This window comes from Macaca fascicularis, chromosome 14 (assembly GCF_037993035.2).
Source record: "Macaca fascicularis isolate 582-1 chromosome 14, T2T-MFA8v1.1".
Classification (NCBI taxonomy): Eukaryota; Metazoa; Chordata; class Mammalia; order Primates; family Cercopithecidae; genus Macaca; species Macaca fascicularis.
Window position 1 is genome coordinate 28,485,825 of NC_088388.1, and position 144,179 is coordinate 28,630,003.

The window sequence follows — 144,179 nt, forward strand, 5'->3', positions numbered from 1 at the left end:
TCGAGGGAGAAAATTAACATCACACGATGTTTTAAGCAGATACAATACTTGAGCTCACTGCAATGACAATTAGAGGTAGCTACAAAATTATTATAGTAGTGCAGCATATAATACAGTTAATTTTATGCAGCTATAATTGAATACTACAATTTTGTGTTTGTTTACATTTCTCACAACTGCTAATATCCCCATGTACACTTTGTGTTTGTGTGCAAAGTTTTGATACATTTAGCTTTTTATAACAGATGTGCATATACCTTATGATAGTAAATCATAATAGATTTGTGTCTATGTATGTTTTATACATTCATGAAATAATTTTTTCTTATTTTTTTCAAAATTTCTAGGCTACACAGTTTGTCCCTGAGTTTTGTTTTGTTTTTTTTTTTTTTCCAAATTGCTGCAAATCTCCAAAAAAAAATCTTTATTTATTGAAAAACAATCTACATATAAGTTGACCCATGCAGGTCAACCTGTGTTGTTCAGGGCACAACTATATATACTCCTCTCTCCTGTTTGAGTCTTACCTTCCAAGTCTTTGTGTTCTATCCTAGGGCTCAACTCTTCCTAGGACCACTGAAATCAGGAATATCTCCTCCTTTATGTGAAGGCTTTACTCCTTAACTACGGGAGTATGCCTCACACCTGGTTCCTACCAGAATAACCACATCAGATCTGTAATATATAGCTTTATCATGTCCTCAGTGGGTGCCTCAATAAGTTTGAGATATTCTTTTTTCCTTTGTGGCTACTTCCTTTTGGCCATACACTCTTGGTTTTGGATCACTTCCAAAAGCTTTAAAACATACTTAATGAATGTGTTCCCTAAAATGCCTCTCTTATCCAGCTGTCCATTTTGGGAAAAATAAAGGAAAATCTTGATTAGCATTATTGTGAGAGGTTTTGGAGAGTGAAGGTCTTAACAATTGCACTTGTTTCTTTGGTTTAATTTGTAATATTCAAACTCTACTAGATGTATTAAAGACCAGTGTATTAGTCTGTTTTCATGCTGCCAATGAAGACATACCCAAGACTGGGTAATTTATAAAGAAAGAGAGGTTTAATGGATTCACAGTTCCACGTGACTGGGGAGGCCTCACAATCATGGTGGAAGGCAAAAGGCATGTCTTACACGGCAGCAGACAAGAAAGAGAATGAGAACCAAGCGAAAGGGGTTTCCCCTTACAAAACCATCAGATCTCATGAGACTTATTCACTAGGATGAGAATAGTACAGGGGAAACCACCCCCATGATTTAATTATCTCCCACAAGATCCCTCCCATAATACGTGGGAGTTATGACAGCTACAATTCAAGATGAGATTTGGGTGGGGACACAGCCAAACCATATCAGCCAGAAACAGGGAAGAGGGTACAGGAGGCACCTCTAAAGACTCATAGAAGGCTCTACATTCTCAATTTATATATCAAAGGGAAAATGGCCTGAAATTGACTTGGGTAGGGGAAGAGGATTATAAATTCAGATTGGTTGGGAAAAAAATGACATGCTCTTTAGTGATTCTCTTCTCCTAAAGTAATACTAAGCAACTCAGTTGGGTCTTTTTCTCTGATTCTTTATGAAAAGGGAAATATCAATTTTGATTTCACCTGAAGGAACAACATTATAATTATACCAAGGAGAAACATACAGGCGAAAGGAAGCAAAAGGACCATAAGAAGAAATTAAATCTTTTCAAAGCTAAGGGGAAAAATGGAGTGTCAGTGCCAAGAATGATAACACCTCCACACGCTCAGGAACTTCAGTGGTAAATTAACGGGTAATATATGACTATTCCAACACAGTCTTCATTTATTATGTTTGCCTTGTGGGCAAAGTAGAGAAATACCTTGCCTCATCAATATGAAACTGCTCAAAATCTCAGAAGCCACAGCCAATAGTAATATGTTTATGAAATATATATATTTTTAAAACCTCATTACTTACAGATCAAAGCTACAACTGCACATAGTGTCACCAACTGCCAATTCATATGGATATCTACCCTCTGATGTTGCAAAAAGAAGCTCTAACTGTTCATTTTATATCTGTATGTGGCTATCTCCTTGCAATTTTCCAATCAATCAAATTAAAATATGGATATCAATCACAATCTAAAGTAGAACACACAGCTTTTAAATGTGTTTTAATGATATAGTAACATGCAATACTATGTAAACTATGAGTAAGAGCTTTCCCAAGGAACTTTGTGAGAAGATTCAGATAGTCTCACTATTATTTAAAATCAACATTCACTTCTTGGAGGTATCAAAAACCTGTCTATCACTAAAACCTCCTTTCAGACATTAAGTGCATCAATCTATGTAATGTATCCAGTATTATGCTGACCCCATAGTAGTACCTCTTATGCAAACCTTGGGAACAGATGGTGCGATGTTTAGGGACAGATGATGTTCTAAGGAAGGAATCCTAAACTTTCCAAATAATGTTCATTTTTATCTAAGTTTCCTACATGGTTATAAGGGAAAATATCTCAGCAGAATCGAGCAGTGATATACTTGCATTTCTTAATGGCAGTTCTAGAACATTAGGTATGTAGCCTCATTCTCATTATGAGCACAACCTCCTTTCATCTTTCATCTGCCTAAGAAACCCATATTAGTGTGATGACTGAGTAATGTAATACTAAATCCTCTTGGCCAGTGAAATTTACTTCCACTGTTCTTAAATACTTGTTTCATACTCTAGTTTAAAATCAAAATTAAAGTTTAATGTGAATGTGTTTTAGCAGAAAGTTCTATGTGTATGTATGTGTACATGTGTTTTAGATGGAGATATATAGAGAGAGAAATGATGAGATCGATATTAGAATAATAGATTGGCACATGATAGACAAAGAGAAAATTATTTATCAGAGCTAGAAGCAAGCAGTCTTACAAAGCTACGGGATATTGAGTCCCACACCTTTGTATTGGTTAAATCATTACCATCTTTTATCATATTTGGAACACTAAAATGTATAGATTGTAACTATTTTCCCAAGATAAAAGTGATAGTAGAAAGTAGTAGATTAGCAATAGAAACCCAGATCTCCTGCTTCTTAATACAATATGGTTTTGTTTTTAACTTTTACATTTGTTGTGTTTTAAATTTTTTATAAAATGTTTAAATGTTTTATTTAAACAAAAGTTGCAAAAATAATGCAGAAAGTTCCCATATACCCTTCAGGTACTATCCCCTAATGTGGACATCTTGCATAACTATCACATAATTATCAAAACTAAGACATTAACATTGGAACCATATTATGAAATAAAACACTCATATCAGCAGCTTTTCCACTAATGTGTTTTTCTGCTCCAAGATCGAATCTAAGATTCCACGATACATTTGGTTTTTATGTCCCCTGGGTCTCTGTAATTTGTGTGATGAAAGAACTACTTAATGAAGGAAATTTGACATCTTAAAAGAAATGATTATCAAACACTGAGCCCAGAAACGAACTAAAGTATTAATTAATGATAATATCTTGGAGCCTTCATATTCATTCTCATTTTATACTTCATAATGACCATTATACTTTGATACCTTTTTTTTCTATATTCTAAACTGGAACTATCTGAAATTTTCCCTCTTCCTTTTTCATAATTTGCTATTTTTGCAACTGAGAATGTTAAGATTCAGTAGCTCTGTCTCTGTGTCAAAAGAATAATCAGATGGGCAATGTAGTAAGGAAAACATGTTGATCATTTACTATGTAATCTTAGGAAAATTATTTAATCTTTCTGGATTTCCATTTCTTTTTAAAACAGAAAGCAATAATACCTACATTTTAGAGTTGTTGTAAGGATTAAATGTAAAGCTCCAAGCCCAGTGTTTGAAATATAATTAGTACTCACTAAATGTACATTCATTAATTATTCTTCTAAATCAGTGTTTCTCCCCTGGGAATGATTATGCCCCCCAGGAGACATCTAACGATGTCTGGAGACACTTTTGGCTGTCACAGTTTTGGAGAGGTGCTACTGGCATCTACTGAGAGGTCAGGAATGAAGCTAAACATCCCTCAATGTAGAGGTGAGTCCTCCAGAACAAAGAATTACCTGGCTCAAAATGTCAACAGTGTTAAGTTTAAAAAACTGTGTTTTAAAGGATGAGATCAGTTTTTCTGCATCCTGGCTCTGGAACATAGATACAATGGAATGAACTGAGATGGCAAAACATATTTCATAAAGTCCAGCCACTTAACATTGACCAACCAGAGGCTTATTGTCACATTTTAAAACATTAAATGGATGTCTGAAGCTGAAATCTCAAATGCTCTGCCTGGAAACCAAGGTCTTCGTAATTGAAATTGCTCTGTCATATATGTCTTACTTCCCTGACTTTACCCGATCTCAGACGACCAAGAAAAAGAGTATGAAAATTTACACATAAAGCTTTCCTTTGTTTAAGGGCAGGAAATGTAAAATGTTTGCTTTCATTCTCACTTAACTGCAACAACAGATAGCTGAAGGAAGAGGCTGGCTAAACCGTTTCGGCTTCCACCATACTTTTCTTTAAGAAACTCTTATTAACAGTGTTACCTTGCCCAGGTTCCTGTCTCTAGGATATGACTTGTTTGGAGCTCAGTCTTCTCCTTGTCCGAAAACCATGTATTTTTCAACTCCCTGGAAAAGAAATGAATAAACAGAAGATTTGGTAATCAGAACAGAAACAGTTTTCTCAGATTTAACAAAAGTGAAAGATAAAATATATATACTTATTACCTCTAGTTTAAAAGAACATCATGGAAAAAAGTGATCATCAGGATATATTAACTTTATTTTCACTGTAGGCTCATGTGACAGCCCAAACACTGCAGTGAACTTTAAGCCTGACAACTTGAGTTGTAATCAGATGCTAGGTATATTAACATAAATACTTTATATAAATACATAGAAATATAGATATATATACTATATAGCTTATATATGCATATGTATATACACATATATACACATTTTATATATATATACACACACACACACACGTACACTGAAAAAGAAAGCTTCTGACATTGTTAACTTCCAAAAACAGATAACTTTGCTATTTCATGGGAGTCGGCAGAAGAGGGAATTAAATCAAAACCTCAGACATTAATACTAATAACTATGATTACAGCAACTAATACAAAATAACAAGAATTTTTGGCCAGGCATGGTGGCTCATGCCTGTAATCCCAGCACTTTGGGAGGCTGAGGCAGGTGGATCGCTTGAGGCCAGGAGTCCAAGACCAGCCTAGCCAAAATGGCAAAACTCAATCTCTACCAAAAATACAAAAGTTAGCTAGGCATGGTGGCCTGTGTCTGTAATTCCAGCTACTCAGGAGGCTGAGGCAGGAGAATTGTTTGAGCCTGGGAGGCAGAGGTGGCAGTGAGTGGAGATTGTACCTGTGCACTCCAGCCTGGGCAACAGAGGAAGACTCTGTCTCAAAGAAAAAAAAGATTTTTTGAGAATTCAGCACAAACCAAGCATTAAGCTCAAGAGCTTTGCACACCTTACCCTATTTCATTCAAATAATAACTGACTCAGTTCCTTATGAATTATCACTATCTGCATATTAACAATAAGGAAACTGAGGTACAACATACAGAACTAATAAATGGTAGATTCAGGATTTGACACCACAGCTATTAGTCAGTACATCATATTAGACACTATAATTAAATCATAGGTACAATTAAACCAAAGTTATATTTTATTAATTTAACTTGATTTTTGTGCTAAGGTTATTTGTGCTTGGCAAACCACATCCTCATAAATAGGGCAAGGTAATTTATTCCCTCATTTGATAAACATTTATGAATGCTTAGTGTGTGTAAGCCACTCTCTTGGAACTTATTAGAGACATGAAGATCAATCAAATATATAGTATAGCCTCACACACCTTATAATATGAAATAATAAAGAGAGAATGAGATGTTTCCAGGAAGCTGTAGGGAGAGATATTGCCTCCTTTAGAGCTGTCTCTGTAGTTTCTACAATTGTGCATGACTCATAACACGCAATGAATGGATTAACACATGCATAAATGTAAGTGTAAACAAGTAAAGGTAGCATATGAACTGGGACATAAACATCTCTAGGATTCCCATGCAAAAATAGAGGGAAAAACACATTCAGACAGAGCTAGTGGAGAAAACGACAGTATACACAAGACTGAGTTTATTAGTCTATTAAGTATGAATGAAAGAAATGTTTTCATTTACACAAAGATAATAGACTTTCTTTGTTAAAAATTCAAACAACAAAGTAAGATATTAAAAAAATCAGAGAAGCCAGAGAGGGCCATCTGTAAGTAATAAGTGGATGGACAAGTCTGAACTAATCAATTTTTTCTCATCCCATATCCATCTATTAAAAATTATGAGATTTTATTGCTCTGTTGTCATCATATATTTTCAGGGAGACACTCAGGCTTGTCACACAGATGAGAGCAAAGATATTTGTTAGATCTTAGAACCATATAATAAACTACTGACAAAAACAAGTAAAAAAGCAAATATTTGCAAAACTGATATAAGTGGCTCAAGTGAAAAAATTAATTTTAATTCTCATCAGTTACTTAGGAATAAAGATATGGCCTCAAAAACTAGAACTTTGGCTGAGTTATTCAGAAAATAAATATTTTTCTTCTATACAAATTGGAATGCTGAAAAAAATATTCACACATCTTAAACCCTTCTTTATATATCACCTCTTCCAACAAAATATGAAACTATTTTCCATCCTACTTATTCAACCTTAATTTCAATTTCAACAATTTTTGATAAAGATACAAAGATTTGTAGAGATTTTATCATTGTATTACAAGTTTTTTAGGTTCCCCAATCCTCAATTAAACTCTCAATTCTGTTTACATTTTAAAGTAAAAGATTATGAAATAAAATATTTTCAAGCAAAATTTAAGGGGAGATGATACAGACAGAGACTATGGTTGCCTAAACCACCAGCTGATTGACCCTTTGCAAGTGTCACCTTCAGTGTCTTGACCATAGCTGTCAGACATGGTTAAGTAATTGGTTCCAGGATAAAGCATCCAATATGCATCAAACCAAGAGTCTGCTTAGTGCTGTATGTTTTCTCAGCAAGTATATGAAAAGCAATACCTTTTACTTTCCTCCTAGGGGGTTCAAAAGTAGTTATCATCACTTTCACTGTTTACAATGTGGTCATAGTCAAGCAAACAGGGTGACGCACAAAACTTAAATAAGGTGAGATTCCATCAACCCCACACAATCCACAATTCTCACATTCCACTTGATGAAACACTCTGACAATCGGATGGAAATGAGCAGTGTGTATACTTTTACAGCCAATGCATCTAAGCCCATATCCAAAAAGAACATCCACATCTAACATTACTTGAACTCCACAACTCCTCACTGCCCCAATTTTCCTGATGCTCTGAAGGTCTAAGAACAAACTGTGAAGTTATATATGAGCCAATTGGTAGCTGCTGTGTAAATCATATTAAAATAAATAGAATTCATGGCTAAGATTAAACAGCCCATGGCAAGGCTCTTGTGTAAATAAACCCATTGTTCCTTTGTATATTAAAATTGTATTTATCAAAAGAAAAAAAGAATGAACACAAATTGCATGAAAAAGGCAACTCATTTAGGACAAAATGATGGTATGTAATAAAGAGATTTATTATGTGACTAAAACGAAAATTAAATTCCTGTTAAAATATTTATGTAGATGTGGCTGAAATATTCTGCTGGGAAATAAATCAGGGTGGCCTTTGGCATTTCACAGGCATAACTTCTCTATTCTTCTGCTGCAAATTTAGAGCTTACAAGATGCTAATGGCACTTCGCTTTCCAGGACAGTCTCCGCAGACTGCTTTCACTCAGCAGGTGGTAAGAATTTGCATCCATATTTCAAATACACTTCTGTCTCATTACTGGCTTCTTATTTCTTTGTGATTTATATCTCTATAAAATTCCAGCTAGTACAATGGGGAATGGGATTTCGAAAAGGCAAAAACCTCATAATATGGACATTTATCACTTTCTTCCTTCTTTACTTTTTTTCTTCATCTCCAGAGAGACAGGGTGAATGACAGGTAGCACTTAAAGCGAAGGTGTACTTTTCTTAAAATAATACCACTTGAAAGCTTTCAAAATTAGGACTACTTCTCCAAACATCAATAGCTAGTGCGTGGCAGCAGCACTTGCACCCTTACCTACATTTAACTGAACTGCGATCTTTAAATAACATATGTACATTAGAAAGTAATTCACTTGATAACTATTAATTTGTAAGAGTCTTCATCATTTAAAATTCAGGAAGAGCTTTTTGCAATAAGTCTGAACGTAACAAATCTATTTGGTATTCATGCAGATGTCACAAGCAATTTCAGAGTTGTTACACTATAATTCTGTGCTACTTAATAGATATTAGGGTGGTAGCAGTTGTGTCACTGTAGATAAGACTCTTTCACAGTTCCTTTGTCAAATTCACCTCTTGCTGGTGTTTAGAATTTAGCTAAAGTAAAATTACACGCTTGTGAAACTTGACAGGTTCAGGGATTTAGAGGCATTTTCCAGGGGCAAGAAAGAGCAAGCTATAGTGAAATAAAAGGCAGCAAGGAGGGATGTAGGCAAGGTAGTTGAATATTGCTAGGATTAAACTTAGATGTGTAAATTTTTAATTTGTATGGTAAATTAAAGAATATAAACCCACATATTTCCTTCTAGGTCTTATTTTTTTCATATTCCATTCCAGAAGAGAAATTAAAACACTTAGGGAGATTTCATAGGCCATATGCTAGAATACCAGGTGCTAGGATGTCTATCCTATTTTAAAAAATCACTGATATTTTAAATAATTTTCTGAATTAAATTAAAAACATTTCGCCATTTGACTTAAAATAAATTACATTTAGTGAAGGTATTTTACATTGAGGTACACAGAATTTTTTTCTTGGATATAACAAAAAACTGAAATCAATAGGCCTAAATAATAAAGAGAATGTATTGATTCATTTAATTAACATATTCACAGAAGAGATTTGGTCCAGCAGCTCATAATATCACCAAAGACTGAATTCGATTCTCTCCCTTTGTTTCTCAGGTTTCCTTTCATGATGGCTGCCAGTAACAGCTACCCCTCATTTACATCCAGCAGAGATGAGGGGTATCTCTCTGGGGAGTTCATGCAAAAGAGCAAGAAATCTTCATTCTTGAAGCCCACAGAAAATGTCCCCTCAGTCTCATTGTCTAAAACTGTGCCATGTGCCATCTTTAAATCAATCTCTGAGTTCCAGGAAAACAGAATACTCTAAATTGCTTGAGCTAACTAGGGCCAACCTCTGCCCCTGGAAGTAGATGTCAAACCTATCAAAACAGAGTGGCTAGGAAATCCACGGAGGCCCTATGAGGGATGCGACCAGGGAGCGGAAGTCATTGAGGCTACCAACAATGTGTGCTGTGGACACTGTGCACTTTATCTCCAGGATTTCATTTATTCCTCAGAGCAATGTTATGTTCTGAATATTAAAGACTCCAAGTTTCTAAGGCATGAAAAAATTGAAAAAGTTTGAAATTTATTTTGATATCAAGAATGGAGGAAAACTTGAAACACACGTTATTTAGGATCCAGATAAATATGATTTCCCCAGATTCTGTGATTTAACCATTTGATTGTGGGCTTTCGTGACCTGATCATGTACCTTTCTGTCAGGACTTTAGATGACAGAATTTTAGATGAGAGGACTTTAGATGAGAACCATGTATTTATTTATTTAGAACTAATGATCTAGTTTAGCGTATGAAGCCAGAAGCAGATGTTGTTTGGTTGTTTTGTTTTTTCCTTTGTTTCCAAACAAGAGTCTTTCACATAGACTTTGAAGGGAAGCTTTAATGCTGCTTTCTGTCCTCCTGAGATGCAGTGAGGAATAACAGGAAGGCTCCCTGACAACAGGAAAAGCTCCATGGAGCCAGGAATTCTTTTAAAAAATGTTTTTGTAACGTATATAATGCTATTTTTAAGAAAAGTTCTTGGGGCAAAGAAAGGACTTGATAAACACTTGTTGAATAAATAAATGAATGAGGGAATGAATGAATGAAGATAAAGCAACTTAAAGCCTTGCTCTCTCATGAGTCTAGGCAAAATTGATGATCATTGATAGTGGGAACGAAAAGGTCATGGGACCTTAGTTTTTCAATAGCGTGCAAGGTTTTTCTTTGTGTACCGGGAAGGAGCGAAACTTCAGTAACTGGGTCTCAGCAGGTGCAAACAAAGAAGCATAGACCAGGTACGTGCTCTGTATCCCCAAACTATTCAAGAAAATCAGACATCTGTCCCCCCAGCATAAGCCAGCCAGAGCATAGTCCTAGCTCCTTCCAGGGAGAGCCACATTGAAAAGTTGGACAACCACACACTAGGGGGGTAGGACCTCCTCAGCACAAGTAGTATCTACAGTCTTGAAAATATTCTTAGTTAAAAGACTATCATAAAACAATATTTTGAACAAAACATTACAACTTAAATTTGATTTCATGAAGCAGCTTTATATTAAGGCCTGAGGCTCTACTTTATTTAAGAGACAGTCTTATAACTACGGAAAACTTAGTTTCAGGGTGGTTTATTCTTAAGCAAGTTTTAAGACCCATCGATTATTCTGGGATACACTTGCTTAGATAGATGAGTTCCAGACATCTCATAACCGTGTGCAACCCAGTTAAATCTGGTAGCATAGTTCTTCCTGACATACAGTCTCATTTTTAAAGTGCATTCTAATAGTCAAAGGTAGTTAAAGCTAACCATCTAAGCTAATACTACCTCAGCATAGAAATAGAAATATTTCATTCTCCAGAAGTCTCCTGTATATTCTTAGTCATAACCTCTCTCTATCAAAAACAAACACTATCTTGAATTTTATGCTAATCAGTTATTTTCCTTAGTTTTAAACCTATGTGCACATTTTTAAAACAGCTCAGTTTATGCTTTGTCTATGATGAATTGACTACATATGTAGCTATGTATCTATTACTGTAATATATACGTGTGTGTGTGTGTATATATATATATATATAGCTACGTATGTTCTTTAGTGTCTTACTTCTTCCCCTCAGATAGATATTATTCAATCATGTTGTGGTATCTAGAGCTATAGTTCATTTGTTTTCAGTATTTGTATATGTAGTTGTTATCTGATTAGTCGATATTTATATTTATTTAGATTTACAATTGGAGATTTTACAAATCATACCATTGTGAACATTGGCATATGCATCCTGATCTAAATGTATACAAATTTCTCTAAGGACTATAATGAATATTGTAATTCCTGGATTATAAGTATATTTTCCCCCAGCTTTAGTAGATGTTGTGCATTAGTTTCCCCACAAGGCAAATTCTGAGACAGAGATTTACATGTAGGAAGTTGACTGGGGAGTGTTTGCAGACTCGATATCCATGGAAGACAAGAAGGTAACAAGTTTAAGCGAAGCCAGCTACAGTTAGCTGCAGAGATCCTTGAAGCTGTGATGACGCTTCAGAGTTACTGTTAAGTTGAGGCAATGAGGCTAAAAGATTATGTTCCCCACTGAACAGTAATTAGAGCAGGCTTTGCCCTAGAAGAAACGACCATACATGAAAAGTCGCTCTTCACCTGAAGGCAACTTCCAGAGAGGGCTAAAAGCTAGAGGCTATTCCAGCAGCAACTCTCAGTGCAGCTGGAAAAATAAATCCTTCAATTCAGAATATAAATCTGGGTCATGTAGCAAAAGTGGCCACTAGAACAGGTAATGCCAATGGGCTTTCCGAAGTGGCCATCCAATTCAACTTTTTAAGTGTATAAAATGGAATGAAATGCCTTCTTAATGCAAACATCTTCAATTTCCTTATTTCCTTGACACTGTAACCTAAGCCACATGAAGTAGAGATACTCCCCAAAACTATTTCTCCTTCACTCTTCAAACAAGATCCTTCGTGAAAGAAAGGAGGAACAGAGTTTGAGACGAGTGATGGAGCTGTCCTGATACAAGGAGAAATGGGGAGTTTTTACCACCAGCAGAGAGGTTTGGAAAGTAAGTGAGTTTACCAGGAGAGGGACTGGTACAGGAGAAGACCCATTGACAAGCACCTGGTAAAGGTCCACTGGGAGGTACATAATTTTCACACTTGCTCTTATGTTTAGTCATTGTTTACAAAACCCCTCCCCACACCTTTACTCAAGGTCAAACTTCAAACCACATGAGTCTAGAGCCATGTCATAAACATCTTCTGATCAGCTTTCAGCACCTCACCTGTTGATGTCCAAGCAGGAGTGAGGTCTGTTTGTATAATATTTTGTCTGACTTCCCCTTCACACCTGTCATCCCAAGAAAATGATTTGGGACCTATACACCTTGTAGAGTAATAGCAGAAAAGCCCTGGCATTTAGGAAAAGAGCCGATCTTAACAATTTAAAAACAACCAACCTGAACTGTGAAAGTAATGAATGACACTCCTCTTTACACCATCGTTTTGTACTTTCCTGCCTTCTAAACATTGCCGGCTAAATCTTCATGCCATACCCTGAATATTACTTTGACATCAAAAGTAAACCTTATTTACCCCTTGCAGGGGCAAAGAGAATTATGCAATTGAGTCATTGTTGTCAGGATGCAAACTGGGGCATCTCTGGTCTGCCGGAATTTTCAAGTTTGCTATTTTAATAATGAAAGTATCAAAGTGTCTTTTCAAGTAATTTGTTAATTAAGGGATTACTGTACCTCTGACACTCCCATAATTGATCTGAGAGGCATGTAGAAAACTGATATTCATTTCCTCATTTTTTTCCCCAATTAAGAAAGAGCAAGTGAGTTCAGATGGCTTTCTAGGGTCACAGAGCAAGTCAGTGGTGAGCCCCTGTGTCCATTAATTCCAGTCAGACAGGGTGCATTGAGCACTGCTAGGAGGCTTTGCTCATTCAGTGACCACTGAATAGACAGAAGTCAGATATTTGCTACTGAGATATTTTCAAGGTGAGACCCACTGACCTGCAGAGGATTGATTGAGTCGTCAACATTGCTGTAGCCCAATGAGGACAGCTCACAAGTAAATTAAATCACTTATGGTTTTGCCCTCAGTTCTAAGCAACACCTTGGGATGAATCAGGAATACACCACATTTTCAAATACAGTAAAACTAATTATTACACATATTTTATCAGCCACATTTTGCTTGATTTCTGCAACCAGGAAGTGGACTGAAAATTATGGCATTATTCATTTAATTACTCATAAGAATACCTGTGACATACATTCATATAACCATGAAGACCCTGTATGAAATTGATTCACCCAAGAACATCAGACGTGGAGTGTTCTTTTTTCAATTGCAATGTAAATGATAAAAACAAATGTGTTATAAGCAAGTCTATCCATATGGAAGGATGCAAAACAAAATAATGAAAACTCATTTTCATTTCTTTGTGATTATACCCTCCAGAGGTAACAGAAGATGTAATCAAGAGAATAATCAAGGTGACATATATTATTTCAGATATTTTACTGTGAGTTGTCATACTTCTTCCTACAGCTATCCTTGATTCTCATTTACTGGAACTCAAACCCTCCCATGCTCAGATTTAAAATCTTTTAAGTCATTCTCAATTTCTCTCACACCCAAACTGGCCCGTCAGCAAATCTTGTTGATTCTACCCTATATACACATCTGGAAACTATCCCAAGCCACCACCCTATTATAAATGATTATTGTACCTTACCTGGATAATCAGAGTAGCCTCTCAAGTGCTGTTCAGATCCTTCCCTTTTCCACATCAGTCAGTTCTGAAGACAGCAACCCAAGAGATCTTGTTATAATGTAAAGCACAACCTGCAACTTCTTTTGCTCAAAACCTCCAAGGAGTTTAGCATCTCACTCAAACTAAAAGCCAGCATATGCTAATCAAGAACTTCAGGGCCCTACATGATGTGATCCCCTTCCCATTGCCATTCCTTCTCTGCCTCCATGGCGTTCTGCTCTTCCCTCTCTCAGGTACAATCCCAACAGCCCCCTTTCTGTTGCTGGAACACCAGACACAATCTCACCTTAGAGCTTTTGCCCTTGTGGTTCTCTTCTCCAAGAATGCCCTTCTGCCAATTATCAGCATGGTTAGCATCCTCCGGGTCTCAATCCTCAAGTCATCATCATAAGGAAGCCTTCCCTGGACAATGTATCTAAAATTTCAATGTCCACTAATGTGTCACAGTCCATTCCAAACTCTCATTTATTCTTAGCATGCTTCATTCCCTAATATATTATAGTATTAATTTATTTGGTTTATTATGTCTCTTCCAAGAGAATGTAAGCTATGAGAGAAGCAATTTCGTTTTTCACTATTGTAGCTCTAGTGCCTAGGTTACATTCAATTTTTGAATACATAAGTAAATTTTTAAAAATAAAGATTTTTAAAACTTAACAATTTCAAGTCTATATTTCCATGATATTGTATATGGAATGTATATGGCTACATGTATTTCCATTATGTGGATATATCATTTTTATTTAAGCATTTCCCTCTTGATAAGTATTTATTTTCCATTTCTATTTGTTATTAGGAACAATAATAAACATACATCTTTCTGCAATGTACAATTCTATGTTATTTTCCTCATGTTTAACAGAGTAAGAGCTAAAGTCCAAATGTACCGTGGGGTTTGCTTGTGATTAGGAAGAAAATGGCAGAGTTTACATCCCATTTTTAGGCCCCAGGTCTAGCACTTGTTTCCATATTTGATGTATTTTACCATCACCATTTTTTTTAGGGTGTCACTCTTCTGTCCGTTTCATTTAAAAATGGATTTATTGCAGTCTTTATTGATTACTAGTGGTAAAGAAAAATACAAAAATAGCCAGAAGAGATAAAAGAGAAGATTAACAATGAATCCATCAATAGCAAGAAAGAAGGAGGAAACTGATAGAAATAGGCCTTATAACTCAGGAAAGAATGAAAGGTAGTCAATAATTCATATAAATATGTAAGTACAGTGGATGTAAAAAGGAGACACAAAGAGGGAGTGGCTATAAAATTAAAACAAGCAAATGACAAAATGATGGTTGTTCTGGGAAGGGGAAAGTATCTGGACACTAATAAAGGCTGAATTATGAGACTGTGTGTGCCTAACAAGGATGTTCTCATCAAAGTGCAAGCATTCAGCTGGGTACAGTGGCTCACGCCTGTCATCCCAGCACTTTAGGAAGCCAAGGCGGGCAGATCATTTGAGGTCAGGATTTGGGACCATCCTAGTCAACATGGTAAAATCTCGTCTCTACTAAAATTGCAAAATTTAGCCAGGCATGGTGTGCACATCTGTAATCCCAGCTACTCGGGAGTCTGAGGCAGGAGAATCGCTTGAACCCAGGAGGAGAAAATTCCCAACCTGGGCCACAGAGTGCACAGAGTTAGCCTTCTTCTCAAAAAAAAAAAAAAAGCAGTATTCCACAGTTCCAACTAGGTGTTCCAAGGAAACCGTGATAATTATGTGAAGTTCGTGTCTATAAAGAGACATTATGATTTATCAAACAGCACAAAATATTTGACAGGCCTAAATTCTGAATTCTCACTCTCATTTACCTTGAATGTGGAAGAAGTCAAGATTAGGGCTCAGCTCTCACGTGGTTTATAATTGAGAAATTCTACCTGTAATAGAGGAGACTGTTGTTTTCAATGGTTCATGCCTCCCTTGCTTTAGAGTTATACATCTGCATCCTTTGCCATTTGTCTTTCCAGTTTCTCTTGCAATGGCAGGCATCCTTGCCCTCTCTGCTGCACCAGTATTGGAGCTTGGCTATAAAACTTGCATTTGTCAATGTAAAGTATATGAGGGAGTGACGGTGCACCAGCTTTAGGTCAAGGGCTTAAGAGACATCATGTGAATCTGTCCATAGCTTAAATTCCTTTGATCACCATGAGGAAAGTAAGCCCCAGAAAGGCATTAACTTTTCAAAATGGAACCCAGAAGGAGACACATGGAGGAGACCTGAATTTGACTGACTTTTAAGCTGGAGCTGAGCTGAGCCTACCAGCTTCATTGTAGACCAATTAGCAATAAAAATAAATGCTGGGTGTTATAAGCCATGAGTTTGGGGATGATTGTTGTACAGCATTGTTGCTGCAGTAGCTGACTATCCAAAAGACTTTTCTGGCTCTTACTCTCCATACCTATATGATAGTAAAGACAAATGCTATATAACTGGCTGACATCAAATCTCAGTTTCATCACTTTCTGTCTGTGTGACCATGAATGAAATCTGAGATTTGGCCTTTTCATTGTATAAGCTTGGAGTAGTAAAGTTATGGGGGGACTAAAATAATAATCCATGAAAAACACTTGGTGCACTGTAAATCTTCAAATAAATATTCATTGTTTTTGTTGCTGGTGGTGGCATTATTATTCCCACCACTGCTCAGATTTCCACCATCCAAAGAGGGCTCAATCCTTGGTCATGTTCCTATTCATAGTTTTGACCTTTCTGAAAAGAATCATTCACACCAGCTCCCTTACACTGATCTTCCCCCATCTCAAAAGTCTTCCTGAAATCTGGGCTTCAGAGCAACATACAAAAATATGTCCTACCAGGGTCTTGCCACCATCAACAGCTAGAAAAGGAAAGAATTCAGAAGGAGAAAAAGAATAGCTGTAACTTGGCTTTTAGATCTAAACACAACACATTCCCAGATAAGCAACCTGCCTGCATTCAGATCTCTTAATTTTCAGTTTTTATTTACCACTGAAACCCTGCCACACAGAGATACTCTTTTGGGAATCTCTAGAACTTCGATGAAACTGATTATCAATTAACCTAAGTCAGTTCACATACACGAGTGAATTAAGCTTTAGCCAAGATGAAGGGTCCTGATGGGGTAAGAATAATTTCTGAGGAAATTTCTTTATCCCCAACAACAGACATTCAAACGAGCATGTGGCCATAAACATTATTGAATGCAACTTCCACATGGTACAGAGTAAAATGCAGAGTCTTGTGAGGTCAGATTGCTCTGTGGGGCTGTAAGTCTTCCTAACTCTGGCTCAGAGTCATTTTTACTGCTGCAATGCTCTCCATGTGGAAAGTTATTTGTAGTGCTCTTCTCCAACTGGAGGTCAGGCGCCTTAGGAAAAAAAAAGAGGAAGACCCTCTGGAAGATGTTTAGAGGACCTCTGAGACTCAGGGTCACACAACTCTGCTGAATTCTTAGATACACATTTGGAGAGATGCCCCTTTACCTGTTTTACTTCTCCAACTCTAAAGAAAATGCCAGTGAAAATTAATTCACATAAATATTTTAAGAAACACAAATTGCCTTTGTAGAAACATCGAGCCTACAGAGACTCCTTAGAGGACAATGAGGTGCAAAACCTTTGACTTTTGACTGCATTATTTTGTGTTTTAAAATTTGGCACACATTTCAGCCTTTTTATTATTATTAGTCCTGTAAGGAGCCTTTTTCTACTTTTAAAATTGTTCCCTCATTCCCTCCCCCAGCCCCTGAAACATTAACACCACATATATATTGCATATATACTGAATTTATAGCTGTGATTTATATTTAAAAAACAGTCAGTTTTAATTTTCTCCCTCTCAAAAACAAGTGTTTACCCTCATAAAGGTGATATAGCCCCCACTGAAGATTCCTGCTATAAATAAAGTACAATGCAGGGGACACAAACTGAAACCATGTCAGGTAACAAGTATGATCCAGTTGTAATATACACCTTATATTAGGGTTCCCCAACCCCTGGGCCACGGACCACTGCCGCACAGCAGGAGCTGAGTGATGGGGCGAGCCAATGAAGTTTCATCTGTATTTACAGCTGCTTCCCATGCCTGGCATTATTGCCTGGCTCTGCCTTCTGTCAGATCAGTGGCAACATTAGATTCTCATAGGAGCGTGAACCCTATTGTAAATTCCACACGTGAGGTGTCTAGATTGTGGGCTCCTTAAGATAATCTAATGCCTGATGATCTGCCACTGTCTTCTATTATGCCAAAATGGGACAGTCTGCTTGCAGGAAATCAAGCTCAGGGTTCCCACCGATTCTACGTTATGGTGAGTAGTATATTTCATTGCATATTATTATATAATAGAAATAAAGTGCATGATAAATGTAATGGGCTTGAATTATCCTGAAACCATTCCCCGCACCCCAGTCCATGAAAAAATTGTCTTTCACAAAACTGGTCCCTGGTGCCAAAAACAGTGAGGACTGCTGCATTATTTTGGAGTCCATTAAAAGCAATTTCTGAACAATTTGTATATACTGTTATTTATAGTATAATAATCTATAAACTTTCCATAACTCACTAATCATCTTGTTGGTAGACTTCAAGCATAAGGATAAAATCTCTTCATCTCTAAAATGAGGTCAATCATGGATAGTGATGCTTGTCAACTTATCATAATTCAGTAATTTCCCAGAATGATCAAAATTGGGGGAATATCGAATGCCTTCACTTAGATAACTTTTATTCATCTTAATGAAGCTGTCTCATTAACCAAGGTATAGAGACATTTGTCAGTTTGAGAGTACCCAACATTTATTCATCTTTCTAATAACATCATCATTTCTTTGTGAAAAGCTGTTTCTGCCTTATTGCGTGCAGGATAGGTGGAATGGTGAATGTAGATGGCTAATATGTATGCCTTGTTCTTTCCGCAGAAGCAAGAAAAGCTGAAATCTTCTCACTTCAAAGGAATGGCATGTGACAGCACTTAGCCAATAAAGCATTCTCTTCTGGGACTTTGCAATGCAAGCAAATGAAACCAGGAACATATGGCATTTATTCACCCCAGGGAACTGTCCAAAGCAGACTATTACAGCTAGTCTGCAGTGAGACCACTGCTGAGGAAACTACTTTCTAGCATACTGGAGTTGTCTCAATCTTTCCTCATTTCTCAATCCCACCTGTTACTTCTTTTAATTCCATTATCCCTCTGTTCCTTTCCAGCACTTTTTCTTTTTTTTGTCTTTGCTTAAAATTATCCAGAATTAGTTTTTGCTTCTAAAAACCAAGAAATTTTAAATTATCAGAAATCTGATACAAGATGAGTGACTCAGTTACTTTGATAAGTCTCAGGAGATTTTAAAGCTATTATGTCCGGTAATGCAACCACTAACCGCATGTAACTATTTAAATTCAATTAAAATTAAATAAGACAAAAATTTAGTCTCTCGGTCACACTGGCTACAGTTCAAGTGGTCAATAGCAGCATGTAACTTATTGTCACTTTATTGGACAGCACAGATATAGAATAGTCTCTTCACTGCAGAAAGTTCTGTTGGATAATTGCACTGTTCCAAAGTATCCAAGAGTCCATGATAGAAAATGAGAGGTATTATGAAGAAATCCTCAGGGAAAAATAAAAGTTGATTTGTGAAAATGGAATGTTACTTCCCAGATTTACTAGCTATGATGAAATCTCTGGAATAAATAGGAATTTTGATTCTAGGACAGTACATGTTACATGTTAGTATGTAATTGATACGCACTGAATTAATGGTTGCAGTGTCAGATGCTACCGAAGCTGAGCAGATTAATAAACCTTCCACCTGTGCTGTGTCTGGGCTGTTTTGTTATTTACTTTCCACAGCTTCCCTTGGAAGAAATTAAGCAAACAGATACTACTTCTTAGGTTTCTATTATAGGGAAAATCTAGAAATGAGATTGTAAATATGAATGTTCTGGAAAGCATGATGGTCGCAGATAGCAATGTTCAGAGTGTGTTGCATAGATGTTCAAAGGTGTTCACTTATTTTTAATAGATTAAGAATCTTGGAAAATAAATTAGGAAAATAAAGTTTATGTTAAACAAATGTAGCTGGATAATATTTTTTATATATACACCAATGTCTTTTTTTTTTTCTCCAGAGATTTGGCTTGCTTCTCCAAACTACTTGCAACACCTCAATTAAAGCCACTGCACTTTTCTATGTGCAGTGCCTTAGGGAGGGCTGTAACACAGTGGAAAGCAGAGAAAACAGCTGCCATCCTACATTTTGTTTCCAAAAGTCTCAGTCCTCAGAAGAAAAGACAGCACTGGAGGCGGAGACAAATGATTTGGGAGAAATATTAGTAGTGAGAGCAGTACTTAAAATCCTCACTCCACCCACACCCCAAAAAAGTTTATTTTCTGGACTGGAGAAAAGAGAAGGAAAAAAAATAGAAATAAATTTCTGACACTTGTAGTTTCTGGACGGTGGTACAGTCACTTGTGGTTTCTGGAAAGAGGAGCTCTGGGTCTCACCCTGAAAGGTGCGATTCCCATAGAAAAAATAGGTGTGTAGTTTGTGTAGTAGGTCTGTCACAGCAGAGGAGGGCTGAGACAGCCTCATGGAGAGCTCTGTCCCAGTGTGGGAAAACTGCATCAAAATGGTTCCTGTGCAGCCACATTCGGCCTGGAATTGAAAGAGAGAACATGGGACTCAAAGGGGCAAAGCAGAAAGAAAAATTAATAAACATTGTTCAGCTGTTTACTTAGTTGTGACCTGCCTTGACAAAATATGCAGGGCAGCCAGATGGGATGAAGGGGATGTCAGAAGATATTTTGTATGGATATATTTCTAATAGAGCAAATATCTTTGCCCTTGAGGAAGAGAAGCCTCAAGCAAACAGAGCCCCATGATGAGTGTTACTGTCCAGCTAATGGTTTGGGAAAACATCACTTATTGCAAACTAGAACTAACAGACATTTGGCAGCTGCTGGAGTCAAGTGGTTCCCTCATCTTCTCAGCATCACATGGAGACTTGTGCTTGGGTGGGCACAGCTGGGCACATCGTGGATCATGGTTCAGAGAGGGATCTTGCTCTTACTGCTGTCGCTTTTATGTAGGACTCCCACGTGAGCAGCCTTGGGTGCTAGTTATTTAGGAAAGAATCAGGACAGTGCTAGGGATCTGTTTCCTTGGAGCATCTTGGAATACAGAAACAATCGAAGTGTTATAATAAAAGATTAATAACAGTTACCTTTGGATGGCAGGTGGCACTAGTTTTAATTTTTCTATGCCTCCAGATTTTCCAAAATTTCCATGATAATTATGTATTCATTTCTTTTGATCTTTATTTATTTAGCTGGCTGGCTATACATTACTTTCATAATGCAAAATGAACTTTACTTGAAACACTATCTACACCCTTAGCAGTTTTGGAATTAAGACATTAATTAAGCAGCAGTTAACTAGGTCTGACATAATTAAATTTTAATTTTTGAATAATGATCCATTTACTATCCAGGTCATATATTAATTATACTCAGTTCATTCACTTCTTTATTCAGCCATCCATTTCTCACTTATTCTTCCATTCGATTATTTATTTTTGAAGAATGTTTCATGACAGAGGTCAGCAAACAATACAGTCCGAGGACCAACCTCAGCCTACCACCTAGTTTCCTATGGCTTGCCAGCCAACAATGGTTTCTACATTTTCAAATGGTTGAGAAAAAAATCAAAAGGAGAACATTTCATGACATGTGAAAATTAAATGACCTTCAAGTTGTATTCCAGGTCATAGTTTCCTCATTTCTAAAAGGAGTAGATTGGTCCACAACATTATTTTGTTTTACTTTCTTGATTCATGTTTCAGAGAACATGAAGGCAGCAAATGCAGGTGAGAAATGACACATGGTGGTTCTAGGGTTTGCTGTACTGTCTAGAATGGCGATGACTCCTCTGGCCACCTCAAGGGAAATAAAATACTCTATCATTAATTCTAAGCCTTACTCCTAAAATCATCTACTTCATGATTTGATATAACTGGAATATCCCTGGTTTGCTATACCAAAATCAAATCAGGAGCTTAATTGATCGCAGAGCTTCAGGAAACTGAGACAGGAGGATTTCTGGAGGCCAAGAGATTGACACCAGCCTGGCCAACACAGTGAGATCCCCTTCTCTACAAAAAAAAAAAAAAAACTTAATTTAATCAGACATGGTGGTATACACCTGTAGTTCCAGTGACTCTGGAGGATGAGGCAAGGGAGCTTGGGAGCAAAAGGCTGCAGTGAGCTATGACTGAGCCACTGCACACCAGCCAGGACAATAAAGTGAGATCCCAGCTCTTAAAATAAAAAAAAGCATAACCAAGGTTACAGTTATAAATTTCAGACATAGTGCTACAAATCTTAATGAACTCACCTGGAACTGCTTTCTACCATAACTACACATACATTCAGTTCAAAACTTTAAATTATCTGGAAACAGACCAGGCCAATAATCTTTAGGCAAATCCCTACTGTCAGACACTTAGAACAATGAGAATTTTCTAATGCCTCCAGCTGCCTAATACATTTCGAAGAGCTTTTTGATGTGTTTTAATGACTCAAATAGAGGCTTTAAGCACAAAGTTTGACAGTTTTTATAGTTTCTTTCTGGTTATATTATCTCTAATAGTATTTTGGGGCACTGATAAAAAGAAATCTTGGTTGAAAATCAGGTGCTGGAAGAAATCTGACATACTGGTGGTGGATACAAGTTGGCACACTTAGGTTTATCAGAGATATGTGTGGATGTATGCATTTAGATAGAAATATTCCACTACATAGGTCTGGTAAAAAACACTTCAATACTTGTTCTTAGTGAAAAACAGTCATAGGTTTCATGGATAGCAAGCTGAATACATGTTCACTTGCAAGTTCCTTGAATTATACTAGAGGGGAAAAATAATTCCCTTCCTTTCTCTTAACCTTAAATCCTTGCTTTTCATACAATGTGGGCTCCACCAGTGCAGGCAGACAAGGAACAAGCTCAGAACCTTACAAGGGCCCCATGCTTGGTTTAATGCCATGTTTCTGCCCTCCTGATATGCTTAATAATTTGGGGGTAAATTATTAAGCATTTTACTTTTGCACTGGGTTCCACAGTCCTGGTCCCAACCCTCATGAAACGTAAGAATTAAGACTATTGATAGGAGCTTAGTGTTTACAATATTAAGAGTTTATAAATCCATGTGCTGGTGATTCTCTATTTGACAGGGAAAATGCAAGAACTGTTTTTAAAACACTCCTTTAAACTCATTCTGATTCACCCTGACCTCTGCTCTAGGAGTCATGCAGTTGGAGGGAGGAATGAACATTAAAAATAAAATTTCAGAAATTACTGAATATACAGTTGGCCTTTCTCTTTCAGAATTAAATTATGAACATTTCAGCATGTATTTGTATGTTCTTTGAGAATATGACTTTTTAATGTCTATGTAAATTTTTAAATAGTGGAAATACTAGAATTTACTTAATGACTTCCCTGTAGTTGGATACTTGTTTCCAGTATTTCTTGCTATTAATATAAATATAGTTTGTTATGCATGTTTCCCTTTGATTTCTTAAATTAATACTTCTACAAGTGAAACTGCAGGGTCAGTTTTATAAAATTTTAATGACAGTTGATGCATATTGTCAAAGATAGGTAGCTCAAGTTACCTATCTCTTTTAAATGAGAGCTTCACTAGATGTGGGATGGGAGTGGAGTGGGGATGGAATGTAAATCAGTGAAGAAAAGAATGATTTATACTCCCATAAGTTGGGCGTCACCTTTACCAACCATATTTTTAAATGGTTATCAATTGATACATAAAAATGACTTTTTTGTTTTGAGTTCATTTGAATAATATTAAAGTTAAGCATTTTATATGTATATTGGCCATACAGTTTCATTCTCTATCTGCCTGTGTAATGGTCTATTTCTCTTTAAAGAAACTGGCATTTTCTTTTGTCTTGTATGAGCTTTTGTAGAGGAATAACAATTTTTCTATCGTATTTGTTTTAGGTTATCACTTCAGGAAATCATTTTAGGTAGTATGATGAGGCATATATTATATATGAGATAGATAATCTCATATATATGATGAGATAGTGATTTATTTACAGTGGAAATATAAGAATTATTTTTAAACCACTTCTTATTAAACCTCCTCCCTTGCTTGATACTTTGTTGACTGAAGATTCTGAAAAAGCAAGAAGGGAAATATTAAATATCAGGAACATGGCTCAGGAGGGAAAGAAATAGTCATTTAAATAGAATGTGTTGTTTGGGTACAGAGTAGATATAGTTCTCAATTCCTGAAGGGCCACTTCACTGTTGCACGTCACTTGGTCACTTGTTCACATCAGACCATACTGCTTCCTGTTCCTGAACTTCCTTTCTCTTAACCTTAAATCCTTGCTTTCTAGTAATGTTCAAAAATTGTTAAATAAATTCAAAAGAATTAACCTCGCTTAAAAATTCAGGTCGCAGGAATTATATTTAAATCTGTATAATTTCCTATATCCTCTAGCTCAAGCTACCTATCTTTTCTAAATGAGAGCTTCACTAGATGTGGGATGGGAGTGGAGTGGGGATGGAATGTAAATCAGTGAAGAAAAGAATCACCAAGGTCCCATCTGCCCATTACCCAGCATTTCATGTTATGTACATACCCATGGGAGATATTTAGAATGTACCATAAAATACAAAATTAATGATTGGTCTCTTGGGACAGTTATTCTAATTAATGATACAGTCTATTGATCCAGTCTGCGCAACAGGAAGATCATATATGCATATGAAAAATATTACTGAAAAAAAATTGCCTTCTTTTTTCACTCAAAGAGGAATGATGATTTAAAGCATCACAGTGGACTAAAAAAAAAAAAAAAAAAAAAAGGTTGATGTAGTCTATTTAATCACAAATTAAACCAAACTTTTGGGAAGGATGGAGGGGTCTTGGGGAAAGAAGAGAATGAACAAAGAAGGCAGGATTTTACTTTTCCTAAACACTAGTCACATTGTTTGCCAAATAGGATCAGACAAGGGCTCAGCAATGTATCTAACACTTGGCAGAAAACAGAAAGATCTGAATCATTTCAAATATATTTACATTTCACCTATCTTTTCAGGGACAATTTGTATTTGTAATTAATTACCAATCACACTATACGAGTGAAGAAAGAATTATTTTGTTAATAAGAAACTATCTTTTGGTTCTTTGAGAATTAAGATTCCGTAAGATAATACATAAATGGACAATCTGCAGTTAATGTAAATTTTTGGGTTTTTTCTTTTTCAATTTATAGTAGAAAACACAAGAGTTAATGGGCAATGATGCCTTTTCTTCTAATTAATATTGATAGGTAATTGATTGTGAGTTATCATATAAAGTGGAGCCATGGTAATATGCAAAGTGTTCACAGAAAGCTAGTAACTTTCTAAAATACCAGGCAATTCAGACACCCCTGAAGTCTGAAATAATATGGGGAAATTACAGGATAATAGTATTTAATAGCTGGTTGTGACCTTACCAATTATCTAGTGCAATCACCTCAAATGACAAATGAGAAAAAACAATGACCCAAATATGTTAAGTGACTAGGTCATGGGCATGCAGCTAATTAGCAGCAAAGATTGAAATTAAATTTGGGTCTCCTAATAATTCATCCAGTCTCTTACCCATTGCACCTGTTAATAATCCTCCAAAGACCAGAATAAAAATCTATATATTCAAAATACATTTTTATGGAATAAGAGTCATTCTAACATTAAGTTAAAAGGGAATGAAACAAAAGCATATAAAAACAGAGTGCAACCTCAATAAAAAAGAAATATGTAAAATGATAATAGTAATAATCTCTAGATGGGATAATAAGAGATAATTTCTGCTATCTTCTTTATGACTGTATTTTTTGCAACTTATAATTAGAAAATATTAATTGTATATGTAAGTGATGTCTAAATATTATTGTATAGTAGAAGAAAGGGTTACACTATTATATGAGAGGATAATATACAATATATTATTGTATGAAATACATATTACAAGATATGTATTACATTTACTATATTATGCTTATATTCTAATAAGAGGCTTACATCAGAGTTACCCAAAACATTCTCTGTTTAACCCAAGTCTGTTAGGATGACTCTCAAAAAGAGAACTAGGTGGGGAAATTCATTTTGGAAAATGCATACTCTATCTCCAACTTAATGATTCACAATTTGTATTAGCATACTAATAGTTTTGAAACATACTACAGTAAAGAAAATTACTTAAGTTTGTATAAGCCCGTACTTTCCCAACTTACTTGACCACAATACTCTTTGTAGACTTACTAAATAAGGTTTTATAGAACACACTTGGGGAAACCTCAAACCTCTTTAAAATTCCAACTCATCCACTCAAAAGAAAGTCAGTAATTTAAGGCTCGTAACTGAGCGTTGCTTACAAATATTTTTATGGTACACTGGTAAAATGAACCATGTGTTTGAAATGTGTAAATAATTGGGCCTATATCTAAAAGGCACGTTTTTTAAGACCTGTAAGTATGTAGTGAAATGGGTAAGAAGAAGGTGATTTATATGAATTATTACTGCAACTCTACACATGGTTTTGCCTATTGATTTTAATGTTGAAGATGATTAATTTTAATTTTGCTTTTGCCTCTGGGCTTTCTTACAGAACATCAATAGTATTATAATTAAGAATATCAGTTGAAGTAATGCTAGAGCCATGTCACTTTCTTTCTTTTGGTCTGGGCTCTACTGCTTAAAATATGATTAGTGCAATGACTATTTTCATACACAGGGCATCAAATCAGCATACTGACTTCAAAAATCCATACAAATAACTTGAAATGTAACTTGAATGTGCATATCCTCTCCATCTCTCTTCTTTCTAAACACTCGCCCTGCATTTAAACTAGCCCCTCTCTAATCTTTCCATTTACCTCAACTGCATACATTTTTTAGCCTCTTTGCCTCTTTTTTTTTTCATTTTTCAGCTATAAAAAAAGCAAAACAATCCCTCCCCCCTCCCCATGATAGGCCCCGATGTGTGATGTTCCCCTTCCTGAGTCCAAGTGATCTCATTGTTCAGTTCCCACCTATGAGTGAGAACATGCGGTGTTTGGTTTTCTGTTCTTGTGATCGTTTGCTAAGAATGATGGTTTCCAGCTGCATCCATGTCCCTACAAAGGACACAAACTCATCCTTTTTTATGGCTGCATAGTATTCCATGGTGTATATGTGCCACATTTTCTTAATCCAATCTGTCACTGATGGACATTTGGGTTGATTCCAAGTCTTTGCTATTGTGAATAGTGCTGCAATAAACATACGTGTGCATGTGTCTTTATAGCAGCATAATTTATAATCCTTTGGGTATATACCCAGTAATGGGATGGCTGGGTCATATGGTACATCTAGTTCTAGATCCTTGAGGAATCGCCATACTGTTTTCCATAATGGTTGAACTAGTTTACAATCCCACCAACAGTGTAAAAGCGTTCCTATTTCTCCACATCCTCTCCAGCACCTGTTGTTTCCTGACTTTTTAATGCTCGCCATTCTAACTGGTGTGAGATGGTATCTCATTGTGGTTTTGATTTGCATTTCTCTGATGGCCAGTGATGATGAGCATTTTTTCATGTGTCTGTTGGCTGTATGAATGTCTTCTTTTGAGAAATGTCTGTTCATATCCTTTGCCCACTTTTTGATGGGGTTGTTTGTTTTTTTCTTGTAAATTTGTTTGAGTTCTTTGTAGGTTCTGGATATTGCATTGGGAGTTATACCTGATGTAAATGACGAGTTGATGGGTGCAGCACATCAACATGGCACAAGTATACATATGTAACAAACCTGCACGTTATGCACATGTACCCTACAACTTAAAGTATAATAATAATAAATAAATTTTAAATAAATAAATAAATAAAAATAAAAATAAAAAAAATAAAAAAAGCAAAACAATGACACCTACCATCATATTTATGTCCAATTGAATAAGAGACTGCATGAAGTATGTTTAGAACAGTGCCTGACGTATAGTATGTTCTCAGTGAGTGTTACGTATGAATCTGAAATGAGAAATAATTCTCTCCCTTTGTTCTTTTTTGTTTTGTTTTGTTTTTGTTTTTGTTTTTTTGAGACGGAGTCTCGCTCTGTCGCCCAGGCTGGAGTGTAGTGGTGCGATCTTGGCTTACTACAAGCTCCGCCTCCTGGGTTGATGCCATTCTCCTGCCTCAGCCTCCCGAGTAGCTGGGACTACAGGCGCCCGCCACCACGCCTGGCTAATTTTTTGTATTTTTAGTAGAGATGGGGTTTCACTGTGTTAGCCAGGATGGTCTCGATCTCCTGACCTTGTGATCCGCCCACCTCGGCCTCCCAAAGTGCTGGGATTACAGGCGTGAGCCACCTTGCCCGGGCCCCTTCGTTCTTTTATGGGCAGCGTTGCTTCCTCTCAGTTATGCAACTTGAAAATTGTAGTCATGTTGGGTTTCTCTTTCTCTTCTCTAACCTACACACACACAGACACACATCATGAAAGATGTATACTATGTGATCTATTTCAAAGTCCTTTGAGTTCCTCCTTTGTAATCACTGTTAAATCTATCCTTTTAATTCAATTTTGTATCCTCACAACTATATCAAGGTTTGTTTCTTTACAACTGGACTAATGTAATGGAGAATTATATATTATATTATATATTGGGCTACATAGAATTGGCCCTTCATACACATGGGTTCTGCATTTGTAGATCCAACCAATCATGAAATGAAAATATTTTTAACAATAAAAAATAATACAACGATAAAAAATAATGCAAATAAAAATACAGTGTAACAACTATTTTTGTAACATTTACATTGTTAGGTATTATGAGTATACAGGAGGATGTGCAAAGGATATATGCACATGGTCCTCCATCTTGTGTAACAGACTTGCAGATCTACAGAATTTGGTATCTACTAGGGGTCCTGGTACCAATCCCCCATGGATACTTAGGGACAACTGTACTTGAAAATGATTTCATCCCCAACATATTTTATAAACAATATGCTCTAAAAGTCTCCTTTGGTCCAGTCAGTCCCCAGCTCACAAGCTATCAATAACCTTATTTCTAACAGGGTCAAGTCCTAACTTCCAAGACCATTACAGGCATTCTACAGATGGGCCACAAATTCTTTTCCACAGTCCTCAAATAAAGTCTCCACTCTAATTTTCATTTGTGTTGTGCCACTGGTATGAAATAATAATCAGAACTCTCTTCTCCATCTTTCTATGTGACATTTCCTGGTATTAAAGACAGCTTCAGTAACATTTCTTTATTAATGATCTCTGAATACTTTCATTCTGATGTAAACCTTTTACCATCTTGTAAATCTCTGGCAATTCCTAAAAATTACTTATTTAACATAGATCATATGTTTGGGGGAGAGGTATATGCTATTTTGAATATATGTATTGAATCTCTGTATGTTTGGGCAGAAGTGTTTAGGAAAGGCAGGTCCATATCCAGAGTAAGTTTCTATTCTTGTAAGAACAAAGCACTGCCTCTTGCATGATAGAAGAGATTCACTAATCAACTAGTTTGCTATTGGATCTACCTGGAGAATTATGCCATCTTGGGGACTCAGGATTGGTATCTGCTGCTGAAAAACTGGGAATTCAACCATGGCTGTATCTGCTTACATAGTGAGTGAAGTCTTTGCTGCAGAGCTCATGCACTGCAGAGCTCATGACTCCTATCCCTCCCACTGTGGCCACGAGCCTCTTTCCCCAGCCACCCTTGTCATTACCCAGTGGGCTTTGTCATGAGTCAAGGGTGGCTTGGAAAAGAGGCTGACCAGTATCCACAGAAAAGGCCATTCTAACTATTTAATTTATAACATTATTCTCTACTATGTCACCAACTGGCGCATATTCACATGGGACATGAACATTTGAAAACATTTAAATATGTTGTTTGCCCAGTATGAGAGCGCTATCCATACTCCTCTTCCTCAGATCTCTATGTCAGTAACTCTCTAACCATATTCCTTCCAAGTCCCTGATGATTTCTCATTCCAGGGAAAATAAACAGGTCTTTTATTTGCTTCAAGTTTTATATGCTTGAAGTTAGGCCCACTAGAAAGATTTCTCTTCACCACTGTACTCCAGAGATATCTCAGAAAGCAGCTGAAGTTTACAGCTGTCCACTTTCAGCTGGTTTCTATATATCATACAAAACCACCCATAAACCAGGCCTGAAATTTCTCTTCCTCATTCAATTGGTAATAGTGAATTCCTCATAAAACCAAAAGCATAGGCTGGGAGAGAGAAGGTAATGTAGCAAGAGTAGGGGGCATGGACATTTGAGTTACTTCTCACGTAACTGACTTGTATCTTGAGGGCCGTTTGAGTCCTATTTCACATAGGTCACTTTCATCTGATAATGGAGTGCTATTATATGATCTCAACCTTATGCTCTACTGAATCAGACAGCATCCAGTGCATGACAGGCAGCACAGGTCACATGCTAACTTAATAGGTGAATAGGTCTTATATAATAAATCCGCTTTAACATTTCAGTCTCCCTAAGACTTCGGATACCTTCCTCTTCAGCATACCAAGGCAGTTAATCTTTCTCTCAGCCTTTCTCCTGACCTTCCCCAAAGGGATCTGCAATGAGAAGTGCCACTATCAAGCTGGGATTCCAAAATTAAATAGGCATAATGGGATTGTAGGTGTCAGGGAACAGGTGAGAACACTTAATCTCCATAAATAAGATGGAAGTGAACATGATTACCACAATGGGCAATGGAGTCAAAGCAGTAACCAGAACAGTTTGACTTACAGAGACCTATGGCATTGGCTAGTTGATGGTGGTGTCTTTAGAAGAGAAAAAGATGAACAGTCTACTACATTTTTGCTTCATCTGTATAATTGGAACAGTTCTAACTCTACTGAACAGAAGTCCAGCTTGAATCACCAAAGCAGTCACAACTCCTCAATCAATTCCCAGACTTAAGCAACTGTACAACACTTAACTTTTTGAATAAAAGAAGAGCCTGGTGCTTTGAGGAAGAACCTCATTATATTATCAAAATGAAGTCATGAAGGCCAGGACAAGCCAAGGTGATTCATACTTGATATCCTGTAAAGTGCTAAATGGCCCATAAGTATTTCTAAAAAGGGATAACATTAATTTTACTAGTTTTATTATCCATCTTAAAATAATTGCAGAAATTCCTGGGTACTACTACATCAGGCATCATTTATCAGGTACTTTGCAAAATACTTCTAAAATAATTTTTAATAAAAGATTAACTCTACAACAGAAATTCTGTATTTAGTCACAAATGAAAATAGCTCTGTGAACCTTGTTATCACCTAGATTAACACAACACTTCAAGATAACAAAGCCTTCCAGGGTCTGGAGCGCAACATTGAATAGCCATACAAGATAAAGTCAAATTATGTCATGTGTGTACACCTGTGCACATATGCATAAGTATCTGCACACACTGCATCTGCACTTATTTTTTCTTCTTAGAATCAGATGTTATTTTAAGCACAGGTGATTTAAGCTATGAAAGACCTTGAAATAATTACAAGAAAAGATAAAATGTCCTGATTTTTCTTTGAGGCATTAGACTTTAATGCCTTAAAATAATTTTACATTCTTTTACATTTTTTGAAAGTAAACTGGTTGCAAAATAAAACTGCCTAATTTACATAATTAAGAAAAGTAGACAAAACTTGGATGGTCTGAGAAAACTTTTATTGCACTGAAAGTGTGATTTATATACTACTTTGACTAGTGCATGGTTATCAGCTTAGCCAGCTGAGTACCAACTATCCAGGTTTCCTAAAGGAGCCTCAAGTCTGCTTCCTCCCTGCTTGAAATGAGACAGAGGGACCTATCTGTAGCCCCAGCAAAGCTATGATAGTCTGTAACAACTAGTTCTAAAAAGACAAGGACTGATTAAAAGGTCAGTGATGTTACTGACCATAGAGTAAGAAATATCTTGCTTTCTTACTCATTTACATGGGAACATTTGCACCTTACCATGCATGTATGCACACAGATATATTAATGTGTCTGTCTGTCTTCCCTACTAGCCTGTGAGGTAGCATGAACTTCTTCCAGCCCAATTTAAATCCTATGATTCATCATTATCATCACTGCCCTGCATGAACCTTTGGTTTACTGGCCCTTCTGGATTCATTGTAATCATTCTCAGCAAAGCTACAATGCACCCATGCAGCCAAGTGAACGTAAAGAAAACCATTCCACCACACAGATCAGTTGCACTTTAACTTAATGACAATGAAGCTTAGTGGGGTGCTTGATGCTGCCAGGTAATTACACCATTTTTCACTAATTCATGCATTCGCTCACTCTCCAATTTAATGCATTTGTCTATTGTACTGGTCTGCTTTGCATTGCTATAAAGAAATACTTAAGGCTGGACAATTTATTTTTTAAAAGAGATTTGTTTGGCTCATGGGTCTGCAGGCTGTACCAGCAGCAGGAGGCTGACATCTGCTCAGTTTTCAGTGAGGCCTCAGGCAACTTTTACTCATGATGGAATGCAAGGATAGCTGGTGTGTCAGATGGTGAAGGAGCGAAGAAAAAGGTGAAGAGGTATCAGGCTCTTTTTAACAACCAATTCTCTCATGAACTAATAGAAATGAAACTCACTCATTGTCACAGGGAGGGCACAAAGCCATTCATGAGAGATCTGTCCCCATGACCAAACACCTCCTACTCAGCCTCACTCTCAAGATTGGAGATCACATTTGAGTATGAGATTTGGAGGGGACAAATATCCAAACCATGGCACCTCTCTATTCAAACCCTCAACACATCCTCTTCCAACCTCATACTCAGCTGATGATCTTCCTTCCTATTTGACTGAAAAAAAAACTATTTCCACCACCACAGCTACTCAAATCCTGGCCTTTGTGTTCCCCAAATCTGTATTCCCTGTCATCCCCACAAATGAACCATTCATCCTCTTGTCAAAGCTGATGTTTCTGCTTGTGTACAAGTTCCCATCCTGCTCACTGATTCAAGGAATCCTCCAGCAATTTTCTTGCTCTTGCGTTTATCATCAAATTTTCAGAATCTACAAGATTGGAACTATCAGTATAGAAACATGTTGCTATTGCTTTTGTCTTAAAATGTTTCTCTGTACCTTTCAAGCAACTGCACAGTGTCTTAGCAATCCTTTCAGGAAAACTTTTTGAAAGAAATCTCCCTACTTGCCTTTCCAATTATTATTCTGTCATTCACTCTTAAGCCCATTTTACTGCAGCTTTCACCCAACTACTGCACTGAAACTGCTCATGTCAACGTCCCCAGTGGTATCCATTTTGATTGGCAGCTCTTGACATGGTCACTCATTCCTTCTTACTTGAAATTCATTCTTCACTGGCTTCCAGAATGCCAAGCTCTTCTGGAATTTTCCTCTTCTCTCACTGGTTTGTCCTTGTCAGTCTCTTTCCTTATTTCTCCTCTTATCCTCACCTTCGTAATTTGTGAGCATCCAAGGGTTTAGTCTGTAGTCTTTATCTCTTCTCTATCTGTAGTGTCTTTTTTTGGTAACTCTGGCTTTAAATCCTTGGGGTCATTCTTGATGCCTCAGTCTGTATTAGGTGGATGAGTCAGAAATCTCTTGGCTCTACTTTTTAAATATATGCTCAGTCTATTGCCTGTTACTCCTGCACTTATAACTGTCATTGTCTGAGTCCTCGTGATGTCTTGATGTCATGAGTCTTACCTGAATTATTGTCAGATTCCTAAATTGCAGCCCTACTTACATATTTGTCCCTAGAGTCAATTCTCAACACAGTAGCCTAGGGGATCCTATTAAAACAAGTCAGATAAAGTATTTTCTTTGATCAAAACCCTCCAGTGACTCATGATCTCAGAGTAAAACAAAGTCCCTGCAATGACCTAAGAGTCTATTTATGACTTCAACTCTCTACACTCATCTCCTACTTACTTTTCCCTTCACTCTCCACTCTAGCCTAGTTTTTTTCAACCATACCAGGAATGTTATCATCTGTGGATATTTGCACTGGCTGTGCCTTATACCCAAACCATTTTGATCCCAATACCCTCATTGCTAACTTTTTCACCACCTTCAAATCTTTGTTCGAATTGATCTTTCTCAGTGGGGCCTTCCCTCATCACCCTATTTTAAATTGTAACTTAACTCCTCACTGCCCCCACCATGCTCACATTCCTGACCTTCCTTACCCTGCCTTAATGTTTATATCCATAGCACTAATCATGTACTATTTTTTTTTTTTTTGCCTATTTATGTTATTGTTTATTGTCTGTCTTCTTCACTAGAGTTTCAGTTTCAAGAACAGGGATCTTTGTTTTGTCCATTGTTGCATCTCTATCACCAAAAACAAGACCTAACATACACTAAGTCCTCATGTTGCTTGATTATTAAGTGAACAAGACAGTAAGAAAACCACTTTCCTGATCTCTTCCTCTTCCCCAGTAGATCACTCTTTTTTGGGGGCTATCACTGTACCTGCATATGTCTTGCTAGTACATTCCATTCTTAGTGTTTTTATTATTTATGTAACTGTCTGCCTTCTCCTCTAGAATATAAACAGCTACAAGGCGAGATCTGTCACCCATCTCTCTCTCTGCCTTAGCACAAGGCCTGTCACACATCTGCATTCAATTAACATTAGTGAAAATAAAATTTTAAGAAGGGATTTTTTTATTTTGAGAACTTTCTAGGGACATGATAGAAAGTTAGCAAAATTCAGAAGAGTAGAGAAAAGGATTAAAACAAAAAAATACCCCCATAATCAAAGGTCTACATTTTGGTACAGTCTTCCAATTGCTTTCTCAGGCAAATGTTTTGATGTTTGCTTAAAAGACTTTTTATTTAGCTAAATTCATACTTCTACATATTTCTATGCCCTATTTCTTAGCCTCCTTATAATAAGGATGAATGTGGAAGTTTAACAATACTTTTAATGGACTTATTATATTTCATCAAGTGAGTGAAACAGAATGCCAACTGTACTGTGATTAAGTGGTTAGGTTATTTCCAGCTTTTTAAGCAATTTTTAAAGGGCTCCATTCAAGTTATTCAACAGATAGGCAACTTTCTCAACTATGATGGGCTACACGAGAGAGGTGCCAAAGTTTCCAGTTAATTAAATAGATGGCACTATCCCAGTTTCGCAGCATGAGAATATGGATTTAATTTGATGCCAAATGAACCAAGGGAGAAGGTGCCCCCTTCTCTTAAACAAATGGAAGTTTTAGTTTAAGGCTACAGACATCATTTTTACATTTTTCACATTTCTTTTAGTAAATTTCCATCTGCCATCCAAAAAGACCTCAAATATTTGCAAGGGCACAGGTTGCTTTACATTTAAGAAAATAAGCTTCTAAGGGCCTTTGTTCTCCTCTGCCAGGTCTTTCTAAGCCAGGAGGAGTAAGTGACTCCTAACCTTTGCTTTTTGACACAAGAGTCAGATTTATAACAGATTCAGACTCTTGGGGTAGCTGCTAACTGAAGTTCCTGCAGAAATAGTGCTGACACACCTCAGTACCCCGAGGCTGTTACATCTATAGGTCTGGGTGAGAAAGGGTGAGCTAGATGGAATTTCTTTTCTCTTTTCTTATCCTTAAATTTTAATCCTACTAATCCTGCAACAGGAAACTCAAATTAAAGTGCAAATTCAGTATTGTGTTGTGATACTTTTGCTTACTTTAGCCTTCCTACAGACATATGTAAACAATAAATATACAATTTCACTTCACACTTCCAAAAACAATTGTTTCAATTAGCGAATACAATATAAATTTTAATTACTGAATTGAAAATGTTCATGTAGGTTTGTCTGCTAAATCATTGGGTTGTTTTCGTGAGTTAAACCTAAGAAACGTTGTTTTGATTTCCTGGAAACGAGACATCCATGATTTTTTATTCTATCTTCTAGGAGACTGCTAAGAACTGATACGTTAATTTATTACTAGAGTTACAAGAAACATTACCAGGTTTTAGGAGTTTTGACACAACATTCAAAACAGTTACAAAACTGAAGATGTTAGGAAATTAAAATTTTGTTCTAGTTCCAAGTGATGTATCTTTATTTTTTAATGTAAAATCGCATATTAGTAGCTACCACTTATTTAAAACTTTCTACATATCTCGTATCATGATACACGTTTTAAATATTGTTATTTAATTTCCCTAAATCTCTGTGAGGTAGGTATTACTTCACCCATTTTACAGATCAAAAAATTATGACAAAAATTTAATCTGCCCAAAATTACACTGACAAGAAATGGTAAAATTAATCAACTTAGAGTCTACATACTGACAATGTTCTTCCCCTCATTTCTGTCTCTCTCATTCTTTATCTTGTTTCATCCTTTCGTACTTTTTTCTGAATATATATCTCTGTCTTTTGATCACTGTATTAAAACATTGACATTTAACAGGATTATTGATACAGTTGAATTAATATCTACCTATTTGCAATTGTTTTCTATTAGTTGCATTTGTTCCCCATTTTTTTCTTTCCCCTGCCTCCACCTGTCTGCCTTCTTTGGTTTGGTTTGATTTCATTTTTCTCAGCATAACAATCATATTTTTAAAAAATTATTAACAGTTGTCCTAAAGTTAACAGTATGCATTTTTTTTAACTAATCTAAGTGTCTTTTTTCAAATAATATTGTACTGCGTCACATGCAGTGCAGGTACCTTATAACAGACTATCTCCAATCCCTCCCTCTGTTCCTTGCGACATTGCTATTGTTCATTTCACTTATCTATATGCTCTACATTGTATTACATTGTATTATTATTACTTAAATACACTGTCACATTTTAGAACAATTAATAATTTTTAAAAGATTTTTTTTTATCTTTACTTATTTCTTATGTGATGCATTTCCTTTCCTTATATAGATCCAAGTTTAAGACTTGGATAATTTTCTTTCTGTCTGAGAACTTTCTTTAAAAATGTTTCTAACAGGGCAGATCTGTGGGCAATGAAATCCTTTCATTGTAGTTTGAGAAAGAATTTCTTCTTTACCTTTGAAAGATAAGTTCACTAGCTATAGAATTCCAGGTTTCTTTTTAACACTTTACATATTTTACTTCACTCTCCTTGCTTTCATAATTTTTGATGAGAACACTGATATAATTCTTTTTATTTTGTTTTGTTTTAATCCAGCTTTTATTGGTGTGGTTCACATTTTCAAACACTCAATGTTTACAATTAATTTTGGAATATCTAGTGGGTATATGTGTCATTGAGTATGTGCATGGAGTATGCGTATGTATGCTTGTGTGTATATATGTGCACACATGCCTGGATAAACATACATGTAGGTTGGTGTGTATGTGTGCATATGTCTATATACATGTGTACATGTGTATGTATGTGTATGTTACCAGGTATGTTTGTGGTTTGTGTTTATATGTGTATATTCATGTTCATGTATATGTATGTGTATACTGTGTGCATATGATACTATTTGTTCTGCAATCTATGCCCAAACATCACAAATGTGACAAATGTCACAGTGACCACAGGAAAGAAGAGTTCATGCAAGTTACATTTTCAGAAAACAAAAATCTCACCTTTCTGCACAGGGTCAATTGGAAGACACACAGTTACAAAACAAATGATCTGGTTAGTACATTGACTAACAATATTCATATACTGACAGCTTTTATTAAATTGGACGTCAGTTTTTCTTGGTTTTATATCAGTTCAGTGGTGTCAGAAAGACAATTTCTGTTTTAAAACCCATACTAATTTGAATAGCATTTTTTATTAGGTTTGAAAAATATACTTTTATACCCATGCACTTTATTAGTATACTGACTTCCTATTTTTTCCATAATTATTATTTTAATTGTCTTTTCATTCTTTTTTTAACTTTTATTTGAGATTCAGGGTTACATGTGCAGGTGCGTTATATAGGTAAATTGCAAGTCATGGAGGCTTGGTGTACAGATTGTCACTGAGGTGAAATATCATACCCAGTTTTTCTATCCTCTCCCTTGTCCCACATTCCACCCTCAAGTAGGCCCTAGTGTCTGACCCTTTTTTGTGCCCATGTGTTCTCAATTTTAGCTCCCACTTATAAGTAAGAATATGAAGTATTTGCTTTTCTGTTCCTGTGTTCGTTCACTTAGGATAATAGCCTCCAGCTCCATCCATGTTGCTGCAGAGGACATAATCTCATTATTTTTACGGCTGCATAATATTCTATGGTGTGTATGTGCCATATTTTGTTTATCCAGTCTACTGTTAATGGGCATCTACGTTGACTCCACACCTTTGCTGTTGTGAAAAATGCTGCAGTGAACATCCATGTGCATGTATCTTTATGGTAAAATGATTTATATTATTTTGGGTATATACCCCAAAATGGCATTTCTGGGTTGAACAGTAATTCTAAGTTCTTTGAGGAATCACCAAACTGCTTTCCTCAATGACTGAACCAATTTACATGAGTTCAATTTACATGAGTTCAGTGTACAAGCATTCCCATTCCAGCAGTGTATACGTGTTCCCTTTTCTCCACAGCCTCGCCAGTATCTATTATTTCTTGACTTTTTAGTAATAGCCATTTTAACTGGAGTGAGATGGTATCTCACTGTAGTTTTGATTTGCATTTCTCTAGTGATTAGTGATGTTGAGCATTTTTTCATATGCTTGTTGACTGTGTGTATGCCTTCTTTCGAAAACTATCTGTTCTTGTCCTTTACCCACTTTATAATGGGGTTGTTTTCTGCTTGTTAATTTGTTTAAGGGCGGTTTGTTTCCTGATTGTTAATTTATTTAACTTCCTTATACATTCTGGATATTAGTCCTTTGTCAGAAGCATAGTTTGTGAATATTTTCTCCCTTTCTGTAGGCTGTTTACTCTGTTGATAGTTTATTTTGCTGTGCAGAAATTCTTAAGTTTAATTAGATCCTATTTGTCAATTTTTGTTTTTGTTGCAATTGCTTTTGACATCTCCATCAGAAAATCTTTACCAGGGTCTATGACTATCCAAATGGGAATACAGGAAGTCCATCTATCCCTGTTTACTGACAATATGATTCTCTACCTAGAAAAAGCCCATAGTGTCTCCCGCAAAGCCCCTTGAGCTGATAACTTCAGCAAAGTTTCAGGATAAAAAAAAAATCGATGTACAAAAATCAGTAGCATTCTTATATATCAACAACATCCGAGGCTGAGAGTCAAATCAAGAACACAGTTCCACTCACAGTAGCCATGTAAAGAATAAAATACCCAGAAATACAGCTAACAGGGAGGTAAAAGATCTCTACAACAAGGTGGCTCAAAGAAATCAGAGATGACACAAACTAATGGAAAAACATTCCATGCTCATAGATAGGAAGAATCAATATCATTAAAATGACCATACTGACCAAAGCAATTTATATATTCAATGCTATTCCTATCAAATAGCCAAGGCAGTCCTAAGCAAAAACAACAAAGCTAAAGGCATCATATTATCCAACTTCAAACTATACTACAAGGTTGCAGTAACCAAAACAGCATGGTACTGGTACAAAAACATACACATAGACCAGTGGAACACCACAGAGTGCACAGAAATAATGCCACACAATCATCTGATCTTTGACAAAATTGACAAATACAAGCAATGGGGAACAGACTCCCTATTAAACAAATGGTGCTGGGATAACTGGCTAGCTATATGCAGATTGAAATGAACCCTTTCCTTAGACCAAGCACAAACATCAATTCAACATGGATTAAAGACTTAAGTGTAAAACCCAAAATTATTAAAACTGTTGAAACTATAACCTAGGAAATACCATTCTGGACAAAGTCTAGTGTATTCCTTATCCTTGTAAAGATTTTTATTTTGCTCTTCTGGCTTCTTTCAAGATTTTTTGTTTTTCTCCCCCTTTTTACTCTGAGCACTCTTCCTCAAAGAGTCTGCAGATAGCAGCTTTTTCAGCTATAATCCATTGCTATTATACTACAGCCTGTCATGCTGGTAAAGTGTGAGGGAGAAGAGGTGTTTTATAATTTATGATTCAAACCCAGTCTTTTAGTATGTCTGTGCCTTCAGCAAGTTTCCTTCACAAGTCCCACCACTCTTAGGTGAGAAAAAAATAACTAGAAGGGGAGCAATGTCGTTACCTGAGGTGGGATAATGCCTGGTAATGTCTGTTAGTTGAGTATAGGTCATTGTTGAGGAAACGCTCTGGATTATTTAATAATAATTACTCTTCCCCTTCCCCCACCAGAGCTATGAAGGGATTTCTCAGATCTTCAAAGAGCCTTGTATTACTCCGTTTTCACGTTGCTGATGAAGACATATCCAAGACCGAGTAATTTATAAAGAAAAAGAGGTTTAATGAACTCACAGTTCCATGTGGCTGGGGATGCCTCACAATCATGGCAGAAGGCAAAAGACACATCTTACATGACAACAGGCAAGAGAGAATGAGGACCAAGGGAAAGGTGAAACTCCTTATAAAGCCATCAGATCTCATGAGACTTAGTCATTACCAGGAGAACAGTATGAGGGAAACCGCCCCCATGATTCAATTATCTCCTGCTGGGTCCCTCCCACAACACGTGGGAATTATAAGAGCTACAATTCAAGATGAGATTTAGGTGGGGACACAGCCAAACCATATCAAGCCTGGTAGGGATCCTTGAAGTAAATTGTAGGACAGTGTGCCCCCTACTACCAATACCATGACCCCCAAGAGTATTATACTCGCATGCTAGTCCACACACAGCCCCCAGCAATTAATCAATATTATCATTTAAGTGTTTCTATCAGCTTCTGCTCCAGGAAAACAGATCTCACCTGTGACTGTGGATTCATCTGTTTCTTTAGATTTTCAGGTGGTAGTATGACCTGTAACCTCAGCTATCTAATGGGTGAAAGAAAGCTGTTGGTTTTAAACTTTTCCAGCCTTTTCTCATAAAGATAATGAGAGCAGTGATTTCCAGACTCTTTAAATCAATAGATTGGAACTAAAACCAGAAGTCCTTCACAAAATATATATTTTTTATTGAACTAAACATTTTAAAATTGAAATAGAGATAAATAGAAGATTTTTTTTATTTTTGTTCCACTTAACTATTATTTAACAACAATCAGAAATCTATCACAAATAAATCAAATATCCAGGGAGAGACGCACCTAAACCACCTGGAATCTACATAGCCATCAGTTATAGAATCTCTATAGCTTTGATGAAGGAGATAAATGTAGAACTGATTGCATTAAATATTACATCTTTTCATGACTCTAGGTTATTTTGCTAATAGAGGCATTTAGACACATTGTATTGGAAAATATTGTAGTAACCTCTCTTAAGGTTATCCTCAAAGTGATATATCCAAAGCATGCCTTCCTCTTGACAATCTACTTTAGGCACGTTTATTATTTTATCTTCAATGTTGATAAAAAGCAACTGGCTATAATAATAAAATGAGGATATCTTTGAATTTCCTAATTTTCCTCGTTGAACATTTCTGTTCAAGATATAAGTTACTATAGAAACTTTTCTGGACTGAACTCTGATCAACAATGAACAGTTAACTAGGAACTAGAAGTCATGGGAACCGTATAGTTAAGTTGTACTCTGCATTTTAAAGTCAGAATGGAGAAGGTTCTGCAGAAATAGATGTTTATATAGGACTACAGAAAAAGTAAATTTTTAAAGGTTTAAACAAAGAGTGGGCTAGATTATATGGTATATTCAAATGGGGCTGACAGCTTAACAGAATTGAGACACTCTAAAAAGGCAAGAGAACAAATTAGAAAATGGCCAGCAAGGCTATAATAGAACATGACTCCAAGTTTTATGAAAAGTATCTAAGAAACAAAGATTGTTTAACCTAGAGAAAAGAAACTTGGGCAATAGGAAAGCTGTTTTAAATATTAAAGACAAGGACTGAAGTGTAAGACAGAGATTTTGCACATTGAGTATGGCCCCATATAACAAGTGATAACAATAGTACCAATACTTAGAAATTACAGGAGTTATAGGAAGTGATCAAGAAAAACATCCTAATAATCAGAAAAGCTCAAAGATGGAATAGGTTCCCTCTGCCTTATCATCAGAGGTATTAAAATCAAGGCAGATAATTACATGTCCTTTTTTTCTTTTGGAGTTACTTTAAATCATTCCTGAAAAAGGAAGGCAAAGCAATAATAAATATTAAAAATATAATTTTGTCTTTGTATCCCTAGTTGGTACCAAGTTGCCTAGAACATGGTAGGTGCCAAAATCACATTTATTGAACCAATTCAATTAATAGACAAAAAACTACCTGAAGAAGGGGATTCAGGTTTTGAAAGGATGGTTAGATTGATTAACTTGGAATCTTTTCCCTCTGACCAAAAGATTCCATGATGGTGCATGTTTATGCAAATATTCTTCTAGTAATAAAATAACAGTGGGCACTCTGTATTTCTGTCGGATAGTTTTAAGTTAACCAAGCTCTTTTACATACACATCCCATTTTATCTCCCATACTAACACTTAAAGGCATAAAAGGTGAGGCAGCCACAGCCAGACCATTTGGTTATTTTGTCAATACTCTATTTGATAAACAGCAGAGGCAGGATTTAGACCTATGATTCAAAGGATATTCAGCTTCCTCTTTATGAGATGAAATTCAGAATAATTAAAATAGTAGCTAAAACTTACTGAAAATGTAAATGTGACTGACCTGTCTAGGTCTTTTACATGTATTATCTGAGTTGATCCTCATATAATTACATGACAAAGATAACAGTAGTATCCCAGTTTTACCAATGAAGTCAAGAAAACAGAGAAAGAGTAATTTGCACAAAATTACATAAATTAATGTCAGAGTAGAAATTCTAACTCAAGGCAGTCTGACATTAAGAACTGTGCTCTTAAACACTGCGTTATCTTAAGCTGCTGTGACGATCTCTGGTGTCTCTCCCATCAAAGTCGCTGTTTAACTGATTAACTAGAATACTAAGTCTCCGGATCTCAATATGGGCCTAGTGTCATCACTGCACATATACTGAGTAGCATACGGGCATCATTGCTTATTCAGTGGTAATACTACTGTGGGATTCCATTATTCACTGTTCCACCTTTTACTTGTCTTTCCTCAGCTTTTCAAAACATGCCGCCTACCACAAACGCTTTGCGCAAAGTAATTTACAAGTTCAATCTGCCTAGTCCATTTGGGTACCAGATATTACCCCATCAGCTCTACTGGATCTTGAAACCAACTCTAGTTAATGGAGGCAATGTTACTGCCATATTATCAAATCTAATATATGAGAATGGTAACTAAAATAACATAGAGAAAATGAGGAGCTGTTCAATTATATCTTGGTATTCACAGCTTTCTTTGCTTTCCATTGTAGCTGAACTAAAGAAATCCTTCTAAAATTAAAATCCTAGAAAGAGAATATTGTCAGCACTTCTCCTCTAATAAAAACAATGTTAGCACCAACTGAACTTGTCTTAAAGAGCATCCTCTCTCCCAATATATATTTATTGTTAATGGCCTTCCCAGAGGTCATGGAAGAAAACAAAAGTTATTTTAAAAACAATGATAAAGTTATGCCCTAAAATATTAGCCACAGTTATTTTGACTAGTAAAGTTGTAAGCAATTTTGTTTTGTTTGTTTGTTTGTTTGTTTGTCTTGTACCCCTCTTTGTGTTTTAACTTTGTCAGTAATCCTATATCACTCTTGTAGCCAGATATATGAATGTTCTTAACAGGAAAATAAGAAAGCACCTACCTTAATCATTCAGTACATTGTGTAAACCTGTCAAAGAAGAAGAATATTCTTTAAGGTTAGAAACTGTATAATGTAATACATACTGAGAACATAGCATGAATTATGCACTACTGTGACCTAAAGATGACAAGATATAAACAAAATCTCTAATCTTAAAAACCCAAGTCTAGTAATTCTCATCTAATTTTACTCCTACTATTTCTTCTATTTATGTTAATACCACACCATTCACTAATTTGCCAAACTTCTAAACTGCAATTATTTCTGATATTGCTTTCAACCTTTCCCATGAATCTAATCAGAGATCATGTCATATTTATTCCACCTTCATAATTTTTCAAATACCTCCTTTCTACTTTGTTCCTAGTTCACCAGTACCCCCATTAATTATTGCTATAATTTTTCAATCACAGAATATTTTAACTAAAAATATCTAAGAGAATTTTAAATAACTATTTCAACATCTTTCAGGAAAAAATAGAACTTACCAAAATTAACCTTCTTGACTCCAACTAATAAGTGGTAAAACTAGGTCTTGAACCATTCTTCATGACTCTAGATTTAATGAACTTTACACCACACCTGTCTGAGCTCATTTTTTGTTGCTATAAAGGAATATCTGAGGCTGTGTAATTTATAAGGAAACAAAGGTATACATTATATAATAACACACACTTCAGCAGATTGTACAAGAAGCATGGCACCAGCAACTGCTTGGTTTCTGGGATGGGGCCCAGGCTACTTGGGAAAAGGCAAAAGGAAATTGCCAGGCAGAGATCACATGGTGAAAGAGGAAATGAGAGAGAGAGTGAGGAAGGTGCCAGGCTCTTTTTAACAACCAGCTCTCTTGGGAACTAATAGAGCAAGAACTTACCACCAAGGGAGGGCATTTATCTGTTCATGAATGATCCTCCCTCATGACCAAAACAGCTCATTAGGCCCACCTCCAACACTGGAGATCACATTTTACCATGAGGTTGTGATGGGACAAACATAAAAACTACAGTGACACCATAATATCTAGTTTACAGAATAATTATAGATGATTTATGGATTTTCTCTGGGTTATACTGAGATGGGACTACTTTTCAAATCATACCTAGTGTTTTTCCACTTTTACTTTTATAACTTGCTTAGACTGTTCTATCTAACATGAATGTCTTTGAAGCCACCCTGATTCTTCAGCTGGACAGTCTTGGTTATATTCAAGGGATTATGTTTATGATGTGTCACCTATCTACATACAGATTCGTTGCATCATTTATCCAAGAGTCTGACATTAAATTATGTAATTTTGTACAAATTACTCTTTCTCTATTTTCTTGACTTCAGTGGTGAAACTGAGATAATACTGTTATCTTCGTTATCTAATTATGTGAGGATCAACTCAGATAAAACACGTAAAAGATGCCATTTTAAGCCTCTTTAAGAATCCATGATGAAAAAAGGTGCTTCCTTTTCTCATCACATGTCTTCTCATTGCAATTTGTTAAGAAATTTGAAGATCTCAGAAGGAAAAATTATTTGGCCACAAAATGTCTTCCAGATGAACTTTATTATAAGCATATGGAAATTTTAAAAAACTAACAATTGTGTTTCTACTGAAGAGGACTGTGCAGTCCAGATAGTTCCCTGACTTGACATGCATATGAGTCAGCAACCCTACAACCCAAATTTACCTTTCCTTCCCATGCTAGTATGTACGGAGTCTTTGACAAGGAATTCGAAGTTTGAGGTCGCATTTTATCTTTCTCTGTCATTCAGCCAATGTATGAAACATCCATTTCACCTCTTGGTTTGCATCTACATAAAGAACTCCCCTATTAGAAGTTTCTATGGATGGTTGGAAATGGGGATCTAAAAAAAAAAAAACAGGCTAGAGAGAGTCTAAGTGAGCAAGCCCTGATTGCTTCAAGCAATTTAGGTTCAGTAGCAGAAAACAAAAATCTAGCTTTATACCATGATAGTGTGTATACTACCTGAACACTCTGGAACTTGTAGCATAATTTGATTTAATATGGTAATGAGAAATGTCAGAATTTAGATAGAAACAAACAGAGTCAATTATTCATTGGAGGAAGGAAAACTTTTTAAATATAGAAAGTTGCTTATTAGATATTCCCTTTGGTTAAATCCAAACTTTAGATTTGCCTAGAGCAGACAGTTATGGCTTTGGGGCCATAATATCCCATTTGATAGATTTTGATTAATAAATGTGACTTAAAGGAAGATTTAAAATATTCTATCTTTGAGAAGTGTTCAATCAGATGAACAAAAGGTCTTCAAAGATTTAAATTCACTGGCGGAGATTTTATACAAACTTACCCAAAGCCCTGCTTTAATCCCAACTTTTTTTTTTTTCTAATAAAATAAAAGAACTTGCTGTGCTCAAAGGCACAGATCAAATCCCAAGGATTAAGATTTAAATGAGAAAGCAATTAAAACAAGCCTTCTGACAGAGCTTAAGATGATATGGTAAAGGAGTTGGACACATTACCATTGAAAAAGATAGAAAATTAGCTTTTAAAAATATTAATGGTTGATTTTCCTCCAAAGTAATGGTTCTGAATGTATAAGGCTATAAAAGTCTCTGTGAGAATAAAGTAATCACTGTGCCACCTGAGCCTCACATTGAAATGTCAGTAAGAAAAGCATACTGGAAACTGCACTCTTGGTTTGCTTTCACTCACTGTTTTACAAGCATGATCCTCAGAATACAGTAAAACTGGTATGTAGGAGGGCATGGGTATTAGTAAATTAAATTCCATGGCTAATATAAAAAATGCTTGACTAACGTGTTTGATATTTTTTACAAGAAATACTGCAAAAAAAGTAAAAATAGCTTATTTCACAGCCTTATTAAAAGGGCAAAACAATCCTGCAGCTACTGCTGCTGCTGCTGCTGCTGCTGCTGCTGCTGCTGCTGCTGTTCATCATGGTAAGAGTAATAAGCCTAATTATTCTTGGATGTCTTTGTGTTAGCAGCAGAATGATGCATCTCAGTTACGTAGCACCAAAGTATGTTACCAGCAATGAATCCGTATGGGTCTGCAGTAACTTCAGTTATTGCCTCCTCAAAAGAAAGAATTCTACTGAGGGGCATAGGCAGAAGGAGAGAAGAAGGTAAGTTTCAGAGCAGGAGTGAAAGTTCATTAAAAAGCTTTAGAGCCAGAATGAAAGAAGTAAACTACACTTGGAAGAGGGCCAAGCAGGCAACTGGAGAGATCAAGTGCATGGTTTGATCTTTTGACTTGGGGTTTTATATGTTGGCACACTTCTGGGGTCTTGTGTTCCTTCTCCCCTGATTTTTCCCTTGGGGTGGGCGGTCCACGTGCACAGTGGCCTGTTAGCAATTGGGAAGGGAGCATGCACAGAGTGTTTACTGGAATTACACGCATGCCCACTTGAGGAGTTTTTTCCATTTTCCCTTCCTCTAGGAGTGTTCCCAGAGGAAGATCCGCTGCCATTTTGACTCTGAGTGTGCATGCTTGAGACCACTCGCCCAGCTCCTGAAATCTCATTGGGAAGCCGCTCATCGCCAGTTTCAAGTTTATTTCTATCTGGTGGAAGATCTAGTGGATCTATCTCATGGAAGATCATCTTTCCCCGGAGCTGGCTGCAACCAATTGTTATTTTAGAGGAACACTTAACAACCACCTGACTACCACCTGATGGTTCCCTGACATTCCACGTTGAGGGCAGGGGGAGCTCTCTCCTGGCCTGCTCATGGCTGACTAGCTACCAACTGTAACCCTTGGGTAGAGATAGCTCATATCAACTTAATTTTGTGTTCTAGAAATGTAATGTTGGACATAGAAAACACAGAATATTCGTCTTTTTCTGTTTTATATAAGGCTTCCCCCTAGGAATATTTTGTAAAACAAATTTCTTATATTGGTTTATTTTCTTGTTTTTATTTTGTTATTACTAGAATTTAGTAATTAAAGTTCTGGATATTTGACTTTCCATAAACCAAAGTCTATGATATAATTCCCTGGAACTGATAAAGATATAATACAATCGGTAGCATTAACAAAGAAATTAGAAACTATCAGAAAGTGTTCTATTTCAAATAATCTAAAGCTGACCTTGAATTGAATCCTTCTGCTTTTATTAGGCATGAATTTAGATTAGGTACAAAGTAGATCCTGAAAGTATTATTCCATTGTTATTAGGTTTTAAAAAATGAGGAAGGAGTATGTAATAAAAATCAAATATTTGCTGTCTTCTATCTTGAAAAATGTGAATAAGTCAAGAAAAAATCAGTTAAAAAGGGGTTTATGTTTGTAGTATTACAATTCTAGAATATGTAAGACAATAGAGATCCAAAATGTCATTTTATACTGCCAGCGATGTCAAATTTGAGACAAGACAGATGAAAATGCAGAGTGTAGTGTCCTGATAGAAGCAACATAGTCATCTTAACACAGTGTATGTCAGGAAGGAGGCAAGGGTGATTGAAAATGCCGCATCTGAAGTGGAAGCCCTTGTATCTACCTATTTACCTTTGTTCAGGAACAACTGAGTTTTATTTAGGGAAACCACATCTTTCTCCTTTTCAATCTTTGTGGAGCTAACTTCACCCCAAGCCTCCAGGGAAGATATGATTGGTCCCAATTACAGCATCAATGCACTGAAAGCAATGAATGACACCATGAAGGGTAACTATGTATAACTTGAATTTGTGGTTACTAAAAGATTGCCTGGTGCTGTTCTTCCACTGACTCTTGTGGAGCTGGTATTCAGTAATATATCATGTGTGTATCTGTCCATCTGATTCATGTAGTCTTCTCCAGACTGCTATTAGAAAGAAATCTTGAAATTGGAAATTCTGGCCTGAGAAAAAAGATGTCCTTTCCTGATATATAGAGAGGGGGTTCAAAGCAATCTAGGAGGCTTGGTATTTAATATGCCCCTAACTTCACCCTGGATGGTTGGATCCAAAAGAAAGGATAGTAAAACCTGTAGTCCACAAATACAGCAAAACACTCTTGAAAGAAACTAATGACATCTTTAGAAGTCTTCACTTTTGTATCAGGGGCAATACAGCAATGTCCATTATCAGTGCTTCTAGTTAGCATTGTACTTGAGGTGTTGGCAAATACAGCGTGACCAGAAAAAAAATAAGGAAAATATACATTTGGAAAGGAAGAAACAAAACTATAACCTATCTTGGGTCGCATTGTCTACATAGAAAATTCAAATACACAAGTTATTAAACTAGTAAGATAAGTCAGTAGGATTGCTGAATACAGATTTAGTGTACAAAATCAATAGCATTTCTATAAATCAACAATTAGAAATGTATCACTTTAAAATGCCACTCACAGTACTAATGAAAACTATAAAATATCTAGCATCTAACAAAAGATATGTAAGCCCTTTGCAAATATATATATATGTTTATGTATATATGCTTTATTAAAAAGCATAAAATGGCCGGGCGCTGTGGCTCACGCCTGTAATCCCAGCACTTTGGGAGGCCGAGGCGGGCGGATCACAAGGTCAGGAGATCGAGACCACGGTGAAACCCCGTCTCTACTAAAAATACAAAAAATTAGCCGGGCGCGGTTGTGGGCGCCTGTAGTCCCAGCTACTCGGGAGGCTGAGGCAGGAGAATGGCGTGAACCCGGGAGGCGGAGCTTGCAGTGAGCCGAGATCGCGCCACTGAACTCCAGCCTGGGAGACAGAGCAAGACTCTGTCTCAAAAAAAAAAAAAAAAAAAAAAAAGCATAAGTAAGACCTAAATAACTAGAGAAATATGCTACATATTTTAGACCGCAAAAAGCAACTACATGAAGATGTATTAATTCTTGACAAATTCAAAGCAATTAAAATCAAAATACCTGCACAATTTCTCCTGGAGATGATGAAGGGATTCTAAAATTACTACAAAAAAAAAAAAAAAAAAAAAAAGATTGCAATCAAAACACTCCTAAAAATCAATATGAAAATAGTTCCTATGATTAATGCAGGTAGCTTGTCTTCTTAGCTATCAGAAGATATTACAGAGCTATAGTAATTATGTTAGCATGCCATTGGGCCAGGAATAGACAAATAGAACAATGGAAGAGAAGAGGGAATATATATGATAGACGATGCTGGAACAAGCGATTACTCTTAATGTATATACTCCCTACCTCATGCCACATACACAAATGAATTCCACATCAATTAAAAACTTAAATTGTAAAAGCAACTTCAATGCAATTTAAACTTTTAGAAGAGAATTTAGACCTAGAGTAGAAGAGAATCTCTTTTAAAAACACAAAAATTTATATGAAAAATACTTGATAAATTTGACTACTTTTGAATTTAAAAATATCTGTATAAAACATTATCAAAACATTAAAACTCAAGCAGAAAGAGGGAAGATATCTGCAATGCTAATAATCATAAGCAAATAGTCTCTAGAATATATTAAAAATTCTTAAAATCTATATAAAATAAAAATAATAGAAGGATGAATAAAAACATTAAAGTGTATATAAAATAAAAATAATAGAAAGATAGATAAAGTGTATTTTCCTTTTTAGTAACTAAAAAGGAAAGCTAAAATCACCAAAGTATAGAAAGGTGTTTCACCTAATAAACAGGAAAATTCAAAATAATAAACAATAAAATAAAACCATAATGATACTACTCCACATCCAATACAGTAACAAAAATTAATGCCTGTTGACAAAAATGCTGGAAAGCAAGAACTCATTCATTTCTGATGGGACTATAATGTGGAAAGTAATTTGGAAATATCCACTCAACTTGAAGAATATAGTCTGTGATCCACAACTCCATGTCTAGAAATTTACCCTAAATAAACATTTACACACTTTCAGTAGGAGACACATTCAGAAACAATAATTATAGAGCTGTTTGTAACTGTGAACCAAGTGAAGAAAGAACCGTATACAGTTAGATTCATTTATTTATGAATAATATCAACAATGAAAATGAGCCACAATTCCATGAATAAACAAATACAAACTTCAAAAACATTAGGTTGCATGAAAAAGCCGATTTCAAAAGATAAAAGTCAGAGTAATATAATCTGTATAAAATTTAAAACGTACAGGCCGGACGCGATGGCTCACGCCTGTAATTCCAGCACTTTGGGAGGCCAAGGCAGGCGGATCACAAGGTCAGGAGATAGAGACCATCCTGGCTAACACGGTGAAACCCTGTCTGTACTAAAAAATGGAAAAAAATAGCCAGGCGTGATGGCGGGTGCCTGTAGTCTGTAGTCCCAGCTACTCGGGAGGCTGAGGCAGAATGGCCTGAACCCAGGAGGCGGACCTTGCAGTGAACCAAGATCGTGCCACTGCACTCCAACCTGGGTGACAAAGCGAGACTCTGTCTCCAAAAAAAAAAAAAAAAATTTAAAACACACAAGTCATGTAATTTTTTATGTCAAATTTCATGTCAGACATTGTTATTTGCCTGCCCAACATTTATTTTCTCTTTCTTGATTACTAAAGTATTCCATTTTGTTCAGGGTGGTGGTGTGTTCACTTAAAAATACTCATACACCAAACTCCTTGCAACTAGGGATGGCCGTGGCCCAAGTCTAGCCAATAAGAGGTCAAAGGAGCCTATTAGTAGAGCTTCTGGTTTAGATTATTATTATTCCAGTCAATCGGAGCAGACTCAGCTACCACATGACTTTTGCCTAACCCCCCCACCTCCATGTTTCTCTCCAACACAGATGCAATGCCCAAAAGTAATCTTCTGACCATTAGCATAAAAGCTGAGTGATAAAATGATACAGTAGGAAGCTAGACGGTGTGTCTGATTTACAACGTGAAGTCACTGATTTGCATCAGATTCCCTTCAGTGCCTTCTAACCCATGTTTCTCATACGTACTGTCAGAGATAATCACACGTGACTGCTTTGTTGGTTTTATTCCTAACAAATGTGAGAACAGTAGAAATAAGAAATAAAGAGAAGATAGACACCAAGATTTAAGGGATAGGGGGCTTTTGTTCTCACTATAATCTGTAACTCTTTTCCTCCACAAATTATAAAACCAATGAAAATTCACTCTTCCCCTTCCTTTCTGCCAGAGTGATAGCCCTAGGCACTTTTGATTCAGAAAGTCTAAAACTACTCTGAAGCTGAGGAAGGGAGGTGGAGAACATGGGAAAGTGACAAGGAGCAGTCAAGAGGCGTGCAAAAAGAAATGTCAAGTAACCTATGGATTCTGTGAGTGAGAAAAATTCTAACTTATGGTAAGTAACAACAAATCAATCTGGGAAATGAGCAAAAGACGTGCATAGGCTGCTTGCTAGCCGATATAGAAGATAACCTGAAACCTGATTTCTACCCCTTTCCTTCTCTATGCCTCAGCAACTATAACTCACCCAATTATACACTTAAACTCCTTGATTGCTGTCTGTTTCTCATACAGATTTGGAATATTTTGAAGTTGCAAAATTACTGGTTTTAAATTTGCTTTACATTGTTTTAAAAACAGTAACAATATCAGAACTTAGATCCTTGCCAAAGATTGTAGTCTCTAGAATCAGATGTTGCAGCCAGGCACAGTGGCTTATGCTTATAAGCTCTTTGGAAGGCTGTGGTGGGAGGATCCCTTGAGCCAGGAGTCTGAGGCTATAGTAAACTATGGTGCAGAATCAGACGCTTAGAAAAAGTTTGGTGTGCAGAATATATACTAGGGATCAAAGCCTGTGAAAATGGAAGGAGAAAGAGGGGAGATAGGATTGGACAGAGAGAGAAAATGAAATGTAGTACAGAGCCAACTAAGCCTTTCTGGCTTATCAGGGAATTCTGGAGGTATATGGTTCATCAGTGTCAACTCACAGGGGCCAGATAATGGCTGACCTCTATCCCCCTGCAGTCTATCTCCTTCCAGTCATTGATGTGATCATCCCGGGAAAGACATGCTTTTGGATAAGGGGAATCTCTAAAGCTGAGGTGAACCCTAAAGGAGCTGAAAACTGGGGGATCTCAACAGATTGTACTCTCGGCAGCTGGGAAGATACACCCTTCATTGAAGAGGGATGAAGGCAGTACATCTTAGGCCCCCACAATTCTTATCTGAGCTCTACTATAAATATCTATGAGCACTTGGATAAGCCACTTAATAATCTGTGCCTCAATTTCTTCATTTATTAAATGAAGTAGCTGGACTGGGTGATTTATTAGGTTCATAAAAGCTTTAAAATCATTTTGTTCTCTACTTTTTGAAGTAGGAAAACCACTTTTTCATTTCCTTTTTTTTTTTTTTTTTACCCCACGTTTGCCTAAAAGCAACTACAGTGAATTTTGACTTTTTCTAAAGGATTCATCATTGTATACCTTTAAAACCACAGAATTAGGAAATAATTTAAAGATAACAATCATAGTAATCATATTAATAGCAACAGCAATAATGGCTATAATTTATTAAGCCTTTTCTACATGCCTGGTATTGTGCTAATCATTCCAATTATGTCATTTCATTTAATCCTCACAAGGCTACTACACAGTATTGTCAATCTGACTTCGCAGATCACAATGAGTTTTGCAGTGGTAAGACACTGGACAAGTCATACATTCTACACATTAAAGAAGCAAAACTGGAACTTAGGCCTGGCTGTTCCAGAACTTGCAGGTCTCACAACTATACCATTCCATGAGTCCATTTCCCTTCTTAATAGTGGGATATTTTCATATAAGTGTCTAGGTTATTTTTAAAGACCTCCAGAAAACTGCAATCTCAAAAGATATTCCAAACCCCTATCAAAAAACCATCGTGATTTTTATACTGCGATGATTGATTAACTCCCCTCTCCTAGTTATTCTTCTCAGCATATTTGATATAGTCCGTTATGCTGAGCAGGCAACTTCTGTACTTCCTCTTTTTATCTCATCCCTGTCAAGCAATATCAATACGAGTTTATAAAGAGAGATTTGATTAAAACTGCATCTGCATGCTGACCATTAAATTCTGTAGCTTGCATGTTAAAAATCTCAACTGGCAAGCCAAAAACATTAAAGGATCTCTCAGCATCAGATACGATTATTGATGGAAGCAGCGGTCTTCCTCTCTTGGCTTCCTTTCTGAAGCCCCTGTAATAATCTTTGCTTCCTGCTTTCTGCTATAGTGGATACCCTTGGGATTGTGTCTGGTTTAAATGTATCCCCTCTATTCAAAGATGTCAGCTCCCAGCAGCCATGCTGAACTTTTACCCTGTGACTCTGGCCACGGCAAATTGGTCTAAGATGGATTTAGATTCAAGTTGGACTAATAAGACTCTGCCCCCCCTGAATTTAGAATTTAGGAGGAAGTGTCACAAAGACTGCTAGGTATTTGCAATTGAACTATTTTAATGGAAACAATTTAGAAACAAGGCCCACATACTACCACGGTCATAGAACCAATGTGGCTTCAGGCTTTTCTGAATTTTTCAGTCAATTTTCCCCTATGCTTAATTTAATCAAAGTTCAACAATTATTATCTTCCTTTCTATCCTTCACTTCCCTTCAAAAAAGCCAGACAAGTATTAAAAAATACTTTTATATGTATTATCTTATTTGATGCTTGCAACAAGTCAAGTAGGTTGGAATGAGTAGGATTTACCCCATTACATAGATAAGTAAACTGAAGTGGAGGGGTCTCCCCCTTCACAAACAGCAGGCACTAATAAGGTTAAAAATTCATTATGGACAATCTGCAACTTGAATATTGCCCATTCTTGCAGATAATCAAGCTTAATTTTTCCCAGTGGTTTTCACAATAAAATTCACAGTGCTTAGACTTTCATGATCTGGTTCTTATATTCCCTAACTTACACCCTGCATTAAGCTATTCCTACCTATTCCCGGGTACCCAAGTACATACTATGCTCATTTCTCTGCTTAAAATACCCTCTCTACATCTCTTTCTCTGGTGTCTATTTTTTTAAAGACTAAACTTGTGTGTCACGTTCTCCAGGAAGCCCTCTCAGATGTCACCTTTATGGGGTGGATTTTGTCTTCTCTTTTCTGTAAACATAGAACGCTTACCTGTGTGATTATATTTCCAAATGATAGGCAGACAGATCTACTTACTCTTATCATACTATGCTAAAATATTATATTTGCTTGCCTGTATTCCTCATGCTGTTGTAAGTTATTTGAGCCAATAAATCGTATATTACTAAACCTTGAATTCCAAGGACTATGTGCCTAAAAAAAAAAAAAAGGTAAATAGGTGTATCATAATATTTGTTGAAACAAGAAAAAAAAATCTACTTCATTAAACAAAATTATAGGCCAGGCAATGGGCTAGATGCTACAGATAAAGAAATGAATGAAACAGATACATGTCCCTTAACCTCATGGAGTATATAATCTAATTGGGAAAATAAATTAATATTTTTATCCAGAATGTGATGGTTATTTGAAAGGAGATGGCTGGGGTACTATGGCAACAGGCGTAAAGGAAATTAACTAAGTCTATGGACATGATTCTCCAACTTTATAGCTCATAAGAATCACCAAAGATGTTCATTCAAAATATAGACACCTGGCCCCTACTTCCTAGTTCAACAGGATTAGAGAAAAGCTCTGAAATTCAACTTGTCATACATACTCCCAAATAATGCTAATACAGGGAACCCGAAAAGCAACACTTACATGGGAATCAAGATTTTTGTCTCTGAGGAAGGTAATTTTAATTTTAATTTGAGACTTAAATAGGGAGTATGATTTAGCTAAGCTGGAAGGGATGCGGGAAAAAAGGTAGGGGTTTTGGTCCAATGAAAATTACGTGACCTAAAGGAAAGACAGAAAAATAAAATCATATCCCTCATAGGGAGGATGAGTGACAAATGAAAGACTAGAGGAGAATGAAGAGGTCATTGGGAAGGTCTGAGTCGCCCTGTTAAGAATATAGACCATTAACCTAAGGGCAATGGAAAACCACAGAAAGGCTTTAGACCTGACAACCTCTCTGTGCCTCGGCTACTTCATCTATCATTACACCTATATCACAGACTCTTCGTAAGAATTAACTGAGAACAGTGCCTGACATATAGAAAGCATTTAATATGTATTCTAGATTATCATGAGGATCATGTTTGCATCTGGATTGTTTTAAAAATCTCCAACAGAGCTGAGGATGGAGTTCAAATTGAATGAAATACTGAACAAAGTGAATGAAATACTGAACAAATTGTAGGGCCAGCAATACAAGCAACTCAATGAATCTGGGGAAGGAGGGTGTGAGGCAGTAGTGCAAATGCTAAGAAAATAAGCACTACTTAAAGAGACAGAAGGTTTCAGGGGATGAGCAGAAGTTTATCAGACCATAGTACATGAGACACATCGGATCAGAAATGATTTACTACTGACACTGGCAGCTGGGCACTTTTTAATTAGTAGAATTAGAAGAGTGCTTAAAGCTGGTTTTGTGAGAAGAATTTAATTAGTGTCTTTGAAAGTATAACCCTTAAGTCAGAAAGAGGCAGCTCAGTAAAAAGGTGGCTCGTAGTCTGGGCCTAATGCTCAGCTAGGGTGAGTTAAACGGTTATAGTACCAGGTACCAGCTAATCCTAGAATATGTGCTAAAATCTCTCATCATCACTTCTCCTCTGGTGAATCCCAGGAGAAGGCAACTTAGGATTTCTGGCCACCTGCAGCATCTCACTCATCAGCTAGTTCCTCTCCCTTCCCAATGCTCTGCTTAAGAACAAGTAAGCACTATCAAGGCCAAGCAGAGGCATCTAGCCTTTGGCAGCTCTTACCCAAAAGCATCTTAAAACACTTCTGGGGCAGCCAGAGATGCTTAGGTTGGAGAAAGCTGGCCTACTTGCATGAATTTTGTGCATCAGAAGGAAATGGGAATTTTGTGCATCTGAATTAAAGGGTCTATCTTTTCTGTTTCCCATCTTCAAGTCTATGACTGGTTTTTAACTACTTTCGTTTGTATTTGGAGAAGATGTTTGTGTTTTGTATTTTCTTGTTTACTAAGATGAAAATGTTCCAGACATCAAAGATGACCAAGGAGAATGATATTCATAGGTTCTCATTTGATCACTATGAGGACTAGTCCAAGAATCTATTTTTGAAGGCTTGCAGATGATTCTAATATTCAGCCAGGGCTTACAAACCGGGGAATTATACAAAGTTTGTTTAAGGCTCTCCTCATAGTTGCAAGTACAGAAATGCACTCATAGCAGGACAGTGACACAAATTTGAATTCCCAAGATGCTGAAAGAGAAGATGATAACCAGAAAAACAGATATGGATTGGAGGCTCAGCACATACTCAGCTACAGCCAATTGTTAAGATGTGGAAATGCTTGCCCAGTATTGTCAGATCATCTCATTTTTCAAGAGCAGCTAAAATTCTAGATGTTTGTGGTATGTAAAAATCCTGAGATTAAAACATTGAATTTTTAAAACTCTCATGAAATTTACTAAAATAAAATTTTTAACAAGATCTCAATTTCAAAGAGACTCTTATAGCCCTCCTAGGATCAGGTCTCTAGCCCCAGTCATATTGATTATAACCAATGGGTAATGTCTTATAATAAATCAACACCACCCCTCTTTGGAACTGAATAAGTAACCAGTTACAAACAAATGGCAGAGGGCTTAAATTATCCAAGAGTATCCATTCTAAAGAATCAGAAAAATAGAATAGAGAGACATTTCTCAAAGGGAAAACCTAGAGGTGAGTGAGGAAAAGTTATAGAAAGAGAGATTTTGATTCATTTGAGTTCTTTACCAATTGAATAGCCTTCTTTGTGAAGTGATGAGTCTTCAGTCACTGCAGCATTCATGCAGTGTTTGAAAAATCACCCAGTGAGACTCTCTTCATGTACACATCCAATGACCACTCATGCCTCTCCCATGCTAATATTGAATTCACATATATCATTCTGCTGGTTTAAACTCTGAAAATTCCTCACCTCATCTTGTGAAATTTAATAAAACTTATCAAGATCATTGGTTTGGACTTCTCCCACACTAGACCCAATAGACCAAACCGAAATCGAATTCCTCGTACGATGTTGCATGCCACCAAGCCAAAACTAAGCTATTTATCTGACCTTCCAAGAAATCAGGAGAGAGAAGGAAATAGCCAAATCCCCAAAATAGGCCAGTTTAAGCCAGCAAGATAAGGCACTCCCCTCTGCTTTAGCCTTTACAAGAAAAGTAACTGAAATGACCAATCTGCTTTTTGTTCTGTTTCTGGTTTCCTCAGCCCTTTTCTGTCTACAAAACTAACCTCCTCTGTTCAACTTATCGGGACATTCATTCTATTTTGGAGAATGGGGTGTTACCTGTTTCTATAACTGCAAATTAAAGCCAATTAAGATCTTTAAACTTAACTTGTTGTAATTTTATCTTCTGACAAATTGAATGTATCCCAAAATAATATACAGATTAGTTTTCCAATCAGAAGAGACTTACAGTAAAAGAAGCCTATAGGAATATGTTCTGGTATATGCAAAAGAAAACTTGTTATCAACGTAACGGTCTTCACATTTCATCATGTGTTAATTTTTCCTTAGCACTTCTTTTTAAAACTTGGCAAGTTCCTTCACCAAAGGAGATTACTAATCTTTCTTTTACAGAATCAGTATCTCAGTGTCAGGCCTTTCCAGACTCCATGAGAATTAAGTCAGCTGCAAAGTTTCCAGAGAAAGAATGCAGCTGGCCAAGAACACCTGGAAATCTGAGGGTAAAATCATAATTAAACTTATAATGGCTTATTGGCTGAATATGTCCTCATACATTATCTCGTCTAATCTTTGATCCAACCCTTGAAAGTAAGTATGATCATCCCCATTTTACACATGACTAAAATGAAGTTTATAGAGACTTTAATGAAAGGGTGGCCATGAGGCAGAGACCTGAGTTTGTGTCCTAAATTTTCCAGTTACTAACTACATGGTGTAGGATTTTTTTTGTGGACATTAAATAATATTATCTTAGCACATAGAAAACTCTTGACAAATATTAGTTGCAATTGTAACAGCCAGTGAATGGCAAAATTAAAACTCTTAACTGATGCCTAAATCAGTTGTCTTGAACTTAAATCAACTTCAATATGGGTTCAGACTCTGCCAGGACAACTTTTCTACAGGGAGAAGTTATGACTTGCTTTATTGGCTCCATCTGAAACTCATTGACCCAGTCAATGAACCAGACACCACTATCTTTGGGATTGACTTACTGTTGCTACCTACTTAATAGGATTTTTATACAAATCTTGGCACCTTCCTCATGAATGACTTGTTCTCATCTCTGTCCTACTTACCACCTGGCTGTATGAGTTATATCTCACCATCATAATACTGTGCAACACATAACCACAAAACCTCAGTGGAACACAACCATCAAGTGTTTTTTTAATGTTCACAAGCAAGCATGGCTGGCTAATTCTACGGTTCCGGGCCAAACCTGTCTGGATTGTTCATGAGTCTATGGTCAGCTGGCATGTCAGCCGGTGCCTTATTGGTCCAGGATGGCTTTACCAGCAACCATTTGTGTCCACTCCAAATGTACAGTACTCTAATCATCAGCAGGATAGCCTGGGCTTGGTCTCATGCAAAGGCTCAGGTTAAAGAGGGAACAAAAGCACAACAGGCCTTTTCAGACCCAGGTTTAGAATTGGCATATTATGTCGCCTGTAATCTGTTGACCAAATAAGTCATCAAACCAAGCCAATGTGTACGGGTGGGTAAACAGGCTCTGCTTTTTAATAATAGGAACTGTTAAGTCACATTGCAAAAAACATTACAAGGATAGAGCCATTTCTGAAATCTACCACACTGCTCTTCTATCATTGCTTGAGGTTACAAGTTCAGTGACAAGGCCTTATTACCAAATGAAAAAGAAGACGCATTATGAATTTGTAAAAGACATTAAAAATATTTTTTATTATGAATTTCAAAACAACACATGCAATGAATTTGTTATATGCTTACCTCAAGGCTATTTGCTCTTCTAAAAGGAATATCAAGGTACATTTTGATACCTAGTTAGTACTAGTAATTAGTACCACAATCATTATAAGAATCACCTTTAATTTGGGGGGCAATGGGAAGATGTTATAATGGCTTCTGACCTTTTTATTCTTATCAATCTGTCCATTATTCTGAGACTTCTATTCTCATTCAATACAGAGTAGAAGTATGTTGTTTTTTTTTTTTTACTCTTAGTCACCTAGTCCAGGAAAAATAAAAATCTTATTATTCTGCAATTTCAGGAATAACTAATACAACTCTGTTGGTTTAAGATTCTTTTTGAACCAAATACCAACCTTACACCAACACATTTAATATAAAATAGCTCTGTCATATGTCAATCCAGAACTTGGAATACATTTCAGTTATGAAACTTTTTAACAGCGAAGCAGTTTGAGTCCTGAAATAGTCTTCCACATGAAAATTCTCTAGCTTTTTTCATTTCTAAGCAAAATTGCATAAGCTCTATAATCTCAGCCGTAGATCAAAATCTGCTTTAACTTAATGGGGAACAAGCAAAATTATGCAATCCTCTTGAAGGCTTTTCTTACACCAGTATAAAGCTCAATTTTATTTAGCAAATATTAATAACACCCCTTAATAAATGCTTAGAACTGTGCAGCATACAAAAAATAAGGTGCAGCATGTGACTTCAAGAAGTCATATGTCCTATAGATTTTATTTTCTCATAATTTGTCATAGCTCTACCTGTATCTGCATCCTCATTAGTGCATATTCTAACTATCTTTCACTTGGACCATCACAGGAGTCTTTCTTTCTTTTTCATGGCTCATCACTGTCTAGCCTACACACCATTGCCTAATTAATCATAGAAAACACAAATCTAACTACGTTTCTCCAGCACATAGAAAACCACAATGGCCTCCATTGCCCACATATTAAGTCCAACCTTCTCTCCATGATGCAAAAAACCTCCTATGATCTCTCCAACCCCATTCTTGTTCACCTGACTCCTGTTTCATTTCACAATCTATGGTTTTTTCTACTCAAAACTTCTTGTCCTTCTATATCCCCACATTCACATTGTAATATTTATATCAACCCGTCTTTCTGCAATACTCTTCCTTACATCATCCACTTTCCTCTCCACCCCTCTCTGTTCTCTATCACTTAATAAACATCTTCTTTGGCTCACTGGAACTCTCCCCTCAGGCCTCTCTTCTTCTCAGTAATACTGATCACTCCTCCTTTGTGGATGCAATGTGATCTGCTTGCACTTCTATCATAGCACCTGTCTTACTGTACTCATTCCCATCCCCTACTCAATTATAAATAGGATTTCATTCATTCGTGTGTCTTTGGCATCTTCTATATTATGTGGTATGGAACATACACTCTAGGAATGTTTCATCAATCAATCAGTGGGTAAAAGAGTGAATAAATGAGTATGTGTTGGGATCATGAGACGTTTATGGATATTTGTCTTAAATGTGTTGCCTATATACTTAATGCCAAATAAGCAATGTGGTCAGTAATATGGAGAAGCAATATGGCCACATGAAGGGAAGGTGGCTATGGGTCACTGCCATATAAGGTTTAAGACTTCAAGTATGTCTTGAAAAGTAAGTCAGCTCTCATATATGTAGACAGAAGTAGGAAGGGCAGGAAAGCAGAAGAGAGAAAGTCAGAGCAAAGTAGAAAGAAGTAGAAAGGTGGAAAGTGTTTTGAGAGTAGAATTGTTGCCATTCTTCCTGTGGGGTTCCTGTGAGATACTAGTGACAAGTAATGGGAAGATAAGTTAGAGTAGTGTTTAGGATGTTGAGCCTTTAAAATTGGAAAATAAACATATATTTGCATGAATAAGCCAAGCCAATGCTCTATTTCAATTTATTTTTCTTCTATGTTCCTTTTTGTATGCTGCAATTCTTTCACACTGGCTGTGCATGAAAACCAAAAAGGCCTCTAGATTACAGTCTTTGGAGTTTAATGAGAATGGAGGAAATTGATAACATTATTCCTTTCTCATTAAGATCCTTTACTTGTAGGGGATTAATGTGGGGGGAGGCCATATAGTATTCCTCTCAGATTGTTAGCCACCAAATGAGATATCGGGCTGATAATGGGTTTTATGCTCTCCCTCAGATAGCCTGTACATCACTGACCTTTCAAAGTTTGATAACATAATTGGTTGGCAATGTTTTCTCTTTCCCCCAGGGTTAGTGAAACTCTCAAAGACAAATAAGAAAAAGAGAAAGTTAAACATTTGCTGAATGGGGGGGGAGGGGGGGGGGAGAGAGAGAGAGAGAGAGAGAGAGAGAGAGAGAGAAGCCAATCACAAAAGATCAGGATGGATCAGAATAGAACAAATCCATCACTACTGCCAGAAAAGCGAGTATATTCTCAGCTGACTGCAAGTCCATCTTATGATTTGCAAAGCCTTGAAAACATGATCCATATATCACTTGACATCTATACATTAATAAATGATGCATTTCAGTAAAACATTAATTCAAGGGCTAAAAAATGGAGGATTAGGGTAATAACATTTTCAGATTACCTAGGTAATCAGAAGGCTTCTTTCATTTCAACCATTTCGAAAAGTATTGTAAGCGTCATTAGAGTATAAAACACTCAGTTACCTCATTTGTCAAATCAGTACTATTTTTCTGATGTCTAGAGAAAATACGTTCATGTTTTGCTGGTGGTGAGTGAAGGTTTCATTAATACAGTGTAGAATGATGCTCTGAAGAATAAATACCATTTCCCATGATTATACTTACAAAAAATAGAGATGAAACTTTACAGTCTGCCTTGCTTCTAGTAAAAAACACACAAGTGTGCTTAAATGACATCATTTAGAATCAAACACATGCATTAATGGCTTGTGTTAGATACTATTCAGTTGCTTAACATTAAACTTTATAAAGAGGAAAGAAAAAGGGGAACATGATGGGATCACGCAATTCACCAAGCAAACCCCAACAACCAACCCAGTGTGGCTTCTACAAAAAGCACAACTATTGGGAGTCTGAGGCAGGTGGATCATGAGGTCAAGAGATCCAGACCATTCTGGCCAACATGACGAAACCCCATCCCTACTAAAAATACAAAAGTTAGCCGGGTGTGGTGGTGCACACCTGTAGTCCCAGCTACTTGGCAGGCTGAGGCAGGAGAATCGCTTGAACCCAGGAGGTGGAGGTTGCAGTGAGCCAAGATCATGCCACTGCACCCCAGCCTGGTGACAGAGTGAGACTCCATCTCAAAAAAAGTGAAATCAATTAATAAATAAATAGCACAACTAAAGGGGAATGGAGATTTATAGGGTTTTATTTCAGAAGGAAATACAACCACTTCCCCTAGATGGTATGTTCACTAATATTTATATGGAAATATTTAACATTTGACTTTTTTTTAACACACTTTCAAACCACATAGAAATGCATATACTTGCAATAACACAGAGTCATCTATCTATTTTAGGATATATATATTACAAAGCTAATGTTTTATTTCAAATGAGACTTTTAAAAATTTATATATTAGTTTGAGGTTCACAGAATTCCAGGGCAGAAATAAGGAATCTTTCATACTCAGACTTCTGTTTTTTACTCTCTCATAAAAGATTAAAATCTGGGACAATTTTATTAAGTTACGTATGTACCTGTGGAAGATTGTGCAGTTCATACTACTATAAAGAACTGCTCGAGACCGGGTAATTTTCCAAGGAAAGAGATTTAACTGACTCACAGTTCAGCATGGCTGGGGAGGCCTCAGGAAACTTACCATCATGGCAGATGGTGAAGAAGAAGCAAGGCACCTTCTCCACAAGGTGCCAGGAAGGAGAAGTGCAAGCAGGAGAAATGCCAAATGCTCATACAACCATCAGATCTCATAAGAACTCATTCATTATCATGAGAACAGCATGGGGGAAACTGCTCACATGATCGAATTACCTCCACCTGGTGCTGCCTTTGACACGTGGGGGTTATAGGGATTCTAATTCAAGATGAGGTTTTGTTGCATTTTCCATAGTTGGCTCAAATATCCTCTCCCATCTCACAGTCTCTTCTTAATAATACAACTTTGACTCTCCCATCCAGTGACAAGATCTATATCCCCTCCCCTTGGACCCAAGCAAAGCTTTGCACCTGCTCAATCAAGAGGCTGTAACAGAAATGAAGCTCTGTGACTTTCAATGTTACAAAATAACATGCCCTGAATCATTTTTCTCATAGGACTTTTTTCTTTTGAAAACCAGCTTCCATGCTGTGAAGTAGCCCAAACTATCTTCCGTGGAGACACTACACAGAAAGGCCTCATGGAGAGGCAATATTTAGGCGTTCTGGCAAATAGATGACCTAAAGTCCCGGCCAACATTCCACACCACCGTACACGTAAGTAAAAATATTTCTTTGGTTGGTAGGCTATTAATTACTGCCTCAATTTCAGAACTTGTTATTGGTCTATTCAGGTATTTGTCTTCTTTCTGGTTTAGTCTTGGGAGGGTGTATGTGTCCAGGAATGTTTCCATTTCTTCTAGATTTTCTAGTTTATTTGCATAGAGGTGTTTATAGTATTCTCTGATGGTAGTTTGTATTTCTGTGGGATCAGCGGTGATATCCCCTTCATAATTTTTTGTTGTGTCTATTTGATTCTTCTCTCTATTCTTCTTTATTAGTCTGGCTAGCAGTCTATCTCTTTTGTTAATCTTTTCAAAAAGCCAGCTCCTGGTGTCATTGATTTTTTTGAAGGGTTTTTCATGTCTCTATCTCCTTCAGTTCTGCTCTGATCTTAGTTATTTCTTGTCTTCTGCTAACTTTTGAGTTTGTTTTCTCTTACTTCTCTAGTTCTTTTAATTGTGATACTAAGGTGTCGATTTTAGATCTTTCCTGCTTTCTCCTGTGGGCATTTAGTGCTATAAATGTCCCTCTAAACACCGGTTTAACTGTGTCCCAGAAATTCTTATATGTTGTGTCTTTGACTCATTGGTTTCAATTAACTTATTTATTTCTACCTTAATTTTGTTATTTACTCAGTAGTCATTCAGGAGCAGGTTGATCAGTTTCCATGTAGTTGTGCAGTTTTGAGTGAGTTCACACCGAAATTCTACCAGAGGTACAAAAAGGAGCTGGTGTCATTTTTTTCCGAAACTATTCCAAACAATAGAAAAAGAGGGACTCCTCTCTAATTCATTTTATGAGACCAGCATCATCCTGATACCAAAATGTGTCAGAGACACAACAAAAAAAGGAAATTTCAGGCCAGTATCCCTGATGAACATCAATGCGAAAATCCTCAATAAAGTACTGGCAAACCGAATCCAGCAGCTCATCCAACACAATCAAATTGGCTTCATCCCTGGGATGCAAGGGTGATTCAACATACGCAAATCAATAAATGTAATCCATCACATAAACAGAACCAAAGACAAAAACCACATGGTTATCTCAATAGATGCAGAAAAGGCCTTCAATGAAATTCAACACCTCTTCATGCTAAAAATACTCAATAAACTAGGTATTGATGGAACATTTCTCAAAATAATAAGAGCTATGTATATGTACAACAAACCCACAGTCAATATCATACTGAATGGGCAAATAATGGAAGCATTCTCTTTGAAAACCAGCACAAGACAAGAATGTCCTCTCTCACCACTCATATTCAACATAGGATTGGAAGTTCTGGCCAGAGCAATCCGGCAAGAGAAAGAAATAAAGCGTATTCAAATAGGAAGAGAGGAAGTCAAATTATCTGTGTTTGCAGATGACATGATTGTATATTTAGAAAACCCCAACGTCTCAGCCCAAAAACTTCTTAAGCTGATAAGCAACTTCTGCAGGCTCAGGATACAAAATCAGTGTGCAAAAATCACAAGCATTCTTATACACCAATAACAGACAAACAGAGAGTCAAATCATGAGTGAACTCCCATTCGCAATTGCTACAAAGAGAATAAAATAGCTAGGAACACAACTTACAAGGGATGTGAAGGACCTCTTCAAAACTACAAACCACTGCTCAAGGAAATAAGAGAGGACACAAACAAATGGAAAATCATTCCATGCTCATGGATAGGAACACTCAATATCATGAAAATGGCCATACTGCCCATAGTAATATACAGATTCAATACTATTCCCATCAAGCTACCACTGACTTTCTTCATGGAATTGGAAAAAACTACTTCAAATTTCATATGGAACCAAAAAAGAGCCTGTAGAGTCAAGACAATCCTAAGCAAAGAGAACAAAGCTGGAGGCATCAAGCTACCTGATTTCAAACTATACTACAAGGCTACAGTAACCAAAACAGCATGGTTCTGGTACCAAAACAGAGATATAGACCAATGGAACAGAACACAGGCCTCAGAAATAACACCACACATCCACAACCATCTGATCTTTGACAAACCTAATAAAAACAAGAAATGGGGAAAGGATTCCCTATTTAATAAATGGTGCTGGGAAAATTGCTAGCCATAAGTAGAAAGCTGAAACTGGATCCTTTCCTTACTCCTTATATGAAAATTAATTTAAGATGGATTAGAGACTTAAATGTTAGACCTAAAACCATAAAAACCCTAGAAGAAAACCTAGGTAATACCATTCAGGACATAGGCATGGGCAAATACTTCATGACTAAAACACCAAAAGCAATGGCAACAAAAGCCAAAATTGACAAATGGGATCTAATTAAACTAAAGACATTCTGCACAGCAAAAGAAACTGTCATCAGGGTAAACAGGCAACCTACAGAATGGGAGAAAATTTTGCAATCTATCCATCTGACAAAGGGCTAATATCCAGAATCTACAAAGAATTTAAACAAATTTACAAGAAAAAAACAACCCCATCAAAAAGTGGGTGAAGGATGTGAACAGACACTTCTCAAAAGAAACATTTATGCAACCAACAAACATATGAAAAAAAGCTCATCATTACTGGTCATTAGAGAAATGCAAATCAAAACCACAATGAGATACCTCTCACACTAGTTAGAATGGCAGTCATTAAGAAGTCAGGAAACAACAGATGCTGGAGAGGATGTGGAGAAATAGAAATGCTTTTACACTGTTAGTGGTTGTGCAAATTAGTTCAACCATTGTGGAGGAAGACAGTGTGGCGATTCCTCAAGGATCTAGAACCAGATATATCATTTGACCCAGCAATCGCATTACTGTGTTTAAATCCAAAGGTTTATAAGTCATTCTACTATAAAGACACATGCACACATATGTATATTGCAGCATTATTCACAATAGCAAAGACTTGGAACCAACTCAAATGTCCATCAATGACAGACTGGATAGAGAAAATGTGATACATATACATTATGGAATAGTATGCAGCCAAAAAAAATGAGTTCAAATTCTTTGCAGGAACATGGATGAAGCTGGAAACCATCATTCTCAGCAAACTAACACAGGAACAGAAAACCAAGCACTGCATGTTCTCACTGATAAGTGGGAGTTGAACAATGAGAACACATGGACACAGGGAGGGGAACATCACACACTGGAGCCTGTCGGGGGGTGGGGGGCTAGGGGAGGTATAGCATTAGGAGAAATACCTAATGTAGATGACAGGTTGATGGGTGCAGCAAACCACCATGGCACATGTATACGTATGTATCATACTTGCACGTTCCACACATGTATCCCAGAACTTAAAGTATAATAATTAAAAAAAAAAAAAAAATGTTTCCAGATAATTCTGGATCCCAGTCTTGAATCCTCCTACTTTCATTGAGGAAAGATAACCTCTCATTGCTGTTCCCCATCTAAATCTCTGACCCAAAGGATCTGTAAGTATAACAAAATGGTTTGATTCCCCACTAACTTTGGGGTGAAGTGGTCTATTATGCAGCAATAGATAAGTAGAGTAATTTTAAATATTAAGCTCATTTTTAAAAACTTTTTTTCTATAAAGACATATTAAATAACTACCATGGACCAGGCACCATGCTAGGCACTGGAGGTGAAGAAGACAGAAAAGACAGATGTGATGTATGCTCTTGTCAAAATTACAAGCCAACTGGGGGAGACAGACGAACACAAAAAGGTAATTACAAACTGTGTAAGTACAATAAAGGAAATAGCAGACTAAAGTGTTAGAGAGCTTCCTGGTAGAAGGGCTACTTAGAGGTTTTAGAGGAGATAATATTTTAGCTGAGACCTTGACTCTGTTTTATAGATACAGAATATGTGGCCCACACTATGGAGGGGACAGATAGGACCCAGGCCTCCTGACTCCTATTTTAATGTTCTCTGTCTGTCCAGCCTCTTCCAGAGAAGGGAACACTAACATATAAAGATATCTTTTTTTTTCTCATGCAAGAAGATACAAAAGCATGAGATCTATTCCAATTATTCTTTGTAGTGAGACAAAAATTACTTGGGAAGGAGAATAGTAATAATGATGGCTAACATGTATTGCATAATTCTGCTCCAGGTGTTGCAATAAGCAATTTCTATTGCTCAATGTGAATCCTTCAAAGAAGAATGTCAGATATGAGTTATTGGAGGCAAAAGTGCACCAATGCTGAGGGAAGGGGACACAGAAATGGAAAAGGAAATCTGAGAGATCTGGGTGGAGCACCAACAGCAACCACTTTTAGTACACCCTTTGCACCACTCAGTGGACTCACATTTTATCTTCCTGTCATAGTTTCTTCAAGACGGCAGCTGTCATAATTTCTAGAGAAAACTAGCAATAGGAGGGTAGTAATATGAACTACAGTCTCTACTACTGCATTTAGCTCTGTAACCTTAACTGATATTTATCATCTCCCTCCTCTACCATCCATTTGAGATTATTTTCATAGTTGGTGAACACTTGCACTGGTTTAGGTTGCTTGACAGGTGCAATGACCCAGATTTTTATCTCTGAGGGGTCAGGGTCCCTGGTTATGATGTCATCTATTCATAGTTAAAATGAGCAGAAGGGATGAGAAACACAAAAGACATTCAATATTTTCAAAATATTATTTTCATTACATTATTAAATTTCTAGGAATGAAGTGAAGATGAGATAAAAATAAGAAGTGTATCTTTTTGCCTCTATGACTTTCATTATTAAACTTCTATGACTTTACTATACATTTTCACAGGAAGGGGGAATTAGAACTGCTCTGTTTACTTCCCTAGAGGCAGAAATAAAACCATGAAGTTGAAGACACAGGGAGTGGATTCCATACAAAGGTTTATAAAATTTGAAATAAATTGACACGAGAAGATATGAGTTTCTTATTCTCTTATGTTAATGTATCTCAGGAGAGAAGAAAACCCACTTAAAACACTTCTAACCCATAAGTCCAAGACTTTAAGAATTACTACTTCGTTTAACTTCATGTGCAAAGCCAAGGAAATCTAGGTAGATGGAAGGAAAATGAATATGACATTTATGTTCTACATCTAGTTTTTCCCAAACCAGAAATATACAAGAGGAACTCATCATAAAATGAAGTTAAAGCAAAAAAGATTTAAGTTAGTTCAATTTTGTACTTAGATGTCTTTCAACTACCAACTCGGAAACCTTGCCATTTCGAGATAAAAAAGTATAATCAGATACTATGTAAGATAAATACATAAGATTTATAAGATATAACATAAACTGTTAAAGAAATGCAAACATTAATCTTACAACACAGGCCACTTGCAGTGGCTCAAGCCTGTAATCCCAACACATTGGGATTGCTTGAGCCCAGGAGTTCGAGAGCGCCTAAACAACAGAGTGAGGCCCCTCTCCAAAACACAAACATTTAAAAAAAATTAGCTGAGCACAGTGGCATGAGCCTATAGTCCCAGCTACTTGGGCGGCTGAGGTAGGAGGATCGCTTGAGCTCAAAACTTCGAGGCTGCAGTGAGCCGTGATCACACCACCACTGCACTCCAGCCCAAGTGACAGAGCGAGACCCTGTCTCACAAAAAAAAAAATAAAATAAATAAAATAAAATAAAATAAAATAAAAGAGTTATCACACTGGATTGTCTAAGAAACCAGAAACATTTCCTAACAGCTCTGTCCAGGGTTTGATCTACCCCATGAAAAACAAACACTTCTCATTGAATAGAGTGAAAGAAGGTTCCTGGAAAATGGAAAAGACACCTAGGTGTGTAGTGGAAATGAACAGGAAGTCAAGAAACAAAGTCCAGACACTGCCACTGTGTAGTGATTTGAACTTACACAAACATCTTACCTCTCGGGATTTGGACAATATGATCTCTAGCTTCTCTATAAGTTTTGATATTCTGTGTTTCTACGTGCAGCTTCAGATAAGTCTTGTGATATAATGTAATTGCAGAAATCTATACCTAAGCTGTCAGTTCTTGAAAAAATGCCCAATTATAAGCAGTCCTAAATTATTAGGCTACCTCAATCGAGAATTCTGCCCTATGTTTAGCACCGGAAGAGAAACAGTGCTTCTAATATTTATAATTTATTTCATAAGAACCTTTAAGCTTTAAAATAGTCAGACCTCTGTCATCATAATGCACACTCATTTCATTCATATACATAAAATTAGCATTTATTCTGGCTTGTGAGCAAACTCTAATCATTTTAATTGTTGGGGAATCACAGTTATCTCCCCTACATACATTGCATTTCTCAATTCTGTAAAATCTTCTTTTGTATTATCAATGAAAAGAGTTAAACTCTAAAATATTTGAAGGGATTTATTGTGAGTGAGATAGGAGTGACCATGGCTCATGACACAGCCCTCAAGAGACCCTAAGAACACGTGCCCAAGGTATTCTGGCTGCAGCGTGATTTCATACATTTTAAGGAGACATGAGACATCAATCAAATACATTTAAGTGATTGGTTCAGTCCAGAAAATCAAGACAACTCGGCATGGGGGGACTGCGGGGACTTCCTGGTTATAGGTAGATTTTTCACATTTTCTAATTGGCAATTGGTTGAAAAAAGTTATTATCAATAGAAAGGAGTATCTGGGTTTTGATAAGAGGTTGTGGAAACCAAAGTTTTATCATGCAGATGAAGTCTCCAGTTGCCAGGCTTCAGAAAGAATAGATTGTAAATGCTTCATACCAGACTTAAGGTCTGTGCTGCTGTTGAATGCTGGTTGGCTTTTCCTGAATTCCAGAAGGGAGGATGGCATAAGGAGGCATGTCCAATCCCCTCTTCCCATCATGACCTGAACCAGTCTTTCAGGTTAACTTTGGAGTGCCCTGAAGGCATTTCCAGGAGGAGGGAGTCCATTCAGACAGTTGTGGGTTGGGGGGGGGGGGACTTTGAATTTTATTTCTGGTTTACAGTAAGTATACTGAGTAGGAAGGACCATATTTGAACATTTTTCATTCCGTATCAGGTTCACATGGACCTATTTCTCTTTGAAAAAAAGGTTGTTCCTTTTTAGTACAAAAAGATTAGATGAATATCCAAATACAGTAGACTGCAAATTGACTGCTGTTGATCAAGCAGGTCTCAGCTTAGACATCACTTCTTGCCAGAAGCCTGCAAAGGCACCTTCATTTAACACAATAGTTCCCACCTGTATGCAATTTTGCTCCTTTCCCCAGGGGACATTTGGAAATGTGTAGAGACATTTTTATTTGTCAAAATGTGGGAGGAGGGTACTACTGGCAACTGGTGTGTAGAGGCCAGGGGCACTGCTAAATATCTTACAATGCACAGGGCAGCCATCCCAACAAAGAATTATCTGTCCCAAATGTCAGTAGGGCTGCTATTGAAAAACTTCAATTTAACCCATGGTAGCACTTATCATACTGTATTAGCTTTATATGGTTCCTGCTCCTGTACAACAAGAACATGCTTTGTTTTTCATTATGTTTCCTGTGTACCTTGTATGCATTAGGTAGATGATAAAAATGAAATGACTGGCTGGCTGAGTGAATAAATGAAGTTACCAATTATACACAAATGAAGGAAACAGAAACAAGACCACACCATTTTCATTGTTAATAAAATGTTTTTAGATTGTCTAGTTAAAATGTTCACAGTTTACAAAGCACTTTAAAATCATTATTGTGCATGATCCAACAAGGCAGCTAAGCAAGTAGAGCATAAATTAACCCGATTTTTACAAAGAAGACGCTGATTCTCAGAGGAGTTAAGAGGCTTGCCAAATGTAAACGATAAGAAGTGATCCAGCTTTGGAGGTTTTTCACAAAGCCCTTATTGATTTGTAACAACATTTAGGCACTTGGCAATAATCACTTAGCTATGGAGTGGATGTTACATGATCTCTTTAGTACTTCCAAAGAGGAGAAGTTTTACCTTTGGGCTATCAGAACTTAATAAACCACTCAACTTCAGCTGACAAAAGCAAGCAAGTGTCATTAAGAAAAAGATAGCTACTGGCTTTTAAAAGAGTTGGCCTAATAATACAGTACAATTATAGGATAATGTGTCAATTAGGAATTCCCTTACAGGTAGCTTAAAGATGCCAAGGAAATGGCTTAAGTCATGACTAAAACAAACCATTCCTTGTTAAACCCCAAATCAGCCAGATTTCCTGCGCATTTAGAACACAGAACATGTAGAAGGTGGATTTCAAAAACAGATGCCCTAGATTTGAAACCCGACTCTTCAACTTATTAACTGTATTTCTTTGGGCAAATACCTTAACATCTACGCATGTACATTCATTTACTTAACTGTAAAGTGAGTAGTATAACCATCTCATAGGATTGTTGAGAGGGTAAACAGTGTTTATATACATGAAGCATTTAGAACAGTGCCTGACATGGAGCAACTGCCCAATAACTAAATTTCTTCCTTGTCTTTCTCTCTTTCTATCATTTTTTTCTTCTGTTTCTCCTTTCTTTCTTTCTCCTCCTCGCCCCCGCCTCTCCTCCTTCTCCTCCTCCTCCGCCTCCTCTTCCTTTTTCTTCTTCATTTCTGTACATTTTTCCATGTAAAGAATTTCCTTGGAGATAGATAAGCCACCTCAACACACTATATGTTTCTTGCATATTTCAAATGTGTGTTTCAGAATCTACAAATCAACTCAACTCAATTCAACTCAACTTCTTCAGCAATAAACCAAGTTATTTTGTGGGGATTGGCTCACTTATGTGGTGCACAATTGTTATGGAACTGTATATAACGGTGTCCTGTTCTCTTACAATCTCAGGGTGGGGGATATTGGATCCAAGTTTAATGCATGAACTTTTCTTCCAGGGACTCTGAATCGTGAAATGAAAGATGTAAACACCAAAAACAAACAAAAGAATTATAGAATCTATTTGTTACAGTAACAACTACATGAGGAGACTGGCAAGTAAATAATTCCTGCTATCTAAACTTTAGAAGCCATCCTGGTACCTGGCTGCGTTAGGTTGCCATGGCTGCTATAACAAAGTATTACAAAGTGCGTAGCTTAAAAACAGAAATGTATCATTTCACAATTCTGGGGGCTAGAAGTCCAAGGTCACAGAATTGGCATAACTGGTTCCTTCTGAGGGAAAAATCTCTTCTGTTCCCCTCTTTCCTAGCTTCTGGTGGTTGCCAGCAACATTTGGCATTCCTTGGCTTGTAGATGTCACAGTTCAGCCTGTGCTTGGTGCCCATGCAGCATTCTTCCAATGTGTGTTTCTTCACATGGCATTCTTTTCTAAGGACACCAGTCATATCGGATTAGGAACCCACCCTGCCCAGTATGACCTCACCTTAATTTAACTAATTAATCTGCAATTACTCTATTTCCAAGTAAAATCACCTTCTGAGGTACTGGAGGTTATGACTTCAATATATGAATTTTGAGGGAACAGTAATCAGCTCATTACACTGGCCTTTATACCTTTGACAGCACTAATACCATCACTATTCTGTGAGCTGTTCAACTTTCTTTCAATAAATTTCTTTCGTTCTTAGTAACGATTTCCTTCTTAGAGTCCATTTCTGTTACTTGCCACCAGAAAATCCTAATTGCCACAAGTCATATCACCGATAAGTTTAACCTCAATAAAATTGTTTCATTGGTAGTTTATTGTTCAAAATAAAATTGATACGTTTCATGTTACCTAGAATTAGCTCACACTATGAAGGAAAAAGACAAAATTGCATAGCTTAAAATTACTGAAGCGAACCTAAGTAAATTATATTACTAATTGTAACAAAATAGAAAAACATAGGTATGAAATACAGTGTGCACAATTTTTCATATTTCAGGTTGAGAAAAAATTGAAAGTCATGTTTATATCTAAAGAAAACAATAATGATAGGAAACTGTCACACGGATTTTTTTATTGATATTCAAATTAGGGCAACCATTTTGGAGGACAATAATATCTTTCACTGTCTTTGAAGTGTGTACCCTTCAATCTTGCAAATATATTTCTAGGAATTTATTCTACAATAATACCTGTGCACATGCACAAACATTTGTAAAGAATGTTTTTTGCAGCTCTGCTAATAATGGTAAAATGTTGGAAAAATATAAACACTCATGATGTATTAAAAAGTTAAAAATTAGGTAAATTTACATGCACTTTTATGAAAAGACATTTTAGTTGTCAAAATAAAAAGTTGAAGACTGCTATATGCAATGATGTTCTTTTATTACAAAATAAAAATTCTACACGCATATGTACCCATATATATGTATATTTATAAACGTATCTAAAGGGGGATCTGCAATTATAGTCTAAAACTGTTAATAGCATGTGCATGAGAGAGTGGAATTGGTTACAGGAATGCTCAGGGATTCTTTTGTGTTTCAGTTTACATATTTCTAATTTTTTACAATGCACATATATTTCTTGCATAAAAAATAAATTAATGTTCATACTTGGATAATAAAAGAGCTCTTTTAAAAGAAATTCTCTTTGCCTCACCAGTCTTGACCTATATAATGTTAATTATAATGTCATGTAAATGTATGCAAACATAAAATAAATCTAGGAGGCATTAACTCATTAAGCTAAATTGAATGCAAAATAAAAAATAAAATTTTGTTTTAACTAAAGTAAAAATTTGATACTGGATCATCAATTTTGGGTTTAACAGCATGTGGTAAACATTAAGCTGCACCATCCAGGTCACCTTTCAAGAAAGGAATTACTGACCAGCTGTGAAGTGCGCAGTCAGCAAGCAGGTTCCAGCTGTCACCTTCTTCAAGGTCTGCCTCAGCTGTACCCTCCTGACTCAAGGTCATGCCTTTCCTGGAGCAGCCTGCATCTGGTGAGAACGGGTATAAGGGCCCACCATTCAGCTTGATATGGGACACCTCTAACCATCAGAGCTTGCCAAGGGATCCCTGCCAGGGTGGCTGAGCTACAATTGGTCTGCATCATAGTTCATCTCCTTCTTCTTCCCACCCCTGTCTTCTTCCCCTTTCTTTCACAGATATTGATCCCAAATAAACATCTTGCACCCCAAGCACTGTGCGTGCAGAAAATTTAACCTGCAACACAGTAGAAAAATGGAGTCTATGCTTCTCTTATTTCTCTACTAATACTAGGAATGGATATTTACTTAACAACACTTAGCGGTATTAATAACATCGAGCCTATATTTGCCATTCAATAAAACAAAGAGTAACTTGTGTGTTTAATATAATTCTTTTCGTTCCCATTACTTAATTAGTGATGCAGCTGTGCCCAGTAGTTAAAAGCTCCAGCAGCTCATCTTCCCATTATGCAGAAGAGAAAATCTTTAATGAAATATTATACTAAAGAAGATTCAGAGCAAATGAAAACTCTGCAAAAACATAAACAATTGCTGGGTGAAAATACTGCACTAAACAGGCAGTTATTTCAATGAGCCATTGTACCAGCTACCAATTATTTCAAAAAACATTGCATGCAACATGGGCAATAATTCAGAAACATACCTCACAGGATAATTATTCAAGTCCATTCAATAAATATTTACTCCAAACTGGCAATTATTTCTTTAACAATGATGATACACATTCAGAAGGAGTTTGCAAAAACAACCATGAATAGATATGTTGAAGGGAACCTACGCTTGTACCAGAGTCTAAGGTCCGAAGGCATTTAGGAAGGTAAACACAAGTGAAAAAAAAATTCTTTTGCTGAACAAGCACTTTCCTCTATATTTGTTCACGTATTTTATCAATTTATTCATGGAATATATGTAACCTACTTTTTATTCTAAACTATTGAGATAAAGAGATAAACTCAAGAAGGTGTTTACAATAATTTGGGAAGTGTGTTGCAAGAAAGATATAAAAAGTTGTCCTTGTCCCTCTCTTTCCAAGTCTGTTCCTACCAATCTTCCCTTCTGTCAGCCAACTCTAGACCATTTTCATTTTCTCAGCTTTCCAAATTTATCCCTAGGTAGGCTGTTTACCTCTGCTGTCTTCTCTGTTTATAGTTGTACTGTCAATATAGTAGTGATTAATAATGTGGCTATTGAGTCCTTGAAATGCAGTTTCCCTGAATTTAAATGTGCTCTAAGTGTAAAATATTCATTAGATTTTAAAGATTTTGCACAAAAAAAATCATGTAAAAGAGACTGCTAATAATGTGCTAATATTATTACATGAATAAATAACATTTTATAAATACTGGGTTCTATAAAATACATTATTAAAATTAATTTTACCTTTTTTTTAGTGTAATGACTAAAAAGTTTAAAATTACGTAGTGTTTCGTATTTGATTTTAATGACAGATCTGGTCTAGAAAATTCCAACCTATTCATGCTTGTGTCTTCGCATTCCAGTGTCAGTTTATTGTCCTCTCTTCAAAGAAGCTTTTTCTGACCACCATTCTAAAGAAGACACATCAGTGTCACCCACCTAGTCACTCTCATATTACCCTTTCTTGTGCATTTGTTAAAAAATAATAACATGAAATACACCTGAGAAAAAAATGTTAAATGTATAGTACAGTGTTGTTAACTATATGTACATTGTGGTATGGCAGATCACTAGAACTATTTTATCTTGCATAGCTAAAACTTTATACCCATTGTATAGCCACTTCCTATTTCCCTCTTTCCCTGGCCCTTTCCCTCAGCCCCTGGCAACCACCATTATACCTTCTACTCTTATGATTTTGATGGCTTAAGATATATAAGTGAAATCATATAGTATTTGCCTTTCTGTAACTGGCTTATTTCACTTAATGTCCTTAAGGTTTATCCATGTTTTCACAAAGCAACAGATGTCCTTCTTTTTTAAGGTTGAATAATATTTTATTGTATATACATATGTACACATTTGCTTTATTCAGTCATCAATGGACACTTAGATTGTTTTCACCTCTTAGCTATTGTGAATAATGCTGCAATGAACAGCCACTATAGAAAATAATATGTTGATTCTTCAAAAAGTTAAAAATAGAACTACAATCTGATTTGGCAATTCTACTTCTGGGTATTTATTCTAAGGAACTGAAATCAAGATCTTGAAGAGATATTTGCACATCCACATTCACGTAAGTTTTTCCTTAGCATTTATTATTATCTGACATTATCTTACTGACCCATTTTTTTTTTATCATCGCTACCAGAACATAAGCCCCTTAAGAACAGAAACCTTATACATCTTCACCATTGAATACACAGCTACTAATACAATGCTTGACACTTACTAGGTGTTCAAGATATAATTATTGAACAAATGAATAAAGATGCAAAGCAAGTCTAAACAAAGGGGCATCCATCCAGGTCTACCTGTGAAAACAGAAGAGGGAGCACCCAAGATTGAGGGTAGTTGGCTAAGTTCACAAGTCAGAGGAGATTTCATTCATTCTTCTATCCAGCCAGCCATCTTTCTATCCATCTTTCTACCACTGATCCATTTACTCAGAAGACTTCTTTGAGTCACTGAACTATTGACCAAGGAATGCAGTAGGAAATAAAATTAACTGGGCCTCTGACATTGGGTATTTTACAATCTAGATGGTGAAATAAACTAATATAAATAGTTATTTATTATATAAATAATTATTTAATATTTAATTATAGTGTTGATGAGTTCTAGAGGGGGCAAGGAGTCTAGGAAGTCAGAAAAGGTTTCCTTGGATAAGCAACATTTATGCTGAGATCTGAAAGATAAGTGAGCCTAAGAAAAGCCCCAAAGAGACAAGGGAGAAACAGAAATTAAGAGAAAAATAATTCTGTTCTGCTAGGGCACAAAGTATATATATGAGGGAGATAGAATGGCCAACAGAAATGTAGATAATTTGATAGACAAAATACTTAATAAGCTAAATGAATATATGTTTATGTAGAAGGAATTATTCAACAGTGACCCTAAACTTGGAAGTTAATGCCACATGACACTGGGCCAATCATGAAATTTAGGAGTATTGGATTGAATTGAACGTGACTAGCCTCACTTTTTAAAATTGATCAAATAAAGTGTAATAGAAGTTTATTTATACAAGGTTTGAAGGTTTGAAAAATATCACTAAAAGAAAGTTAAAATTATCCCTGATCATACTTTCCAAACATAAGTACCCTTAAGATTTTGGTTCACCTACCTCAAGGTTTTTTTTTTTGATACATATATATGTATATTATTCACAAAATGGGCTAACTATAGCAATTTTTATGTTCTTATGGATACCTCAAAGAATAGTAGGATGAATGAACTGAGAACACCTGTAACTAACTCTCATTTTTCTAGGAATATAAATGATAATCAGAATTTGTTCTTATGTACTACATTCTCCCCTAAAATTCAGAAAGTAAAATCAGTAGTTTTCATGACATTTTCACAAAACCAGTAATGTCACAGGAAGTCTTTGATTTAAATCCAAAGAAAGATGCTGTTCCTTCTTCCAAATATATGGCCAGACACTTAGAATATTATAAAGTCTTGCTATAAATAATTAAACATAAACTGCCTATGCCCCGTAGTAAAATACATGAACCAAATATATTTATGGGATGCAGTACCTAAGCTGATTATCATGTACTTATTCCCTTACCTAATCAAGACTGGTTTTTAATTCAAAACAAACATCACAATATTTAGAATAAAGGAAAATTAATAAGCATGAATAGTCTGTAACTCTAATTTTAAAAAAAGTAAAGCATTTCAATCAAACCATTCTCAGTCATACCATATTCCTCTCAAAACTGACCACTTTGGAAATCAAAACATTTAGCTCTTGATAATTTTCTATATTGTATTCTTCCCAAGAATGAAAAAAACATATAGTTTGTTACCCAAAACTTGTTATTTTCTTAACTATAGCACTTATCAGTTGGCAACTATAGTAAATTAAGAGTTCCCATTTTTCACCCATTCATGTCATCACACACTTCACTGTATCTTTTCAGTGTTCTCCTGTTCTAACTGAATATTCTGCCCCACTCCTTGACTGATTCAGTTATGTCAACAAGCAAATGTGAAAAAAAATGGCTTCATAAAGTATTTGTATATCTTGATTTGCTCTGTTGCTTGACTGTGATTGCCACAAATATATGTTTCAGCTAACTTGCTGGAGTAGAGCTGAATAGTTCCAGTAATCCCAGCTAAGGCTATCCCAGATGAGCCCAAAGACAGATGACGCCCTGGTAGTGAGCACACACCAGACTCAAAGAACTGCCAGACTAATTGTAACCTATATTGTCAACTTGCAGACTCAGATTTGTAAGCAAAACAGTGGGTTGTTTTAAGCCACAGAACTTTGGGGTGATTAGTTACACAGCATTATCGAGGCAATGGATGACTGACACTACAACTATACCCTAAAGAAACAAACATCTTCACAAGTATCATTATTTTTACTTCTCAAAAAGTGACAAAATGTATTGGAAAAGGCAATAAATTAATGAACATCATTTGTCTTTCTAAATAAATAATTTTTACAAAGAAATACCTTTGTCATGAAGTGCAATTAATCTACTTGTAAAGGTAAAGTTAAAACCCTACTCATCATAGTATTTTGGCCAGTTCCAAGCTTCTGTGATGAGTGTATGGAGAAAAAGACAATTACTCCTGTTAGACTGATAAAGTTATTTTAATAATTTTTCCTCTTCCAAGTTGGTTTTTCTTAAAACTAAAAGCAATACATCTGGTCACCTGTTTGAAGTTAGATTTGCTCAAGCACAGGCAATGGAGAGATGTTTAGAACAACAGTGCTAATAGACATTCTAAAAGTATGATGCCACTATTGCACTATTATATTAGTCCATTCTCATGCTGCTAATAAAGACATACCCGAGACTGAGTAACTTATAAAGGAAAGACATTTAATTGACTCACAGTTCAGCATGGCTGGGAAGGCCTCAGGAAACTTACAATCACGGTGGACGGTGGACACACGTTCTTCTTCACATGGTGTCAGGAGAGAGCAGTGCCCAGCAAAATAAGGGAAAACACCTTAAAAACCATCAGATCTTGTGAGAACTCAATTGCTATCACATGAACAGCATGAGGGTAACTGGCCCCATGATTAAATGACCTTCCACTAAGTCCTTCCCACAACATGTGGGGAGTATGGGAACTACAATTCAAGATGAGATTTTATCAACATCCAAATCTTATCAACCATTAACATCTATGGGAATAGTAAAGAACCTATGTAGAATCCACATTATGAAAGCTCCAAAAACATGAAGTTTACCAGGAATAAATATTATATTTTGTGCCTGGGATTAATCACTTATACTAAGTATGGTGTGAGGGAGATGTGACTTAGTACATAGCAATTACTTAAAATTCAATTATAGTTAACATGAAAATGCATGATGGAAAATACAATTAAACTGAATTAAGTTTCCACCACTGACTGGGAAAAGGAAAGAGTACTGACTTACATCTGACTATAATATGTCAATATTCAAGTTATAATAAAGGCAATAAAATGAGTAAAATAATTTATAACTAATACATTAATAAAAAGAAAATATGAAATTAAAAATATCTGATTAATCCACAAGAAGATAAGTATGTAAAAAAAACCATAAAACCTGTGAGACAAATTGAAAACAAATATTAAATATTAACATAAAAACCAAAATATGTCAATTACTGCATTACATATAAGAATCTTAAAGACTGTCAGTCCGGAAAAGAAAAAAAAATAGTTTGCAAAATCACACCTAAGCTCACATTTTAAGTTTGAATGAGCCAAGAAATATGCATCAGGAATTAGTCACTTGCAGTTTGGTGGCTATAAGAAACTGAACTGGAAACAAAGAAGTCAAAACTTAAAACAGATAATGTCACAAAAATATTAATTTGTTATATCTCTCAAATATAATATATGGTCAATAAATGTTTATTGAGGTTAAGAATAATGTCCATTCTTTTTTATTCCTTCATCATTGACACTGTCTTTAAAAGACAGAAACTCTAACTCACCACTGTACCCTCACTGTCTATTATAATCCATCGTGCCGCATTAGAATTTAACAAATATTTATTCAATAAATAAATGTTTTGTGTATCTATAGTATTCTCTTAATTTCTAACATTGAAATGAGCATTATTAGATTCATGATAATGATTCACAGTGCAAGTTACAGATTTAAATATTTTAATAGTCATATTTTTGCATAATTCTTATTTCTACATGCAATTATAAATATGCATTCATCTAACAGTACCTCAGAAATTCCTGAATCTGTAAAATGATTAAATTATCTGAGAATTAAACTGAGACTATATTCTGGAACTACGTCCAATTTCATGGTTCAATTGTTTTAGCAATACTATAATATAAATATATAGAATTCATGCAGGCAATGAGATCTTGAAATGAAACTAGAAATCAATTTGGATAAATTTATTTTTTATAAAATTTCAAAGATTACATGGCTAATATAGATGTTCTTTTTTTTATTATACTTGAAGTTCTAGGGTACATGTGCACAATGTGCAGGTTTGTTATATATGTATACATGTGCCATGTTGGTGTGCTGCACCCATTAACTCGTCATTTACATTAAGTATATCTCCTAATGCTATCCCTCCCACTCCCCACAATAGGACCCAGTGTGTGATGTTCCCCTTCCCGTGTCCAAGTGATCTCATTGTTCAATTCCCACCTATGAGTGAGAACATGTGCTATTTGGTTTTCCGTTCTTGCGATAGTTTGCTGAGAATGATGGTTTCCAGCTACATCCATGTCCCTACAAAGGACACAAACTCATCCTTTTTTATGGCTGCATAGTATTCCATGGTGTATATGTGCCACATTTTCTTAATCCACTCTGTCACTGATGGACATTTGGGTTGATTCCAAGTCTTTGCTATTGTGAATAGTGCTGCAATAAACATACGTGTGCGTGTATCTTTATAGCAGCATGACTTATAATCCTTTGGGTATATCCCCAGTAATAGATGGCTGGGTCAAATGGTATTTCTAGTTCTAGATCCTTGAGGAATCGCCACACTGTTTTCCACAATGGTTGAACTAGTTTACAATCCCACCAACAGTGTAAAAGTGTTCCTATCTCTCCAGCACCTGTTGTTTCCTGATTTTTTAATGATTGCCATTCTAACTGGTGTGAGATGGTATCTCATTGTGGTTTAGATTTGCATTTCTCTGATGGCCAGTGATGATGAGCATTTTTTCATGTGTCTGTTGGCTGTATGAATGTCTTCTTTTGAGAACTGTCTGTTCATATCCTTTGCCCACTTTTTGATGGGGTTGTTTGTTTTTTTCTTGTAAATTTGATTGAGTTCTTTATAGGTTCTGGATATTAGCCCTTTGTCAGATGAGCAGATTGCAAAAATTTTCTCCCATTCTGTAGGTTGCCTGTTCACTCTAGTGGTAGTTTCTTTTGCTGTGCAGAAGCTCTTTAGTTTAATTAGATCCCATTTGTCAATTTTGGCTTTTGTTGCCATTGCTTTTGGTGTTTTAGACATGAAGTCCTTGCCCATGCCTATGTCCTGAATAGTATTCCCTAGGTTTTCTTCTAGGGTTTTTATGGTTTTAGGTCTAACATTTAAGTCTCTAATCCATCTTGAATTAATTTTCGTATAAGGAGTAAGGAAAGGATCCAGTTTCAGCTTTCTGCTTATGGCTAGCCAATTTTCCCAGCACCATTTATTAAATAGGGAATCCTTTCCCCATTTCTTGTTTTTCTCAGGTTTGTCAAAGATCAGATGGCTGTGTAGTGGTATTATTTCTGAGGGCTCTGTTCTGTTCCATTGGTCTATATCTCTGTTTTGGTACCAGTACCATGCTGTTTTGGTTACTGTAGCCTTGTAGTATAGTTTGAAGTCAGGTAGCGTGATGCCTCCAGCTTTGTTCTTTTGGCTTAGGATTGTCTTGGCAATGTGGGGTCTTTTTTGGTTCCATATGAACTTTAAAGCAGTTTTTTTTCCAATTCTGTGAAGAAAGTCATTGGTAGCTTAATGGGGATGGCATTGAATCTATAAATTACCTTGGGCAGTATGGCCATTTTCACAATATTGATTCTTCCTATCCATGAGCATGGTATGTTCCTCCATTTGTTTGTGTCCTCTTTTATTTCACTGAGCAGTGGTTTGTAGTTCTCCTTGAAGAGGTCCTTTACAACCCTTGTAAGTTGGATTTCTAGGTAATTTATTCTCTTTGAAGCTATTGTGAATGGGAGTTCATTCACGATTTGGCTCTCTGTCTGTTACTGGTGTATAAGAATGCTTGTGATTTTTGCACATTGATTTTGTATCGTGAGACTTTGCTGAAGTTGCTTATCAGCTTAAGGAGATTTTTGTCTGAGACAATGAGGTTTTCTAAATATACAATCATGTCATCTGCAAAGAGGGACAATTTGACTTCTTCTTTTCCTAACTGAATACCCTTTATTTCTTTCTCTTGCCTGATTGCCCTAGACAGAACTTCTAACACTATGTTGAATAGGAGTGGTGAGAGACAGCATCCCTGTCTTGTGAACATGGCTAATATATATCTTTATTGAGATATTTTGCCATCACTGTAAGGAGAAGTAATGCAGTGACTGAATTAATTTTGAAATGAATATATGAACTTAATATTTATTCCTAATAGGAATAATTATAGCACAACTTTTTCTAAGGAAAAACTACAATAAAATGTGATTCCATATATAACATACATATTTTGCAAAAATACATATATTTGCGTGTGTATGTATATCCAGATATACAAATATATTTGCTTCAAGTAAAGCCAGTGTATGAAAAAGTATTCATTTATAAAACAAGTTAGTGGTTAATTATTTATATTTCTAAGATTTACTATAGGGTCCATTTCAGTAAAAGGAAATCCCAGGTCATTTAAATATGACTCTTATTTGCTTCAGAGTCAGCTTTCTACAAACATTCTTCCATCAGTACAGGTATACAAGTACAACAGGACTATTTTCAAAGATAGGATTCCTGTCCGGAGAAGGATAAAAACAGCAATTTCCCTAAGATTCTTGGATTCAATTATCAGTATGTAGCCCCTTGAGGGGAAGTTCCATGTCTCATTAACTTACAAGCTTTTCACATGCTTGACATACAATAAGACCTTAAAAATTACCTGATGCAGGTGAAACGGTACATACCTACAGGCTCAGCTATTCTGGAGGCTGAGGCAGGAGGACTGCTTGAGCCTAGGAGTTCAAGATAAGCCTGGACAATCCCATCTCTAAAAAAGGAGTTAAAAAATAAGTTAACTGTCATATTTGCAAGCCACATATCTAATAAAGGGTCAATATCCAACATCTATAAGAAACTCACACAACTCAACAGCTAAAAAGCTGAATAACCCAATTAAAAAATACTCAAAGGACCTAAATAGACATTTTCCTAAAGAGGACATACAAATGGCCAACAGGTTTGTGAAAGGTGCTTAACATCACTAATCACTGGGGAAAGGCAAATCAAAACCACAATAAGACATCACCTCATACATGTTAGGATGGCTATTATCAAAAAGACAAAAGACGACAAATGTTGTCAAGGGTGTGGAGAAGGACCTTTATGTACAGTTGGTAGGAAGGTATATTAATGCAGTCACTCTGGGAAACACCATAGGGGTTCCTGAAAAAATTCAAAATAGTACTACCGTAAGACCCAGCAATCTACCACTCAGTATGTATTGAAAGACAATTAACACCTCTTAGAAATCTCTGCACTCCCATGTTCATTGCAGCATTAGTCACAATAGCTAAGACATAGAAACAACCTAAGTGTCCATGGATAGATGAACAGATAAAGAAATTGTGGGTTGTATATATATATATGTGTATGTATGTATATATACATACACAAACACCTCACTTATATATACCTCCCTTATGTGTGAAACCTACCAAACAAAAAAAGTCAAGTAGATAGAAACGGTAGAATAGTGATAAGCAGGAACAGAGGAGAGGAAATGAAGAGAAATAAGTAGGTCAAAGGGTACAAACTTGCAGCTATGTAAGGTAAGTAACTCTAGCTATGCTACGTACCCATGAGGACTATAGTTAATGATGTAGCATGTATACTGAGAATTTGCTAAGAGAGTAGATTTTGAAACCATCTATGTAAAAATTCTAACAGTGAGAATATTAGGACAGTGAAAGAGACCTCATCTAACCAACTTCATTTGGTCTTTAACCTCCAAACTTCCCTTGCTCATTCCTGGGCATGGGCCAAGCTAACTTTGGGTGAAATTTAGTTTATAAGTTAAATGGTAACAGCCCTTCACAAAAACTAAATCTTCTTTGTAAAACTAATGAAAGGCCACCAGGTTAGGAGGAGACTGGGCCTGAATTCTACCAAGATGTAGGCCTAGTTAATGGATTACCAGCCATTATTCTAGAGGTCACAAGATTTGCAACCTCCCCAATCACTCCTGTAATTAACATCACTACTACAGAACCTAATATTGCCCTTTTGAGATGCCTTTCAGGCTTTCTCATTTCTAAGGACAGGACGGCCCCACTCAGACCCTCATCTCTGGACCTAACCAGTCCTGTAATTCTCCACTTGTAACTCTTGCTCGACCCATGCAAACTATCCTATATTTATAATGCCCTCTCCCATGCTTAAGTCTCTAAAACAGATGGAGGAACTCTAAATTCCCTGAAGGAACAGTGTAAGAAAGAAAGCACTCAGCACCTAGAGATTGGAACTAATCAGAAGCGAAATCAGAGCACTTTTCCACTCCCCTATAAATTGCATCCCCAAAAATCAGCAGCACCCATACCTTACCCACTGTTTGCCAAACTATCTTTGAAAAATCCTAGCCTCTAAATTTTCTGGGAAGCTGGTTAGAGGAATAGTAAAATTCCAGTCTCTCATTTAGTCAGCTCTGTATGTATTAAACCCTTTCTCTGTTGCAATTCCTCAGTCTTGATAAATTGGCTTTATGTGGGCAGCAGGCAAGAAGAACGCATTGAGCAGTTACAATTTTAGGTGTTCTTACCATACACACAAGCGTGATAACTATGAAAGGTGATGGGTAAGTTAATTTGCTTAACTGAAGTAATCCTTTCACTGTTTAATATATATCAAAACAGCATGTTATATACCTTAAATATATATACTAAGAAAGAAAATAAAAAAGTCTACCTGTCAGAATCAGTGAATTGTGTATCTGTATGAGTAGCCTTGTAGTTCTGTTGTGAGAAAATGCTTTAAAATCTGTCTCTGTGCTTTGCCTTTTTTTGTACTACCTGCTATTCAGCAGAGACATCCATTGCCTGCGGAAGAATTAGGGTTGTTAGAGGTGGAAAGCATAGAGAAAGAAAGCATCACTATTCTGTATTTGACTTCCAAAATAGTCACTTGAAGCTTGTTTCAAAGACAGTACTCTTGAAAGCCAAAGTGTTTAAGTGAGAACTGAAATGTTAAAGAAGTTTTCAAAAAAAAAATAAGTGAGAAAAGATTTTGTGTCACAGAGGAAAGGCCTAAAGAAGCAGAACATAAAATTCATTCACAAGAAAGAAATTAGGAGAAATGCAGACGAACAGCTAAATAACTTAACCCAAAACAGAAAATTAAGGTTGCTCTATCCAGGAGGGTAGAGCTAAAAAGGGACACTTGAGGAGGACAAGGAGAACCAGGAGATGGAACGCATGAAGGGGCAAAATGTAGGACCTCCCATTTCTGCCTGAGCCATCAGGAAACCCAGGTAACCCCCCCAGACTCCCTTTGTCATTTAAATGAGTGCCCAAGTGTTACTGGAAAGGAGTCCCAATCCAGACCCCAAGAGAGGGTTCTTGGATCTCACACAAGAAAGAATTTGAGCCAGGCGCAGTGGCTCACGCCTGTAATCCCAGCACTTTGGGAGGCAGAGGTGGGCGGATCACGAGGTCGAGACCATCCTGGCTAACAAGGTGACAGCTCATCTCTACTTAAAATACAAAAAAATTAGCTGGGCGTGGTGGGGGGCGCCTGTAGTCCCAGCTACTCCTAGGGAGGCTGAGGCAGGAGAATGGCCTGAACCCAGGAGGCGGAGCTTGCAGTGAGCCAATTGCGCCACTCCACTCCAGCCTGGGCGACAGAGCAAGACTCCGTCTAAAAAAAAAAAAAAAGAAAGAAAGAAAGAATTTGAGACAAATCAGTAGAGTAAGTGAAAGTGAGTTTGCTGGAGAAGTAAAGAAACAAAAGAACGGCTACTCCTTAGGCAGAGCAATGGCAAGGGCTGCTCAACTGCTTACAGTTACTGTTACTTCTTGATTATAATGCTAAACAAGATGTGGATTATTCACGAGTTCTTGGAAAGGGGGTGGGCAATTCCTGAAACTGAGGGTTCCCTCTCTTTTCCAACCACACAGGGTAACTTCTGATGTTGTCATGACATTTGTGAACTCTCATGGCACTGGTGTTAATGCATTATAATTAGTGTATCATGAGCAGTGAGGATGTCCAGAGGTCACTTTCATCACCATCTTGGTTTTAGTGGTATTTGGCCGGCTTCTTTATCACATGCTGTTTTACCAGACAGGTCTTTATGACCTGTATCTTGTACCAACCTCCTATCTCATCTTGTGACTAAGAATGCCTTAACCTCCTGCGAACACAGCCCACTAGGTCTCAGCCTTATTTTACCCAACCAGTATTCAAGATGGATATGCTCTAGTTTGAATGCCTCTGACACAAGTAGCCTGGGCTGAGATACAGTATTAGTTTTCCTTCTGTTTGCCACAGGGTGAGAGCATCTCATCAACAGTTACCTGCACATTGCACATCAATAACCCAGCAGACGTGGTGGCCAATAATGATGTAAGACATTGCTCGGCCCATGCAAACTACCCTATATTTATAATACTTTCTTCTATGCTTAAGTCTCTAAAACAGATGTAGAAACCCTAAATGCCCTGAAACAGCAGAGTAAAAAAGAAAGCACTCATCACCTAGAGGTTGGAACTAACAAGAATCAGTTTGAGATTCTTCCAAACTCCAAACCAGGATGAGGTGAAATCCACCCACATCACAATGTTATTTGGACATGGACATCTCCAAGTCTAGAAATGAACAATTCCTGAAGATCTACAGCTGTAGCATGTTTTATGTAAAATTGTAATATAAGAGCAGTGAAAATAGTTTTCTTTTAAACATAAGTAAATAATTTAAACAAAACTATGGACAAAAAAGGAGAAATTTTGAATAGTAAAGGTCATATAGGTTTCAAAAAATTATGTACAAATGGGTCAGATTATTACACATCACCTCATGGACCAATCACCTCACTTTATACATTAGGAAACTGAAATTTAAAGAGGACAATCAATTTCCCTAAGGTCGAGTGGTGGAAATGAGACAAATCCAAGAATCTATTCCTCTCTGTCACTTATTAACTGAGTTTCCAAAACTCAGCTTTATTTCTCTGTATCTTGCTTTATTCTCAGCTAGATAATCAGTTTGTAATCTTTGAATAGATTGTTAACCCTAGCTTGCTACATAAAGCTAATACCTAATATCGGGTTCTTTTGAGTTTATTTGGTGAGACTTTTCTTCTGCAAAACAATCTTTCTTTATCTCTGTTCTCTTCTTTAGGGTAACATTTCCCCTGGTATTCTACCTCCTTTAACTCTAGTTCTCACTTGTATTTTATCACAGCTCCATATGAGGTCATTCCACTACCCCATCTCCTTCTAATTAACTTCTAGGATATTTCCCTAAGAAGTATTCAGAATGATGTAACAATTTTAATTTCCAATTGTGTCATACTAGTATTCAACTGATATATCTTAAACATAATCTACTTGCAGCATAACATATAAATATATGCATGCCATTTTCAATGTAACAAATGATTTTTTGTGGTTTTTTTTTCTGGTCTTCAAAATATATAGGTATATTTATTACTTTATTTGAAAAATATAGCATGTAGAGGTGAGAAAATTAAGTACCTATTGAACACAAAGTTGAAGAGCAGTGTCTGGAATTTAGGTCTCTAATTCAAAATTCCATGTTTTTCCCACTATGTCAAAACTTCTTCAGAAAAAATTGCTAGGCTTGGCCCTTCTGTTGCCGGAGAATCGGAATTCATAGAAGCTGAATAAATTCGTGTGTGAACTTCCGGTTTGGGGGGAGTGAGCAACCCAGTCACACTGGCTTCCTGCTTCTGATTAGGAACATAACAAGCAACAATATATGGAGGTCAAGATTAAACAAACTTTTGTCATTGACAAAGACAGAACAACAGCGAAGTGCCTTGGGAACTTACTGGGGTCAGATAGGAAAGGGATGAACAGGCATCACACATGGGTAGAAAATGACTGGAGAGAAGGTTCCAAAGCAAATCATTCCTGGCAATGGAAGTTTGTAGGGAAGAACTGAAACCGGCCATGCCTCCCACCCCTGGGGATTATCCTTAAGAGAGACATGGTCCTGCTGTGTCTGGAATTTCCTACTTGCTTCCTCCATTCGCTCGGAATGAATCTGAATATAAAGTAAACTTTGCACTTTAAGACAGGAAATGATCCTTAGAATCTGAAGAAATTATATGTTTTGACCTAACTCCATGACATCAGTAAGATTGACAAGGGATGCCCATGTTGAAGGAGGCACAGTGAGGAGTGGAATAGGGTGGCTCACACACTGCACACATCCCCCCTGACATCCGAAAGTTCATGAATTCACCTAAAATAGGTGACCATCTCACACAGGACAGAATTCAATGAATAAGGGGACAGTTTTTCTCTCCAGCGACCCCACAAACTCTTTCTGCTCCATTCTGAAATCTAAACTTTGCATGTCCTACTTCTCAGAAGGCTAAAAACTGCTTTTAAATAGGGGCACTCTCATTAAATGGTATCTGCCGCCATGAAAGTGGATGGGTTTGAGTTTCCCAATGGAATAGCCATGAAAAAGAAACCATGCCTGGGCTTAGGTTGAACAATTAAGTCACAATTCTCATTCTGGACCTTCTTCTCAAACTAAAAGATCAGAGTGGAATTGCTGTACATCCTCCATAGATAAAACATGAAAACAAATCAAAAAGATAAAATATTTTCATTTCCCTCTGGAAGTTTTCAAGAAATTTGTAGTTAAATCTTAACACTTCCGTGCAGTCTTTCAGTTAGTGACTGGGCGCCCCCTACTGGAGCTTTGAGGTATTGTATGGCTCCTCTGTCACTTCTACCAATGCTCGTAAATAAAGTCTTTGATTTTTCTTTTTAATCTTCATAAACAAAGGACCTCATTAGGCAATGTCAATGCTCTACATTTTCTTATTCTACTTCTTTTCTTTGACTTACTGCCTCATTGATCCATTTATCCTTTTGCAAGTGTTTTCTGAGCACGACTATGCTAAACTCAGTAAGAACACATATGGGAAATGTTGCATGTTTGAACACGTAATTACAAACAGGACTTTGAGAAATTAAAGTATGTCCCAAGGAGGGACTCTGGAGGCTGGCTGCACATTGAGAACAACAATTGAAGTAATTACAAATGTAATTACAAACTAATTACCGTATTTAATATAATTACAAATATTTAGCCTGAACAAGAAGAAGCTGAGATTATAACTGTCTTCACATATCAAAAGGTCTCTCATGCAAAGAAGAGCTTAGACTTGTATTTTATTGCTTATAGCAGGAATTTTTGGCCTTGGCACTATTAACATTTTGAGCTGGATAATTCTTCGTTATAGGAGATTTCCTGTACATTTTAGGATTATATTCATTATAGAGCCAGTGTCCCTGAATTTCATCCACTTAATGCAGTGGCACCCAGTTGTGAAATCCAAAAATGCCTATAGACATTGCTAAATGGACCCTGGGGGACAACATCATCCCAATTGAAAATCACTGCTCTGGAATCTAGATTCCAAAGGAATTTCCAAAAGAGATATTCAATTGGCAGGACTCTGAACACCGTCTTACCAAAGTGGCTCCATACTTACATATTTTACAAGGTGAGTTGCTACAGAGATATCATACTCAGATCAAGAAAAAAAAATTCAAAAACCAGTGTTTGAGCACAAGTGGAATTGTGAGGCTTGAATTTTCATAAATCCCCTTTCCCTGGAAGAATGCAATGGAGGTATGGTAATATCGGTAGGAGAATCCATAAGATTCTATGCAACAAGTAGGTGCCAAGAGGTGTCATTTCTAAGGTCTCCGTAATTGTGATTCTTTATCATGATTCTATATGGTTTTGTTATCCAGATCCAGACATTGTGACCACACAGAACATCATTAATTAGAGACAAATTTGATCGGCTCTTCCCTTGAACAATTTGAAGACATGTATGGCCATAATTTAAATTCTACCATTTATTTTTTGTTCTGATCGTCCAAAATGCCTAATCCTTTTTAGAATCTATTATTAAAACCCATCTGCTTTCTTTTCATGTTATCCAAAACAGTGGAGACTATTTTACACCTTTTTCTTTTTTAGTTGTCTCGGTATATATACTGGAATTACAGAAAGAAAGAACAAAACTGCACACACTGACCCCCCAGTAGCAGATGTTTTGGATCACTGATGTAAGAATGTCGTGGTTATAGTGTAGTTTAATATCTTACTGTGCTGCTAATTAAAAAATTATTTCAGAATGTTGTCAGATATGCTCACACATCTTCCAATGGAGAAATATCTTTACTTCTTTGGCACTGCTCCCGCCTTTTTACTTTTTTAACTACTCTAATCCCAAAACTATTTTCAAGAGGTTAGACATTTCCCAGCATTTCCCTCAGTACCCTCAGGCTCAGGAAAATCAGAAAGATACCAAACTATAGGGTCACCTCTGGGCAATGTGTTACCTGGATCATGAGCACAGTTTAAAAAACAGTTCAGCATTGCCTAAAAATGAGACATTTTCCACTGACAATTAGAAGATTGTACATATACCAGAATTTTTTAAATTAATTTTAAGCCCCAGAAATCTTTTAAATAGTTAACTAGACCTGTTAATTAGTTATTTAATGCATCAGTTATTAGATCATTTTTTAATTAAAAAGAAAATGGAAGGCCGGGCACGGTAGCTCACGTCTGTAATCACAGCACTTTGTGAGGCTAAGGCAGGCAGATCACCTACAGTCAGGAGTTTGAGACCCTGACCAACATGGAAAAACCTCGTCTCTACAGAAAATACAAAAAAATAGACGGACATGGTGGTGCATGCCTGTAATCCCAGCTACATGGGAGGTTGAGGCAGGAGAATCACTTGAACCCAGGAGGTGGAGGTTGCAGCAAGCCAACATTGTGCCCTTGCATTCTAGCCCGGGCATCAAGAGCAAAACTCAGTCTCAGAAAAAAAAAAAAAAAAAAAAAAAAAAAGACAATGGAGAGTTCCACTGACCAGACATATATTAGCTCCCCAAATTGTTTCTAAGGTTCAGAAGTTACTGGTTTAGGTTGGCTTTCCTTAAATGGTGCAAAATGGTCATTCTTAGAAAATATGGATAAAGTCCATGTAAGACCTTTCATGTCTGATTATTTATTTCTATCCTTGAACCCCAAGGTATAGGTGGAAGCTACTATCCAAAGTGTTAACTCTATGTGTTTATTTAATAAGGAATCACTCATTTCTGAGTTACTTAATACACTAAAAATCTCACATTAATTTAATGCTTCACAAAATATATAAAACACTGATTGATATTAACATCAATCAGTTAACCTTGATTTTCACTTCCCTTCTATCATCAACAAGTTGTATGATTTTAACATGACATGCTTTCTTCTGGCTTAGCTTATCCACCTCAAAATTACCAGATGGTTCTTATATTTAAATAAAATTAAAGAATTTCACATTTAGCTGGCAAAGTAGGAAATCGAACAAAGAGTGCTTTTGAAAAATAAGTAGCATAATTATATCTCAGTTTTAAAAAATTTTTCTATGGTCAACTCACTCATTTAACTCATGTGTTCTTCCATGGCTCCAGATATAGAAAAAACATTTGAAATTTAAAATAAAAGTCAAGGAAAAAATCTTTCACTGGTGTGTCAAATCAGTCCATTGTCATTTGACTTAGATTGTTGGATTACTGTTTTAAAAAAAGAAGGCTAGGCTTAATGGATGTTTCCCACTCTGGCTGGGATATATATTAATAGCTGGACTCCCTTCAGTGAATTCAGACCAAATCTCCTAAGACCAAGCAAAACGCCCTGCCCTCACTTCCAAAGACGTACTGAGTGAGTATGGTATGTTGTACAAATTGATTTCTTTTTTTTTTTTTTTTTTTTTTTGAGACGGAGACTCGCTCTGTGGCCCGAGCTGGAGTGCAGTGGCCGGATCTCAGCTCACTGCAAGCTCCGCCTCCCGGGTTTACGCTGCCTCAGCCTCCGGAGTAGCTGGGACTACAGGCACCCACCTAGTTTTTTTGTATTTTTTTAGTAGAGACGGGGTTTCACCGTGTTAGCCAGGATGGTCTCGATCTCCTGACCTCGTGATCCGCCCGTCTCGGCCTCCCAAAGTGCTGGGATTACAGGCTTGAGCCACCGCGCCCGGCCACAAATTGATTTCTAACTGTTCCCACTACTATGGTAAAAAAACAAATTTTCTCATAAGGGACAACCCATAGATTGTCCTAATTTAGCCAAATGTAGAATTTCAGATATAGAAATGAAGAGGAATGCACACACACACACATACACACACACGCACACACACACCCCTTCTCCAACACCGCTTCTGTATCCATATAAAATGTTTCTGAATGCCAAAGGGAAAAATAAACTGATTCTCTGATAAAAGCAGATAGAAGTTTGAATAAAATGAAGAGACAACAAGTTCAAAATAGATGTAACTGCTATATAACTTCTCCAGCTTTATAAAATGCTCACCGTTGGCCGAGACAGGCGGATCACGAGGTGAGGAGATTGAGACCATCCTGGCTAACACGGTGAAACTCCGTCTCTACTAAAAAATACAAAAAACTAGCCGGGCGACGTGGCGGGGTGCCTGTAGTCCCAGCTACTCGGGAGGCTGAGGCAGGAGAATGGCGGGAACCCGGGAGGCGGAGCTTGCAGTGAGCTGAGATCCGGCCACTGCACTCCAGACTCCGTCTCAAAAAAAAAAATGCTCACCGTTTTTGTGTCTTTTTCCTACACTTAGCTGTTTTTCTTCATAGGTATAGAAAAAAGTTTCTGACTTAGCAAGATTCCATTTATTTAATTCTTTTATGTGATTTTTTTTAAGACGGAGTCTCACTCTGTCACCCAGGTTGGAATGCAGACGCGCCATCTCGGCTCACTGCAACCTCTGTTCCCCAGGCTCATGCGATTCTCCTATTTCAGTCTCCAGAGTAGCTGAGGCCACAGACGCACACCACCATGCCCAGCTGTTTTTCTATTTTTCATAGAAACAGGGTTTCACCATGTCAGCCAGGCTGGCCTCGAACTCCTGAGCTAAAGTGATCTGCCCGCTGTGGCCTCCCAAAGTGCTGGGATTATAGGCATGAGCCACCATGCCTGACCACTGCAAGATTCCATTTAAAAAATTTTTTTTAAAAAAAAGGGCAGGGGGGCGGCTCATGTAGGAAAAATGCTTAAAGTCTTCTGACTTAATCTATAAAAGAGCTGCAGTTTCCTCCCACCAAAGCCAAAGCTCAAAATCACCTTCAAAGGTTGAAAGGGAGTGGTATAATAATTACTACTGAGTATATACTGTGTGCATATATCTAAGCAATTTTCACATATTAGCTCATTTAATCTTAACATCAAGTTTATGAAATAAGATCAATTATTAACTCCAATTTATAGATTAAGTACATACAGCTTCAGTAAATTGCCTGTAAAGGTAACACAAAAATGAATAATTCAAGTTAAGTCAGTCCTACTTCTGAATAGTCCTCATTCTTAACCACTAACAAGAATAACAAGAATAATCAATAGTACTACTATTAATCATTATTGACAGCACTAAGTGTCTACTTACTAGACACTGCGTTACATTTTTTTCTCATTTAATCTTCATTTTCTCTTTATGGACTAAGGGTTAGTACTCCCATTATACAGATTTGGAGAGGTTAACTAAACCTCTGAGAGGTAAACTAAGCCTGGAAATGGGAGGGCATAAGTCTAAGCTCTGCCTTTAAACCACTGTCTTGCAGTATTTTATGTGGGTATGAGGAGTGCCATATTCTGTAGTCAACTTGGAGTTATAAGAAAATCAAGAGATTCTGGGTAAAGTTCAAATTGGCTAAGAGCTAATCAATCAATGGACTCAGTGTAAACTAATCAGAGGGAAGAAAAGCTGAAGCAGAGATATAAATTAAGAAATGTTATAGTTGAGAAAAATTTAGTACCACTCAGATACAAGCAAGACCGTTTTCCAGTCATGTCCCACTTTATGCTCCAAGAGGACCTGACCACCAGAAGCTGGTGGCCCCTCTTTTTGATCATGTTTTGTTTATCTAGGACTTCAGAATTTCTGGCCCAAATGGTCTAGGGCCCTGGATCCTGGGAAACTCCCCAGAATCAGCTGCACCATTAGTGTATATAGCCGAAGGCTGGCAGGGGCAGTGGCTTAAGTGATATTGGTGGAGCTTGGATACGCAGACTTGGGTATCTGTTTTTGTGTGAAAAGGAGATGGAAATGGAAAGATAAAGATGGAAGGCCATGGGCTAGGAGCTGGGGGCTGAAAGATGGCTTTCCCTACATCACCAGGTTTCAATACAGAATTATGATTCACCAAGAATGCTAAATTTGAGTCTGGCATTCCAGGATAATATAAAGTTATATTTGTCAACAAAGATGGATCATATTTTATGTATACTTTATGTAAACATTTGTGGGTATGATTTGTAACTTCTAAAGACCTATGTCCTCTAGGTTGGGTGCGGAGGTTCATGCCAGTAATTCCAGCACTTTGAGAGACCGAGGCAGGCAGGTCACTTGAGGTCAGGAGTTCAAGACCTGCCTGGCTAACATGGTGAAACCCCAACTCTACTAAACATACAAAAATTAGCTGGATATGGTGGCACATGCCTGTAATCCCAGCTACTTGGGAGACTCAGGCAACAGAATCATTTGAACCCAGAAGGCGGAGGTTGTGGTGAGCAAGATTGTGCCATTGCACTGGAGCCTGGGTGACGGAGCAAGACTTTGTCTCAAAAGAATAAATAAATATGTAAATAAGTAAATACCTATGTCTTCTAGACTTACATTTGCACTCTTTCCCCGAGTCCTACAAATGTGAAGGGCAAGCCTGGCCCAGGTCATTTCTTAACCTTTTTTCTCCTACACGAAGCAAAAATGCTGCTATGAGCACACTCTAGGTGTTCAGTTGATATTGCTAAACAAACTTACCGTGTGGCTCCACGGAGGATACTTGCAAGAGAGTCTCGTCAAATCACAGGTAACGATGACTTCCTATAATCCCACTCCTCAGCCTCTGCTAAGGACAAGAGAAAAAAATCATCTGGTGTTGTGTAGGAGTTGCCATTTACATGACACGTTAGTGTTTCCTTCATTGGAAACAGATGTTTCATCGATTCATTTCAATGTTCATTAGCTTGACACATAAGATTATGGTGTGCTGTCTACATGATGCCAGAACAACCAGATGATTTAATCAAATTCAGCCCAACAAGCAGACAATTTACTTTGAAAGAGAAATTAGTTAATTTTGTTTGCTTGTTTGTTTTATTATTTTAGACTATCATTCTATTAAATTAATAAGCAAATCAGTCATCTTTAACCCCGTTCTCTCCATGTCAGCCAATGCAAATCATGTAGCAATGAAAGAAAAAAGAAATCCAGGTAAAAACTTGGGTTATTAGTCAGTCAATGTTGATTCCCGTACTTATCTTCATCAAGTATGTGAGGAGATATTCCATATTGCTAAGACATCTGTGTAGGGATACCACATAGCATGGACCAGAAAGCCAAAGCAAATGGATGCACAAAATGCATCGAATAGACACACATTCTAGGAAGGAGCCTTTAATGGAGGTAGCTAGACTCATTAGGCATAATGACTGTGCTCGCCTCTCATTCTGACATGCGTACTCTCACAAAATCCAAAATGCCTCCATGTCATATTCCTACAAACTTCCAGCATTCCTCCTCTTGTAAAATATAGGGAAAGGTTAATAAAGGCAATCTTATAATAATTACGTGAGCCATCATCTGCTGTCCAGCGACATATTGCCTCAACCCACTTCCTGTTTGTAGGGAAGAGGCAGGGTGTCACGTTGCAGGAGACATATAAACAGGCTCTGAGACTCAGGATCAGTTGCTTAGATACTGTATAAGATTCACATCACCGACAACCACACAGCAGCATATTAATAAATTGAGCATCTAATTGAAACCCATGTGTGAATCTACCTGACTCATTTTCTGTGGGTGGCTGCCAGAAGCAGTGCAGAGCGACAGGAAGTCATCAAAGTGCTGACCCCAGCGGGCACAGCAGAAAGTGCCGCCTGATTTGGGGAAGGCAAGTTGGGGAAGTAAGGTGCCTCCATTTAAAGATAGAAACTCCCATTCTGGCCATGGGGAACAAGTTATTTTCCAAGCCAGCCTTCAAGCCACTTGGATCAAAGTAGAAATTTGAAGGCCGGATAAAAGGAGTGAATTTTTCCAAGCATTTCCCTTTCCCAAGCAGCATCATCTCCCAGGGCTGCTTTGTTAGCACACAGTAGATCACAGCTTGTGGTAGGTAAGACAGTAGCCCAAGCTAAACGATTTCATTAGGCACATGCTGACTTAGCCCAGATTGTTCCCTTCGGGTCCTGGATACTACATGGAATTGCATAATCTTCCATCATAATTACTGGAAGCATCAGAAGCAGCTGCTGCCTCCTCCCCATTGCTTGAGCCAGACAGCAAAGAGCCTGAAGGTCCCATCCTCTGATAATGATTCGCTTCATTTCAGTGTGCAGGTCTGTGAATTTCAGGGCCTGAGCCAGGAGCCATTACCTGCCCTCTTGCTGCTAAACATGGTGGCAAAAGTTCTATCTACAATAGAGCATAGGAATAGTACTACTGCCAGATATAACAGGCTTATGAGCACTAACCTTCACCAGATATGAGTTATAGACTACTACTGTTAATATTAGCCATTAGTTATTTATCACCACTATGTGCTAGGCATCACGCTAAGCACTCTATATAGGTAGTTTCACTTCATCCTCTAAAGGCATCCCTGAGATTAAAAACATGCCATCATCTGCCTGGGATGAAGGGAAGGTAAAATAGACCCTCTTCTCTGCACAAAGTCTGTGAAAATAAGAAGGAGAGGGAAGACATGGCATCACAGATTCAGAAATTGTAAATCGAAGGAGGATAACTACTGACAACCTATAAACATTTGTGATCAATGTTTATCATGTGGTAGGCTCTGTACTAGATGTTGGAGACACAATGGAAGACAGTGACATGGGCTTTACACTGGAGAATTACAAAGGAGGTGATTTTTAAAGTGTGTGAGGAGAGAGGAGTAAGTGTTTGGTAGAGGAGTGAAGAGGATGAGGGGCCATCCAGGCACTGCTGCACCCCATCGGAGGTCTCACTATAGAGATGAGAATTTGTTCTGAGGGAATAGAGAAAGAGATTGATAAGGAAGGAAAGGAAAACTAAGAGAAGTCAGGTTCTATAAAGATGTGCTTTCCCAAGCCCACACTGGAAGAGAATCAACAGCCCCTCACTCTTCAAAGACCTATTCCTACATGATTGCTATAGAATACAGAAACCGACTACTAAAAATGATTCTTAATGTTTCAGAGGACAAACGACAACTGGAGAATTGGTAAACAATATGTCACTTCTAATTTTTAAAATGCACATGCAAATACTTGTATGTATACACAAAAATTTACATAAATTCTCTGATGCCTATTCATGTTCTAAGATCTCTAAGATAGGGAATTGAGCAGAAACAAAAATGTCCTGTAAGCTTCTCTCAAAAACGTTGAGAACAGCCCAGTTACCTGAAAGTATGTAGACACATGAGAAAAGTCAGCAGCCCCAAAATTTTTAGTATGTGGGGGGCAATGATTGTATAGGGTAGATGAATTCAGGGGGTATTGGCCAGCACCCTTCAGGAAAAAAGGAGAGACTCAAAAATGACCTGCTGACCAAAGAGGAGAAAAGTTTTAGAACAGTCTGTAAAAGAAGTAGCCTGAAGAATGGTCAGAAAACAGTTCTTATTGGCAAAGGTAGGCCTATATGCCTCCAACCATGATGTGAGTTACTACAGAGACAAACAAGTAGGTCAGCTTTTGTTTACAAATACCCAAGGAAATGGTTAAATTGAAAAGCTCTTAATTATCCTCTCAGTGCTCTCCAGAAGGAATGGAGGAAGATCGGAAAGAACTGGAGTCCCAGAGCCTTGGGGCTTGAATTAGCTACATATGTCTCTAAAATGCAACCCCAATATTTTCCATTGTATGGTGTTGGCCAGGAGTAAACAAAAACAATGACAAAAGAATTTAGTCCTTCTGACAGCTAGAATGAGATGATTATCCCAATTATAATGATGGGAAACTAACCTACTCAAGGGTATATAGCTAGGAAATGACAGAGCTGGGCAAATCCAAGTCTCCATGTCTCCAGAACCTGTTTCATATTCACCACATTCTGTTCTCTCAGGCAAAGAAGTTTCCAAGCAGGTGAAAAATTACATGGAGAAGGTAGGATAAGAATCTTACTCAGAAAATACCTGTTCTCCTTGTTCCTTGCTTCCTCTATGGAATAGACAGGCTGGGGGCATTTTCCTTGATCCAATCCTTCTCTATATTGCCACCAAGTTGTCTTCTGATAATACAAATCATGCCAGCATGCTACCTTCCCCAGACTATTTTCTTTGTCCCTACTGAATGTGGTTTTTTTTTTTTTTCTTTACAAGGAACGTTTATCATCAATGCAGAAATTCAATTACTGTTTGGATTTATATATTCATTAGCTTGATGCATGGCACACACCATTCAGCACTACACTCATAATGAAATCACCATATCTGACAGAAGGAGACAGTTTACACGTTCAGGCTAGACATAAATTAAGCTGACTCAAGCCCAACACTCTTTCATTATTACCTCCAGCACGTTGTACTAATCATATGACCAATTCTTTATGTGTATGCAGTGATCAATAGTGACAACAAGTATTGTGGCTGCATGAGTTGAGGCTACAGCAAGAATGAGACTTCCTTCCTATTGAGCAAATGAAGCAGAAATGGCCTTGTCCTATATTAGGTGAAGAGGACCCTCAGAGGAAGGTGACAGCCTCTGGCCACTGAGGCTCTTGCAAAGTAATTTGTTTTATTTCCAAATAACAGGTTGACACAGTCATATTATCACAACTTAGGCCTAAAATAAAGAGAAGAATTCTGATTTTGTCTAAGTTGTTTTCATATTCATTCAGGGCCTTGTATACCCAACTTCCTTTGCATTTCTCAGGGCATATGGTGCATTCTTACATGACAGGACTGGCCTAAACAGACCTGGAAGTATAAGAAGTCATTATCAAGAGCCTGTAGTTAGGTTTCAGACCCAGCAGTCTGGGACAGACAGAGGCAGCGCCAACAGTCATTTTTGCAGATGTAGTCTATAAGGAGGTAGGGAAGAAACCTTAGAGTCAGATACACCTCGGTTCAAACATCCACTCCGCCACTTACTTGCTGTGAGACTTTGGGCAAGTCACTTAACTTTTCTGTCTTATGAACTGATAATAGTGCCTTGCCTGGATGAAGAGGGCAAAGATTAGAGACGGATGTGGAATAAGTCCTTAATCATTCATCATGGTGATGATGATTCCACACAAGCCAATACAGGAAGGTGACATAAATCTGAAGGCTAGGGGATAAGCCAGAAATGTGAGCCACAGACCACAAATCAATTAGTAAAAAACAAAAACAAATAAACCAACCACAGTTCACAGAGAGGAAGGGAAGTCCGGATTATTTTATTCACTGCTCACAGGGTGGCTCCCACTGAAGAAGACTGGCTGCATCTGAAGCCACAGATGTTCTATCTCTCTCCCAAGATGTTATCAATGAGTCCTGACCACTCTGATTCCTGAAAGCTCACCCTGGTCCTAGTGGTAGCAGTATAGTCTTTCTTCTTTTCTTGAAAACAGAAGCTTGAATTTAGGAAGAGCAAAGAGGCACCATAAGAATATTTCTATTCTCAGAGAGTTCCTGCTAAGATTCTGAAGATTTTTTGTTTTGTTTTGTTTTGTTTTGTTTTTGAGCCGAGACACCAGGCTGGAGTGCAGTGGCGTGATCTCGGCTCACTGCAAGCTCCGCCTCCCAGGTTCAAGTGATTCTCCTGCCTCAGCCTCCCGAGTAGCTGGGATTACAGTCTAGCGCCACCACACCCAGCTAATTTTTGTATTTTTAGTAGACACGGGGTTTCACCAAGTTGGCCAGGATGACCTCGTGATCCGCCTGCCTCGGCCTCCCAAAATGCTGGGATTACAGGCGTGAGGCACCGCTTCTGAAGCCAGCCTATTCTGAAGGTTTAACCATGGTTTTAAATGATGCCTTTCTACTTGGACTTAACCTGCTTCCTGGAATAAAATAGGTATTCAATAATGCAATTATTATTTCAAGAATGGATGCTATGAACCAATACACGGTGACATTGTAAATGTGGCAATTTAAATCCTAGTTTTCTTCTCAAGCTAAATCATCTTGGGAAAAGGGCAGCTCCAGACTAAAACTATTAGGGTGAGAATTGTTACTGACTTAGTCATTACTATCAAATAAAGCTCTAAGGATTAAAATTATGCTTGTAGGAAGATAAAAATTATTGTTTATATAAGCAGGGATTTGTAATGTGTTTACAATGAAACAGTTCATATGAATTAGAAATATTCAATCTAGTCTTTCCTTCCAAGATGATTTTTTGCAGTTTTGTTTACTAGTTCCACTGATGAGTAATAACTCAATCTCTAACTCAACTCCATAGCTCCAATCTGCTGTGAGATTTCACACTGCATTCCTTTTTTTTTTTTTTTTTTTTTTTTGAGACAGAGTCTAGCTCTGTCACCCAGGCTGGAGTGCAGTGGCGCGATCTCGGCTCACTGCAAGCTCCGCCTACCGGGTTCACGTCATTCTCCTGCCTCAGCCCCCGAGTAGCTGGGACTACAGGCGCCACCACCACGCCCGGCTAATTTTTTGCATTTTTAGTAGAGACGGGGTTTCACCGTGTTAGCCAGGATGGTCTCGATCTCCTGACCTCGTGATCCGCCTGCCTCGGCCTCCCAAAGTGCTGGGATTACAGGCTTGAGCCACCGTGCATGGCCACACTGCATTCTTAACCAAAGCTAATCACCTTGCAACTATATATCAATCAACCATAAGGTTAATTATTATTAATAATAATAACTATCACTTACTAGGTAAATATTACATGTACATCCATAACTCAACATGAATTATCTCATTTGTTCTTCAAAATTCCCCTCTAAAAGAAAAGTACTGACAGCCACATTTCCTAGATAAAGAAACTGAAACACAAAGAAGTTATTTCATTTGTCCCACAGACAACAGCATGAGGATGATGCAGCCCAAGTCATCTGCTATAAATGGGTCTGAGAAGAAGGATTTAAAGGGCATGAACAACAATGGCTGGTGACCACCTTATTTATTTTGTAGAAACTCCCTCAGCTGCATTATTTGATATTATTTCATCATTATGCTCTATCTTGGGATTTGCATATTCTATCAGAAACAACTATCAGAAGCAAAGAAATGATGTGTTTTAGTAGAAAGCATTGGCACATTAATTCGTTATCATCTATGAACCTATCAACTATAAGGAACTAAATTTCAAAATTTCCAAAATTCCAAGGAAGGTCACAAGAGAAATAAACCAGAGAGAAATATAGTATAGAAATGCACAAATCCCCAGATCTTTCTGTGGAGGCAGGACTATTTAGACAATGGATGTACTTGAAATGGGAAGAAAATTATACTTTATATCTAGCCCATCTATTTGTATATTTATGAGCTTCATTATATCTGAGTTTGTACCAGTTGAAGTTCCAAAATGTTAAAGTGATCATCTTTGCTACCGAGCAGTATGTTCTTGCTAAGAGGTGTGGTGGGTGGGCCTGATTGAAGGAATCCTACATTTTCACAGGAAAGTGACACTGTTGGCCCACAGTAAATCTCTGCTGAACTTTGTTTGCTTGGTTGTAAAAAGGACTTTTGTTTGATCTATCAACACTCTTAAACAGTTCTTCAGGTACTGCATGGTACCTACAACTAGGTGAATAAATTGGAGCTAATGGGATCCAACCTGTAAACATGGTTTAATTCACCCAAGCTCTGATGATCCAGTTTTAAAAGTGATAAATGTTATAGAGTGAAAGAAGGAACAGAGATAAATCTAATCAGCTGCATAGAAAAAGAAGTGTATTATTATAACTTTTATCCTAACTTACCCTTATTTTTTATTGTTTTCAAATTTTCATCATCAACTTGAAGAAAGCAGTAGAGAAAATGATCTGGAGAATCTCTAAATTCTGTTCCCAATTTAAGAGCCTATGTCCAGGTTTAACCTATTTCAGAGTAGAAATCACTCGGAGCACATATTTCTTATTCTTTCTCGAGAAGAGCTTAAAACCACATTGACAATTGGTACCTCATTTTCTGACTCCCTGACCTTGTAGACCCTGTTCCCTGCCTTCCTGATATTTTCCTCCAACATTAGACAATTCCTTAAGTCTCATTTGCTTTCTGTGATCTCTTATCCACTGACAAAGACAGGATATAGGGAAATTAGAACCTTGAACAAGTGAGTAAAAATGATGCAGATGCCTGATGTCAAAGTCAGCCCAGGAGGTAATCAATCAGGTGTGTAATATTAAAGTCAGTAGTTGGGTATCTAAAGGGTGGATGTCAAAAGTTCTGTGGAATGCATAGAAAAATGGAAGGCTAAACCAGAGCAAATGAAGCACAGAAAATGGTGACTGAAGGTGGAGATTTTGGCAATACAAAAAATTTGGCAAACGAGGTATAATTAATAACAATAATAACAGGAACATATACCATTTATTAAGTGCCTATTAAGTGTCAGACACTGTGAGGCATTTTAAATAGTTAAATGATTTAATACCTTCATTAGCTCTATGAGAGAATTATTATTCTAACTTTAAAAAGGAAAGTGAAACGAGATAGATAAAGAAATTTTTCAAGGTTATGCAGGTCTTAAATGAGAAGGAGAGAAATCAAAACCATTTCTGTCATACTCAAAGGCCCATTTTTCTTAATAACATACACAATTCCTTTCTTCTTTTTCCTACCTCTAAGTGTAATGTGTCTCCTTTTAAAGATATATCAAGAGGATTTTTCAGTGTTACTTCATCTTAAAGGTTTAATCCCCTTCAGCTTAGCTGGACTGTTGGTCCAGCTCCCTCAAAACTAGCCCTGACTCATTGGCAACTGTTTTATTTTTGTTGTTGTTGTTTTGCTTTTAGTTCTTTGTTTGGAGGCTAACCCCAAATCCATACTCACATGAGCCAGTGTCACTTGCTCAGAGCAATGGATTATTCCCATTTCCCATTTTCTGGCTCTCTTCAGAATCTCTTTAGTGTGTTAATTCTGGACCAGTTGTTCATTATGACAATATGTAAAGATCTCAGCATCTGCCAGCTGTCTGCCAGATGGTTGAAATCTAGTAAATGGCCACTGCCCTGTGGACTACAGAGGAGTGGCCAAATATCCCCCTGCTTAATTCAGAAGCTCCCGAAGAATTTCACATGGTACAAGCCTGAGATTCAGCTGATCTCTAGGTGATGCAGACATCTTAATAAGAATAATAATATATAATAGCAATAATGTAAAACATTTACCAAGCGCTCCAAGTGTATACCTTGTGCTCAGCACCGCTCCAATCATTTTAAATGTTCATCATTTAATGTTCACAACAACTGTAGGAGCAGGAATTATTATTTGCCCCATTTTACAAGTGAATACTCTAAAGCACAGAGAAATTAAGTTACCCAAGTCCACACAGCTGGAATATAATAGAGCAGGGAATTTGAGTCTTGACAATCTGATTTCAGAGTTCCTTACTGTTACCTGCACCATGTTCTGGTTTGGAAGATGGGTTTTATTTGCTACCATTTATTTGTACCATGAAAAGGAGCCAATACCCAAAGCATCAAGAAAAGCAAAAAGGCCTCTTGTATAAGCCTTGTTTGTTCATGGTGAAAAGGAAAATAATAGTAATAACTAGATCGTATTGAGTTCCTCATCTGTGTCATTTATGGTACATCTTGTCACGTAATCTTACAGTAATCCTGTGAGATACGTCTTAATATTAACTCCAATTAAAAGAGGAGGAAACTCAGGTGTCAAGACAGGTATGTTGCCTAAGAACATAGTTGGTAAAAGACAAAGACTGTATCACATATCTACTGCCACAGTAATTCTGCATTACAAGTCACACTAAAACCACTAAAACTTACTAGCTTAAAACAACTACCATCTATTTAGATCGCAATAGTCAGATTACTACTTTGGCTTGGTTTGGTTGGGCAATTCCTCTTTTCTTCCTAGGAGTCCTTGTGCATCTGAGGTTAGCTGGGGGTCCAGTATGCAGTTTTGTTGATCTTCACTGGGCTGTCTCATTTCTGGGGCTCAACTAGAACAAGTGAGCTGAATCAGCTCTGTTTTTTCCATGGCAGACACTGGATCCCTAGAGAGTGTTTAGATATAAGCAAAACTTCTTGAGGGCTCTTCTTAGAATTGGCACACCATGGCTTTGCCACTTTCTGTGAGTCAAAGCAAGTCATAATGCCAGCTCAGATTTGAGGGTTGAAAATAGATGGGAAGAGCTGCAAAATCATACTGTAAAGGGTACATTTCCACAAAGGCATGGATAATTGTGGCCATTTTTGTAGTCAGCTACCACAAAAACAGAATCAATTTCTGACTAACTCCAGAGTCCTTATCGCTATGAAAAACATATATCTCCAATACAAAATTCAAGTTTGCATGCCCTTAAATAGTACATTCAGGAAGTACATTTATATATCCATTCCCTCAACATTTTTAAATATTTCACTCCACTTTCTTCTTTCTTTCTTGATTTCTGAGAATTTGGATATGATTCTTGTTTTGCTTCTCTATAAAGTAAGGTATTTTTTCCTCTGGCTTCATTCAGGATTTTTTTTTCTCTTTCATTTTCTGCAGCTTGAATATGATATCCCTAGATGTAGCTTCTTTGATGTTTATCCTGCTTGGTGTTCTCTGAGCTTCCTGGATCTGCAGTTTGATGTCTGACATTAATTTGGGAAAATTCTTAGTCATTATTGCTTAAAATATTTCTCTTTTCTTTCTTCTCATTCTTATTCCTATTATAAGTATGTTATGCCTTCTGTAGTTGTCCCTCAGTTCTTGGATATCCTGTTCTTTTTTTATAGTCATTTTTCTTCTTGATTTTCAGTCTGCAAAGTTTCCATTAACACATCTTCACGCTGAGAGATTCTTTTCTAAGCCATGTCCAATCCACTAATGAGCCCATCAAAGATCATCATTACAGTGTTTTTTATCTCTAGCATTTCTTTTTTATTCTTTCTTAGAATTTCCATCTATCTACTGACATGACCCATCTGTTCTTTTTTTAATTTGACACATAGTCATTATAGAGAGTTATGGGGTACATAGTGACATTTCTATACATATAACATATAGTAGTCAAATCAGGGTAATTAGCATATCTATTACATCAAATATTTTCCATGTTTTTTTGTTTTGGGAACATTCAAAATCTTCTTTACTAGCTATTCAAAAGTATATAACAAACTAGTGTTAACTATAGTCACTCTACAGTGCTAGAGAACACTAGAAGTTACTCCTCCTATCGGGCTGTAATTTTGCATTCTTTAATCGCTCCCTATCCTACCTTCCCTTACCTCCCCAGCTTCTAGTAACCACTATTCTACTCTCTACTTCCATGAGATAAACTATTTTTTAGCTTCCACATATGAGTGAGAACACGTTTTTCACTTAACACAATATCCTCCAGTAACACAACATCCAAATCACAGGATTTCATTCTTTTTTATGGCTGAGTAGTATTTCATTATATATCACATTTTTTTATTTTTTAGAAATGGGGTCTCATTCTGTCACCCAGGTTGGAATGCAATAGCATAATCATAGCTCACTGCAGCCTCAAACACCTGGGCTCGTGCTATTCTCCCACGTCAGAGTCCAGAATAGCTGGGACTACAGAGGTGCACGACCATGCCCAGCTAATACCACATTTTCTTTATTCATTCATCTGTTGATGGACACTTAGGTTGATTCCATTTCTTGGCTATTATGAAAAGTGCTGTAATAAACATGGGGATATAGATATATCTTCAATATCTTCATTTTCTTTCCTTTGGATATATATACACACACATACAGTAGTGGGGTGCTGAATCATATGGTAGTTCTAGTTGTAGTTTTTTGAGAAATGTAGTTCTAGTTGTAGTTTTTTGAGAAATCTCCATACTGTTTTCCATAGTGGTTGTACTAGTTCACATTCATATCAATAGTATAAGAGTTCCTTTTACTCTGCATCTGCATCCTAATCAGCATTTGTTATTTTTTTCTTTTTGATAGTAGCCATTGTAACTGGTGTGAGATGATATCTCATTGTTGTTTTGTTACCCTTCTGTTCTTTCATATTGTCCACATTTTTCATTAGAGTCCTCAGCATATTAATCACAGTTGTTTCCCAGTTTGATAATTCGAACATCCCTGTGCTATTATGAGTGTGGTTCTGAAACTTGCCCTGTCTCTTCAAACTGTGTATTTTGCCTTTTAGTATGCCTTGTAATTTTTTGTTGAAAGCTGGACATGAGAGACTGTGTAAAAAGAAGTCCAGTAAATAGTCCAAGGCCTTTAGTGATGTGGTGGTAAGATGTATGTGGTTGGGAAATATTCCACAGTTCTGTGATTAGACATCAGTCTGTTAGTAAGTATGTGCCTTTGGGCTGTGAACTTCATAAGTGTTCTCTAATTCCACTGACACTGCCTGTTTAGGTAGGGTAAGATAGCTACAGGGGTCTGGGATTAAGTATTTTTCTCCCCCACCCAGTTCAGTTAGGCTTTAATGAAATCTTAATAGGTTAGATTTCTAGTTAAATACCTTTTCTTGAGGACAGTCCTTTGTTAAGAACAGAAAGCTGTAGTGTTCAGACAGCCACCTGAGAAACACAAAGCCACAATGAGACTGGAGACAGCCTCCAAAACCACCATACTAACTGATCTAAGAGTTTAAATATGGTTAAACCCTCCAGTATTCCTATGGCTTTGGCTACCTCAACTTGGACCATCCACTGCTTGGGCATCACTGAGGAGGATTTCCTCAGCCTTGATTAAAATGAAAAGTAAGGTAGAAAGACAATTTTCTTTGATTTATTTCCATTTTACTCTTTAATATTATTACTTGTGGTTTTAATGAAGGAAGAATTTTTCAAAAGACAAGTAAGGCTATGAGAAAACAACCTCTTGAAACTCAAATAATAAAAAAAGTAACCAATGGAGGAGATGCAAAACTCAACTAGCCAAGAAAATAGTTTATTTTACATCTAAGTCTGCTTTTTTCTTAAGTTTGTGCAAAGCCTACTTTAGCTGACAAATATCTTCATTCAAGGAAAGGAGCATTTGTTTCAGGTAATGTTCTTATTCCTGGAGGGAAAAGAAAGGTAAATTCTGAAGTGAAGGATATCCTGGGGAAATAGTTTGGCAAATGATATGACATTTTCCTGTTCTTGTGTAATATCATAGAGGAATAAATATGGGTGACATGGAACCAAGTAAAATGATAAGTAAGGTAGAATAATAGGTTGTGAAATCAAAATAGTTCCTCAGAGATCAGCTGGTCCAACTTTCTTATTTTCCTGATGAGATCTGAGACCTGGAGAAGTACATTTTATTGTCCAATGTAACCCAGATGGTTAGTAGCAGAATTGAAGCTGGAGCCAAAACTTAAAAATCCCTATTTAGCATCCTTCCTAATCAATTTTACTAGACTCAAACATTTTTTCACCAAAGTCTGCCTCTATCTGTCTATGAACTTATATCTCTTCTGCTAAGCTACCATAGATGGGCTAAATTCTACCCTCTAACAGAAAAAATGATATGTGAAGTACATGGGTGTTACCTAAGGAGGTACGTGAGAGAATTCAGGGTATGTGAACTCCAGTGGAAAAATATGTCCCTCTTATCTTCACTAACTTATAAGTGAGACTGAGCATTTACACCAATTACAAATGGAGGCAACAAACCACACTTGTATTAGTAGTTCCTGTGGTTTGTCACTATATAAAACAGATATTTTATATCCTCTACAATTTGCATACATTTTGAAACATCATTTCTGTTCACAATAATTTTGAAATTACATACTTATCAGACATGCTCCCATTAATGTCTTCATAAAAAGGCACATATATTGCTATTTCATTTTTTAAAATATTTGGTCATTGGTTTCCTTAGTGACTGTATATAATTTGTTTTATGGCAGACTTTGAATAGGCAATGGTATCCTATGATACAGGATACCTAAGAACACTTCTGGGTCTAGTTACCCCTCTGCTTTAGAAGGGGCCCAGGAGCTCCAGGAGCCAGAGAGAACACCTTAAAATATATCCACAACTGGGGAATAGACAAAGGTGTGGTCCCCTGAGAAGAAATCTCTATGAAGAATTAAGAAGTCTGCTTGAATTAGCTAGATTCAGCAACAAGGTATGAATATTAGGGTTGAAGGTAGGACTTACGAATTCAAATCAAGACTGTGCTTGTGAACTCTTCCTGTGTAGTCCTCTCTGCCAGACCTCTCCTCTCCTCTTAACCTGGGAGACAATGCAACAGTAAAATTGCTAAATCCCTGGGCCACAAGTAGCTCTTCTGTGAGATGCCAGCACAAAAGAGCTCGGTCTAAGAGGAAAAAGTTAAGGGTTTCCCTACAGTAAAGAGGGCGATAGCAGCAATATGAACTAAAACCTTGAAACAACTCAGAGATGAGTAATTCTAAAGAGAATAGAAATTTAAAGAGAGTGTGGACCCTGGACCATGATTAGCTGAATACCAATTAACAATTCAGCGAAAGGAATCAGCACGATAAAAAAAATCACAACAGATACAATGTGTCACACAATGAAAAGTTAGTAATACAAACGTTGGTCCCAGACAGTCTAGGTTTGAATTGATTCAGCCCCTTCCAAGATGTGTGATCCTAGGCAAGTTACTTCATTTTCCCATGCCTCAATCTTCCTGTCTGTTAATTACAAACAATAACTATGACTACTTCATAGGGTTTTGGGAGGATGAAATGAATTAATTTGAAAATGTGTACGTGATAGTGCCAGGTACATTGCAAGCATTCAATAAATGTTTGATATTAGTTGCAGCAATCACTCTGAATTTACACATAGGAACACTATGTTCTCCGACCTATTGTGGAATTATGTTGAAAGGCATAAACTGCTATTGGCATTAGTAGCATGTTCAGGTTACATATTTAAGACCCCTTAGACTCCTTAGAGATATTTAAGGGATGTATTTCCTAGAAATAATTTGACCTTCTACTAATCAATTTGACATGGCCGCGAGGCAGCAAATTTGAGGTTATTTGAAAGGTAGAGCAAGAAATATAATAGTTTATCCTTCAGAATGATTTGGTTATTTTTGAAACTCTACAATCAAGAATAATGGCACTTATGAATTGTCAATTAAACTTTTTAAAATTAAAATTAATTTTAAAAGTAATTTTTAAATTAAATAATAAAACAATAATGATACTTATTTGGACAATAAGAATATTTAGCAAGTTTCTGAATTACCTTCCATTTTAAAGGGTGGATTTTAGGGCCAGGTGAGGTGGCTCATGCCTGTAATCCCAGCATTTTGGGAGGCCAAGGCAGGTGGATCCCTGGAGTTCAGGAGTTCGACACCAGCCTAACCAATACAGTGAAACCCCATCTCTACTAAAAATACAAAAATTAGCCAGGCATGGTGGCACATGCCTGTAATCCCAGCTACTTGGGAGGCTGAGATAGGAGAATCGCTTGAACCTGGGAGGTGGGAGGTGGCAGTGAGCCGAGATCGCACCATTGCACTCCAGCCTGAGCAACAAAAGCAAAATCCCGTCAAAACAAAAAAAGAGTGGATTTCAGTATTACAAGTCATATATTATATCTTGACCACTCAGGCCTACAAGAAAACACCTAAGTCTGATATGGTTTGGCTGTGTCCCCACCTAAATTTCATCTTAAATTGTCGTTCCCAAAATCTTCAGATGTCATGAAAGGGACCTGAGGGAAGTAACTGGATAATGGCAGTGGTTTCTCCCATGCTGTTCTCACAATAATGAGTGAGTCTCATGAGATCTGATGGTTTTATAAGCATCTGGCATTTCCCTGCTTGCACTCACTCACTTCATCCTGCTGCCCTGTGAAAAAGGTGCCTGTTTTGCCTTCTGCCATGATTGTAAGTTTCCTGAGGCTTCCCTGGCAATGCAGAACCATGAGTCAATTTAAACCACTTTCCTTTAAAATTGCCCAGTCTCAGGTATTTCTTTATAGCAGTGTGAGAACGGACTAATACAGTAAGTTGATACCAGAAGTATTGGGCACTGCTGTAAAGATACCCAAAATGTAGAAGCAACTTTGGAACTGGGTAACAGGCAGAGTTTGGAACAGATAAAGATATGAACAATGAAGTCCAGATCTCCCAGGAAGATATGGGAAAAGTTTGGAATTTCCTAGAGACTTGTCAAATGGCTTTGATCAAGATGCTCATAGTGACATGGACAATGAAGTTCAGGCTGAGGTGGACTCAGATGGAGATAAGGAACTTCTTGGGAACTGGAATAATAGTGACTCTTGCTATGCTTTAGCAAAGAGACTGGCAGCATTTTGCTCCTGCCCTAGAGATTCATGGAACTTTGAGAGAGATGATTTAGGGTATCTGGCAGAAGAAATTTCTAAGTGGCAAAGTGTTCGAGAGGAGCAGAGCATAAAGGTTTGGAAAATTTGTAGCCTGATGATGCAGTAGAAAAGAAAAACCCATTTTCTAGGGAGAAATTCAAGCCAGCTGCAGAAATTTGCATAAGTAATGAGAAGACCAATGTTAATCACCAAGACAATGGGGAAAATGTCTCCAGGGATTGTCAGGGACCTTCACAGCAGCCCCTCCCATTACAGGCCCAGAGACCTAGGAGGGAAAAATGGTTTAGTGGGCCAGTCCCAGGGTCCCCCTGCTGCTCTGTGCAGCCTCCAGACTTGGTGCCCTGTGTCCCAGCCACTGCTGCTCCAGCTCTAGCTGTGGCTAAAAGGGGCCAACATGCAGCTCAGGCCATTGCTTCAGAGGGTGCAAGCCCTAAGCCTTGGCAGCTTTCCTGTGGTGTTGGGCCTGCAGGTGGACAGAAGTTAAGAACTGAGGTTTAGGAACCTCTGCCTAGATTTCAGAGGATGCATGGAAATGCCCAGATGTCCAGGAAGAAGTTTGCTGCAGGAGCAGAGCCCTAATGAAAACTTCTGCTAAGGCAGTGCAGAAGGTAAATGTGGGGTCAGGGTCCCCACACAGTACCCCCACTGGGGCACTGCCTAGTGGAGCTGTGAGAAGAGGGCCACCATCCTCTAGACCCCAAAATGGTAGATCCACCAATAGCTTGTACTGTGCACCTGGAAAAGCTGCAGACACTAAATGTCAGCCAGTGAAAGCAGCCAGGAGAGGAGCTGTATCCTGCAAACCCACAGGGGTGGAGCTGCCCAAGGCCATGGGAGCCCACCTCTTGCATCAGTGTGACCTGGATGTGTGACATGGAGTCAAAGGAGGTCATTTCAAAGCTTTAAGATTTGACCACTCTATTGGATTTCAGACTTGTATGCAGCCTGTAGCCCCTTTGTTTTGGCCAATTTCTCTGATTTAGAATTAGTGTATTTACCCAATGCTTGAACCCCCATTGTATCCAGAAAGTAACTTGCTTTTCATTTTTACAGACTCATAGGCAGAAACGACTTGCCTTGTCTGAGATGAGACTTTGGATGTGAACTTGAGGGTTAATGCTGGAATGAGTTAATACTTTCAGGGACTGCTGGGAAGGCATTATCGATTTTGAAATGTGAGGACATGAAATTTGGGAAGGGTCAGGAGTAGAATGATATGCTTTGTCTGTGTCCCCTTCCAAATCTCATGTTGAATTATACTTCCCATAATCCCTATGTGTCATGAGAGGCACCCAGTGGGAAGTCATTGGATCATGGCAGTGGTTTCTCCCATACTGTTTTTGTGATAATGAGTGAACCTCATGAGACTGATGGTTTTATAAGCATCTGGCATTTCCCCTGCTTGCACTCATTCACTCCATCCTGCTGTCTTGTGAAGAAGGTGCCTGCTATGCCTTCTGCCATGATTGTAAGTATCCTAAGGCTCCCCAAGCAATGTGCACACACACACACACACACACATACACAATTGTATCTCAATAAACCTTATATCACACGCTTCCTTAATTGCATTTCTGATTTTTGATAATCCAATGTATTAAAATATCTTAATGTTCCTCATAAGTCTGGTGGTCTGGGAGAATTAAACGTATATTTATTATACTACTTTTGTTTGCATGGAGATGCATACCTGATATGATTTGGACCTGTGCCCTCACTTAAATCTCATGTCAAATTGTAATCCTCAATGTTGAAAGTGGGGCCTGGTAGAAGGTGACTCGATCATGGGGGTATATTTCCCTCTGGATGCTATTCTCATGATAGAGTTCCCATGAGATCTGGCTGTTGAAAAGTGTATAGCACCTCCCTCCTCCCTTCTTTCTCCTGCTCTGGCCATGTAAGATGTTCCTGCTTCCCCTTCACCTTCCACCATGATTGAAAATTTCCTGAGGCCTTCCTAGAAGCCATCATGCTTCCTGTATATCCTGCAGATCCATGAGCCAATTGAACCTCTTTTCTTTATAAACTACCTAGTCTGAGGTATTTATTTATAGCAATGCAATAACGAAATAATACAGAAAACTGGTACCAAGAAGTAGGACATTGCTATAAAGATACCTGAAAATGTGGAAGTGACTTTGGAACTTGGTAGTGGGCAAAGGTTGGAAATGTGTGGTGGCTCAGAAGAGAGAAAGATGAAGGAAAATTTGGAACTTCCCAGAGACTTCTTAAATTATCGTGACCAAAATGATGATAGTGATATGAACAATGAAGTCCAGATAGAGGAGGTCTCATATGGAAATGAGAAACTTATTGGGAACTGGAGCAAAGGTCACTTTTGTTCCTTAGCAAAGCAACTGGCAGCATGGTGCCCCTGCTATAAAGGTCTATAGAACTTTGAACTCGAGAATGATGACTTAGAGTATCTAGCAAAATAAATATCTAAGCAGCAAAGCATTCAAGATTTAGCCTGACTGGGCCGGGCACAGTGTCTCATGCCTGTAATTCCAGCACTTTGGGAGGCCGAGGTGGGTAGATCACAAGGTCGGGAGATCGAGACCATCCTGGCTAACACAGTGAAATCCCGTCTGTACTAAAAATACAAACAAATTAGCCGGGTGTGGTGGTGGGCACCTCTAGTCCCAGCTACTCGGGAGGCTGAGTCAGAAGAATGGGGTGAACCAGGGAGGCAGAGCTTGCAGTGAGCCAAGATGGCACCACTGCACTCCAGCCTGGGCAACACAGCGAGACTCAGTCTCAAAAAAAAAAAAAAATTTAGCTATCCTGGCTGTTTCTGATAACCTACTTTATATGTGTGAGGAAAGAAATAATCTGAAACTGGAACTTATATTTAAAAGGGGAACAGAAAAATGTGCAGTCTAGCAATGTGGTAAAAAGAAAAACCCATTCTCGGGGAGGCATTCAAGCAGGCTGCAGAAGTTTGCATAACTGAATGGAAGGCAACTGCTAATAGCTAAGACAATGGGAAAAATGCCTTGAAGGTATGTCAGAGACCTTTGAGACAGCCCCTCCAATCACAGGCCTCGGGGCCTAGGAGGAAAGAATGGTTTCCTGGGCAAGGCTCAGGGTCCCACTGTCCTGCACCTCAGTCAGAACACTGCTCCCTGCATCCTAGCTGTTCCAGCTCCAGCAGTGGCTAAAAGCGTCCCAGATACAGCTCAGTCTGCTGCTTTAGAGGGTGCAAGCCATAGGTCTTGGTGGCTTCCACTTGGTATTAAGCCTGAGAGTGCGCAGAGTGCAAGGACTGAGGCTTGGGAGTCTTTGCCTAGATTTCAGAGAACGTATGAAAAAGCCTAGATATCTAGGCACAAACCTGCTGCAGGAGTGGAGCCCTCACAGATAAACTCTACTAGGGCAATACAGAGGAGAAACGTGGGGTTTGAACCCCCACAGATTGTCCCCACTGGGACACTCCCTAGTGGAGCTTTGAGAAGAGGGTCACTGTCCTCCAGACTCCAGAACAGTAGATCCACCAACAGTTTGCACCATGTGCCTGCGAAAAGTCACAAGCACTCAATGCCAGCATTTGAAAGCAGCCTTGGAGACCAAGCCCTGCAGAACCACAGGGATGGAGCTGCCCAAGGCCTTGGAGCCCACCCATTGCATCACTGTGCCCTGGATGTAGGACCATGAAGTCAAAGGAAATTATTTTTGGAGCTTTAAGGTTTAATGACTACCTTGCTGGGTTTTAGACTTGCATGGGGCCTGTAATCCCTTTCTTTTGGCTGATTGCTGTCTTTTGAAATGGAAATATTTACCCAGCACCTGTACCCTTATTTTATCTTGGGAGTAACTAACTTGTTTTTTATTTTATAGGCTTATAGGCAGGAGGCACTAGTCTTGTCTCAGACAGGACTTTGGACTGTGGACTTTTGAGTTAATGCTGGAATAAGTTAAGTCTTTTGGGGACTATTGGGAAGGCATGATTGAATTTTGCAATTGTGAGAAGGGCGTGAGAATTTTGAGGCACTGGGGCAGAATTATATGGTTTAGATCTGTGTTCCATCCTAAATCTCATGTCAAATTGTAATCCCCAGTGTTGGAGATGGGGCCTGGTAGTAGGTCATTAGATCTTGGGGGCAAATTTCCCTCTGGGTGCTCTTCTCATGATAGAATTCTCATGAGATCTGATTGTCTGAAAATGTGTAGCACCTCCCGCAACTCTTCTCCTCCTCCTGATTGGGCCAAGTAAGATGTGCCTGCCTCCCCTTAGTCTTCTACCATGATTGAACATTTCCTAAGGCCTACCTATAAGCCATAATGCTTCCTGTACAGCCTGCGGAACCATTAGCCAATTAAACCTCTTTTCCTTATAAATTACCTAGACTCAGGTATTTCTTTATAGCAAGGCAAGAGCAGACTAGTATCTATACAAATCCATCATTTCCTCACCACACTCATATCTCCTGAAAGACAGCCTTGACTATATTCTGATCACAACCTTTCATATTGAAAGTATCCTCACAAGAATCCAATAAATAATAATAACCAGGCTAGGTCTATGGTATTTTACTCTCAATTTTCCTTTCAGAATTCTACATGCTTAATATTTTAAGCACAATATCTTTACTAGCATCCTATAGTAGCAAATAATAGAAACACTCTTTTGAGTCCTAACTATGTGTTAGATCCAATAAATTAGGTACCATTATTATCCCCATTTTATAGACAAGGAAACTGAAGCTTAGAGAGGTTAAATTACTGGATCAAGTACACATTCCTATGAAGTTGCAGAGCCAGGCTTCAGAACAAATCTTGTCTGAACTCAACAGCTGCTCATAACTGCTACTCATTATGAGTGGGCACTGCCTTTAATATGCCTCTCCAGTTTTCATAAGGAGGTCTTGTCCCTAAATACTACAGTACCAAATTCTTAGAACACAATGGTCTCAGCAAACTAACACCGGCTCTCAAACTGAGACAAACCTCCACTTAACTACTACTGACAATCACAATAATATTTTGGGTTTCTATTGCTCTGACTTACTTATTTTATTTTTATATTTACTCAGAAATCAGGCCAGGATATGCACACTGTTTTGTAACCTATTGCTATATAACAAATCACCCAGAATTTGGTGGCTTAAAATAAAAACAATCATGTTTTTGTCTCACAACTTTATACTTTGGGCAGAGTTTAGCAGGGTGGGCTCATCTCAATCCCATGAGGCATCAGCAGCCCAGCTGGTCTGGAGAATACATTTCCAAGATGGCTCACTTACATGGCTGTCAAGTTGGTGGGAGTTGTCGGCTGGGAGTTCATGTGGAGCTGTTGGCCAGGGTCCACTCCCTGGGGCTGGTTGGGCTTCCTTACAGTATTATGGCTGGGTTTCAAGAGCCAAGTGTTCCAAAAGACCCAGATGGAGGCTGTAAGAGTTCTTAAGAACCAGTCTTAGAAGTTCCAGAATATTCCTCTGCAGCATTTTATAATCAAGCAAATCTCCAAGGTGAACTTAGATTCAAGGGAAAGAGAAACACCATCTTTCAACAGTAGGATAAGCAAAAGTCTGTGCTCCTCATTAATCCACTGTAGATGCTATTGATTGAGTTTCTTCTAAAGATTCAATGTCCTAAAGAGTAAAACTGTAAAAAGAGTAAAATATGAATCATAGAGGAAAGCAGAAATCATAATCATATTCCAGCTTACTTGTTTTCCTGGAAAGTTTAAGAACAGTATCAAAATATATATGTCTATTCCTAAGTTCTATTCCTAAATATTTTTCAACCTGAAGGATAGTGACTAATTCATGGAAGAACCCAGAACTAAGAAAAATTAAAAGTTCCAGGGTCTCATCAGACATCACTAAAAAACAGATTTTCTACCATTACTGAAATATTTATTGCCTGATTTCCAATTTCTAAATTGTTCTATGAAGAACTTTAACCAGAATGATTTTGTTTCTCATCTGCATAATATTTTTCTATTCATTTATAGTTTTTTCCAAAATATTAGAGAAAAGTGAAAAGAAAAATGAAGCCCCAAAATTGAAGGTGCCATTTTAATTGCCTAAATTGAAGAGACTGAACCAGGTAATTAAAAGATTCTCTGAACTCTTGTTTTCTTACAATTTCAATTAACTACTGCAGAATTACCAAAAATTTTCACCAGATATAAGCAGCATTAGAAGGAATATGTTATGTCCTCACAACAGGGTTAGGTTGATACCCTGGGCTGCTAATACCATCTATCTGTTTTGCTAGTAAATGTATATGGTTTATAAAGTTTATACATAGTCAAAGATCTACTGGGTTTTCTTTTAATAAATATGTGAGATATTAAAGGGGAGATCATTATCTTAACGTTCTCTTCTGATATGGAAAGAAAAGAATATGGCTTCTTATTCTTTAACTTTACCAAGTCAAAGAACACAAGACTTTTTGCCATGTGTAGCTTTTGCAGTTTCTAGAGGAAGAGTCTGTTCAGTGACAGCTTTTTAATGGAAGAAAGAAAGCATTTTTCCAAGGGTGAAATCAACAAGACCTGTCTAGGAGATCTAAAGTCATTTGAGAGACATTTCACATGTCCTTCACTCTCTGAAATTGTTAGGAGTTAAAAGTCACAGACCTTTTTTTCTCATTTATTATTGATGTAACTTTTTTATACAGAAGAATTTTAAAATGTATCTACTGGCAATTATACCAACTAACAGCCAAGAAGGGGGAAACTTGTAACATTTTGCAGCTTATCTTATTTAAAAAGCAGTAATCCCAACACTTTGGGAGTCCAAGGTGGGCGGATCATGAGGTCAAGAGGTTGAGACCATCCTGGCCAACATGGTGAAACCACATCTCTACTAAAAGTACAAAAATTAGCTGGATGTAGTGGCCGGCACCTGTAGTCCCAGCTACTTGGGAGGCTGAAGCAGGGGAATTGCTTGAACCCAGGAGGCGGAGGTTGCAGTGAGCCGAGATTGCACCAATGCACTCCAGGCTGGCAACAGAGCAAGAGTCTGTCTCCAGGGAAAAAAAAAAAGAATATTTATTGAGAAAATTCTAAAATTCTAACTGTGATAAATGGGTCATGGTTTGAAAACAGACAAAATGTAACAAAAAGAAATGGAAGGATGAGGAAGCTGTAAAATTAATAAAATGGGGAAGATTGTGGTCTAGTATTGCAAACTGGGTTGCTTGAACTATAAAGAAATACAAGGAAATAACTACTAAAAACGTAATGGTCATTTGGGGAAGAGGAAGGGCACATGAAGGGAGTTCTAGGGTGACTGACAGAGTGCCATTTCTTGATCCGGTTGGTGATTTAAAGTGTGTTGGCCTTTTATTTTATTAAGTTACATATTTTTTAATATGACTTTTTAAATCATTGTTATTTTACAATAAAAGGGATAATAAATCATTGAAAAATTATACAGTTTTACTTTTTAAAGTATATTATAAGTAACTCAATTCTTTTTAATTTAGTAATTAAATTTGAACTGAATAAAAAAATGGCTCATATCAAAAATTCTAAGATGCCACTAGTACAACAAAGTTAAATGGAAATGTATGACCTTCAATAATTATTCTAGAGAAGAGAAAAAGTTAAACATTCATGAGTGAAATTTCCATATTAAAAAGTTAAGAAATCTCCAAAGAATGAAGTAGAAAAAGTAATAAAACCAGAAATAATTTAAATTTAAAAAACCATACATAATAGAGAAAAACCAAACTGACAAGACTAATTAAGACTAAAAGAAAACTAAGCAACAGTGAAAATTAACAGGGAACCTAACTATACATACAGCAGATATTGAGATTAAATTATATTACATACAACTTTATGCAAAAACCCTGAAAACATATACAAAATGGTAAATTCTTAGAAAAAAATACTACATACTAAAATTGATTCAAGAATAAATCAAATATTTAAATAGTCCCATATATATTAAAGAAATTTAGTTTCCTATAAAAAAATATTTTCACAAAGGAAACTCCAGGCTCAGAGATTTTTACATGATAGCTCTACCAAATATTCAAGGATGATTCTAATTTTACATAAACTCTTCCAGAAAATAAAATTAACAATGCTTGAATCATTTTATAAACTACATATAGTCTTGACACCAAATTCAATAATACATTAGAAGAAATGAAAAATTTAGTCAATCTCACTCATAAATGTAGATGCAATAAATATGAAAATATTAACAAGCCAAACTGAGCAATGTAAATTAAAAAGTAAAGCATCATGACCAACTTAATTTTATTCCAGAAATGTAAGGTGGATACAATGTTGGAAATATTTTCACATGCTTTACCACAATAGAAAATTTAGGGAGAAAAATCATGTAATGTTCTCAATACATGTGTAGAAAAATCATTAAATAAAACTAAAAAATCCATTCATATAAAGAAAAACCATTAAGGAACTTAAAATTGATTCTGTAGAAAGCAACATAATGATGAAATGTAATAAAACATTATCTTGTATTGTGAAAATACAAGAATATTCACTATCACCTCTCTTATGTGCCCTTCCTGTGTGCCATGTAATGCAATTAGGGGAAATGGATAAAAAAAAGATGTAAAGATTTTAAAATAAGCAAATCTCCATTATTCCCAGGTGAAATATTCACACAAATATATCAAGCATCTTCAATGTGTGTGAATGCGTGTGTGAATGCATATGTGTACACAGAGACTAGGAAGATTTCTTGGCATAAGATTAAAAGTTAAAATTCAATTGAATTTCCACATATCTGCGAAACAAAAACAAGTAGACAACCTACAAATAAAGAAACACTAAATTTAACAGCAAGAAAAAAACACAAAAATTACCTAGGAATCAATTAGAAATGTATTCTAAGAATCTGTTCATCAGAAAACACCAAAAAGAGAGTGGAAAGAAAAGTCACACTTTGAAAGAAAATATCTGCAACGTATATAATAACTACATTTTTAAAAAAGGATTAGTATCAAGAATATATAAAGAACTCCAATTAATCAATAAGAAAACAACTTTAATAGGAAAAGGGGCAAAGACATAAACAGCCATTTTCTAGATGAGAAATCAAGCACGGCCAATCAATTGTATGAAAAGACATGTAACCTCATCAGCACTTGGAAAAATAGAAAATAAAGACACAATAATATGCAATTTCATACTCTCAAGATTGGCAAATACTGATCAGCCCAATACCAATTTTGTGAAGAATGTGGGACAACAAAAGCTTTCACACATACCTAGTGAGAACACAAATAATTTGTCAATACACTTAAAGATGCTAATCCTTGAGTTCTCCATTCCTTGTTTTCCTCATCTGAAAATGGAGCTAATAATATTTACCTCACAGGGTGGTTTTAAAGATTTAAATGAGATATACATGTGAATTGTTATAACTCTTATGATACATATAAGCCCTCAATAAATGTTAATTGGTGCTGTTATTAATATTATTGAATAGGCATACATCTCTTTAGTGTAGTATAATTTTAAAACCATGGATACTAGAGTGAAAGGCATAGCTTTCTGAAACTGTAACCACACCTAAAGGAAAGGAGAAACGTTGTTGTATTGGAGACTAGAGAAGCAGAGCCCAGGGCAATAGTGAAGCAGGAAGATGAGGCAGTAGCTTTTCTCATGGAGGAGAGGCCAAGCAATGAAAAGTGGGTATGCTCAGAAAAGAGATGTGTGTAACCACCTCTACAGAAGGCAACCAAATGAAAAATTTCTCTGAGAGTTTGAAATATATCGGTTGGTGTACAAATTGGTGCACACTTTTGCACCAACCTAATATAAAATTGCAAGCAGTGAAATAAGCCAACTTAAGTTTATCTTCCAGCAAAGAGGAAGAAAGAATAAGCAAAAGAAACAAAGCAAGCAATAAGCAAAACCTAGAGAACAAACAGCTCAGTGAGGGGTGTGTCAGATTAAAGAGGGCTTCAAATTCTTTGACCTTCCTCCCTCAGTGAGGGAGGGGGTGTCCATGCCCCTTCCCTTGAATCCAGGCTGGCAAGCAAGTGCTTTGAACAACTGCATATGGTGGCTGTGGTGCTTTGCCAGTTCTGGGCCTATTTTTTGAAAGAACTGGGAGTTTCTCCTTTCTTCCCCTTGGAGCTCCAGTGTGCCGGGAAAAAAGTCCAAGCTACTTTGCTGGAGACAGAGGCTATGAGGAGAATCACCAAGGCATTCGATATGTGGGTGAAAAGGCCATCTTGGATGTCCAGCTCGGACAAGCTGTAAAGATGATTCCAGCCCCAGCTCTTCTCTGACCATATTCCATGAGAGATCATAAGCAAGAGTCACTCAGCTTAGTCCGTCCAACCACAGAACCATGACAAATAATAAATTATTCTTTAAAACTCTAAATTTTTGAGCATAGTTTCTTACACAGCAATAGATAAACAGAGCAAAGTACAGACTTGCAATGGTTTTACTTACAATTTTTTGACTTGACAATGGTGTGAAAGCTATATAAGCAATTCAGTAGAAACCTTATTTTGAATGCCCATGCAACCATTCTGTTTTTCACTTTCAGTATGGTATTAAATTTGTGTTAGATAATTTTGCCCAACTGTGGGCTAAAGTAAGTGTTCTGAGTTAAGGCAGGCTAGGCTAAGCTATAAAGTTCAGTAGGTTAGTTGTATTAAATGACTAAAATGATATTTTCAACTTACAGTGAAAATCAAGACATAATTCCATCATGAGTTGAGGAGCATCTGTTTGTGGAGAGGAGAAAGAGGATATTCTGTTGAGGGGAAACACAATGTGAAGATGCAGCCTAACCTTGCCTAAAGGTCGCATGGAGGTCATCTGGGGCCCATAACTCTCTTTGAGCTTCTCAAAACTGTGGGATTCTAGTCTTAGATGCTTTGAGTCGATTTCCTTTATTGCACAAGGTGGACAAAGGATCCAACCAACCAGCTGTCCACAAGAGGATGTGTTCACTAACAGTGGAAGTATTTTTCCTGGTCTCATGATAAATGAGGCGAAAATTATTTGGAGATTTTTTTTCCTGATATTTCTCTATAAAAGTCTATTGTGCTCCTGCAAATACACTCATTAAAGTCTCGGAATTCAATTTACATAATTGAGGCAGTTCAGTTAATTTTAGGAAAATTACAACTTTGTGAAAAATAACTGTTTTATAGTAATTACGGCAAAGATGTTCTGCTTTGTGTCAGGCACAATGAAATCGGTAGGTTTAAAAATTAAGAACAAGCGCCTCTAAGCTCTCAATGTCATTTTAAAAGTGAGAGGGAGCTGTTAAGAAACAGCTTTGCATGTTAATCACAGAATTTGGGAACATTCTGTGTTAAGATATATGATTTCAAACCTTGTTAAAAGAAATATTGAAATAGGGAAATTGATTTTTTTTTCCCGGAAACTTTGCCTGTCACACTCCAAGATAAGTTACTGTTATGTGTGTCCATTAAATAAGTATATTATATGAAAAGTCACAGCCTAGAAAAAAAAAGTTCAGACAGAATTGACTTCATCTAGGATTTATACAATCTCTTAATTCAAGGTATCAAGGTTAACTGAGTTGATTCTCTTTCATGTGTAATTCAACCAGTTATGGAATAGGTAGTGTATGGAGTAGGCACAAGTTATAGCTGCTTTTGGGAAATTGTATTGGTCACAACAGACACGGATTCTTGGAAAAAATATATTCATGAAAAGAGTAAATAAATGTACCACTGTTATGTACGCTAAATGTCTGCTATATTAGCATATGATATTTGGTAGAGGAAATCAGTGAGAGACTGAGATACTCTTTTAAGTGACAGAAAACATTTAGTCCAGAGGTTCTCAAACTGTTTCCAAAACTGTCTTTCTCCTACTGAGATGTCTGGGGATGGGAAAGATGGAAAGAAAGGCTGAGTAGACATCTCTTCCAGCTCTACCCAAATCTCTCACCCTATCAATTACAACTGCTCTGTTTTTATGTGTTTTCTGTACTGAGATGATCATAAGATTTCCTTTGAAAAAGTAACTAACTCAGAGCCTACGTAAACTGTTTTAGGTGTGTTTTCCCCAGAAACTGACCCAAAAGTAACTCCTAGAAAGTAACAGCAAGGAAGTGCCCAAAGTAAGAGGACGAAGGGAAGAAAACCAAGACAAGACCATATGATAATCCCTTTTAAAAGCAAAGCCACAAACTTTTCCGTACAGTTTTTCAATGTTCTGTTATTTAAGTAGATCATTTCTAGTATAAGCATTTGGAGAAAAATAATTATCTAGGAAGGAGAGTGAAAGTAAATAAGTTAGCATTTTGTGCAACTGGGGCTCCGTCTTACTGGGGACCCCGAGGAGATTAACCGCTTTGCATGTTAATCACAGAACTTCGGAACATTCTGTGTTAAGATATGATTTCAAACTTTGTTAAAAGAAATACTGAAATAGGGAAATTGATGTTTTTCCCCAGATAATGTGCCTGTCACACTCCAAGATAAGTTAATGATATGTGTGTCCATTAAATAAGTATTATATGAACCCAGAGAACACATATCTGGGTGATTTCCTTTATAGGGGTAAAGAAGCTGGAATATTTATTCACCAACTTTCTTTCATCATGGATTGAAGGCTGCTCCTAGGGACATTAATTTCCAACAGATTCTGGCTTGTGAATGTCCACAGGCTAAGATTTTACCTTTTTATTTTCAACTCCCTTTGTCATATCCTAATGAGCATCCACCCACATGGGTTCATTAAAAAAGAAAAAAAGATAGTCATTACCTAGAAGAAATGCTCAATACCCTTAATGATACAACAGTTCACAAGGAAGGATTTTAAGGGTTAAAAGGTTCCACCTATTTTATGTGGTCTCCTGTTAAAAAATTAAAACTGAGCAGAAGAAAATAAAGAAGAAAAGGAAATAATAAATGTAGTGGTTCTCTCTTCCATGGTTTAAAATTCTAATGTATTTTCAGAAAACTGAAATATTCTATTTTTGTTTAAATATATTAATAGACACAACCAGTTAGAAGTCATTAGGGTCTACACATTTTTAACACCTGGATATTTGGGACCACATAGCTGATTAAATTATATCGTGTCATAATTAAGATGGTTGGTATGATATGTAGGCAAATGTTTGGTTTTAAAAGTTTGATAAATATCTGGGGGTTACTCATTATCTTTTTATTTAGTTTTTATTCAAGAGAGTAATCCCATTTGATTTATTTGATGGTAATTAAAATAGATTGTTTATATCTATACTGAAATGTAGTACATTTTTCAGATTAATTCAACAAGAAAGGTGAGACAGAAGGAGCTACTAAACTACCCAAATAATTGCTTTTTGTTTACATATTTCATATGCATAGATATAGACACATTTTGTGTTGACAATCTTATGGGTAGTGATAAAGTGGTCAACTTTGTCCTAAACTAAAACACTTATGTATTTCTAACTCCCTGTTATAATTTGGTTGTTTTTCAGAAAACCGTGCCAATAGATATTCTAAGTTTGAAACTTGCCAAGGTACAAGGGCATTTAAACATTTTTCTAAGTTCACTCTCTCATTTATGAGACAAAGCAAGCTCCAAGTCTGATTAAGAGGGTTAAGCAGTTGATATTACTATAGAATCCACTATTCCAGTGGAATGACCTGAGTCAGACTTAGAGGAAAATTGTATAAACTCTTACCACAGATATTACCATTCAAACTCAACTCTGCTACATTTTAAATCTTAGAAATTCTCATAGAATTATACAAGTTCTCAGAATTTTAAATGTGACAGAGAAAGAGATCAAAAAGTCACCAAACCATGTTGCCAAGTAAGGACATACATACATTAAAAAATGAAATTATCGTTGCCATCATCTTAAAAAAGAAAGGTCATTTTAGCACCAATAAAGTAGTAAGGACAATCTCAAAATGATTAATTACTATCTCGTGAAAGGATAGTTAAAAGAATTTAGCCAGAAATGATAAGCCTCCAAATGAAAAACTTTGGGTGTAGAGGAAACACTTGATTTAATTTTGCAGATTATTTTTCCCTTAAATATAGCATTTGTCATTCCTATGAAGTTTTTATGGTACATTTAGGAGTACTAGGCTTATTTTATATCTATTTGGTTAAGCTGCTCTAAGTTGAATTTGCTGATAACTAAAGTTAAACATAATTCCAAGTGATGTATAATATCCTTTTCACTTGACGGCAATGAATTTTAATTCTATGATATGCTTATTTAGAAACATAATTATAAAAACTAAACTGTAATAGAACTGAAGAGACTTAGTTTCAAGAAAATATGTCTGTATATTTCTATCTTCTCTGAACCCCCTATTTGCTTCTCTGAGCAAAATGGTGATGATAACAGTACTTCTATAATACAAATTTTGCAAAGATTAGATAAGATGATACATGCAAATCATTTAGCGCAGTGTTTAAAATGTTCAGTAAGATAGCCTTAATTATTACTATTATTGTTACTACTAACCATCATTATTACAAAAGAATAATTATTGGAGAAGACTGAGCATTACATAACACTGGTTTTTACCCACTTATAAGTATCCCTCAATGATAAATAATTAATACTCTCCTTGATAAAAATAGTTTACAAATACTATCTTACAAAAATATAGACACTCAGCATCCCTTAATCTCATAAAATTCACACTTTTCTATTATTTCACATTTTATGTAATGAGATGCCTAGGCTGACCCAAATTTTAGGAAGTCAACAAGAATGTGAAATAGTAGGCAAAATTTTATCTGATGGTTCATTTAGGTGAGGAGAGACGGTACATGATTGGAGGGTTTTGACCCTCAAAAAGGAGAACTTCTAATCACATCCCACTCTGTGAATTTTATAGTTGAAGAAATGGGACAAAAGAAGTGGAGTGATGTGCTCAAGAGCACACACATAGCTAAGGATAAAACTGCAACTGGAAGTAATGTCCTTGTTGCTGTTCTTGGTGACCGGGGCAGAGCTTCTGGTGACAATATAGAAAGGATGGTTGAGAAGTATGGCAGATCCCAACAGAGATGGACCTCGTCAAAGTTTCCAGGCAGCACAGTGGTTCAGTGTCCATATCCAGGAGTGGTAAATGCTAGTTCATATTTCAATTCCACCACTCATTTATTGACTAAATTTAGGCATGTTACTTAACTTTTATGAGCTCTGGTTGCATCATATATAATATGGATATAAGGAATTGCTTATAGTCAGGGTTCATTAAGGATTAAATGAGATAAAATGTATAAAGAAACTGGAACAATGCCTGGTGAATAATAAACAGACATTATTATTGTGGTTGCTTTATCCTATCTTTCTTTTTTTATAAAGTCCCCTTTGTCCCAGCCTGCCCAAATCCTCCATTTCTTTCTATTCTTTCCTCCTATTAACATTTAATTTGGGGATATAATTGAATGAGCATTTGCGCAACAGTGTTTACGTGACTGATGACTTCTCCTTAAAGATTTCCTTTTAACTCATAAGCAGAGCCCAAGCCACAGCATGAAGTCTAGTGATTGAACTTCAGCCTCAGCAATTGGATGAGAGAGAAATTCATATCTTTATTTTGCAATGGAAGAGGGGAATTTCTAAGCTTCCCTTCCCCAAATCACACTGGTAGGTGGATACTTCTCCCACTACTTGTTATGTGATTGTCTACCCAGGGACAAGTGAAAAGAAGCAAAAACCATCCCTGGCCAAAGAGGCCTTTCCAGGAAAGCAGGAAGCATCTGAGCTAGGTTGATGAAGTCCAAGTAACAGCAGATGTGACTTACATACCTGAATTCTCCTTAGCTTGAATGATTCATTACCACCATAAAACAACCATGCCCTTAGTCAATGCTGTCTACTGTAGCTATTTTGTTACTGGAAAATATTACCATCTCAAAGAAATACCAGATGATTTGTTCTCCATATGCTTGACATCGCTGCCCAGTTTATCTCCAGACTGAGATCTCTGTGGTTTTATATTTCCAGCTATATTTATTTTAAGCTTTTTGGAAAATGAATTTTATCTGCTATTCATAATTCAAATATAACTGGTAGTCTTGGAATAAGAAGTGAAAAACTCATTTTTACCCCCTCCCTGGCGTCTGCGTGTATCTGATATATAGATATTCCTTACCTGGTAATTCAATTAACAATACACAAAAGCCACATGAATTATATAGTAGTTCCTAAAAATGAATTAGCAGATTATCAGCTCCTTTTTACAAAAATCCTTATCATATATGCAATGTGTTCTTACTTAGGTTAATCCTTCTCAATTCATGGGGCACAAGGTGGTACATATATGGCTTTAGGCCTCTTTACATAGCTTACCTATTGCTGATGTTTTTTCAATATAAGTAAAGCCTGCAGATAAGTGACAGAGGAAAGAGATAGGAGTTGCTGAGAACTCATTCTAGATAAAGTACGAACACAACTAAAGTGCTATAGTTAGATACAAATACTCATGTTTACCCCTCAAGCATTAAACTGTTTGATTTTGTGTCTATCCAGGGTTGATTAGTGTTAAGAGATTTATTCAAGGATAATTTAATTGCCAGCTTCAAATGGCTGGATTACCTACACTAGTATTACAGTGCTGTCCCCATGAAAAAAAATGAGCCTTATCTTCCTCCTCAGGGTAGCAAAGTTCAAAAATTACTGGGAAGAGGAAGACACAACATTGGCATCATGTTTTCTACCTTTAAAAGAGAGATTGTGTATTGCACTGCTCTTGGAACTATTAAAATGAATATCTGCTGCTTATCATTTTTTAATGAATCAAATATATTCGGTATTTTAAATAGTAGGCACATTTGCATAGTGATTCATCAGACAGCTAATATACATGAGAACTGATTTTCTCATTAAAGCATTGTCATTAGAAAAAGGAAAGTATGGTATTTTAAATGGTCTATTGTCTAGCAATCTCATAACCAGATATGATCATGGATACTCACAGCTCTCAACTCCAAGTCACTGCAAGATGCCAATGTCTTTTAAAATGTAAAGGGTAACCAGTACTTTACAAGGTTTAACAAGAAAATGAAAATAACTGGTGGGCATTCCCTCGATTTCCATACACTTGACCTCAATCTAACGAAAATCTCTTGCAGAAGAGACAGCCCTTTACCCACCAGCTGCGAATGCCACTCAAGCCATCCTGGGTCACCATTCTCCAGCATCAATAGCTCCTTTTCTACTCATTCCTACTCTAACCTACATAGGATTTTGTATTTACCATGCCCCTTAACTAAAACACTTTACTCTTTTCCTCTTCATTCCCGTTCGTTGCCACACTTCAGTGATTTGCTGCTAAATCTAAATGGTTGTGCTGTTTCCTGCCTAGGTGCCCAAGCACATGCTTCCCTGATCCACTAATGCTTTTCCCAGTAAATGTCCTCCCTTTTTTGTTTGTTTGTTTTACAGTCAGAGTCTTGCTCTGTCTCCCAGCCATATAGTTCACTGTAGCCTTGAACTCCTGAGATCAAGCAATTCTCACTCCACATCCTCTGGAGTAGCTTGGATTTACAGGCAGGTGCCACCACACCCAGCTAATTTTTATTTATTTATTTATGTATTTGTAGAGATGGAAGTCTTGCTATGTTGCCCAGGCTGGTCTTGAACTCCTGGCCTCAAGCGATGTTCCTGCCTCAACAAAGTCTGGAAGCACTGGCATTGCAGATGTGGCCACTGTGCTCGGCCAAAGCTCCAGTTAAAGCATCCCCTGTAAAGTCTTCTCTTTCCTATGACATATTTAGCCACTCAAGTTACAAAGGCCCATTCTCCCTTTGTGTCTTCTTCATTTTGGCATTACATAGCACATCACAAGTGCTGTGGCAGAAACTACTAATTGCCTCCTGATATCAATATCTGTTTTACTTTTATACTAAAATATAACTTGTGGAACGCAAAAGGAGAGAAGAAAATATTATATCCTGAAGTGAATAAGTGACAAGAAATAGACTGAATGATATATTGTATAAGCCTGCGGTGAAAAGAGCAAATTCTATATCTTTGAAACAAATGGTGTAAGAGAGATTCCTGGAAGGCTAAGAGAATGAGAAGAGAGTGAAATGGAATACGATTTAGGGATCAAATAAATAATATTATTTTTCATCCTTGCAAGAAAATTAATTATATTAATAAATTCCATGATATTTAACCTTCCTTATATTCCCAGAATATGACCTGCTTCATTGTAGTGGATTGTTCTTTAAATAAATGTATTCTTTTAAAATATAACTGAATGTAATTTACATCTTTAAGAAATTTTTTTTTGCTGCAGCATCATAAGTGAGATTATCATTTGTTTTGCTGTTTTTGTTAGGTTTCACCTGAAGTATTAGGTGTCTTTCATATAGTACATTTTAAAATATTTCTAATTTAGAGCAGTTTAAATATTTATCCTTTAATGACAATGAATTTGTCCATGAAATTGTTTGGGACTGTTATCTCTTTTAGGAGCTTTAAAAATCCCTTTCAATTTCTTTTGCGGTTATTAATCTATTCATATTTTTACCCCTTTTTGAATTCTTGAATCAAGTGTGAACACTTTATTAGCCTAGAAATTCATGAAATATATACAGACTTTCAAATTTATTAACAGAGAGAGAGAGAGAGAGTGTGTGTGTGTGTGTGTGTGTACAAATCAGGCATGCATTTGTAATCTCTTTTCTATTATAGTTATAGCCCCTGATGATATTTAATGGTAGGTATTTTTGTTTTCTCATTCATTGTATTTCCTTCCCATTCTGGTCACAACATTAATAATCCTTCAGTCCAGGCACATTTGTACCAGTCCAGCTTCCTCTTTACCTAGAGAACTATTTTGTCTCCTACAAAGTTTAGCTCAATAATCTCTTTATCACATAAGTTTCTGTGAACACTCTAATTAAACTCCTCTTCTGATGTCACATATCACAAATACATTTGACATAGTGATTTCATTTCCTTTGAATATATGCACGGCATAGGGACTGCTGGATCATATGGTACTTCTATTTCTAATTTTTTGAAGAACCTCCATTATATCTTATATAACGGCTATACTAATTTACATTTACACCAACACTGTGCAAAGAAGAGTTCCATTTAGTCTACATCCTTGCCAACGCTGTTTGGTCTTTTTGATAATAGCCATTCTAACAAGAGTGAGGTGATATCTCATTATGGTTTTGATTTGCATTTCTATGTTGGTGATGTTGAGCACGATTTAATATACATGTTGGTCATTCGTATGTCTTCTTTTGAGAAATGTTTGTTCACACCTTTTGTCCATTTTTAATTAATAAGTAATTTTTAATTACTACCACTTTAATTTAAATTGGGTTATTTATTTTCTTCTTATAATTATTTCCTATAATTTTATAATTGATTATTATAATTACTTCTTACGTTTCTTTCTTATAATAAATTATCTACTTATTGAGTTGTTTCAATCCCTTATATTTTGGATATTAACCACTTATCAAATGTTTAGGTTGCAAATATTTGTTTCCCATTCTGTAGGTTCTTTCTTCACTCTATGATTGTTTGCTTTGCCATGCAGAAACTTTTCTAGTTTAACGTAATCTCAATTGTTTAGTTTTGTTTTTGTTTTCTGTGCTTCTGAGGTCATATCTAAAAAATTGTTAGCCAGACCAATGTCAGCCTTCCTCCTTTCTTCTAGTAGTTTCATAGTTTGGGGGTCTTACACTGAAGTCTTAATGCATTTTCAGTTGATTTTTGTTTATGGTGTGAGATAAGGATCTAATTTCATTCCTCTACATGTGAGTATCCATTTTTCCAAATACCATTTATTTGAAAGACTGCCCTTCCTCCATTGTTTGTTCTTTGTATGTTTGTTAAAAATTAGTTGATTGCAAATGCATGTACTAATTTCTGGGCTCTTTATTTTGCTCCACTAATCTATCTGACTATTTTTATGCCAGAGCTATGTAGTTTTGGTTATGATGGTTTTGTAGGATGTTTAAAATCAGGTAATGTGATACCTCTAGCTTTGTTCTTTTTGCTCAAGATTGCTGTGTTAATTGGAGACTTTTGTGGTTTCATATAAATGTTAGGATTGTTTTTTCTATTTATGTGGAGAATGCCATTGGTATTTTGATAAGGAGTACATTGAAACTGTAGATTGCTTTGAGTAGTATGAACATTTTAACAATATTAATTTTTCTGATCCATAAACATGGGATATCTATTTATTAGAATTTCCCTCAATTTTTCATCAGTGTTTTATACTTTTTAATGTAAATCTCCTTAGCTTTTTTACCTCCTTAAATTTATTCTTAAGTGTTTTACATTTTGTGCCTATTGCAAGTGAGTTTTTTTTTTTATTTCTTTTTCAGGTAATTTGCTATTTGTGTATAGAAATGCTACTGGTTTTCCATCATTCTGTTAATGCTGTAGTGTAGGTTTGCATGTGTTGAAACATCCTTGAGTCCCTAAAATAAATTCCACTTGATCATAGTGAATGATCCTTTTAGTGTACTGTTGACTTAGTTTTGCTAGCATTTTTTTTAAGAATTTTTGCATCTATGTTCAGGGATATTGGCCTATAATTTTCTTTTCTCATAATGCCCTTGTCTGGCTTTGGTGTCGGGATAATGCTGGCCTTACAAAATGAGTTCAAAGGTGTTTTCTCTTCTTCAACATTTTGGAAGAATTTGAGAAAAAAAAATGGTATTAGTTATTCTTTAAATGTTTGGTAAAATTCAACAGTGAAGCCATAAGGTCTTGGGCTTTTCTTTGATGAGAGACTTTTTACTAGGGATTCAATCTCCTTACTTCATATTGATCTGCTATGATTTTCTATTTCTTTATGATTCACTCTTGGTAAGTTGTATGCATCTAGAAATTTACTCATTTCTTCTAGGTTATCCAATTTGTTGGCATAAAATTTTTAAAGTAGTTTCTTATTATTCTTTGCATCTCTGTAGTATCAGTTTAATGTCTTCTTTTTCATTTCTGATTTTAATTCTTTGAGTCTTTTTTTTCTCAGTTCAGCTAAAGGTTTATAAATTTTGTCAACTTTATTTATCTTTTCAAAAAAACCAACTCTTTATCTTGTTAATCTTTTCTAAGATTTTTCTAGTCTATTTCATTTATTTCTGCTCTAATCTTTGTTATTCCCTTTTATCTGCTAACCTTGTTTTGCTAACTCCTTGAGGTATAATGTTAGGTTGTTTATTCGAATTCTTTCTTTTTTATGATATAGGCAGTTATTATCATAAGCTTTTCTCTTAGAACTACTCATGGTATGTTGTGTTTAAATTTTTGTTTATCTCAATTGTTTTAATTTCCCTTTTAATTTCTTCATTGACCCATTGGTTGTTCAGGAACATGTTGTTAAATTTCCACATCTTTGAAAATTTGTCACAACTTCTCCTTCACTCATTTCTAGTTTTATACCATTGTGGTTGAAAGACACTTGATACAATTTCAATCTTCCTTAATTTAAGACTTGTATTGTGGCCTGATATATAATCTACCCTGGAGAATGTTTCATGTGCACTTGAGAAGAATGTGTATTTTGCTGTTGTTAGATGGAACGTTCTGTATTTGTTAGGTCCATTTGGTCTATTGGTAGTTTAAGTTCAATGTTTTTAGTGATTATATATATGTATGATCTTTCCATTGCTGAAAGTGTGGCATTTCGGTCTCCTTCTATTATTATATTCCAGGCTTTTTATCTTAAGTTCTATTAATACTTACTTTAGGTGTTTCTACGTTGGGTGCACATACGTTTATAATAGTTACAGTCTCTTGATGATCTAACCCCTTTGTCATTATATAATAATCTTGTATGTCTCAGTTTGTAGTTTTTGACTTGTCTGTTTTATCTGGTATAAATGTGGCTATTCCTGCTCTTTTGGTTTCGTTTGCATGTAATATTTTTTTCCATCCCTTCACTTTCAGTCTCAGTATGTCCTTACAGATGAAGTGAATCTTTTCTAGGCAGCATACAGTTGGGCCTATGTTTCTATCCATTCAGTTAATCTATGTCTTTTTATTGGAGAATACATTCAGGGTAATTGTTAATAGGTATGATCTCACTACTACCATTTTGTTAAATTTTTTGATTGTTTTTGGGTTGTTTTGTAGGCTCTTTGTTGCCTTCCTCCTCCCTTGCTGTTTTCCTTTGTGTTCAGAAGACTTTTTCCAAGTGGTCTGTGCAGATTTCTTACTCTTTATCTTTTGTGTATCTACCATACATTTTTGCTTTGTGGTTACCATGAGGCTTACAAAAACAAATCTTATAGTTATAACAGGCTGTTTTAAGTCGACAACAACTTAACTTTAAGTGCATTACAAAACCTTTACTCTTTTACTCCACAGACTTGAAAAGTTTCTGCTATTTTTCAAAATAAGCTTTCTACTGTCTCTTTTGCTTCTTCTTCTTGAACTCCCATGATTCAAATATTTGCCCTTTTCATGCCGTTCTATAAATTCTGCAAACACTCTTTACTTCATTTTTTTCCTACTCACTATATATTTTTTAATAATCTGTCTTTGAGTCCACATATTCTTTCTTCTGCCTGGTCAATTCTGTTGTCGATGCTGTCTACTACAATTTTTTATTTCATTCATTGTATGCTTTAGCTCTAGTATTTGTTTCATTTTTTAACTATTTTAATATCTCTGCTAAATTGCTACCTTTAGTCATTTATTTTTTTCCTAATTTCACTGTATTGTTTCTTTGTATTTTCTTGGAGTTTGCTGACCTTCCTTAAAACCATTATTGTGAATTCTTTGTCAGGCAGTTTGTATATCTGTATTTCTTCGGAGTCTGTTACTGGGAGACTATTGTGTTCTTTTGGTACTGTTATGTCTCTTTCATTTTTCATGTTTCTTAATTGCCTTATTTGGTGTTTACACATTTGAACAAGTAGAGACTTGCAGACTAGCTTTTTCTGGGAAAGCCCTTCACTAGTCAGCCTGTGCACAGATTCTGAGCAGGCTACTTGGCCTGGTCCTTGGGTGGGCTTGCTTCTGAAGTCCTCGGGCAGGCTGGTCTGGTGCCTGGGTCGGCAGATAGGTAGGCCTGGCAGCTGGTGGAGTGTATGTGGTGACTGCCACTCTAACAATAGGTCCTATTGTGACAAGCCTGGACCCTGGATCTAACAATAGGTCCTACCGTGACAGGCCTGGACTCTGGAATTGGCCTGGACCCTGCCACAGAACCAGCCTGGCACTAGGCAATCCAAAAAGCTATATCCATGGGTACACGTCTAGTCCTTGAGGCAAGGAAGGCTGACCTGGTCCTCAGATGAGCTTGAAAGCTGGGCCGACAGGGGCTGTCCCAGTAGTGGGTGGGCCTGGAGGCTGTATCCACAGAAGCTTCCAGCAAGTTGGAGTCCACCTGTGTTGGCCTCATGACTAGGATGACTAGGATTGGCCTGCTGCTGGGACAAGGCTGAAACCTGGAACCTGGGACAGCCTAGAGTTGGTCTGCTGATGGTGGCAGCCTAGATATGGGTCCACTGGAGCCAGTCAAGACCTAAGGACAAGCTGAAACATGAAGCCTTTGAGGTTGACCTAGCAGTGGGATGGTCTGGAGACTGAATCCACCACAAAGACCTGGAGCCTGAGGCTACAGGACCTAGCCTAGCATGAGGTGAGCACAGAGGTTCAGTCCATAGGTATTGGCCTGGAGTTTAGGGTTATGGGGGTCTACCTGGCACTGGGTTTTACTGGGGTGGGCCTGGTTTTAGTCTCTGAGGTAAAGTTGAATACTCACTTTCCTCTCCTTCCCCCACATGGAGGGTCTTTCTCTCCATGCTGTGTTTTATGGGGTTGAGGAAAGGGTGACAATACAAAACTGCCTTCCTACCCTCTTCAATGCATCTTTTCTTTTTTCTTTGCTGTATCCAGGTGCTCTCACCTGGTGTCTTCAGCTTTTGTGAAGGCATTTTCACATGTGGATAGTTGTTTAAATTAATGATTCTGCAGGGGGGATGAGTGCCGGATAATGCTATTATGCCAACTTGCTCCTCTTCACCCTAAATGTTTTTATTGAATCAGTAGGTTTTCATCTGTATTATTGTGGCTACCATGTCTGTTTTCTTTTTAAAATATATATCACCTCAAGCATTTATCATTTCTTTGTGTTGCTAACATTCCAATTATACTCTTTTAGTTATTTTTAAATTCACAATAGATTATTGTTGATTGTAGTCACCCTGTTGTGCTATCAAATACTAGATCTTATTCATTCTATCTAACTATGTTATATACTTATTAACTATCCCCACTTCCCTCCCAACACACTTCCCTTCCCAGGCTCTGGTAACCGTCATTCTACTCCTTATCTCTATCCATTCAATTTTTTCAATATTTAGCTCCCATAAATAAATGAAAACATGTGAAGTTTGTCTTTCTGTGGCAGGCTTACTTCACTTAACATAATGTCCTCCAGTTCCATCCATTTTGTACATTCCATTTTGTTATTATTATAAGTAACATTACACATTGAATTACTCTACAGATGAGTCTCTCCTCACAACTATACTTTATTTTTATAGCAAAAGTGATTTATGTTCAACACAGAATACTTGAAAATCACAGAAAAATCCCACTGAAATAAAACTCCCAACGTTCAGTTTTGAATCTATCTTCTAAAGATAATTGCATATTAAGTTTTGTTGTATGACTTTTTAATATTCTCTTCTTTCTCTCCACATAAGCATGCATAGAGTTATAAAAAACAGTATCAAATTGCATATACATTTAAGCCTCTTTTTTACCATTAAATCGTGAATGTGTCAATGTTTTATTTTTATTTTTAATTTGGTTTTATGTCTTTTAGTAGGCATATCTTACATGCCTCACCAAATACCCATAAATGTCTCCTGACACTCACTTGTCTGCTCATCTTCAGCCACTGTATTGGTAAATGATTCTACAGGAACCAACCAGCTAAAAACCCAGAGTCTCTGGCTCCTCTCACCATTTCCAAACTTGAATGAAGCACAGTCAGTACATGGAATCTGGCTTCCCTATTGGTTGAATAAAGAGCCAGGGATAAAACCCAGAAGTGTGAGGGAGTTAACCCTCTGGAGGATGAACTCTGATCAGAAGTAAACAGTAGACAGATTGGAGCCAAGAGGTAAATTATTTCTCAAGTCTTTTTTCAGATGACCTGTTCCAAGGCAGTTTCCCACTACAACGTGCCTGAAGGAAAACAGTGGTTAGTACAGCAACATAACACCTTGCACTTGCTTCTCATTCTTTGACTTACTCCTTTTGCCTCATGCTTGCTTCTCAGGAATTTTACCTTCCAATAAGGATTGGCACAATCGCGGCTTACTGCAACCTCCACCCCCTGGGCTCAAATGATCCTCCCACCTTCAGCATCCCAAGAACAGGTTTTTGTATTTTTTGTAGAGATGGGATTTCACCATGTGGCCCAGGTTGATCTCGGATTCCTGGACTTAAGTGATCCACTTGCCTCGGCCTCCCAAAGTGATGGTATTACAGGCATGAGCCACTGTGCCCAGCCAGGATCTCTTTTCTATGGACTACAGGCTAGGCACTTGCATAGTATTATATCCTGAAGATACTATAGCTCAATAATTAATATCCCATTGATAATCATTCAGGTGTTTTCAAATACTGCTTATTACAAATAATGCTGTTATAACTATCTTTACACTAAAATATTTATGCATATCCCCTATTATTTTCTTAGGATAAATCATAATGTTGAATTTCTTAAAAATGGCTTGAATCTTTTTAAGGAAAAAGAAACTTTTTAGCAAATTACATTGAAGTTCTTTAACTCCAGACTTCATGAGTAAGCAAATAAATTAGTTGGGAATTACTGAAAATACAATTTGAAATAGGAATCTTTTATAGTTAAATGTGTTAAAATTTAGAAACTATGTAGAATATACAGTCAGTTATGAGACAGAACCTCTCCTCTAGCTCCTGACTCATTAAGAAATAAGCAACAAATTGTAATGTTCGTAAGAGCCTCCAATATGTTCAGTGGATTTTCTTCATTTTCCAGATAAAGCATATCCCATTTGTACAGGAATACTTTTTTCTCACATTAGCAATCATCTTCTTTTAAGTGTATAGTTTTTGCTTATATGCTCATTTCACTTATACCTTTGAGACTTTTTGTAATTCATTCAGAATTACAATAACAAAGAAATTTTGTTGCTTTTAAATAATCAGCAAAATTCTACGTGCACCTCTACCTGGCTAATGGGAATATCTGTATGATATTGCAGTTCATTATTTCACCATAACTTCTTAGAGGGCACAGAATTATTACGATGTCCCAAGAATTTACATTTGCTCTCAGCACTGTCCATGATAAACTGCATAAATGAAACACATTTGCTACTTGGCTCCATTCTGTTATGTATTTTTTTCAGATTATACTTAAGAAAAGTATCACGAGGGTATACTCACTCCTTGTATATGGACAGGAGGGTATATGAAGTTTTGGAAGTTTACATGAGCATCCCCATATTGGCAAACATAAGAAACTGCTGTTCTAATCCCAGCCCTGTGTTCTGTGTTTGTAAGATTTCAAATTCTACTTGTAACCAACATCCTGAATGCTGTGACAATGAGAGAGAATTTTTTTTAATTTCAGGATATTTGCTTTCTCCTTGAATTCAAAACTGAAGGATACACATAAGCAAAGCCTTGTGGTAGTGCATATCTACTGAATAATCTTGTAATCTATCCAGATATCCTGTGTCCCAAATGCACTACCATTTAGTAGATGAAGTTGAGTTCCATAGTAAAAATCTTTGTGTTCAAATCCTGGCTCCACTGCTGTGTCACGTTTGCAAATTGCATAGAATCTCCTCTGTAATAAAATTGGGATAATAGCTTTATCTATTGCACTGGTTTATCATAAGAATTGAATGTGTTAATATAGGTGAGTTAGAAGAGTGCTTGGCACATGGTAAGCATACAATAAAATGAAAAAAGTAGTAAAAATAAAATTTTAATTACACCATGCCCACTATCATACTGACTACCTGTATAACATCTGTCATGTGACCTTGTACCTCCTTCCAGATTTCAAAAGACTTTCAGGGCAGAAAAAAGAGCGAAAAAGAATTGGCATTAATTCAGTACCGAACACATTCCAAACACCCTGCTATTTATTACCCAGAGCTCTTCCTAAGCCTGTTAATTTTGGATACTCCACATGATATCATTTTATACTTATTAAAATGGACCCACATTCGACATTGTATAATTTGTGGCACTTAAGAGATTGAAAGGACTTTTATAACTGTGGTCTCAAAATCACTCTCAATTTTAATTTTCTAGCATTTCAATTTAGAACTTAAGAGAAAAAATATTTTATATCTCAAACATCTTAAAAGGCCCTTGAAAATATTATAGGCAGTAAGCACTCTGCCTATAGTATCTAATGGATAATTCAGCCCTCTTTCCATTTCATATCTTTATCACCAAAATTAATTTTCTGTTCTGTTGATGAGGAAACTGAGGCTCTGCCAGGTTAGCAATCCTTACCAATGTCACCTTGGAAAAGCATTAAACCCAGGGCTGGCCAAGATCAGAATCACTTTCCTCTACATCATGTGGCATCTAGTTTTCCCATGTTTCTCACCTCAAAGTGAGGCAAAGGACCTTGTATGGCCCCTTGAAGTAAACACATGGATCTCAGTGTTCTTCTTCCCCAGGAAGGCAGTGCTGAATCAGAAATCTCCAGTTCTAAATCCTTTTTGGCAGAAAGCCCAGATTTCTGGAATTTCATTTAATGTCTTGTCAGGCTGCCCATCAAGAATTAAAGCTCCATGACTTCATGTGGCTGAAGCCCAAAACTCTCATCATTTCATTTTATCTTTAGTTTAAACACCCTTTTGTTTCTGTTCTTATCGGTTAGATGTGTGTTTTATGTCCTGTCCTTTAAGTTTTAAGTCCTTTTCCTTCTTGGTGTCTTTTTCCTTCTTGGTGTCTTTTTCTAGTTATTGGCCTGCCTGGCAGTGAGAAATAGCCATGTCCCTTAGTTGTGTGAAACAATTCTGATATCAGAGTCTATGGCCTGGAAATTGAAGAGATAAAAGTGATATGTGATAAGCATCAAAATACACCCACATTTTGGTTCTTTGCTAACTTTTTCTAAAGTATTAAAACTATCTATCTTAGCTTCATAACATGTTTAATCTGAAAATAATTTATCTTACATGTATAAATAAGGAGAGTGTATAGGATGATCCATAAATTCATAGATGATGCCCGATCTTAGCCATCGGAGACATCAGATAGGTCTAGACCTACAATAGCCATTAATATTTCTTGAAGACTTTATATGCCAAGCACAACTCAAAGTGCTTTGCATGTATTAACTCACTGCATCCTCTCAACAAACCTAGGAAGTCTTATTCCCATGTAACAGAGGAAATTGAGGCATAGAGAGGTGAAGTACGTTTTCTAAAGTTACAATGCAAGTAAGTGGTAGAATAGAAATTTGAAATCAGGAAGTTCAGCATCAGCATCCACAGCCTTAATGACTAATGAGTAGTACCTGTTCCATCTAGGAGGAAAAAAATTAAGGAAGGAAGGACTCATGTGGAAGAGATGCTGATATGATGATAAAGGTGAAAAAAGAGGAAAAGTATTTTTTCTGCTACCACCCAAGACTGAGGACCCTATAACAAAAACTGCAGGAATATTTTCCAGAGGATTGAGTTTGAAGGCAGAGGAGGAGATAGAAAAGAAGACATTCTCGCGCTCTGGGGCAGGAAACAAACGATGGGGTTTGGTGGCATATGGAGCACTAGAACCTGAAATTCTTTGTAGAGACGTTGGTATTTTCACAGTTGGCACCCTTAGTAATGGCAACATTAGTCATGTTGAAGTGACTTCTCAGGGAGAACATACCACATTTGGAGGTCAGAACAAGAAAAGAAGTATTCTATGCCACCTGGAGATCACAGCTACTAGGTGATATGAGCACGATGGAAACCAAGACCTGGACAGGAAATGCCAATATGAACAGTTATGGGCTTAAGTCAGTGCAATTTAGATTATCATCTTTAGGTATGGGCTTAGGAAAATTCAGACTAGTAATAAATAGATTTAATTGTGTCACAAAATTGGGAACATTGACAGTATAAAATATAAAATTATAACCATAGGCAAACTATTTTAAAAATGACCAAAATCAAGATTCAGAAATGTCTGTGGATTACCCAGTATATCACTGAAAACCACTGTTTTAGAACATACAAAGTTCGGAAGATGGGTGATTTTTGCTAGTTTTTTTTTTTCTTCAAGTCTAAAAACTGTTTTGATACCTACTTATAAGATTCCTACAAGGAATACAAGACATGAAAGTACAGCTAATAAATGGTGTTGAAAAACTGTGAACTATTGTACAAATGCTAAGCCTAATACCACAACATGACAGCAAAATTAGAAAGGAAAAAAAAAAGAACAAGAGCATTCCTTCCTCCCATTGGATACCTTTGAGGGGCATGAGTAGAAGTAATACCAGCAACTATACCTCATTATTTTTTTGAGCATATAGCATAGTTTTTTGATTGTCTTACAGACAGCCTCAATAATAAAGTGAATTATTAGGATTTACAGTCTTACCACAAGAAATTGTAGTAGACCTATCTGTCAAATGAAGAGAGAAAGATCAAGGGAAAAAGTACCCCTAGTATAACCTCATCAGAACTACACTAGTCTTCTTCTTGTTCTTCCTATTCTCACTTGCCCTCCTCCCCAGTCCATTCTCCATATTGCACTGGGAGTAATCTTTATAAAACATGAGTCCCTTATGCCACTACCCTGCTTAAAGCCTGTTAGTGGCCTAGCATCCTTTTGGGACAGGATTCATTGACTATAGCATGACCTAAGAAACCCTGCTAAGCCTGTCTTCCTCTCCAATTTTGTCTTAGACCATTCTTCCTCGCCATGATGAAACTCCACTCACCCTGCATGAAACTCATTCCTGAATTCAGGTGTTTTTATCTGTTGTTCCCTCTACCAGAATTGTCATCTGTTACCTTTACCTTCCTTGCCTGGCTAACTCTTTATCCTTCACCTTTCTGCTTAAGTATAATGTCATCCAGGAGGTCTGTAATGACCACCCTCCCAACCCCCTATACTAAGTGATAGCATGCACTACTTTGTGCTTTTGTGAGCTACGATTTCACAGATAAGTCTTTCCAATTCCCCTGCCTCAATTTCCTAATCTCTGAAACAGAGGCCTCAGAAGGTTAGCCCAAAAATAACCTATTTTGACCACTTGGGATGTGTCAGCCATTTAATTGAATCCTCACCACAGCCTATCAAATAGCCCATGAATGACTGCTTTGCAATCTGCAACCAGCTTCTTCTTTCTTATGATGTGACGTGCACCTGTGCCTCACCCAACTCACATCACCTTGGACATCTACACCTGAAAATCATAAGTGATTCTTCATATTCATGACCTTTCAGAACTAAACTGGAGAGTCCTCACGGAAATGTGGATTCATTCTATGCGAGCATTGGACATAATCATCTGTTCACTGTCTTAGGCTGAACACAGGGAGTGGGTCTGTGAGTTGTTTCAATGTTACTTATGTTAAGAAATGTTATATTACTCTTTGTTCTGCCTTATTTTGTGACCAGGTCACCGGGTATCTTTTCCAGGGCATCCTGCCCTGTCTCATTGTGGAAATCCTTCCTCCACAGCTTCATCCCTTAATACCTATCAGGGGTCCTCTCCCAACTCCCTGGACTTTCTCTCAGCTTTGATCTAAGAATTTTGCCTAATCCTCCAAAATTTCTTCAGAAGTGTTTTCCTTTCCCATTTGTGTCCTCTACTTCGGAACAGATATTTGTCTCAGGTCCCACACTTCACCCTCTTCCCACTTTTACATTTCTTGAAGGTCTTCTTTTCATTCTTCTGGCATGAATCTCTTTCCCTATCCCACTTGCATCCCTCCCTCCCTTAGTTTCTCTTGCTGAGCCTTGTTGGGAGGCCATCTGTGTTCAACAGAACTCTGTGTGTTCCCCTACATTTCCCAGCCTCCCTAGCAGGTAGACTGTGGCAGTGGGATTAATTCCAGCCAATGACTGAGGAGAAGGGGCATGTGTTACTTCTGGGTAAGGTAGTGAAGAGTTGATGTTCTTCCTCTCTTGCTCTCTCCCTCTTGCTCTTGGTCTTCTTTTAGTTCTAGATCCAGATCTAGTTATCTTCTCCAGCCCCAGCCCCTGAAACCCTAGAGCCCAAGGATTCCAGATTGCATGCCTACAAGATGGAGAATGGCAGAACCATATAGGATGTTAAAAATAAATCTACATTGTTAAGTCCATGAAATTTGTGTGTGTTTCTGTTTCATCCAAAATTATTAATTCCACTGGCTAGGATGAACCTTCTTCTCCTCTTTGACCCTGAAAAACTATGAGAAAGCTTTGTTCCTCCCAACTCACCCTGTCCCATTTTCTCAAAAGGAACCACCTTCCCCTACTGACTTCTTGGTATACTTTCTATTCACCCTAAGGTATTCTCTTTATTTTCCTTTATCTTTAACTTGTACCTTCATTATAGTTGTATAGTTGATTATCTTAGTGGAGAGTCCTTCTCCTATGTTGTCTTGGCCAGGTTCTCTAGGGAAAAAAAAAAAGGTCTACATATCTACATGCTAATACTATATTGGGAGGAGCAATCTCAGAGCAGCAAGACTGAGGAAAAGGGAAGTGAAGCAGAAAAGTAGCAAATCAGTTACAAGGTGCCAAGTTGTTAAACTGGCCTTCACGAAAAAAAACAAAGCCATTTTCTCAGTCATGTAAGGTATCTCTAGAGAGGCTCTATAAAACCACTGTGTGCAAACTGAAGAGAGAATGTGAAATTTGTCTGCTAAGTGGTGTCTGTCTCCTCTCTCTCATTGGTCAGTTTGCCCCAGGTTCTCAGATTGTGTAAACTGACTACTCCCAGAAGTCTCAAGGAAAGCCATTTCTCTTGCCTCAAAGTTTTTTCTCTTTACATGAGCCCAGAAGTAGTGAAAGGCACCATATCTCCTATGGGCCTGATTAGTTCAACAGAGGCACCAAAGCGTACATGGTCTTTGCATGGAAGAGGCTGTGGTGGAACCTGGTTCTCACTGTGGGAGCAGATAAGATAGCTTGTGGTGCTAGGAGATGAGGAAAGAACAGGAGTAATGGCAAGGAATCTCTGTCTAACAGTCAAGCACAGGGCTGAGCAGATTTGGGGAGAAAAATAAACTGGGCCTTCTACAAATAGCATAAATCTTTGGTCACACCTAATGTGTTAGATACTTTCTCAACTATTTATTTGTCTCTAAACTTACAGTGTACAAAAGCCTCAAAAAGCTGCAGAGGACTGTTATATGAGCTTCCCTGCCCCTTTACAGTGGTAAGCCCCTCACTGTACACAAAAATCCAAATACCAAAGGACAGAAAGATCAAGTTGAAAAATTATAAATGGCCGGTGCAAAAAACTTAGACCACCATGTAGTAAACCCCTTTCAAATGTGTTTATTCCAGATGTCCATTCATACTTTACTAGAGTCAAAACATAAGTGTCACAAAGGCAACTGGAAAAGCTCTTTTCAAACTCTGCATCCTCAGTGAAAGGCAATTCAGCAGCAGTTTGCACAAATACAAAATCTCCAGTGCAAATACAGGATCATTTC

General features: G+C 37.0%; 1 long non-coding RNA gene across 1 annotated transcript; it reads right to left on the minus strand.

The window, feature by feature from the left end:
• Positions 1 to 3,597: 3,597 nt before the first annotated feature.
• LOC123568775 (uncharacterized) lies at positions 3,598 to 96,107 on the minus strand. The gene is made up of 3 exons (XR_010581241.2): positions 96,020 to 96,107; positions 83,883 to 83,965; positions 3,598 to 4,629 (listed from the first exon to the last, which is right to left on the minus strand). It is a non-coding gene; the product is annotated as an uncharacterized lncRNA (long non-coding RNA).
• Between the last annotated feature and the right edge of the window lie 48,072 nt (positions 96,108 to 144,179).